This window comes from Anticarsia gemmatalis, chromosome 8 (genome assembly GCF_050436995.1).
Source record: "Anticarsia gemmatalis isolate Benzon Research Colony breed Stoneville strain chromosome 8, ilAntGemm2 primary, whole genome shotgun sequence".
Lineage (NCBI taxonomy): Eukaryota > Metazoa > Arthropoda > Insecta > Lepidoptera > Erebidae > Anticarsia > Anticarsia gemmatalis.
This window is the reverse complement of record NC_134752.1, coordinates 9,744,943-9,889,121: the sequence shown is the minus strand read 5'-3', so window position 1 is coordinate 9,889,121 and position 144,179 is coordinate 9,744,943. Positions and strand designations below refer to the sequence as shown.

The following is a 144,179-nucleotide window of genomic DNA, read 5'->3' as shown; positions in this document are numbered from 1 at the left end:
TATATAATAAAGGCGATAGGTGCCGATGTAAGTTGCGCACGCGCACGCTCGCCATTTTTTATCGCACCACGTAAGATCTCGTTAGGGCTGTCCAAGTGATTTCAAATAAAAATGTCAATGTAATTTACGAGGCGACACTTGATGACACGCCGCTGAAGGACTTTATTAACAATGAGTTATTGCTTACGAACAAAGAGTACCATTTGGACACTAATTTATTATAGAAGCCGCAGCGTTATGTGTATCGACTTTTTTGTAATATGTATCAGAAATTAAAATCTTTTGTGGCAGTTTAAGTGTAAATTAAATGTATTAAAGCGTCGGATTGATTTATTTGAAATTACTACCGTTCATCCTGGAATAATGAATGGCACCCGAAGGAGGGTGCATCTAATATAAACTAAATCCCACGCGAGACTCTAGTAATTAATACGTCTGAAGTTGAACAATTTGCTCAAATCCAGTTTCTCTTCGCCTATAAGGATTCGGACTCAATACTTCCATTTGATATCAGATCCAAGAAAGGACAGGGCTGCTTCTAATAAATTCAATTTTCCGAGTTTTAATTGCAAACAAGTTTGGTTGGCAGCCCTCGCTTCACGGAAGTGAGTGCCTAAGTTTATCTCCATTAGCGAGAGTCCGAGAGTTTATCGAATTCACAGCGAACGAGACTGCGTTACTAATATATATTTCCTCGGAGTTTTTGCCAATCAGTTGGCCTTTCAATGGTTTTATAGGAAAGGATTGTTAACGCAGAAATACTATCTGGTATGCAGTATACGGACGGTAATAACTTCACTGCCGTCGATTGTGGCCGCAAGAAATGGGAATTAAGCATTAACATAGGGAAGTGTTTCCATGAATAGTGATGTGTGTGTATCAATTAAAATGTTCCTCACATAATATGAAGCAAGCGAAGCTCTTAAGTAGGCTCGATTACGGCTTAAATTAAAGGAAGTTTATTGCATACTAATTATAAGGTAGGTGGTTGTCAATATTACGTAGATGGACATTAGCGGTCAGTTCAGCCCTTCAGGTATCGTCGCCGAGCGTCATTAGACAGGAATGATGACATTATTACTAGAACAGCAGCTTGATAAGTTTTTATATACGTTTTTAATGGCAGATATCTCGCAGTTTCTCTGGGTGTGGCCACCGTACCTACAGTATGTATGAATACGTGTGTGGAGCAAAACCTTAAGCATTGAAACTGCTCATGTTCCGCATATAAATTCTTGTAATAAATTACTTTTTTTCATTTACAAACAAAGCTAGGTATCTTGCGATGGGCAAGATAATAATAACAGATGATCTCATTGATTTAAATCATGGATGACATTTGCATTTACGTGGCCGTATAGGGATAATGAGAGATTCATTGCTTTCTTGCTGCTATAATTTCCCAGGTGGTTGAATAAAAAATAAGCGAATAGTAAAATAGTTGCGTTAATAACCTAACTCAGTATAATATCATCCTGAATGATTTGATATTATTTAATCTTCTTTAAGGTAGGTACGTATTTACGGATTATTAGAAACATGAAGAAGATAATATTTTTTCATTATATGCGTCACGCATTATTTCGTGCAACGACAAATAAATAGCTTTATTTTTATTGTGGAAAACATCGTGATGCAATATTTTGCATGCCTGAGAGTTCTTTAGAACAATCCCCGATGATATGCAAAGTCCTCAACAAGTGCTTGATCAGCGTGTTGAACTCAAGGCCTAACCCCCTCTCTTATTCCGGGAGGAGACTCTTGCCCAGCAGTGGGACCCCGTTTGAGCCCGTGAACGTTTCGGAGAAAAGACTACAGCTCAGTTGAAAAACATTAGTAGATTTTACATATTTAGATTTAATATCCAATATTCCCACAGTAGTATAAATCCCGTGTCTTTGGAGAACGCTAAGGAAATATTCAGACTCACGAGTGTTAGATGCCTGTGCGTGCGGCACCATAACCGCGGCACAAACCAATGCTAATCGATCAAAGGCATGCCCCGATGTGGTCACTAGTGATTTAATAAAACGTTTCTTGTATCATTGATTTTTGTCGCAGCTGCTTGTTGGTGAATTTAAGATGGGAGATTATAAGATATTACTTGAGCAAAAACTACTTATTGAAATTCATTGTTGTATTTCTGTTTTTCATAAGACCACTTCATTGCAAGCTGTGAGTTACTACCCAGATATACTTTGATATTTTACACTCTGATTAAATATATTTCTACTATTTATTATGTGAACTATTTCGGAAAAATTACGAGATAACTTTATAAGGGACAATATTTTCTTCGAAAATCAAATACAAAATTGTGCAAATATTTTCTCTTCTAGGTTGATAGCATTTATATGTAACAAAGATACTATCGTAATGCAATTTCACCTTAGCGCCCCAACATACCCAAAATTCTATTTCAGAGAATCCAATAAACAAAAATTCGCGATCGTTTATTGTCTAGTAATTCAGAGGAACGGTCAGGTCCATCATTTGTACGGGTGTTAACGGCGTGACATCGCGATTTGTCGGCTCGCTACAATTGTTCCACATCTTGTACCGTTTTAGTACTACTACTCTACTTCAGTTTTTTGGAAATTAGACATTGCTATAAATTTTGAGTTCTACGAAATCGTGCTAGTTAACTATATGCTATACATGAAAGTCAAAATTTTGGGGTAACATTCATCTAACGTTTCGGTCGTTATTTCTACGATATAAAATTGAGTTATTAACAATAGTACTGTAAAAACTTTTCTTGATATTCGTCATAATATAGGTACTTGTAGTACTCATTCGCCAATATGCATTAGGATACAAGTGTGCAAGCTTTTGCATGCATATATTCAATGAACTATGGCATTCATTACATTCCAGTTATAACATGAAGTGCGTGTAATAATTCCCACAAGTTAGTACTACTCACAACACTTTGTATGCTATCACCATATTCTCCCATAAACCAGTAACTCCACCAGCATCTCAAGTTGATAAGCATTACAACTTATTCCACACAAATGTATTAAATAAACAATAATATACAAATATACTCGTACATCCACCTATAGCATTAAGGTATCTTCAAGGAAACAGGCCACATACAATATGAATTTATTCACCGATTTTACTTTATAACAAAGTGGTATTGAATATTTCGCAGTTGTGCGTCCATAACCGGCGTATGTACTGTTACGTGGAGACATCTCGTTGATAAACAGTCCCGCGGCTACCGAAGTACAGTTCTGTATATATTTCTTGAATAACTGACCCAAGGAAACATTTCACATAGCATATCTAAGATCTATATTGACAAACATGGTATCCCACAAAATTCAATTCCAATGTTTGCACTATTCCGAAACCTGTTCGCTTCCTGATAATCGATAGAACCAATTCTATCATTCGATTTCATAGTTACATCATTCGATGTAATTGGAATTCGACGTGTGGAATTAAAAATTATTCGCTTTCCGACAGAAAATATATATGCGTTTATGGTTATAGCAATGAATTTCAATCAATCAAAGTGTTTATTGTAGTGCGTCTCTATATTTCAATTCGATGCAATAAATGTCATGTAAGTTTAGAACTCACAAGACGACTATTAATTTGTAAAATAGTAAGCCTGTTTTTATATAAATAAGTGTATTTATTTCACTTGAAACAAACCTGGGCAATATTATCTAATGGATGTTATTTTTTTCATAAGTCGATGTTTATCTTGACGCTCTTGTAACACAACTAAAACTATTACTACTGACCAGTTTGTCCTGCTATTTTTAGCTTACGAAACACCCCTTTTACTCGAAGCTTAGCACGCACTATACTTTTCTTATAAATGGAAGTCTGAAAACCTGTCTATCTAAAAACTGGTAGACGGCTCAACGGGATTTAATCGGAACGGATCGTTTGTTCTCTTGCTAGATTGACAAGCACCTCGCAATATTCTGAAGCTTAGTTAACAACTAGGCAGCGCAAAACCATCCCTAAACCTTATTTGTATTAAGACACACTAAATTTTCAATTCGATTCGAGGGAGATAACGTTTGATGCAAAAAATACTCAAAAAACCATATCTATGTTTAACATTCTTTAAGGTGAATTAACATATTGACGCGTCAGATAGGTTCAATGTCATTTAATTTTTATTTAATTGCTATTTTCCTCACTAAATCGAACTATTAATTCAGTACATAAAATTTACAAGCAACGGCATGTTTACAATTGTGACAGCGCTTGTGACTTTATTTGTCCTGCAGAAGCTGCTAAGTCGTAAACATCTGTATTTATTCGCTACAACAGAAATATTCCAATAAATGTATTTTGTACGCAATTTAATTCAGAGGGCTTTTGATGACTTCGTTATAGGCTAAATATTCAAAGATAGTTGTGAGAAGATAGCAATCAAGATACATTTGGAAAAACTTTAACTTATATGGATGGGAAGATAATAAAGCGTTTCATGTAAGCGCTATAGTTGCTTTAGTCCAAACACTACGTAGAGAACTTTGTATGCAGTGTTCGCGAGTGGAGAAGGTATACATAATTCAGAATTTTTAATTTCAGTGATCGTAGGCTTATGCAGCTGACCTGTTTGATACACTTTATGTTTGAAATAACCAGAAGTATTAATTATTACCTTTATTGAGGGCATGCAAAGTCCCCAACCCACACTTGGCCACCGTGGTGGACTCAAGGCCTCCCTCATTACGGGAGGAGACCCAGCAGTGGGACATTAATGGGTTAAATTTATTAGTTATAATCTAAATAAATCGTGCATGCCATGGCTCTCTAAGCTGTCGGCCTGTAGTGTAAAGTATTCCAAACAGTCTTAATAGTTTCCCATTTGAAATATTGATCATCTCTATTAGCGTGATCGAGACGCTTTTTGTACGATCTTCGTGTCAAACAATTATTCCTTACACGGCACCGGCGATGTATTTGCATGTCAATAATAACACATTTCATATAAACTCGGACACCTGACCGTTTTTGTCGTGAGTAAAAAAACGGACAAGTGCAAGTCGTGCACTTAGGGTTCAGTGTTTATTTGTCATGTACAACAGTTTGCTGTCTCTCTTTCGTGCAAAAACATTTACTTGATACGGTGGTTTTAAAAGGTTGAAATAGAATATAACAATCTGAGCTAAGAAATTAACCTTGATTGTTACTATTATTTATACGTTATTTTTTAGGCATACCTTGTGACAGTAAAATACAAAAATTTAATCATTTAATTTCGTCATTTACAAACTATAGATTTTTCTGGTAGTATTTGAAAGTATAATTATAAATAATATAGAGTAGTTTTTTTGGCAAAGTTTGATGATGAGTTTGTCTTATTTTACGATCGGAATTGACCGTTATGATAATACAAATGCAGTCAACTCAATTACGAAGTAGTTCACAAGAAGAGTCTTGCAAAAACAACGATGCGTGAGCTTTAAGTCTTAGTTTCCCCTTTTCATAACAGAATGCTTAATGAGGCGAACTCGAAAACAACAGCTCGCACTTCATGCATTCACTAACCGTTTAATTATTTATTCCATGAGTACATAAACAAAGTAAGCGGTAATCTTTCGTGCGAGCGGCTGCTTAGCATATATGCGACAGTAAAAAGTCAATGTTGATCGCATTAAACCACCGACAGAAATTCTAACGTCCGCATAGAATTGTCTGAGTTGTCTCATGCAAATTCTGTCATTGTCAAGATTGGCACGTAAGGTCTCAAGCTGGAATCTGTGATCTGGATGCATGTAATTATATTGAAGCTCAGAGAAACTAACGCACGAACTTAATAGAGACAATATTTAAATATTCTACGCGTATGTAGGTATATAGGGTATCAAATCAGGTATATCTACTTTGAGCAAAGAAATATTCAATGTTATTGTTGGTTTTCTCAAAGTGTTCTTGTAAACGATAGCATCTCTCGATACCATCACGTTTCTTTAGAGAATGTGTTGAAAGTTGAGACGTAATTAGACGCTTATCTTTTCAATGAAAATATTTTGATCTGTATCTAGTCTAAGTAATTAAGTAGCTCACACTTTTGGACAGCGTTTTCACTTGTTAGAAATTATGGAAAACAAATACGACTCTTGTTCTTGGGTACAAAATTAATTAACAAAATAGGCTGTCTGAATACCAATTAAGCTATAAATACACAAAAAAACCTTTCAATATCAATATTCGCCGCACGTCTTTGATTCCAATATTCACGATTCGCATTTTCCATCGTTCAATCAGCGACACGTAACGGTATCGATTAATTTGCGATGTCACGATCCTCTTCAAAAACAATTTGAGGTTTCACAAGTGTTTGCTTGTGTTTTATTTTAACTCACAATTATTTGTCTACAAACAATGTCGTGTTTGACAAACACTACATTGAACTACTTTTGGGCCAAAGACCAGTGTTTTTTGTGTTCATACCGTAACGTTTAGTCTGGTCTATCTAAATTGTGTCTAATTCAAACCTAGTACTACTGTTATATTCGTTTTTGCAATATTTGTATTGTCTTATAATAAATTTGTCTGGAGTTGAATTATGGAAGTAAAAAAGTAATTAATGGACGGATCTGTGATTGACGTCCATAACTCACACCGTACAGCAGACAAGACATTAATTTAAATTGAATTGAAGCAGTTACTTTCAGCTTGCTAAAGTATTTAGAAACCTATTGTATTCTAAACTATTTCTAGATAAACTCCTTTTGCGAATGCAGGAGTGATTAAAGTAACGTGTGAAGGAAAGAGGGTACCTTCGACTGACGTTAATGGACTTTAACATTTCGTTAGCGATCTTATTCCAACGGAGATCACGACGTAGCAGATCGAAGCTGAGAAAATGTTTTTGTCTTAGTTTATTCAGACCACGGGAATGTGGCAAGGAATAATTCTAGTGAGCACAGAAACATTAAATTTTATAATTTGTTAAAAGAAATTGCCACCATACTTATAAAATACGAGAAATAAAACCTTATCTTTTTACACAAGTATAATAATTATTAGGTTTAATTTTGTGACTGGTCACATAGATATACACCCTGTCTTGAAATATAACATTTTCTATTTAGAGCCTTACATACCTATCATTTATAAGATAATATCAGTAATTGAAAAAACGATTAGGTACCATCTATTTTGCTCTTATTTTGAAAAATCTAGTGTTAGTATCTTTAAAATATGTTAAACGGATATTAAATGTCTGTGATGTATATGATTAAGTGAGAAGGCTTAGACGTTTGTAAGTGCTAATAATGAGCCACAGGCACTGCCTTCCGTGTTGGTTCGCTCTGATTATAACTCACAACTTACTGTCTTCACTTGAAATCTAAAATACATTCCGAAGGCGTACTTATTGCTGTTTTAGTTCGAGTTATGTTTAGCACCGTCAATATGGCACCCTACCGTACCCTATATGTTTCAAAATTGTCATGTTTTTACGATCATATTAGATAGTTATAACGTAGTAAAATATAGCTATAAATACTTATAAATCATTACTTTTAAACTCTCACGCATTTTACCTAACGTTTCGGCGCAGGTTGCACTCGCCGTCGCAGGCTGTCTAAGAACTTATAAATGTCGATGTCCTTTTAGTTTAACGATCTTAAATACCATTAATTATACTATGAATTAAACAGACACGTTTATCTGCTACATAAAAGCGATGCGAGCTTTAATCTTACTTCATGATATGCAGTTGCATATTAAATGACACTAGAAAGTTCCGCTACGATGGCTATGAACACCATTTAATTGTTATTAGAGCCGCTTCCTTATTGGCTGCCTTCGTTTTACTCAAGTTGCTGTTAAAGGGCCCGTACGTGCCGCGGAAAGCTATTAACTGCCAATAAACTATGATCCAGACTTTATGTCAGCTGAATCTGGTAAGGAGCACCTTAGAAATTATGTTCCTGATATAATAATTACGTGTTTTATGAGGTAATTGCTGGTTGCAATTTAACAGGTTAATTATATAATTACTGCAATTATATACCTGAATTATAATTTAAAAATATGTTTTTACCTCGAAAGTTCTCGTGCATTAGAGGGTGAGCGAAAATTTGAAATGGTTACTGTCGTAAAATAAAAAAGAAACATAAATCTATACTTATATTATAAAGCTGAAGAGTTTGTTTGTTTGTTTGTTTGAACGCGCTAATCTCAGGAACTACTGGTTTATTTTAAAAATTCTTTCAGTGTTAGATGGCCCATTTATCGAGGAAGGCTATAGGCTATATAACATCACGCTACGGTCTTTAGGAGCGGAGTAGCAATGAAAAATGTTACAAAAACGGGGAAAATTTTGACCCATTCTCTTAGGTGACGCAAGCGAAGTTGCGCGGGTCAGCTAGTTGAAAATAAAAACAGATCAAAGCGTGCGTCCCTGAGTTTAGCTCCATTAAACCAAACACGGTTACAATGTAATGAGATAACCAATAATTACCTGCATTGTAGCGCAGTGGTTTTTTATTTCCTGATGTTAAAACTGGATCACTAAGCCTTTTTCATAACAAAGAAAAAAGCTGTTCTACGTAAGTTTACAATGTATAATGTATATTACTAGCGGGGCCTGACGTTTAGTGCTTTCCAATAAAGTCAACAACGCGGCAACTCGGCAACGGTCCGAACAGTAAACTTTTACAATATAATATTATAACACTGATTAGCCTTTATCTACGGCTATAAATTCAACGATTTTCATAGTTTATAATAAATTAATTTGATTATTATGTACATCTTAATTACTAAACAGTTGCCAACTATTTGTTATTTTCCGAAATAATTTCAGTGGTTCAGACAACATACGGGGGGTTTTCTATTCAGAATTATATGTAAAAGACGAGACTTTTTGCGGTATTATCACTGAAGTTATCCAAGCACATAAAGGTGCGACTATAAAATTAATTTAAAAAAAATAGGGACATGACAAACAGGATTTTAACACAAAATGCTTAATTAACACACTCACGCGTTTAGTTTTTAATACTTAGGTATAAATAAAAGCAGTTTGCCAGTTAAAAATATCATTCGAAGGAATTATATATTTTTAACCTATGCCCTATTGTTGAACATAGGTCTCCCCAAAAGATTCTGCCTCTAAATATGTTATTGGCTCCTCTCATATCAGTCCTCTACATAGAAGTGTCAAAGTCGTCGCACCAATATTTTCGTGGCGTACCTCGACGTCGCCGCCCTTCTGTCACGACACTTTTAATTGATTCAGCCGAGTGACGTGCTACATCTAATGTCACTTCTCACTCCAGCCTAGCAGCCTTAGTGACCGCATTAGCAACTCCCACGTATTGCATTAAATATTGTACTCTCATGAATGAAAAATGTGATTTCATTACATATAAAATCTTTACATAAACTTCGCACCTAAGAGAGATTTGCTTCATTTACTTCGTTGAAAACATTCAATTATTGATATACTAGATACTTAAGCACTCGCTAATATATGTTTCACATTGAAGCGACTAAGATCGTAAAACATGATTACGTTTGACTGTGCCGCCTTTTATATAAAAAGAAACATTTAAAAATATTCCAACTTTTGTAGCCCACAGTTATTACATATTGAAATTGGCAACACCATAATTCAACAAGCTTATAGACAGGTAATAAATATGAAAATACAGGGACATAATCTTTGAAAAGCTCTACCCCAAAGAAATTTAATTTCTTTTTCTTGTTCAGAGTTACCACCATAAATTTGTTTTCATCTGTATTATTATTCGTAAAGAGTAATTTATTGGTACATATGGAGTATCGATACATGTAGGTACATATTTTTTTCATATAACAGCCGCTACTATAATGATTAAAGAAAGAAATATGGCTCTACAAAGCAATGGAATTACAATAATTCTTACACTTATTCATCTCTTCGACATTTCGAATTCGTAGTTAAATGCTCTATAAAAAGATGCCCTTGACATTTACTTTAAAAGATAGCAGAGGATCAGGCCAATTCATTTGTAATTGCAGAAATAATTGGCTAGCCCATACAGGTCCTGGGCAAGGCATTCTGGGAGCAAAAGTCTGATATAAATTTTTCCGACCAACGGGTAGCCCATAAAGGACAATAACGATGATAAACTTTTAAAACAATAATATGAAGAGAGTTACTTCAGTAGAATAAATTATAATTATCAATAACATACAATATTTAAATAAGATAAATAATAATGAGAAAATCGTGTTTTTTAGAGAGGTTTCCACGGTATACAAGCCTACCGCGAAGATTTGTAGGGACAAAATGTTTATACTTAACCAAAGTTAAGCTTTATTTGTTCTTAATCTCTCTGATCCCGGCTGCTTCAGTTGTTCAGTAACATTTCAGTGAGGTCAGTCAAACATAATATTATTATAAACAAACTAATTTGTCTGGACGAATCATTGGTCTATCTGGGCTGACATTGTACCTAATAATATTGTAGAATAAAGTCGAAGTGAAAAAAATACATATACTAATATAATAATAAGAGGGAATAAATGAATTACAAAAAAAAATCTAAATGATGGCTACATAAATCGGAAATATTTATCGTACATACAAAAAAGGCATGGAAGTGAAATTATAAATGCAAAACACGTAATCGTATAAAAATGTCTGCTATGTTAGTGTCCCAAATGACAAATAAACTTGAACTGAAAACCTTGAAGGTAGGGCCATGACATCAGCCGATACGGTTCAACCAGATGATAATCTTCATACCAATATAGTAAAACCGGTTTTAACTATAAAAGCTCGTACTTTTCTAGACTTCACATAGCTGTAAAATCTTAAGTATACAATAATTTGATTTTTTTATCACTTAAGTGGAACCAAGGTCGTAGATATTTGCATAAAGTAATAAAATTGAGAAGTCTTTATTGAATAAAAAGCTGCAGCTTACTGAGATTTTAATTTCTTTTAATTTAACTTTGAGAGACACTTTTTAAGAACGTTGACTTCTTTTAAGTCTTTTTGGTGTGATTTTTGCTTGTAAACAAGTATAATTTTTTTAAATTCTGCATACATTAACTATCACTTATTATTTCAGTTATCATATTTTAATTCTACTTATACTACGTGACCCAAAGGTGTCAATATATTTTTCCGAACTTAAATTGAACTTAAAGCTTTACAACCACTGGACTGCTGACTACTGCTGCGGCGCCTATTACAAGTAGACCGCATACAAAATAAAGATTTTAGTTTAGCAATCTAGATGGCCGCGGCCTCATTGTTATTCATCAATCTGGGACTAAGCGAGTCGCCTCGCTAACTTCGCGGTCGCACCGTCTGCTTCGGTACACACAGTTACATGCTCAAACAGTCGCGTCACGTGTGCGATACGGATATTTTAATTTTCAGTTCACACGCCGGCCGTGGTCTTCTTTCAGACAGACATTAATATTAATAACGTGAGTCTAGTATATCGCCCATACGCGTAACAGTACAAGTGCTATCCCCAGTTCTATGAGAATATAATAATAATTTCACTGCCTCCGTGGCGCAGTGGTTTAGGTCACCACGCCAATACCACTGCGTCGGGAGGTCGTGGGTTCGATTCCCACACGGAGCAATTATTTGTGCGATCCACAAATAATCGCTTCGGGTCTGGTTGTGCTTTGTGTCCGTTGTTTGTAAAAGTCCCCGCGACACAAGAGCAATTCTTAGTGCGGGAGTTGTCTTTTTAAAAATTAAAATTAATTAATTAATAACGTCATCGTTTACGCCCGTAACAAGCCGGGTTTGAATTCAAAGCGATGTTGCGACGCTACGCGACTCCACAAGCGACGGAAGTAGCTAGATAATCGGCGTACATAAGTTTACAACGTCTACATTAGTCTTCTCAGGTGTATAGACAGTTAAGTTTTACGTCACCGCGCTGTGTCTAGTACACTCATATTGTTCTTTTTTTATTTTTTATAGGAATGAGGTTTATTTTCCTCACTTCCGTCGTTTTGCTTTGTGAGTGGATTACAGCTAATGATCATATATTTTCTTTTGAGTTAATTATAAACAGTACTGAAAAACGGGAAAAAATTGTGTTCGAACCGACACTCATTCTACTAGCACGAAATGCGTCGTAAATAATAACTGGTGTAATGTACAGAAACGGATGCGTGCGCATTCACCGACATTAAAATTATCTGATTGTTGATCGTATAATTAATCCGTCGGAAGGAAACATTGTTCGCATAATTTTCTATAGAACAGATAAAGTGATGTGTTGTTACTTTCTATGAAGGTATGTAAATGTTCAGTTGATATAAGCTTGAGCGTCTATTATGTTGATTAAAGGCTAATATCAGTTTTCCCGAGTGCTACTGGCTGCTAATGGCGCCACGGCTCTCGGCGTAAAGGTCTCGCTTCACCGCCTATGAAGCGATGCATGGTCACGCTACACCGACGACTACGTAACGATACTAAGATATACTACTCGAATTAAAAATATAATTGAAAAAGACGAGAAAACGGAAGTACGATTCTTTTTATTTGATGTCCACACGCGACATGACAATGTCTTATGTTACTTAACTATTACGTAACCAAGAGTAAGTTTGCATCTGGCTCAATGTAGTTTGTCCATTTACACCTTACGGTGTGCTGAAACCATCCTCTTCTCAAGCATCCACAGAATAATTATTATAAATATTATAATTGATTAATTCTAAAACTGTAATCCGATCATACTATGTTAAAATTTTGTTGATATATGAAGGTAATTCGTAACTTTTGACTTGAAGGAACGTATCGCTATTCCATTAATAGTTAATCTCATCTTGCCATCATATCATTTGTTTTATAAGCATTTCTTGAATAAGCACCAATGAGCTTTATGTAATTGTATCTTTACAAACGGATATATTTTTAATCTCTACGATGTTCTTCATACCCGTAGGTCTTTGACAAGTAACTACTTACACAATATTTAACGTAATGAGCGGTAGTGTCGATCACTTTGTCATAGAAAATAGGTTTTATCGTAATCGTATTATTTAACATATCGACAGTAAGTAATTTAGCGTTCGTTACACGCGCATTATCGCTTCTCACTGGACGGCAAGGGTTACGCCCAGTAATGTAATTAAAATAGACTGGTCTTAAACATACAATTATTTACGGCGTTTTTAAAACAATTATATGCAATGTTTGTAAATTTATTTAAATTATCCGTTGGGAATTATAGCTCTGTGATGTTAAAGTGTTGGGTGTATTTGTGTTCGTACGATATGAATTCTAACCTATTTGATTCGATCGCCGGTGTAATAGACAGTTTGAACGTTTTGGATTGCGCTATGAAATCGCTAATGTCATGTGTTTTGATTCTCACATCGTGGCATGTTATTGTATTGCTTTCCAAAATCGTGACCGTATGATTTATGAACACATTATCCCTAGTATTTGCGTTTATCCGCAATTTATAACTTTCGTTTTTCTGTATGAAGAAGATGATGAATTATGGCTTTTTCAAAGTGTATTTATGTAGCAAGTAAGATTCTTTTTATAAGGCTATAATAGATATAGTATAATATTATTTTAAAATAAATCCTTTTGCGTGCGCTACAGGAGCCTATATTTATTATTTATTATAGAATGCCAAACGTCAATGGTGACACGATATTAGTTGCGAATGATTGATGTTATCCGCTTTTCATAATTTGCCCCTGATCAATAATTATAAAGCAGTTATTACGAGAGCAATGAAAACTGTTCGAGTAGGTACGTCAAAAATAGTATGTTAATTTTTCTCATCAGGAAACCGTTTTCCGAACAACCCAGGGTAATGAAGCAGGGCATCAGCCAATTACAGATTGAGTGTGAAAATTGATCAACCAATCATGCAATTACATCACCCTCAAGATTAATAAAAGATAAGTTAAACTAAAAAACACATTTTCTCATGAGATTTTTAATTGATTGAACTTATAAGTTGTAAATAAATTATGTGGTTTAATTATTTGGAACAACCTTTTTTTAACTTTACCAATAGGGTATTTTACTTGGTAAACGAAGAATTTTAAAACGTATATATTAATCCTAAAAGCTTGAGCTATGTTATTTATTTCTTACATAACGGAAAACAATAATACTTACAAAAACAACATGTTCATCACTCATTTGATCACAACAAATATACCGACCGGTAAACGCACCTTTTAGCGTGCATATGAAGTGCTTTTAACTGATATATATTCCAAGAAAACTATTATTGTGTTCCCTTTAGATCCCATTTCAATAATTTTACAGACACCGTGTCGTGCTTCACAAGTTACAATGTAATGTAAGATACATTTTAGAGGATTATATTCTGCTCTCTTACTGTAAATCGTTAATACTTACGAGTTGAAGACACAGCCTCCAATTCCGAAATTATGTGCCTTTTACCAATTCGGAAGTAGGAATGTTCACTCCCAGTAAAGAAATACCTACTTCCTTAATTGTCTATATTAATATACAATCTATTTAGATCAAGTGAAATAGAAATTAAAAACCAACCGCTTGAATATTAATATGTGAAATTACTTAACAGAACTCGACCGTGTCATTGGCATTGAAATTGCAAACTTGATCTTTGACTCCAAACAAACTCAAAAAATACTAACGCAACGTAGAATTTTTACATTGAATAAAATCAGCATAACAGCTTTTAGAGATATATCTTATAAACATAAACTAGGCTTAAAAATAGCATCATATGTCATTAGCAATGAAAGAACACATTTTGCATAAGAATCTCTTAAAAATGAATTCCAACTTCTTCGTGTAACGATATGAGACGTTAATACGTATGCTAATACTATTATACCAACACATTTTGTCGGAAAAGAAAGTATATAATGCACTATAAGCAAAGAAATCAATGGGCCAGACACAGAGTTATGTATAATGACTTAATTCACATCTGAGGTCATTGGTCAATGGTAACACAATGATTTGCCTATCATTACAAAGTCATGAGTAATCTAGCGAAAGTGTCAGCGCCGCCCTAAAGTAACACAGTGGAAGAAACTCGACTCTTGTGCGTTACAATAGAGTCGTACAAATTAGAATTGAGCACAGTACAGTTCGCGTGATCGAATGGACTCGTAATCCAATTTCGGCAAATCATTATTGGCGAGAACTCAGACTGAATACAGACGAGAACTTTTTAGATAACTACGTACCCACTTTCGTGTGAATGCGTGTGAAGTGTATCGTGACGTGTTTGTCATTCGCCGCACGGTGGTACACACCTGCAACTATTTCCGATATAAATTGTTATAACTTTCCATAACTTTTTATTTGAAATAAAAAATAAATTAAATTTAACGGATGCATTGATGTTACACTTGAACAAATCGATCAATGATTGTGGAATGTTCTCTCATGTCTTGTCATATTACGGCTTATCAATTAAAACTCTCACTCGTGAGAGATGCATTATTGCTGTTACATCATTGAAAACGTGTCTTGATTTTTTCATTGGACTTGACGAAGGCGGATGAAGTGTCCTGTCAAATTGCATCAGTCATGCATTTTTTGTTGTGCTACATGTATGTTCACGCTTTCTGGTGCAAATTCCGTCAATCTCAAAAGCGGAAGTCACGTCTTCAGCGAACAACTTTCACACCTTGTCTTATTTTCACAATGTTCCCTAATTTCATCACGTCCAGGAGATAAAGACAATTTTATTATAGTGAATCAGAATTTCGAGCACAAATTCTCCGAGTCATTCGTCGTCGTCTTTTTGGCGCGCTTGCAGTTTCGCTTCAAGTAAGACGGTGCAGAGGCGAAAAGCAAAAAGTTTTGTTAGTTCAGCTGCATTTCCGTTCCGGCGGTATGAATTTGCAGTAAAGGTTAACGCGTAATGGTTTGATTGATGGCTTTTGATTTCACTACTTACTATAAACGGAGGAACCACTAAATATTATTCAGGTTACACGCTTGCATACAGACAGACAAAAGTAATTGAATGATTAAAAGTGTAATTTGAAACGCCGAAATTTGACGATCCGCGTCGCTCTACAAAACAGAAGACATACAGAAAAAAATATGAGATTTCATCATTTAACAAAACGATGCGTTGCGTCTGCTTTTTACGTGCTTTTGTTTAGTTTTTCAATAAGTTGAAATTGAAGAGGAAAAAAAATTGAAGTGCGATTGAACAGATAATATAATTTAATAAGGCACGAGGAGTTCCTGTACTCTGTTCGAGTTTTAAAGATTACACTTTGCGTTTCCGTAAACGCTCCATCTTCACTCTCTTACATTTTAAGTAACCTAAACATCATCGTAAAGAAACAATTAAAAGTGTGTAGCGTACAGGATAATGTGGACGTTTAAATTCCCTCAGTATGCAAGTGGGACTAAATTTAATAGCAGCTGTTTAAGGCCACTCAGAACCCATTAGGAAGGTTCGTGACGCCTGTGTCCCGGAGTCTCGGTCTGAGTCGAGCGTTGAGCCTTATTTGTACCGGCCGGTGTTAGTACCGTTGCAGGAAAATGATCCAGAATGCTGACTAACTGGAGAATACAGATATTTGTATACCGGGATACTGTAGGCTCTTTTTCTTTTAAAAATAAAAGATTATTTGTAAGTGAGTGACCCATTGGTTTCTAAGGTACAATTACCGGCAGTTTATCTATTCAATAGTGTCAAAATTCATATAATAAAAACGCTATTGAATAGATAAACTACCGCTAAATGTACTCAGAAACCGGGGGTGAGAGGTTCACTAATACTGTCTTTGACAAGATGCCGCTGTGAACTTATTATGTACCTAAAGCAATTATTTACATTACACTAAGTAGTCCCTTTTTGACGTGGGATAAGGGTAAGACAATGATTATGACACGTCGTTAGTATAATCACAAAATAACTTCATTGTGTTTCTCAGAAGATAAAAGTACTAGTGATTAACGTGCTCGCTTTTCGTTGAAGTAAACAATTAGGTATGTAAAAAGTTAGTTAAACAAAAAGTTTTACTTCGAAATAAATAATGTTTTACTCGACGAGAGCCTTCCTCTCATCTTACTCAAAATATAATAATTTCTTACTGCCGGCTGCACTTATTACTACTAGCAATTCTCTGAATAATCTACCAATTTTAGTCAATCAACCCCTCCCTCGGGTAATAAATAATGTGGTTTGATACCTCAGCCCTGCGACAGGTCACACTTTATTTATTCTTTTCAAAATCAATTGTTTTTCCAGAAGGCTGTTCTTTCAAAACTGTAATAAAGATAAGGTTCTCGGAAACACACCTACTGTACGTAACAAGTACTAGTCCATAGTAATGATGTGTAACGAATTTCAGTATTACGTAAGAGTCAGTTTTCTCACAAGTCCAAAGTATTTCTAACAGTACAATTTATTCACAGACTTTGCCTCAAAGATTTCCTTCCCGAAAGATGGAAAACATTTCCAACGTGTTATTGAAAGTATTATACACATTAGTAAATTCGACACAGGAAGCACCCTTCCTTTCTTTTTTCATTAATATTTTGTAGATATTAAAAGATATAGTTTAGTTTAAATATCTTTTATAAATAGTAAATATTCTTGTGTAAATAATAACCATCTGCGAAATACAAAACTTATTCTTTACATTAAAATAACGCTTCAGATCGCAAATCATATTAGAAAAAGAGTTCGTAAAGAGCCGTAATATAATTATGCTGTGATAAATATAACTGTTTTCTCAACAGAAAAATTAATAATGCATGCAGAGGATAGGGTTATACGTTTTATGAGATTGTGATTAATCGAAGCATGTGGGGCGGTGGACGCATACAGGCTCATTTAAATTTATCTTCTCACTAAGACTGCATATCAGTCTACTCTAAACGATAACCATCATGTAAGACATTTATTTCGAACCAAGTTTTATTAGTCGCTAATATTAGACTATTTTCTTATGAAATCCATTATTCTAAATTTAACTTTTGTTTAACTTAAATTAGTTTAGTTTAATTTAATCCAATAATGTCTCTATGCTCGGCAAGGGTCTCCTTCTGGAATGAGGGAAGGGTTAGGCTTCGAGAAGTTAACTATTTATTTATTTAAAAGGCAACTCAAGAAATAGGTATTTAATATTAATTTCGTTCGTTTAGTTTAACTACAGTTTATACTTTTTTTACTCACGCGAGTATAAGCGTCGTATATAGCCCTCTTCAGTAATGCGTCAATTTCCTTTAATTCACATATTCGTCAAAAAAAGTTCTGTAGCTTTTTGTACTTTTCAGAATTAATCACGAAAGATAAACATCGACGCTAGTCAAGTAATACAGTTTGCTTACAATATTATATGTTATAGTTACATAACGTTTATACATCCTTTTAGCACTTGAACATGAAGGACACGCACAGTAGTCGGTTTAATTTTAATTTGCCCAAGGGAACACGTAGACACCTGCGTATTATGTGCCGCAGTAACATCTATAAATATTTCTCTACCTACTCTTTAAATAGACTAGCGACAATTTTTAATAACCTAAGTACAGTAAGGGATACAACAGTTTATCGACTTGATGTTCTAGTAACTTATCGGCAAACCTTTCTTAAATAACTTTACTTGAACAAGAAGATACCTTTAATAGAATCTCCATAGGTATATCTTTAAAACTTTAAAGTTATTCTTTAAAATTATATGACGAAGGAACCCTTAATGGTTAATGAGTGCATAGTAATGTATAATGGTAGGTGTGCTATTCACTGAAGATAGGTTACTGAAACCGACTATAAACTATCTCTCTTTCATAAGCCGCGGTCACTTTGTCATAGTATATTCGCGTGGTAAGACACCTGGTACAATATAGTTCACAAAATCATCACTTTCTATGTTCGCAGTTCGCACCCACGACGGACACTTTCACGGAAACGCGCGTAAAACGATTTCTTAATCGATTATCGTCAAAACGGTAACGTCTGTGAATGCAGAATAATTGATTTGTTATCATTTTCTTGTTCTTTTACATTAATCGGATCTTATTTGGACCACCAAAGTCGAGAATAATTCGAAACATTTTGCGAGTATTTTCAGACACTCGTAACCATATTTTACTTAACAACTTGTAAGTCGTTTGAGTAACAATAAAATGCAAAAAAAGGCTGTCCAGCTACTTAAGATTAACTTACTGAAGCGTATAAAATTATTTAGGTTACTGGGTACATTAAATAAAGTTGAGCTAAGTATCCGACAAGCTTTTAGCATAATTGAGATATAATATTCAGTACATTAAGCTCGAAGTACATGATAATAAATTGACTCATATTTTAAATTATCTGTATGTAATTTGTAACTAAATTAAAATGAGGATAATGAGGTAGTTGCTTTAAGTTATGATTTTTGAACACACTTATTTGTTGGTTTACTTTGCACATTTTTGCCCGATCTTGAATGAAAATGCGGTGTTTTTTGTACTTTTAATTAAGTTTAATGTTTTATATTCCGGATTATTTTTTGAGGATGATATTTTATTAGATTTTTTTACTTAATATGTTCATTTATAAGTTTAATAAAAATATATTGTTTTGCCCCAAACGTTATTAGATATTTCAAAAGTTTCACATTCCACATTTTTTATATGCATAAAATATGTTATCCTACACGAATACATATTTTGTAAACAATACTGTCGTGGGTCATTAAGGAATTAGTGAATAATTTATTTAAAAAGTAGTGATTTGAATATTTTGCTAATTAATTTAATTAATTAATAAGCGCCACATTATATGAATAGGTAAATTTGCATAATTTTAGCACGAGTTTCTTTTAAGAGAGCTATTAAAATAAAAATAGATATTTTCATAAACTCACCGAAATAAATCAGGAGTGGATAATCACACGTAGAATTTTGTAGAGCAATGTAATCTGTCACTTATTACAAAGAATCACTGCATCACACTGTGTAATATTTCGCGTGCGTGCGTGCGTGCGTGCGCGTGCGGCAGTCTGCGGCGGGCGGCGACTGCGTGCGCGCGCGCTGCGATGGGCTCGGTACTCGAGTGGCGCGCGCCCGCCACCGCTCGCGTTTATACGCGCGCTCGACGCCCGGCTGTTGCACTTTCGCCGTCCACCGCACTTAGGGAGCCGGGATACAGGCTCTCCTGTTCGGGACATCATGCCTGCCCAGTTTCTTTCTTAACTTTTTACATTTAAATTCTAATTACTGCTGTTTACAATTCATGTTTCACTCTTTAGTCGTACATCTATGGGCGACTTTGATTTCTGATTTGCTTAAGTTGTTGATAAGTCTAGTTTAGATACTAAAGCTAAACCAATTATTGGCATATCGATATACTTATCGAACTAGCTTTTACAACTACCATTACTTAGTCTTGCTGGCCATTATAGACTTTAAATGTTATAAAATATATGGCTTCGCTCATTTCCACGGTTATAAGTGCCTGTCGGATCGCAAATTGCCTAAGGTTTGTTTAAATTAAGCACAATTAACTACGCTGGTATAGAGCCTACAAGCTTACAGTATGTGCAATAACAATAAACTGTCACGTTAGCTCTTTATGCCGTACGCTACCAACAACACTGCGTCGTATATTTTATGAAGTCCTGTAACCAGTACAACCATTAACTTTAAATAATACAATTAACATCCGTTAAATAACTGTTCATTAGGAATCTAATCTAGGTTCTGAGTTAGTTCTGATTTCAAATTACACAGAGCACAATTAGAAGACTCTATTTATTTTTGTTTTCTTTCACGCGCCTTTGCTATCCAGCTGCTAGGTCTACGGCTTTTAACACTTTTGTAATTAAAGAAAAACTAATTAAACGTCACGAAAAAAAGAAACATGATAAATATGGGGAAACCGGGATATCTAAAGTACGTAATCTCGCCACTGACATTACATCCAAAGTAAGAATAAATGAGATATTGATGATCTATAGATACCCGACAAAAGTATTACGTAAACTGTAGACTAGTGCACCATCTCCAGCTTCCCAAGGAAGACAGGTATTAATTTTATAGTAGTCTAGGTCGATACTAATCGTTTTATGACTCATGCGGTCCTGTGAGACTTCCTTTTATGCTCGTATTTAATCATTTTCCCATGCACATTGCATTATACATTATGTATGGAGCATAAAAAGTTATACGAACGCAGCCGACTGACGCACGGTTTAAATTGTCCTCAGAGTTTACATAACTAACAAATTGGATGGTGAAAATCTGTTCTAGGTACAGAAGAAACTCTTGACACGTAATTAAATGGAATGAGACAGTCTGTATTAGATGTGTTTTTGTAGTGTCTCGTGAAATTGCGTTAGTTTATAACTTTAATAAAATAAATAGAATTTAAAATGTTCATATGGTATGAAAACTAGTAAAGTTCTGTTTTTAGTAGTATTGAGGCTTACTGCTAAAATCGTGATTAGCTGTTTACAAAATATTATTTTGAATTATTATTCTTCTTATTTATTAATAATAGTCAAAGTAATCAAATGTTTTAATCGTATCTTCTTATTATGCCTTTTTTAATTAAGGAGATTATAAAAAATCATACATATTAGTTATATTAAATTATGAAACTAGAAACTGCGACACAAAATATGCTGTCAAATATAACAACATTTTCCTTGATCTTTAGAAATCATTCGATACAAATTCGTGTTCGTACAAGGAAATTCAGACTATTTACTACAATATAATCGACGCACATTTATCTAGGTTTACTTTTCCAAAAAATGGTAGCCATAGAAACTGTAGAAAGTGTAAATCTTTGTAGTCAATTAAGGTCGCGTGGAATGAACCCTAATCACCTGTACATAGTTATTACAAAACATTAACTGAAAACCTAAGTTATTTTTAAAAAATTGCATAGACTTTGACACTAAACTGTTTGTTCATTTTTAATGTTGGTTAATAATACACTCATACAAACACGCCTTTTTCGCATAGTGGTAAGTAGAGACCAAAAAACGCCACTTGGTACGATCCTTACACACTTTCCTTGCCTCATGCACATCCATACATCTTGTCATACAGGGCCGTCGGTTACGAGTACTACAAACCTGACCTTTTGCAAGCCATTTCGTTAGTAATGTGATAGGCAAAGTCAAAATGTTGTTTAAAAAACCATATATATTTCGGTGAATTACGCGGTTACTTCAGTCAAAGGCACGCAACATACGGCCATGGAGTTCTAACCGAACGTATAAGGAAAAGATCGAAAGAAAAACGCCTACATTGCGTGATCGATCTTATTTACTTGAAACGTGGTGACTAAGTCAAGATATTTTGAGTTCATTCGATTTTTTGGCGTTTACGTTCTTGAAGCAATATGCTAAACAATGCTTACGATTTCATATTATACTTATTACTAGCGGCCCGCCCCGGCTTCGCCCGGTTTAAAAAGTTATTTTACAAAAAACCTTTTTAATGTTCACATATAAACCCTCCTTTTCAATCACTGTGTCTATTAAATTGCATCAATAGATGTTGTGCAGTTTTAAAGATTTAACCATACATACATACATCGGGACTAACGTGGGAAGGAACTTTGCTTTATACTATGTAGTGATACTTATTACTTAGGTCACTATTTATATTTTGAGCCTTGACGAATCTGATTGTTTAAGACCCCATTTGGTTTTTTCATCGTAAAGTTAGACCTTTTTGACTACTACATTCCTAAGAAAGTTTTAAAATCTGCTCTGAAAATATTTTCAATATCGTCGTTCGAAAATTGTAAGTGTGCTGGAAAATGGTATTAGGATGTTAACATTTTCGTGCAAATATTTTTTACAACTTTCGACGTGATTTATAGAAACAGTCGTGTCTATATCGACTTATTTATTATTTTGGTGATAAAGTCCGGTCTTTTGAAAATTTAAAACGCTCATATGTAGAGTTCTAACATGATTATTTTTCCCTCACCAATGAAATTCCTGAAGGTCGTCCGAGGTCACCAGTTGTGTCCGAAAAAATCGATGCTGTGCGAAAATTAATTATGCATTTTCGTTTCCTGACACATCAATAGATCGATACAATCCTATACATTATTTCCACTCTTAGATATAAAATATTTGGAGAGAACATTTCCGTTTAGAAGTTTTTTTCTAAATCGGCCAATTTTTTTCTACAAGAATTCGCAAAGGTACTCGCGTCGATTAGTGCGAACAAATGCTTGAAAATTCTATCGTTTTGCTTTAAAATACATGTATCAAATCGTGACAGACCACAGATCTAGGATCTATTCGCATGAGCCGAAAAGAAAACGTCAGTCGACTTTATGGATGCTTTAAGATGAACCAAATCCAGAAAAAGTTTTTCGCGCTCGAAGCACTTCGAAACAAATAGTCCCTTGATTTTTTATAAAAACTTTGTCACGGCCCAAAATGTCTTTAGAAAAATGTAGAATGGTTAATTCTTATTGATGTACAATCAAAAGTTTACCGAAAGACTGGTTTAAAATATGGAAAAACCACAAAATCCTACAGGTCGAGTGCCATAATGACAATGCCCGCCCTAACACATCTTGTTAAACAACCGGCTGTTATGTGCACGAAAATAATCGAATAAATTAGTTTCTCGCCATACACTACAGTTTGACATCAAATGACTTTATTTAGTTCCAAAACGTCAAGAATAAATAGCATTAACCTTGATTTTTCATTGGCACAAGAAACAGGTTATGCTTTTAAACACCCTGTTTTTGAGGGGTCTTCGGGGAAGAAAAAAAAATATTAAAAAAATATTTCGATCACATAAAAATCTATCTAGATCATGCATAAGAATACCCGAGAACACGATAAAGTAGTTTTCACTCACATATTTACCGTTTTTCATAGTTAGGCTCAAAATATAAATAGTGGCCCACGTATTAGAAATAAGAGCCTTATATTCTGAAAACAAAAACCTTCAAGAATTATTATTTCTTACAAGTTATAGGAAAGACTTAGAAATGCTATTAAATCTTAACAAGGTAAACTTGCTTCTGAATAAATAAGTTTATTTTATTTATAAAAAGTAGCTAAATCCATCAAAGATCTTTGTGTACTATGTTTTGTCGTACAATTGTTTTAGTTACTTAATCACGTCAAAACTACTAAACTGATTTTATACAAACAATTCATTGCCTGATGAACACATCAGACACTTTTTACCTCGGGAAATCTATTATATCAATGCTGTAGAAATCGCGGGTAGAAGCTAGACGAATATTACATGTCAAAATTTAATCTATCAGCCTAATTAACTGAAAGTAAAACTAGACACGAACCTTGGTCAGTGTTTCATTGCTATATTGTTATATAAGTAATAAGTGCAAGTTAATTTCCTAGCGGTCGGAACACTGAATCACCATTGTATTGAAGCATTACTATAATTACCAATACTTCAAATCAAAACTGATTCATATATTCGATTGTGTCTTATAAAGACTCGATCATACAAAAGGTTTGACGTTTGAAACTGAGGGGCGAATTTCTACTAATCAAGCAACTATCAAGAAATTGTGTATTCAAAAGCGATCAGCGCCTCTAGCGGATTTTGAAAGAACTAATTTATATCAAGCAATTTTGAAAGTCAAACTCTGGATACAAAGGCAGGTTATATTAATACAGAGGGGCGATTTTCTACTATTTTAAAGCACCGACAACTGGTGAGCTATCGGCAGAACAAAAATTTTATTAGAAATTAGTGAGTTACTAAATCGCGCTGCTAAGGAGGATTTGCTATAGAATAAATGAGCCTAATTCTACAGTCATGAATATAAAGTTATAAACGAAATGTAATATAACAATTTAAGTACTTGCCAAAAATAAAACTTATCTGACATATCATTTGACGTTTCGCCAAATAACGTATTTGAAATCTGTCAAAACGCCAATAAGTTCCTCAAATAAAGTTATCTGATAATAATTTAAATTTCGCTTCTTCTTATTTATTATCGATATAAGAAAGTCATAATCATCATTTTTAAATTATATTTTGATTAAAAAGTCCGCTTTACCAACCTGTTTATCAGAGCCATACTGTAGGATAATGCTTTATTTTATTAACTGAACTGACTCACTTTATGAAAGTGCAAGACGTAGCCAGCTACCTTGCCGTTCATTCCTCATGGAATATTATGTCACACTACACATACATCATACTACAGTACGCACTAAATACTAACGAGCTCCATAATTTATTTAAGTAGTTACTAGCGGACAAGCCTAACTCCATCTGATCATAAATTTAAATTTAAAAAAAAAAAAACATCTGGTCATACAGTACACTTTTACTCTCGTGGAAATATTGGTCCTACGATCGCATACAAACCTCCTCTTGACACAAACACAGTATTAAAGAATTTTACAATTTGGTGTAGCTGTTCAAAACTTATGTGTATACATACATTACGTTGATTCCTTTTTATTTCTATAGATATGCACTATTTTCATATTTTAATACTCTCTGTTCTCTTCTGCAACATTGTAGAAACGTTTTATACTAATTATTTATTTGTGTCTTCTCGAGACTGTTATCCACAGTAATGTACCCGCTTAGTTTTAGATAAGGATAGGTACCACTGAAGTGTACCAGTCTTGCCTTGAGTAATGTGAATGTGTGTAGATTATGCGATGACTGTAGGTAACCATTTTTCAGTAAAGCAACGTAGTGGGGAGGTATTCTAAGCTTGCGGAAAGTTCGAGGGTAAAAAGGTGAATGAAAATATAAATGGATTGTAGATTCCTTTAATCTAAATCTAGCTAGTATTCCAATACTCGTAAATACTTACATAGTAGAAGTATATTTTAAGTTTAATACATACCTATTTTTTTTTAATTACATGGTTACCACATACCTAAACATTTAAATAATACAAATTGCTACATTAATTTAAACTATTTTAACGTTATGTAAGTCTAAATAATAATCATCTTTGCAATTTATCTTTCGTGTTATCAATTAAAGGTGTGATAAACGTCAAAGGAATACATTTTATTAGTAAGTAATATGTTTATTGAATACCTTTCATTTGAAACAGGTTATAATAAACGACGTCGAAGGAAATCGACAGCACAGATGTAGGAATCAATCGAGTGGAAAGCCTGTTTGATAACCAACTTTAAGAAATATGATTCATTAGCACAGCAGTGTTTGAGAAATGAAACCTAATACTTACCGACTTTCGACTTTAACTTGACTATGTATAGTTGATCAGAGGAATCAATACGAATCTTTGGAATCTCTATCGTTCTTTGTCGTTGACCTTTGTTTTCTTGACGATTCAGCCAGCAGATAGAACAGTCTAAAGGTGACCAAGAAGTACACAAAAATTAAAACGACCACGTTTCACCATTTACAATGATAGTCCCGCCTCCCAAGGAATGAGGGTCGAGCTGTATACTGGGCACGTTATCAACTAACACTACCCCTGGCTAATATTGAGAATAATCTGATGGGAATCAGAAAATCCCGAACCGGAGATCTCGTTATCAGCAGCCCGCTCAAGCAGCGAAGCAGTTTTAGTAAAAAGAATACGCTCTCGTTAAGGTAACCTTGTGTAGAACCCAGTAGAAACAAGGCCTTACGATAATGTCTTTATTAAAAGTAACTGCTGTCTAGATTCACTAGTTAGTAATCTGAACTTTAGCTTAATACATGCTTAACTCAGCGACCGCGCATCTCAATAAATTGCACAAAACATTCACGGTAATATAACCGTTACACTTTCAACATAAAGGCTATTTTTGCATGCAAGAATTAGCCGGTGGTGTCAAAGTGTAGGTTCGTGGTGAACGTGTGTATTGCTTTTGCTTTCACGTAACTTGTAATGATAAGTGCACGGTAACATTATGCTTAAAGATGGCTGAACCATATAATTCAACGTGCATTTTAACCACCTTAAAGTCTTCATACTATTTTGACCTAGCTTTTAGTGAGGCCTTCAGTATATATGTTACTGTAAAAGCCCGAACTGTGGCAAATCCTAAGATTTTCCGGTAAAACCTAAGATTTACCAACTCTCAATGGTAAAAGTCCGAACAAGCCGGAGTTTAAAAACTATTTTACGGTATATATAAAAATCCTCCTTCATAACTATGTTTATAACTATTTCACGGTATAATTATATACTGTGACATAGTTATAAAGAAGGAGTTTTGGGCACAGCGACATGGGTAGGTTAGGTTAGAAGGCTAAGGTGGGAGCGAGCGAAGCGAAGCTCCCACCTTAGCCTTCGTGGTTATTTTTTTTTAACTACCCAGGAGGAGGAGCCCCGCGAAGCGGGGCTCCGGCGGCATCTCGACATCATCAAGTGAATATAGGTAAAAGTTCGAAATAAAGGAATTGTTCGGACTTTTACCATTGCGAGTTGGTAAATCTTAGGTTATACCGGAAAATCTTAGGATTTACCACCGTTCGGGCTTTTACAGTAACATATATAAGGCAAAATCAGTTAGGCTTAGGCTTTACTCACATTGTACATGTCTACCGTTTTATCGCCAAAATCAATTGGCAGATATGTATATACTTTATGACAAGGCTATAAATTGTATCCTTCAGGAATGACTTGAGCAACCAATGACATCAAAAAGAACACGTAGAACCGCGGACATAAGCCAGTTAAGTATAAAAATGAAGCATCAAATTGTTTCAGTTCAAAAACTTATATAACAGCATGTTATAACCTACCTCTTATGAGAGAAATGCGAAACGGATACAAGTGTTCAAGTAATAAAGAAAGAAAAGACTTCAAGATCAAAGGCTTTGGCGCCTACACGCAACTTACGTAACGTTACCTATACATAATCATATTACGCTTATAATAATTGTAATTTGTAAATTGTATTAAGTATGTATTGAGTCTTCCATTCTAATGAAGACATCCGTAGCGAAGTAATTAAGAGAATCATCACTGATACCTCTGCATGCAGGGCTAGCGAGTTTTAGCGTGGAACGTTTGATCCACAAATATGCGTGTTGTTGGCTGATTGCATTTTGTGATCATTGATTTGTATGTTAATAAAAGGATCCATATAAAAATGAATTTAATAACCATTCGACTGATTGCGGAGTAGCGGGTGAACAAACATACAAAAAAAACAATCATGCAAACGATCTTTTTCCTTCGTTAAAAATCATTTTCAATAGGAAAGTGTCTTTAAAAAAGGGATGTAAATATTTACAACGCTTTTTTAGTTCTACACATATTCATCACACATCGGAAATGATTTCGCAATTTCAATTGAAGCATAACAGGTGTAATTGATGTATGTAATATGCGACATCCGTAAATATGTCTGTCAGTGGACTGTGGTTCCGCCCTCTCCAAAATGATCATCTCTAATTTCATCTAATTAGATTTAAGTTAACATAATAATTTTATATCCGGAAATAAACTTTTAGATAGTAAAAGTTTCACTGATCGCACCTACAGATAAAAATAAATTAATATCAAGTATAAAGAACATGTAAAACTTCGCACTTTCTTGGCAAAATTTGATTGCATATAAACTCTATTTAACAGATTTTACAATCGTTCTTTTTAGCACACTAAACCGCTAAAACAAGTCAAAAATTTTATACAATAAAAAGCTCACACCATCTCAGCATCAAAAAATAATTATCTCGAAAAAAACAATTAATGGTTCGATGCACGAATCTTTCTGAAATATAAAACTTTTTTTTTTAAATTAACGCGGGCTACTTTTATCCCGAGAAACCTTGTTAAAGCACGAACAATATAATTATGGCTGTAAAAAATAAATAAAGCAATATCATAAATAACAGAACAGAACGGAAATCTGTTATTGATTATTTTAAGAAGACTTCAGCTAGTAGATATATACTTACTTATATAGACTTTATATAAAGAGAAGTTACGCGCTAGTACATATTGCTATGCAGTTTTGTTATATTTTTCCTTCAAAACTAGTTTCTTGCTGTAGTCCGGCCAACAAATGGAGAGCCTTTGGATGGAGGATTTATCTAAATTGTAATTGACATTAATGATTCCGTATATTTCCAAAATAAGGTAGCTGTATTAAACAGGCCACTATAAGCCGGCTAGTCACTGAATTTTTACATACCACACACACCGGTGTTTTATATCCTGCCAGCCGCGAACATTGTGTACAAGGCTCTCTAATGTTGTTGGACTATAGTTCTAAGCTATATTGAAAGTGACAAAACGCAAATTGGATAACGTCGCATTCTTTCGTTAACCGGTTAAGTAATATTAAAGTCAATAGTCATAAATAACGAAAGTGAATAGTACTAAAGGCATTATTAATTAAAATCTCAGTGATAAATTATCCAATGACGTGAACAAATGAAACAGTAACGAAATCCCATTAGAAAACTTATCACGTAAAGTCAATGAATGCAAGAGTAATAAAGTTGTTTACTGCCATTCGAAGTTTTTCGCAATAAATGAGCATTTCCATTCACACCGGGTAGAGAGTCAAGTAATTTACGTATTTAATGTGAAAATCTGTATTAAATATAAATAAATCAGGTTCTTTAAATAATCGATGCTTCAAGAATCGTGGATTTGCGATTACCAAGTATTATGTTGGCGCTCATTTAAAGAAGTTTACACTTTGTTTAGACTTCATTTGCTTCTTGAATACAGATAACACATAAATTATCGATATCTACTTTAATCAAGAGTGAAGAAAATGATGTGTGAGAAATCACTCGTTGATTGGTACGTAATTTATCAAACCATAAACGATAATAAAAACAGTAGCTGTAGACAACACCAATCTAAATAACTATGTGAAAAAAATCAAATAAGAAGCGTCTACTACAAAGATTGACTTGTTAAAAATTACACAACACAATACACCTTTGTATTTCGATAAAGCACAATGAAAATGAAATTGATTCTTATAATGGTAGCGTAAAAAAATCATAATAGAAATATGGTGAGTAAAAACACTTGATTTATAAATTAGTGACTTTCTATTGAGAGGTATTGACAGACTTTGACCGTGCATCAAGGCGCTAACTGTGTTTTGAAGAGAATAGTATACTTGCTTGCATAATGGTCAAATTGATTAGTCAATACGGTGTAATGAGATTGGCAACTCATCGTGGACAAAACCTAGTTTAATATGAACTTGTAACTTTATACAGGAGACGATGAAATAACTATAAAAATGGCATAATGTGACCCATTTGAATCAATTTAATGAACAATGTAACCAACTGAAATTGTACGGATATATACTGGCGCAGGTGTATTGTAAAATATCGAACAATTGAGAATTCAGTACAAAAAAGATGATCAATATAGAGGTAAGATTAACAATTGTTTTATATCGGGAAAGACCTTGTTCTCACTAGACACTGAGATAAAAACCTTAATTATGTATTTATTTTATTAACTGTACAGGAAATGTAAAGTAATGATCGATAGAGATATTTATAAAAGATCTTGTAGAACTGTATTTCAGTAATTTATTTTGATGACTAGGATTTATACAGCATTACAATTTCTGATTAGAAGATATTCGTATGGTATATGTACTTATATGAAACTAACGAAATTACACCTAAATAATCCCAATGCAGCGCTATTACTCAAGCGCACTTGCTACTTAAGCTGAGATGTCCTGTTCATTTACAACATACAAGGTATATTGTGTGGATTCTATCACAGGTTCATCGCCAATAAGAGACAAGCTACATAACAATGAGTCACACCAATGATTTTTGTTATGAGCATATTTAAAAACTAGGTACTTCAAGGATAAAAAATCTGTTTTTATTTTTTTCGTATCTTCAAAAATGACCGAGATATTAAACGTCAAAGTATGGCCTTCGCGCCAAACTCCGGCGAAGCGGCCGCACGGACGTGTGACGTCATCTCGTGACACTGCTATTTCGTCAGTACTTGCCGATACCTACATAGGCTCGTTGCGCTCTCGCGGTTTCGCTTTAAATAATTTGTTTTGCTTATAGTGGACAAACAAAATGGTTAGAAAATATTGTATTGTTCCTATGTGCACTAACTCCAGTGAAAAAACACCCCAAAAATTGTTTTTTTCTGTACCATGTAAACTGTTTTATATTTTTGCAAAAGACACCTAATCTAAAACTTAAGGCCCGGTTCAGATACTGTCAAGCGCAAATGTTAAATAGAAGTTTATTGCCTTTTGAACACTTCCTCAAGATCAAGATGCCATATCATGTTCATACCTACCTAGCAATGAACTTCTACTAAACAGTTGATACTATTTAATGAGCAGTTCAATGACCTTACAGGCGGCGGCGAGCCGAGCGCTTCGGTTGAGTTGGCGTTGGTTTTTTGTTTTGAATAAAGAACCCATGTTTATTAAATCTAATAATATCAAAATTAAAATGTTAGTTTAATTGAAAGTTCTTATTACACACCCAATCATATAAGACTACCTACAGAGAAGATTCATACGTTAAGTCAGAGGCAGGGGTGTCAATTTTTTTTTTATAGTATTATTTTAAAACTATGTTTTCCAAATTTACACTTGGTAGGTACGTAACACTCATTATTTGTAATACCAGTTGTAACAAACTTTCAATTTTATTGTTAACTACACACGAAAATATTATTAGTAGTATACGAGTTCAACTTTCTTTACCTGGGTCTAGTTGATGATTGTGTGCGTGGCGATCGAGATCGAGGATATCTTAGTGGAGGCTTATTTTACAAAAAACACGATGATTAAATTTATAACACATACACATACACAGACTCTTTAAATATTAAATGCAAATCACTTTTCAAATCAAAACTTCACATCACCCGCAGTCGAACAAGCGTGTCTGGCGCGACGTGACGTCAGCGCATAGCGCGCGAAGCAACGCAAATTTAAAAAAACAGTGAAACTTTATAACGCTGTAACTTCGGTAATTTTGACCCGATTTTGATAAAACAAAAACTATTATTATCAGCATAAGTACACAAATTAAATGCAGTATGTTTAATAGTCATATTTTGATGTGCTGGTGTGACTCATTGTCTACTCTCGCTAAATATATTACAGGCGTCTGGAAACTAACCGCACAGCAATCGACAGACCACTGACACAGTCTGGTAGACAGACGATCTAATCGTTGTAATCAAAGCAATCGAACTCACAACTATGCAGATAAAACTACACGCAAAAATTAAATATTAGATTAGAAAACTAATAAAAAGTAAACTAGGGTGCTAATTACTTGCTCAGATCACAATCTCGCTTGTTTTTAATAATTACAATTCATGTAGTTACATGTAAGCGTATGTAAAGATCATAAATAAAATGATTACGATACGCTTTGTTCGCGTTGAAAATATGCTTTAAAAGTTTCAGCAATTACCTGCGAGTGAGATCCTATCGGCTTTTTTATTTTTAGTTTATTTTTGTAACACATCATGAAGTGTATTTATATTTACAGTTTTAGTTTCAGAGCATCACAAAGCCTAACGGTTCATAATATTCTGAGATCGGGAGCATTGATAAGTTTCCAAGAGTGTGTGGAATACATATTGTATGAGGCTGACAGCTTAAGGATCGCAGTGATAAGGGATCAATCAGGGTGGCTAAGTGACAATATGGCTACCGTGTCTTGATGCAATAAGTAACACAGAGACAACAGCTTTGGTCGTTTTTATGACTCTGGACGTTTTCACAAGTAAAAAGAAAATATAAACATGTGTCATTACGCTCTATATATTCCAAACGTGAATATTTACTTACTAATGTCTATTAGGTACCTACTTTAAAACTTGGATTAAAATATTTTTTTAAATATCCCTGAAATTCCCCGCTACATAGGATGCTTAACTTCTATCAACAAAACATACATAACGGATCTTTCGTCCTTCATGTTAGGTTGTCTGTATTTTCACGTCAGCATATTCAGCTAATCCTTCTTTGTTATCCACATACTTGTAAAATAAATAAAGATATCAAATAAAATATATCCGACCCCGTTACAAATCTCAGTTTATTATCTTCAAAGTAAATATAATATTTAGTGTAACGTAAAACATTTTATTGGACCACTGGCCATGACGAACAACGCGAGCATGATTCACAAAAATCTTGAGCACTTTAATTTAGCTTTATTTAAATAAAGTTTTCGCAAACAAACTGTTTTATTTTGGAGAGTGTGCAAAAAATAACTGAGAAAGCTGAATCAAGAGATGCGTAGTATGATATGTGTATAGATCTTTGCAAATAAATGACAGTAGCGCGATTTTCTACAATTGGAACCATCGAGTATCGTGAGTTTGACGTTTAAACTGTACAGAAAAAGTAGTTTTTGTCACGTCCGCTAGAGGCGCTGGTCAGATTTTTATGCAAAATTTTTCGATAGCTAGCCGGTTGTCAATACTTGATAGTAGTCGTATTTGGGGTACTTACTGCTCTATAATATTAAAAGTATGGCTCGCATATAATCTAGGCAAAGAAATGCCGCCAAATAAATTAGCAACAACGCACAATCAACAAGATTTATATGATTGTTTCTAATTTCTGCGGCGTGTTAACTGTTTAACACAGTACTAGTTAATAATCTATTTAGATTTATGACGACAATTCGTACCGCACTCATTACCACATTTGTACGCCACGTTGATTCCTTAAAATCTATACTAATATAATAAAGCTGAAGAGTTTGTTTGTTTGTTTGTTTGTTTGTTTGAACGCGCTAATCTCAGGAACTACTGGTCCGATTTGAAAAATTCTTTCAGTGTTAGAAAGCCCATTTATCGAGGAAGACTATAGGCTATATAACATCACGCTACGGTCATTAGGAGCGGAGTAGCAACGAAAAATGTTACAAAAACGGGGAAAATTTTGACCCATTCTCTTAGGTGACGCAAGCGAAGTTGCGCGGGTCAGCTAGTTTAATATAAGATTTATTACAGCAGTATATAACATTTCTTCCTAATAAAATTATATTGGAGCCGGCTTACAGGCTTACCAGACGCAGCTGAATACCAGTATTTTACATGGAGCGACCACCTATCGGACCTCCACAGCCCAGCTACCTGGGTAACACATCAAGACTGGTTGTTAGACTTACAAGCTTCTGACTGCTGATAACGACTGTCAAAGATCACAGAAGAAAATAACAGCCGGGACCCACAATTAAATGCGCCTTTATAAGTCGATAATATATAATATGTTCACCCATCCACAAACCAACCTCGCCAAGCGTAGCTTGACCTAAAGATCGATCGAGTAGTATATACTTAGTTATGTAAATAGATAAATAATTATATTTTTATTCATTAGGTATATATTAAACTCATTCAGTCACCTCAATTTAATAAATGTATCTAAAAGATACGTGTAACAGAATACGTCAGTTTATGGTAATATATTCGGTTCCGGTGCGTGGTAAATCCTCGCGTCCTTTTTTAATTAGCTCTTTTTTATGCGAGCACACAGTATACTTACTATTCAGAAGCAAACACGCACTTAAAACAAGGGAGATTTTATAAGCAAACAGTTAGCCGGATATTGTTATCCTTAGGAGTCAATATAAAGTGTACTAACAAGGTCCCAACAGGTGTTCGAGGCAGTAAAATCACGGTTATTGCCTACAAAGGGTTAAGCAACTAAGGACGTCTTTTTACTTTTACCGCCACGGTGTAAGGCTACGATGAAATTAACCTGGCAGAATTAAAATCTAATACTAGTCGAAAGGTGTGTTTTTTATGTCATACTAGCAATTGCTACATGCATGCCAAATTTTAATCCGATTCGTCCAGTGGTTTGGGCTGTGCGTAAATAGATCACTATGTCAGTCAGTCTTTGAGTTATATATAGTTTAGGCATACAGTTCGGTTAGAAATGCTGGGACTCGTTTACACTAGAAATGCACCATCGGCCCATTATCGTTGAATAGGTGCAAAAAGTATGGTGAGCAAATGCAATAATACTGTCATCACCGAACTACGCACTCATCCGACGTCAAATGTCCTCATATGTGTGTACGCGAGGAATCCCTCATGATATAGATTACCTACGTCAGTACCACAACGTACCAGCGACTGTTTACCCATTTCACTTATTCCTCGATACTCGAAACTACCAATAAATAGTACGCGATTTAAAAGTCAATAGCGCAAAACACTTTTATTAAAACAATAAACTTAATTCATCGATTAGTTTTTGTCTGTATAATAAATAATAGTACTTACAGCTATTAACCATTCAGTTAACTTTTTCTACCGAGCAAAAAAACTAAAACACACAGTTCGTGTGCGCCTTGCATTAGTTAAATTTCTTCCGCTTAAGACGGTCCAAATTATGCCATATTATAAATTTGATTATAGTGTAATTTGTGTTGCAGACGAAGATTTGGCTGAGAGCTGGGAAAGTTTAACCACATTCGCAAAATGAATTCTTGGCGCTGAACTAACTTCTATCTTTACTTATTGGATTACGTATAGTGACGTAACTATTTGATGGTATCAGAAATATGCTATAAACACCTGTAGCGCGATTCTCTACAATCTTTGGCGACACTCAGATACATAGAGAGTTTGTTTTTTTTTTTAATTTATTACATATCACATACATTTTAAATTAATTTATTCCGTAAAAAAGTCTGCAAAAATTGTTCTCACGGCGCCCGCTATGGGCACTGATCAGATTAAATTTTTATACAAAATTGTCGATAGCTAGCCGGTGATCGGTAGTCGATAGCAGTAGGAAATCGCCCCTCTGGCTAGTATAGGAACTATATCTGAAAGAGCCACAAGTATCCAGACCTGACCGGATAGTTTTGCTCCAGGGTTGTAGTTAAGCTACTGTACGAGCCCACTACTGTCTCGATAAAACACTTTAATGTATAGGCGTGGTACAGAATATTGATCTATTGAACTCCTTTATGAATTTCATAGCAGAGAGTTCGTATCTTACTATACGTTTATCATTATATCATTAAGTTATCAGTCATTCTATAGTATTAATGGCTTATATGGATACTTCTCTAAGAAGTAAGTGTAAACGAAAGATCTATTATAAACGTATTAACAGTCTGCCAAAACCTTGTGGCTCATCAAATGTACATTTGAAAGCTTAACTAAATAATCTTATCGAGGTCTTTTAAAACTAAATTATACTTTATTAACTTAAGTTTCTCACGTAGAACTTACAAGCTAGTCTATTTGCAACACAAACTGTAAGTAGAATTCTATCTTCACATAACGTATCTTTTCTACTTTTTCTTTTAACACTAACTTTGGAGCCCCACTTACCTGGATAGAACTAAAGCTTAACATACAAAAAACTCAGTTGACACCTAAACGAATGGCAAAGTAGGTTTATACATTAGCGACACCACTAATAAGCTACCTTACGACCCAAATAATGTTCTCATTAATACATGTATTTAGTAATCACTACATGAATTACTAGTCAACGCGTTCTCATCATGATCGTAGCGATAACGTCTGTCAGTGTCGATGTTATCGCAACTGATCGCCCATTCAATGATCGGTTCACTTTCATTCCAACTCCATTAGTTTCAATTACAATAATATTAGCTTAGTTCGTTTTGTTTGTTAAACGATTTGTGCCGCGACCACTAGACGTTCCTTTTGTATCTATTTGCACTGAACCGTCGAGAACAAACGAATTTAATTAAGAACAAAAAATATGAGCTTGTGATATTTATTTGACATAATTTCACATTGCGTTCTAGGAAAAAACTAACTATAATTATTAGTTATTAGTATCGCAAAAATTATAATCAATTACATAAGTGTTCACTCGTACCTACAACCATAAATATTTCTCTATAATATTTCAAACATGGTCATTCTAAAAGCTTTTTCCAATACAAAAAAAAATGTCTACCCAATAAACTATTCAAGATGATCTCCCAAATACTTCACAGTTAGTTACAACCATTTTATTTTATGTTCGTAATTTGGTCTACAACTACAAAACATCGTGTTTCTCGATATGATCTAATATTACAGCGTTGTATGTAATAATAAGATTTAAGTAACTCACAAAATATATGTTATAAAGAACTCTTCCCATTTCCACTTATTCCCCGGGTTATTCTCTCACGCAATATATTTAAATTGACGAGATAAACACTTTTATTCAGTGCCTGCGGGCATTGATCACACATTTATTATAACTGTTATCGTCTATTGTAATTGCTACTTGTATTTTATCAGTTATGCAACACACGATGTTAATGTTACAACTATTAACACCTTACACGGCTCCAAATAAAGTTCCTAAGAAGAAAATTTATCTCAATTCCGCATGGATTTTGAAGTGCTTTAGTAAGATAAGATTTCGTATAATATATAATTTCGTATCAAAAAGGTGGATGTAATCGCAAACGATTGAACTACACTAAAATTGAGACTAAAGCGTATATGTCAAAAATTATTTAATTGACTGACCTCGAATCCTCCTAACCACTAACCTTCAGTATTCTAGACTAAATCACTAATAGCCTAATACTCAATCGCCACTCACTAATATAAATCAATCATTATTACAATTTAATTACGGGTTCAAGTGAAAAAGATAGCCTAAAACGAGTGACGTTTCAGTATAAAGCCTTGACCTACCTAATAAAAACTTACAGCCTGTAATTCTCTACATATTTCGAGGAAAATTACTTTAGGATATGCCTTCAATATTTCAAGGAATAAACAGGCCAAACTTGAGTTTAGTATCAGACAGGAGAGTGTACGCGAAGTAGTAGCAGACAGCGATGGTGGCGATGCTGCCGATAAGACTGCAAAACCATACGCAACCAGGGTCACAGCATACTGGCCTGGTGTCCAATGGAAGCGTTGATAGATCACATCTCTGCATATTAAAGTAGTGTACGATGATGTAGTCAATTATTCTGTAAGGAAAAGAACTTGAGGGGACGCTGTTTTGCAAGTTCGGAATCATTGGGCTGCTAAACTGTTAATTCATTAGGTCTAGAAGATCTTAGGAAGGTGTATACAATCAAAACAAGGATTTCGTGGCCATAGCACGGCTACTTAATTAGTCGGTAGTTTTGGCTTTTATATCTACAAATACAATACTACATTTGAGCATACATCATGCTCAAATGATTATGACATATGAAATGAAAACAATATCAAAAAGTTACACATATCTTTATTTTCTTACCGTGACAAATTCAATAACATGACTTGAGTAAAACGTTATCCTTTCAAAAACCAGGTTCCATCAGCCATATATCTGAAATATCAATAAACATTACATACAACGAATAAAATAATAAGATGTTTCTTTTTTTCATAGAGTGAATATATTTTTAGTCGGTAAACAAATACCATTCTGTGGTCTGGACAGCCACCATGTAGAAATAACTATGCAAAACCGCAACTAATCGCTGTACCACGGGGAATGAACAATGACCTTGACTTGACTCACTCGTACGACAAATATAATTGCTTCTTCTTTTACAATATAAAGATAGAAAAAGATCTGTATCTTTCTCAAATTTTTTTAGCAAATGATGCCCGTCTATAAGCAACAGAAAGACGGTTTCCGACCATTATCGGCTATCAACAATAGAGTAGCTATCCAGAAATGTGGTATTCATCAGCGAGCCTAACGTACACCGTAAGAACGTTTTTTTTTAAATAATTTAGATATCAAAGAGTCTTGTAGTACAGGACCACCTAGAGGCTAGTACCAATCTATAGGAAACAGCGTTAAAGTTTTGGGGAGGTTTTGGGACTAAAGCCATCTTAAATCTTTTGTTCTTGAACCAAGTTCTTATCATTCTCCAGAACATACCGCACATGAGCACTCCTTTCGAATAGTTCGCAATTATTTATCATAGAGATGTGCATTGTTTGAAACAGAACAATGAACAATAACACCAAGGGTATCATATCCTGACATAGACCTACATGAAAGCTAATAGACATGCAAGCAAATAGAATTGCAGCCCTTCGTAGCAGCATACGTAGTAGATGATTCTAACGCATTTTCAATCTAAAATAAAAACCAAAAGTTTGTTGTTATAGTAGCATCATCTGTGAAAAAAGTTATTACAGTTAACGAGATACAGCCTTATGACAGACAGACAGTGAAGTCCCAAATATATATACATAGAAGTCTCTTTAATATGGAGGCCTAAAAATTACGGCACCATTATGTAACGGGCCTTAGAAAAAAATTGCTTGTTAACGTATTACAGTCTTGAGCCGTATGCATTTTTCACATGCCAAACGTAAGGTTATCATTTTTTATGAGTTTATTAGTTTGGTTATATATTTTGTTATAGAATTGATAACTCTTCTGGAAGTTGGGTGATTATAATAAAATTCATTTGTAAAAAAAGACACGATAACAACGTGTTGGTAAGATAAAAAAAAAATTGTCGACGTGAAGCCATAACCTACACTTACATAAGTAATAAAATTAAATGAAAAGCGTGTCTGTTTTTTTGTTGAATTTGTTAAGATTATGTTATTTCTCAAAGATCATGGGCTCTTTACACATTTCATATGAGTGAGTAGTGAGTAGTATGAGAAATATTTACTATCAGATCGCGTTAAATTTTCGCGGACGTGGAAACAATTAATTCAGGAAATTCTCCAGCTGTGTCCGGATGCGGAAGCAAAGCTTCGTTACAATTAATAAATTTACCTACTTAGGTAATTCTGTTCATAAATAACACTCACTTTTTCCGATAATCGAAGCTGGCGTTATATTTCACGTAATTTATTTGCGCTATGTAAATGAACAAAACGAAAAACGCTGTCAGAGTAAACACAAATGCAAAGAACTCTAAATACCAAAGTACGTTAGTGAATATGCCATGCATTTTGAATTACTTTACAAAAATATTTGTATTTCAATTTACGTTTTTGTGACTAAAAACGTCTCGCGACATTTCATTAAACGTGTCAAAAATGTAAACTACCCATAAAGATTTTATTAGCCGTGTTTGCAAAAAGTTTTCTCTTAAAATTAGAGGATTCTTGTTAAGAAAGTGCTAATTTTTATAGCCGTTTTGCACTTTGCCTAGCTAATTACAATTACTAATTTTAACATTATGCGGTTCAGTTAGGTACAACAAACTTTTTGGGGTGGAACGCACTAAAGAAAGCACCTACTTTAATTTACAAGAATCTAATGTTCCAATAAACAAATTGGCATGATTACAAAATAAATGGTTAGTAACTGATTTTTAGTTTTTCTTACTTTTTCGATCATGGGCGTAACCGCGTGAAGTTAAACAGAAAATCCCCAAAGACGTTAATTTACGACACATGTCTATAAAATCATTTTAACTCTTTCTTGTAAACAGTAAAATAATCATGCCCCCGGTATTAAGATGGGACACACCTATAGGCATCTACCTACCTTGTGTTATGAATAATCTCAAAATTAATACCAACTAAGTGAGGCACGATGCTACAAAAAGGATAATGTACACTCAGTTTTTATGTATGAGTCAACATTAATTTCAATTACAAATGAACCAAGTGAGAGTGTGAGAATAATAAATAATAATTATGTTACATTGAAGCCTCCGGACGGATGTTTAGCTCAATGTAAAAAAGAACTCAAAAATATAAATTGACAGACTACAAAATAGTTCGGTTTAATTTTATTTCAATTACACTTTTTGTACAGGATGTCCGTGATGAGAGTAATCACTTTTGAATTTCTTTATTCAGTGAAAGCGATGAAGAATATTTTTTTATCACGGAGTTAGCTCTGTGTTCGCCGAGATACATCGATGATTACCTACTTTAGAAATTTATTTAACTCTCCTTTATTTGAGGAACATTTGTTCAGTTCAAATAATAATTAACGACACCTAATCCAATTATAATAAGCTGGTTTATCGAATCCTATTTAGTATACAGGTGCGAAGATTCTGTTCTGTGCCTTTATTGACTTTAATTATTATCGGAGTATTGCAGTAGGTAGGTACCTAACTTGCATTGTCATCTGCATTTGTGTCAACATTTCCGTCCATTTAATAGCGTCGCTCGTTGTCCACACATTATTATTTTAATTCCAAGTCCCGGTCACGATTATCTCTAGCTATTGTGTATTTATCAATAAATAATAATAATAACACATGGGTATATGTGCCTAATAGCCTGGTGTAATCGTTGCCAGACAGTAGTTTGGTTAGTGGCACGAATAAACTCCGTTGTCTTGATAAGCGAGGAATTATTATTTTTCGAGTACGCAGAGAAAAACCCAGGAACTATGGAGAGTAATAAAAAAATCATTATAATTACAGTAATATACGCAGGTACTGTTTAATTAATATTTTAATCGTACAGTTTGATTACTACTTTTTAATCAGTCTTATAAAATCAATGTGGTCTACAAATACTCGGATATCGGTTTTATAAACATTGTAAGTACAAAATACATAGATAATATTTATTTTCGGTTATCTGTGTGGTATGGAGGAGCTCGTGGCTTAGTTAACAATAGCCGCACGGATCGATCTCTGAGGTTAAACCACGCTTGCCGAGGTTGTTCTGTGGATGGATGACCATCTTATACATATCGAGTTCCTCCGTCTTTCAGAAGGCACGTTAATTGCGGGTCCCTGCTGTCATTTTCGAAGATCTTTGACAGTCGTTAACAGTAGTCAGAAGCTTGAAAGTCTGACAACCAGTCTTACTGAAGGGTATCGTGTTTTAACCCAGGTAACTGATTTGTGGAGGTCGGATAGGCAGTCGCTCTATGTAAGACACTGGTATCCAGCTACATCCGGTGAGACTGGAAACCGACTCCAACATAGTTTGGAACAAAGGCTGAGCTAATATATTATTATTAGTATGATTTTGCATGCAATAATAATTTATAAGATTTGTTACTAAACGGTTTTATTTTTTATTGATTGCTCATGAGTATTATAACTTAAAAAAATAATAACTTATTATAATAGTTTAACAGGGTTTCAGGCTTTTAGATATAACTTGTTCACTGCCATCTAGTATTGAAAAACTGAATTACCGTGTGTAACCACAGATAAAATTAATGAGTAAACGGAAAAATGCTGTTATAATTCTTTATACTTAAAATTAACTTTAAAAAAACTGTATATTATTGTTATTTCGTCAGTAATATAGTAAAATATGTCATGCGTAACTGTATGTCACAAAATCTTGGTTTGTTGCTATACTCGACTAAAGTAGTAATAACACAGCAACCTCTCTAACAAATGTCAATGTCAAATTTACATGATGTGTGATCGTGTGTCATACTCACAGTGTCATATCACTCGAAATCAGCAATAAAATGTAATTTTAATAATTACATCCAAAATGAGCCATATTTCCTACTGTTATTTATCAAAGATATCAATTAATCAAACGGATATTGTTAAACCCTTAAGATTACGAGATTCTCAATACAGAAATTATTAAAATAATTAAGCGATATTTAATATTTTATGAGTGTAAATACACATTTACCATTTTATTACTAATTGCACTAGTCAAATGCTATTAAAAAGTCGATATAAGTGAAGTTAATATGATATAATTATATTTATTATGAACGAGTATTACGATTTTGAAGATCGAAAAATGAAAGGCACCCTCCGCGACTGGCGCAAAGCGCTGCGCACCCCGGCCACGTACAGAGTGGGTAACGCGGTGAGAGTGCAGCCTCAGTTTGTGTTGTTGATTGCGTTCATAGGAACATTCCTGCTCGTGCTGTGCTATTACAACTGGTGGACTAGCAGTCAGTCAGTGTCAGTGCCGAGATGGGCGAGTTCGGTGAGGCCGTACAACGGGACATACCCGCTCACAGGGCCGTTGAAAACGGGAGACTCGGTCACATACAGGATTGGTATAGTGGCCGACTTAGACAAGAACTCAAAGAGTAGTACTAAGGCTTATACATACCATAGTTATTTTAAGAAAGGGTATCTTAGTTACAACCCGGTGAAGAACACTGTGCATGTAACATGGGACACTCAACCTGCCACTCTGTTGACGTCAACATACTCTCACAAGGGAAGAGGAATGGAGTTGTCCGAGCTGATTGTTTACGACGGAAGACTGCTGACATTTGATGACAGGTCTGGAATGGTGAGCATACTCAACTAACTTATTGATTTGTTTTAGTCATATTGTATCTCTTAAATTCAGTGGGTCTATCTACTTATTGCCTGAGTAATGATAAAGTATCATTATCATTATCCTTTTTTATTTGTAAAATTATTGCCAATGTAGGTAGTCATTTAATTAGTGTTAAACTGATTAACAACTGTTTCAGTTACCATGTTACTATCACTGTTCTAAATGTGAGTGGCTTCATTTCATTGGCCAATACTGTAATCTTATCACTTACATGTAATTTTTGTTCAACAAAATAGGAAATATATTCAATTGTGATAAATATAAATTGATGGTCTATTTAACTAACATAATTAATTTTGCAGCAAATAAAAATACTCGCTAGAACTATTCATACATACAAACTTACATAATTCCTTTTTCCCATAGGGATAGACAAAGAGCAAAAACATTTTTTGTCATGAGCGTGATTTGTCATGTCAAGGTCGCGGGGACTTTACAAACTTACAATAGACACAAAGTACAACCAGATCCGAAATAATTATTTGTGGATCGCACAAATAATTGTCCGTGTGGGAATCGAAGCCACGACCTCCCGACGCAATGGTAGCGACGTGGCGACTACCTTAACCACTGCGCCACGGAAGCCGGCATTACATCGATACATCTAGTCATGCAAAACCACTGATAGCAAATACTCTGCCCCTGATCTTATAGACTAAACCTACTTCAATAATATTAAAAAACCCTTATTAAAATGTTTCAGGTGTTTGAAATACTGAACAACAAAATGGTGCCATGGGTGATATTGATAGATGGCAATGGTCATGTGGAAAAAGGCTTCAAGTCTGAATGGGCAACAGTGAAAGATGAAATACTCTACGTAGGGTCTATGGGCAAAGAGTGGACGACGGCTAGCGGAGAGTTTGAGAGCTATGACCCTATGTGGGTTAAAGTTATTAATATTCATGGGGAGGTGAGTTTCAAACACAAAATAAATATTTTTTATTAAATCTCTTTACTGTCCTACTTCTGGGCAACAGTATCCTAAGGAATTGTACAGAGGTGTTAGACCTTGAGCCAAATGCCAAATGTGTGTTGGGACCTAAAACATTATTATTTGTTAGTATTTTCCTGTTAGATGTTTACAAATGGGTAAGAAGACTGATCACAATAATAATATTTGTATGGAAATATATTTCCCCATAGATAGTGTCTATAACAAAATTGTACAATAACAAATAATCATTACTACTAAAACATGAATATATACTTAGTAATGTTTTAATGACATGGCTACCAGTAGTATTTACTGTATCAGTTAAAACCATTACTCCTGTCACTAGCTTGTAGTATTATCATACAAATTCCTCATACAGATAAGACATAATACATATTTTTCAATCAATTTATATTTTGAATCTAAATGTTATAGTTATATATCAAAATTAGAATTAATTGAAATCCTATCAAATCTTAATATTATTAAATATGTTTAAGTATAATTAAATACCATAAGTAAGGCAAGTGTTAGTAGTTAGTGTAAATGTTGATATGAAAAAAGATATAAAGCCTTTGATTTTATAAATCATAAAACTAGTACCAGCTACCTAATAATCTGAAACATTTCAATTTAATGTCCTCGCTTTTATAGTTCTATTCACAATGAAGCACATTGTATACTTGGTCACACTATTTAACTATTGTTATGCGAAATCAATACTTCCATCATTACAATCCAATAATACAAATATTACCTTGTCTGGCAAATATGTTTATGATTAAACTCCTACATTAATTAGACAAAACATTTGCTTATTGATAAAAGTTAATATAATGGAAAAAGTCATAGAAACCCCTAAATAATAGTTCACAATTCTTGGTAGTGTATCCGACTGTTGATCATGCGGCCTCGGGCTCGTTTCCCGGGTCGGGCCGAGCACCATTCGTCTTTTCTATTTTATACTAGAATAAAATAGTAGCAGGAGACTAATAACTCGCCCGGCAAATGGCAATAGGGTCGCTCCCTATTACATAAGACTAACATTACCTCTACCTAAACCTTAGGGTATAACAGGCCTGATATTCTAAATATAATATACTAAAACTAGCTGACCCGCGCAACTTCGTTTGCGTGTATCCCGCTACTTCGACAAATACAGTCAACGCACCAACACATATTGGATACTAATTTTCAATTCACAATAACTTCTCTTTCCCTTAACCGCGTTTAAAATATTAAAATGTTTTTTGGTTTCTGTGACTCTTCTTTGATCGCCCCCCCTATCAGTTTTTGGAAAAAATATTTAAGTAATGTACAGATTTTTTTTGTCTTATATGTATAGATCAAAGTTGTAGTACCTACTTTTTAATATTATTTATTTTTTATGTACCGTTTTACGCGCTATTTATAGGGACGCTGCCCCCGCCGCCGCGGCCGGCCCGTACCGTGCCGCAATACTAATATCGTGATATCTCCTAAACTATATGTCTAAATAACACACTGTAAACTGCAAAAATAATCTAAATTAAATGCTCGTGATGATGAACTTACTTATTTTGATAAGGATATATGTATTATTGGTTATATCACCAGTTAAACATCACCCAACGAATTAAATGTTTTTTTAATACAGAAAAGTAGTTTTTGTGACTTAAATAAAAAAGCTGGATATATGTCATCGCGGACTTTTTTGTAGAACTAATAAAGACCAATGTTTTTGCTATACATTGTTCTTACTTGTATCCAACTGTATAAGCGGCGCACGCACAAATGCAATCTTCAATTAGATTTTTTTTCTGACTTCTTGGACATAAATCGCTATAACTCAGCTAATATAGTTTCAATGTATTTCAATTATATATAAAAACCTGTCGGAGAAAATACTCTTTCTATTAGTGAAAACCGCATCAAAATCCGTTGCGTAGTTTTAAAGTTTTATGCATACGAAGGGACTACAGACAAAATGGGCGACTTTGTTTTATACTATGTAGTGATACAAAATTATACCTACAGTTAGGCCATTACAAACGTGCGAACTATGACATAATTAAAAGAATGACAGGCATTAGGAAAGTGTGTAAGTGCAAGCGAGAGAGCCCGATTATTTGGCATGACGTAGTTCATACATTTGAAATGGCCCAACTGTAGTGAAAAACTTGTTTAGAAGAATAATCTACTTACAAACCACTGTCATCTATACTTCAGGTGCAGCACCAAACCTGGGTGAATCAATACAAGTCAGTGCGCAGTTCCATCGGTATCCAATGGCCGGGCTACATGATCCATGAGTCAGGAGTATGGTCTCCGCACAAACAGTTGTGGCACTTCCTACCGCGACGGTGCTGCCACGAGGCTTATAATGAAACTAAAGATGAGGTCATGGGATGTAATTATCTTATTACTGCTGATCCCAGCTTCAAATATATTCATGCTTTAGAGGTGAGTGTGTTATTTTTAAATGGGAGTTTAAGTATACCTACAATAAGTAGATCATTATGGAGTTGTTTATTGAAAATTGTATGACTGTAAAACTGTATAAAAATATGTATGTGTAAAAAAATTACTTTAATTCCGCTACAAAAATGTATACATTTTTACACATATGATACATCTCTCTTTCTAATAATGTTGTGGAGCTAAATAAGCACTCTCATATGGTAAAAAGTAAAAAAGTGTTTATTTTAAAAAGTCCAAGCCAAGTTGAATGAATAGTCTGAGAAGTCCAAGCCAAGTTGAATGAATAGTCTGAGATGACGTCTTAAAATGCGAGCTGCGATTTGATTGGTAGCTAGCTCGCGTCATGGAGGCGTGGCGTATTAAGAGTTTGTTACCGCCCACTAATAAAGTATTATTTATTAAATGATTGATTTAATCCCTGTATTCATCTGTTTTTAACATCGTTCGTATAGGAATCGAGTGCAATTCGTTCTGTTAACGAATTTACCTTATTTTTTTTTATTTCTATTCCAGATAACGAAGCATGAACCAAAGCACGGTTTCTCATCGTTCAAATTCATTCCGGGAACGAATGATGAAGCAATAGTCGCTTTGAAAACCACAGAGTTTGAGGGCAAGACTGCCACTTACATAAGTGCATTTACTACAGACGGGACAGTGTTGTTACACGACACGCTAATTGAAAACCTCAAATATGAGGGCTTAGAGTTTATATGATAGTTTATTAGACAAAATATAAATAAAATCGTGGCTGTAAATATGTAAAATATAACATAGTTTCGTTATTTTGTTGTTTTCTTACTCCTTTTACTTTTGGATGCTATAGCAACTTACAAGGAAACAATGATGACTGCTTTTTAGACGTAGGAAGTTGTGTGACAGGCTAAAGTAGCATGATACGAACAGTTTGTCTTGGTAATACCCTATTTATACCAAAATATATCGACTACATTTTACTCGTTTCTACCAAGTTAATGTTATTAATCGTGGATAACAAATAATGGAATGCGCAAGGCAAATTTAACCTTTGTCATAAATCTATCTATCTGCCGTTAAAGTACCGGAAGAGGATAGGCAATGAAAAGAAGGTAGTATAACAATCTAGAAACTAGAATTCACAGTCTAGTAATAAGGATAAGTAGGTAAATAATAATTGTATTTTTTATGGATGACGCAAACAGTAAGTGTAATATCGGTACAAACTACTAATAGTTACATGATAACTAGCACCCGGCAACACTGATTAGATATTAAAACTAACGTTAAGTAGGAAATTGTCTGTTCAGGAAAAGCGTATCGACAAAAATATCATAATATACCTTATGCCTCTACCATACGGTTTATTATTGAATGGAAAGAATATACTTAGGTACTTTTAAACTCTTACGCAGCGTTATGATAAACATGTAGGTATTCAATTAAATTGATAGTAGTCAGCGAAAACATTTTATTATTACCAAACAAGTTGAACAAACAAAACAAAAGTAAAACCCAGATTTACAACATAATATTATTACATTTTATCCTTTTGAGAGAAGGGTAAACATGAACTTGTTGGGTTACCCCATTTTTTTGTCTGGTGAATCAAGAGGCATTATTAAATTAAAAAGAAATTGTGCTCAAAATATTTATTTCAGATAACACAAAATATACAATATATCTTATAAAGAATATGTTTCACATATCCATCTAATGTCCTAACTATAATGTCAAGAAAATACTAAGTCTACTCTTCAAGAACCGATCTATTGGCTAACAATATAGATTGAATAAACAAAGAAAACGATACAAAGAGCATAATAATACAATACAAGAAGATTCTAAGTGACTAAATTAAAGCGTAAATAATATTCGAATAAACACAGAAACAACCCTTTTTGCGCAATCGGGTAAATAACTCCTCTTGTAAAATCTAGGAACATTATACCAAAAATTGATTACTTTTAGAAAATATCACACTGAATAAGAAATTTGGAGGGAAATAATTTCATTTCAAGCCAATAGATCTGGTGACTTCTTCGAAGACAGTCCAGGCCATGGCGGCCATTAGCGTTCTACGCAACATACGAGGCACAGCTCCCTTGAAGTAACCTTTTACACCGTATGTCTGAAACAAACAAAGAAAATACTTAGTAAATGGTATGAATGTGAATGAAGGAGAAAATAAAGTTTGTAAGGATCATAGTAACCCCCGGTTTCTGAGGTACAGCGTTATTTTACATGAGTGCACTATAGATTAGATAAACTACCGCTAAATGTACTCAGAAACCGGGCTTAAGTGGTTTTATCTGGTGTCTGCCTATCCCTATGGGAAGAGGGCGTGATTTTATGTTTGTATTGTATGTATTTAAAATGGTATTTACCTACACGATTAATCTTCGATAACGTTGTTATTCATTATTGCACTGTAAAAACGTATCTTTTGTTTAATAATGACTTTCAATTTGCCATACAAGATCCGTTATTGGTTAAGTCTATGTTATCTTATATCAAATGACTTGGTAATGTGCTATCTACTTAAATTCAATATTAAGTATGCTCTCAAAGACGTCATAGCAAAGAAAGCATTTAAATGCAAACAGCTATATATAGCACCTAAATAATAAAAGAAAGGTAAGTCATGATGTATAATGACGTCAGACCATTGTATTCAATGAATCAACTACAAATTGGTACATGTAAAAGGAATTTTGAATATACCTAAAATGATGATACCTATTTTAACAGATAGAGCCACACGCAGTGTTGATTAAACTACAATTCTGAGAATTTCTACCGCAACAAAACAAGTGATAACCCCAAAGAGGTCAAACTACGGTGCAAAAATGATACACATTGATAATTGGCCTTAATTATATACTGTAATTAGTGAAATACTTCAGTATTGACTCTGTATTGACCCATAGTAACACGTTTAGATCACATGAAACTTTTAATTATGTGATAGATTAAAAATACTATGATGATTTCAAATACTTGTTAAAAGTCTATGAAATAAAATATATTCTACTTTTATGTGTACAAATGTTTTTAGGTAACAAAATAATGAATTTAGGCCCCTCAAGTCTGCTCACTGTCTGTGATGTCATTGTATTGGTAAATTATAATAGGTATGAGTTCCAAAACCAACTGTTTAAATACTAGATTGTAGGTATCAGACAAAAACTGTTATGAAAATTAAGATATGTAGTATGTATGCAATGTTACATATCAATATTTTTGTAAAACTGTAGAAAACTTAAAAAAATGTGCTCATGCGCTTGAAAAAAACTCTTTATAAGAGGCTCTACAGTTTACAGCCCTTTGCGGATTTGTGAGGAATCTAAGTACATTATTGTGATGTTGAAATTTGACCTAAATTAATAAATAATTTGATAAAGTATTACTATGAATCAAAATCATCAGAATTATTATATTGAGAAGATATCAATATTATTAATTTCCAATCTTCCTGGTTTAAGTTATCGATTTGGCATTAGGACCTTTAACATGCACGGTTGACATACACCGATATGAATGTTATCTATAAAACAGTACATGTTCATTTAAAAAATAATAACAATACTGCATCTTTTGAGTACGCAGTATCGATTGATATTTGCCTAAACACATATGGAGTGCGCAGTTCAGATTTTTGCCTAAACTATTAAATGACTAAAAAAATCTCTTTTCAGTTTAATAGAAGTAATTCCTAACTATCGAATCCAAATGATAGTTTTTTTTTTCTTGACTATAGTGACGTCATTGAAAGCATTCTAATATTTTATTATTCATTGAAAATCAGACTCATTAAGAATGAACCGAGAACAAAATATGAATTGACATACATACAAACAAAACACAGTAATTAAAACTGGGCCTGAAGTAACTGATATAATATTAAACAAATATTGTTTGTTTTCCCTTAATATAGGCAAAGTTTTCAATACGATTTGATATTTACCTGATGTACATATACAGCGGCGCTGAATGCATTTGGAAACTTGTCTGGGTAAAGTTGCATATTAGTTTTGAGCACGTCAGCAGGGTTGGTAGCCAATGAAGCGGCGATACCAGCCACTATCCCACAGCTGAAGTGTACGATACTCGCAGCGGTCGGTGATTGCATCCATTCTATAAAGAAAACATAATAAAAATTAATTAGGGTAAGACACATTAAAAGTTGGGTAACTAGCGTTAAATGTAAGGGTAAACATGATTAACAAAAATAAATTTTGTTATATTTACATAGGTATATAATGCATGAAATAGATAGTAATATTTCGTAAGCTACTATTAAATTTATGTAGATAACTTTTTACATTATCAATGAAACGATGAGTAAAGTTTTGCACACTTCGAATAGGGACTAGAGGTTAGGTATATTCAAGTAAATATTCTATTAATGAGGTAGCTGTTTACAAAAGGCCCGGTATTTTTATCAAAGATTAGATTATTGTTTGCACCTGAGTGACAAACAAAAATCGGGTGACGTTGTTATCTTATAAGGCGATTAATTGGTTATTATCGACATCGAACTGATAATAAAAGGCACTTTTTATTTGCACTCTAGAAAAATCTTATCGCGACCTATTATAATAGACGAATAGTGTCATATTGGTGTATCTACCTTCTGGAAAATACTCTAAGGTCATCAATGAAAAATAAAAATTAAAATTAGGTAGGCAACAGAGAGATAACATAGGTATAGATGTACTAGTAATATTCCACATTTCAATATCAGATAATATAAAACAGCCAAAATGTAGGCAGGGGAGTTCGACCTTAACTTTATCAGTTGTTCATTTATCTGAACATTATTAACCTAATTTTTTAATACCTATTGTATAAATGTAGGAATACCGAAGGAAAAGCAATTTTAACCTTAGTAATGTGGGGTAAAAGTGAATATAATTCTTAAAATAACTTACCTTTAGGTACATTTTGCTTTGTTTGAGTGTAGAACATGAGATACAGGCCAGAGAAAGGTGCATCTCTAGCTAAGGTTGGTCCCAGCCCGCAGGACAATCCCCTTATGCCTTCAGCTTTGTATATAGCCTTCAAAGCTCCTCCAAGACTGTTGTATTTGTATACACCAGACTCATATCTGAAAGAAAGAAGTTTGAGATGTTATTTATTCAAAAATAAAGTGCTTAACTGAAATACTGTCTCTTCCTCATTTTGGTTGTTCGATAAACAATACAGGAATTTATCACATTCAAAAGTGATTGACTTGCAAATCATTTCTAATACATTCTAGTAATTTTCCTTTCGAGTAGCTGAATTTTATTTACATGTTAAACAATTATATAAACAACGCAGTTGATACGCAGCGGCGCAGCTACGTTATAACCTATTGTAAACGTCCATTGTTATATCATGACCTGGACCAACCACGGTTGCAAAAGTTGAACATTAATCGTGTAATCACTTTCAAAGGACATCGCACTAGATTGAATTGTTTTTCTAAATATGAAAGTAAATAAACTAATTAACGAAAAGGCGGGTACTCGGATAAAATCTAAGATATGACGTCAGAGACAAGCCAAGCCTACCGACAGTTATCAAGAAGGTATGTACTTGTGGAAAAATTTTTGATAGAGAAATTAAAACGTGCACTTGTTTTTCGTCGTTTGAAAAACGTTTTTTGATTAACCTTAATCGGCTGTAGATACTAAAACAATAGAAACAAGATATGTATCTATCTAGTCCTTGGCTATTGTACTTTGCTCTTTCAATAGTATCAATTGTTAGATTGATTTAACTTTTAGGAGTTTAACTATATATATTTTTTGGGAATATGCTGACAGAGGACGGAATGTTAATACTTTAAAATTTAAAATGATTGTATTACAACTTACCTAGTTTTGATCACAGTAATAGGTATCAAGGCGACGCCGCTCATAGTCCTAGCGACTACTCCAAGCATGATGGCTTCCAAAGCCCCCAGATCACCCCTGGTCTTGCCCATCTTGGCTTTAAGCCAGTGGAGCGAAGAGAAGTAGATGCCGACGCCAGGGACGCAGCGGGCGATGGACGGCACCATACCGCGCCATAGCCCAACGACGTGCTCTTGACGAACTATGTTCGAAAAGATCGTCATCATGCCGGGTTGGATTCGGCTGCTGTAAAGACAAAAATAATGTTATAACTTCCATTTAGTGGTAAGGATAAGTATATTTTTTTAGTTGTCTGGGCTAGAAAACCAAAAATAATGTTTGTCTTCCTTAGTATAAACTGTAGAGTTAAGAGTATAAAGTACTTTGACTGATTAAAAAAGAAAATTTGGATTTTTTGAGCTAATATATCACACTATTGCACTGGCAATATAGTAAGCATTTACTGACTTTATATGTACTAGAATTCTTATTTGTTTGTCTTTTGACCGCTGATAAATAATATATCGCGTTGTTCATTGCCTGTTGGCAAGTGCCTTAGAATTCTATAAGCACTTAGTTTGTTTACATACAAAGTAACGCGTAGAGACACGAGACACGTTTTAGACATTGTTGGTTGACCACAAGTCATAAGGTTAACGGATTTAGATACAGTAATAATGAAGGAATCTTATCTTTATTAACTTTCTCCAGCCAATCACAGAAAACTGGGAGAATTTATCTGTTGTAGTGTTGAACTAAATATATTATGTCATCCAGATACACAAAGAGTTAAATAATACACCGATAAAATTGCTGTCTTAGTCATCATCTCAATCATATCAACTAAGATACAACAAATAAAACAGATTGGACAGATCTTTGAACTAAAACACGGAACACAAAAGTGTGTGTAATTAATTAGCGGTTTAAGGAAAAGATATTTAGCAGACGATTACTAGACATTATCAAAGTCAATGTTAAGGACTAATAGTTAACAATATTAATTAGACGATAATGAAACCGTGCGTCACATCAAATTGAAAGAAATAATCAGTCGTTACTCTTCTTTGTAGCAACAAGATAATGTGTGTTGCCTAATCAAAGTTCGACAGTGTTACTTAAACAAAAGCTACGATTGTAGTTTTATATTTTCTCGTATGATCGTTGTTATGCAATATTTATTTAGCTTTATGTTTGGTATAATTTACTTACTTGACTGCCGCCGCAACAACATGTTGTCCAGGGTTCTGTAGCCGGGTCTTCACCAAGTCCAAAGGCTGGAACAGTATGGTACTGAAGGTCCCGGAGAAAGATCCGGCGAGGAACGCCTTGAACACCGGGTGGTACTGCAAACAATATATTTTTGTTAGTATATTGAGTTCGTTCAATCAAATCGACTGATAAACTTTGACCGTCAAACGAGTCTTGAATGAGTTAATTTCAAGATAAAGACGGACTCATTTCATCACTGTTTATTACTGTAACTTACATTTGCCACAATATCCATTCTCGATAAAGTATAACCAATACAATTTCCACTTGATTATATCTTCTAGAAAATATCCTTCGTCAGGTAATATCTTTTGGGTAAACTCCAAACTTGTAATATTCAAATTGAAACAGCCAATGACAGAAACAGATTTTCCGCCGATAGAGTTTCAGGTATAAACCTAGATCGTATCCGAATAGTCCGAGTAGTAGATAGGGTTGATGCGGAACATTAAAGCAATGGTCATTGTTTGCAGCAGCTCGCTCGACAAATGCATGTATGCTGGCGCCAGAGTGAATCTTAGAAGATTGCAGATCCTGCGAGGTGAGTCCGCAGAAGGTTGGTTTCACTTCAAGTCCACAGTATCCAATAACACTGAACGAAATTAATTGGGAGAAAGAAAACCACTGTCAACGAATTTAGCCATGGGGACAGAGAACTAAACAAAAACTTGTATCGCGAGGTAGAAACAAAAGATTGTCGATGCAGAGTCACGATGGACAACGCGCACTGATAGTACGAACGAGCACTGAGCAAGTAATGAGGGGAGGGATAATAAACGTTAATTTATAAGCGGTGTTATCAGCGGCAGACGGGGTACGTAAGCACCGCGGGTGAGCGAGGTGGAAGGTCGCGATCGTCAACTTGCATGATAATAAGTATCCGTGCCTACTGACTAGGGGGTAACGGGTGCCTCTGATAGCGTAGGGTCACCACTGTGAAGGATAGTGTAACTTTCAATGCGATTACTTCAACGAAAATAACTTTTATAAATACGTTAACCCTATTCTGTGGTAAACAACAATGGACTGAATGTAATTCGTTAATTACAAAAGTGTTAAGTTGTTTTACCCTACATTTTCTGTAGGTATCGAACCCACAGAGGACACACCTACCAACTTAATTACGTAGGGATCTAAATCTTAATCTTATCTGCTCGAAAGTATTTTTTCTAAAACTTACCGTGAGAAAATCACTCAACACAAAATTTAAGTTGTTCACCATTACACTTTTAATTCGTATACGTAACTAAGTGGAAAGTGCGTGGCGCGCTAGTATTTATAGCTTTTACGTATATCTACGTTATTGCAACAATTATCAAAGTGACATGTTATTAAGTTATTATGATAGATAATGATCAATACGTTCATACGCAGATCGTATTAGCAAAACAAGGTGATAATATGAGATGCGTAGGTATTTATTGTTTTTTTTGTGGCATTAGGCGCAGTTTTAAGTATCTGGTCTCTACAATCTCCAGCTGTAAAATATAGCATTGCTCACAGCTGTAAAATATAGCATTGCATACAATTATAACTTGTAGTGAAAGTGTAAGAAAGTATCCTAACATCATACAAATAACTATAATTAAGGAGGAGTATTTAGAAAAAGTAAAATATTTTTTTCAGTAAGTAGGTAAATAGGGTTTAAAATTAACTCTTGACATTTTTCACAATCTTGTGCAATGATTTTTTGGTAAATAATTATAATTAATTGATTAGATTGTGGCCCATTGGGGGTAAACATTATTACTTACATGTCATTGATGACTATTTAAAGATTCCGATTATGTGCTGATTACAAATTAATCATCGCACCATATCATATTATAAGATAAAAAATACTGCACAAATAGTAAAAAAACAAGAATAATAGCTACGTTTTTGGAGCAATACCTGCCCTGCCTTTTTTCATGTCATTGACATTCAAACTCTGCACTTTATCATTATCAGATAAATACTTAATTATTTTTTATTTTACATACATGTATAATAACTCACCTGTGATTAACGGGAGATTTAGGCAGAGGTGTATGAAACACACCTATGCTTTGCAGTTAACAATGTTAGACCGATATAGATGTAATTGAGTATGTTTATGTATGTAACACCTCCTTCATTACAGGAGGAGACCCTTGCCCAGCAGTGGGACATTAATGGTTAAATAAATCAATAAGGATTAATGCTATTTATTGGCACACATGAACATAGTTAGTTGTTCGAAATAATTAATGTAGTCTAACATCAGTTCAAATGTCAGGCGTTAATTATGTAGTTCAATGTATGCTAAATAGATATTACAATAAAATAACATAACAGTAAATTGTTGATTTATTACATTTTTAAATAGGGTAAAGCTTTTGTTTATTTAATTTAAAATTTAGAGTAATTGCCAGTGGCATTCTTGCCCTGTCTACCTTGAAAAAAGTTTACTTTTATATTGAAAGTAAAATGTCATTTTTTCATACACAGCAATGTTTAAAACAAAATCTACAAAGTATATTATGAAAACTTAAATGTATGTTTGTAATTTCAGGATAGCCTCTTGATAGTAAGTAAACATTAGTCATAAGAAGAAAATATGGAATTATTTTATAGTTGCCTCTTTATAAGTTATTTATTTTACACATTAATAATTAATTTTGCCTCTGTCATCCCTATATAATAGTTTCCAAGACAATAAAGTGTCTGTTCAAATATAGTGAGATAGTGGAATCATCAAAGTTATCTCAACAAACAAAAATAAGAGCAAAGGTGAGCGAGTCACCACCCGCAAGCATGTTAGTCTACATTTAATTAGGAAGGGCTCATTAGTGAGACAATTATTTAAATAAAAAGAATTATGCAATAAATTGTACAGTTACAACAGAATTTTGGTTATGGTTGAGTTCTGTTTTTAATTAGGATTTAGTGACAAGAGTTATAGTCTTATATTTTCTTTTAATGTAATGATGATAGCTACAAGTCAATAGCATGTTTATTATCAATTGCAATTTTCTTGAATAACATCATTTAATACATTAAATACCTACGTAATTAATGACATCATTGGAATGTTATTATAAGATATCGGCTATTAGTTTTTTGTTAAATAAATATTATTTAGTCACAATTACGTAAATTTTAAGAGATATTAATCTATAAATAATATTGTCCATGACGTGCAACACTGTTTTTTAGGTTATTTTTGTCAAATTTGTTTTATGAAAAAAAAATGCGTACAATAAATCGATAAAATATTATAGCTTACGTAGGTTTAAATAAATTAGGAAAAACACGCGAATTGCGTAGAATCGCGCCATTTCTGATAAGGTCATAGAGGACGCATTATCGATGAGACAAACAACACTGCAGGGGGCCACTTACGTCGTCCTTATCGCTTGAGTTTTTCAGGTCAGGCGGAGTGTCGATCGCCCATCCATTAGGAAATGTGGATTTAGATTGCGACATTCTTATTTACAACGCAAAATCAAATTTTTAAGTAGTATCCTTTTTATCATTTTTACACATTTCACCGCTAATATGTCCACTTATTAACATCATAAGTTTTCACAGGTAGCTCCTGTGTGACTAATTGATAACATTAGATTATCTACTGATATTAATATTTAAATATGAAATCTGCATGTTTACATTATGGATAGGAAAACATCTGGATCGTTCTCTTTTACTTCATACGTATTTTCTGTAAAAAATCTTACGTCATTGTCAGCTGAGCTTGGTTGTAACCAATAAGAGTACGGATGTGGCGAGGAGTGGATTTGTTTTTGCAGAGGAGAACTGACTAGAATTTTGGCAATGACGTTCTGCACTTGACAGGCTTTATGTCAAAAATTGCGAATTTCATACGTTCCGAAATAATTTTCTTGCGTTAAATAGTTCAGAAAAAATGGTAATAATAATATATAGAGTGAAGCCTGGGTCTACTTGTTTGTATGTCTTGAATATTGTTATTATTTTAGTCTCTTCTTTAAAACCTTATTATTATAATATTAATTACCGTGTTTGTTACTTTCATGCAACAATATTTACGGAGTTTGATAAAATTGTTTAGTTACTAACCGATTACTTTAAAAATACTTATGACTTGGTTATATTATCACAAATAGTATTGGAATATTTTAACGAGGTTATCGTTGGTCCTGTCTGCAAAACAACAGAATGTGATAAGACCTCGTTGGGGGTAAGTTCATTTATCCATCACGTGCCAACTTTAGTGATTTGAATAATAATGTTTAAGTTTGTTGTTCCGTATTGAAATATCACGATAGGTACCTACTATTAATTATTAAAAATATATTGATCTTCCGCGGCGCCAAAAAAACATTTTATTTCTATTAAGCGGTTTATCAGAATTTTTGATATAATCACAATTGTTTTTCACACATTGTCCTTGCAGTCATATCAAATGCTAAAGTAGGTAGGTACATCTCTTATATAATCCATATACCTAAGTACTTACTACACAGAGAATCCGTAGCATTAGCTAGATTGCTATGCTATCCATGGCTTTTATGGACTTTAAGGATTGCTAGTAATTCTTTACAAGGTTCTAAAGAGTACCTACTGAGCTATTTTCCATGTGACGATTACACGACACCTAGGTTTAATAAAATATTACCTTAATATTATATTTTGTTAACCACTTATTAATGAACGTGCCTTCGTAATAGACTGATTCTCGACTAAAGTTTTATTCTTTCAATGTTCAAACCCATAATAATCCAGATATCTAGAACAATACATTCTGAGTGATATAGTTAAAATAAAAAATAAACAATAAGTAGGTAGGTACTTACACCTTGTCGCTCAGTCATTAATACAATCTTGCAAAAATATAATTGCTTACAAACAATAATGAAGATTCGTCTCACTGATATAATTAGATAGATAATAAATATACATATAGGTAGTAACAGCTATCTAAAGTCAACAACCTATTTATTATAACATTTGTGAATGTGACCTTCCTGTATTTAGCAAATACACGTGTTGATTAATATGATCTATTAGCTTCGATGGCGACATAATTGTAAGTCAGTATGTACAAAAATAAATGGTAATTAACATGAGAGCGTGAGATTTTCTTTTTATTCTGAAATACATACCTCCAGAGAATTTAATTTTACTTGTTTCAGGAACAATTTCAACCGCCTGATAAAAATGTTATAGCAAAATATTGGGAGCGTAAGTAAATGTCATTATTAAATGCGTAGGCGATTCGCGTCAACGTATGTCGTATAGCGATCTCTTCCTTTGTGAATACAATATAATAATAATTATGTTTGTATACATACTTGATAGGTACTGTCATTACCAACATTTAGTAAAATTATGTTAAGGGTAACAAGAATTTGCGCCTTTAGTTTGTCTGAGTGTTGCTGTATTTATTTTGTAATTAATTAATTTTAGTTCCTACTATTCAACTAGATGGCGTATTCCGTAATGTCGCTTACAAAATAGGTATGGAAAACATTAACCGAGTAGTTAACAGATGCCTAGTCCGTTTCTTGTGGAAAGCATACCTAGTTAAGTACCTTCTGATGACCTCAATCTCACTCGTATAATTATACGAAACGAGGTCTTATAGCTTTGATGTAAATTAAGTCTCGTTTGTCAGTAAGATAATGGTTGTATAATATCAACGATACGTCCGGTCTGACTACTTTTCTTGTCTGTGCCTTAAATAGCTACATAAATAGAGGATAGTCGGTTCAAAACAATTAGATGTCTGCTCTGGCGTGATCGGTCAATTAAAGGAATCTAAAAATAGCCCGTTTTAATAGTATGGAGTCAAAGGAAAGAAATAAGAATAAAACTACAATTAGATTACTTAATTTTTATTATTCTACGTACTTCCATAAAGCAGTAAGTACTTTATGAAACTTACACAACTAGAATTACGCGTCACGTCAAATATATATACGTACGTACATAACTATACGAAAATATAGGTATAGAATGTTTATATAAATCATTAATCACAGTGTGTACTAACAGACTAAATATATATATGGAATGATTAATTTCACATTTTAATAAATAATAAACAAAATAGAAGGAAACCCTGATAAGTCAAAAGCGATTATATATATTTTGTTAGACACCTTTAAAACATAGTCTCATAACTCCTATGGAGTTCGAAGGCACAAGTATTATTATAAAAGAATTTATAATTCTAATAATTGTACTGTATAACATTTTTGTATTAATAAAGAACGTCATTGTGTGTATGTTGGCACATGTATCATAATAAAAGCAAAACCAAAAAATATACTTTATAAAACTTAGAACAACAGTTATTTTCAAATGCTAACTGACTTAAACTTATCAAATATTATAAATAAATTGTATTTCAAACGGCACAATAATCTGGAATGACTACGGAATGATTTTGTCACATAAATGCTATAATTTGAGAAGTAGATAGAGCCAAAATAGAGATTCTTAACAACATTTTTATAAGGAATGGTCCTTCTATTCTAACATTAAGTCATTTGAATCTAATAAGTACAGTACTATGCATATTTATTATTTGTGTTTCTAGGGATGACATTCAGTAAAGAGAAATTTTAGTACTAAGTGAAATGTAAACTTACATTATGTAATTTTGAAGAGCTCTGTTCATCAGTCAAGCTTTAAAGTGCGACGACCACGCGAGGATAAGACAGTAGGGGATTGTAGGATCGACGATTGACTATCATTGCTGAGATGGTTCGTCGAACCGGTACGTAATGTCCTGCTGTCTCGTCAAAGGTGCGAGCTTGCCTTAATACTACAATTGATTCATTTGGACTCCACAAGTCGAAAATTTGGCCTCTTCGTAAAGAATCATCCCTATGATTCAGCGTACGGTATACATGCAGGTGTTATGGCTGTTAAGTTTACATGTGCCTCGTGTTGCCGAAGTTGATGCCGCTCTGGTTGGCGCCCTTGTTGGAGCCGTACTGCAGTGAGATGACTCCCTGACCAGCTCGTAGCTGCTCCTCTGAGAAGTTTCGTACGTTCTTCTCAGATTCCTTTGGTCCTATGGAAGGCTTTCCGTAGTTGCCAGCCTGGAATAATCAAAATACAGGGTAAAATATTCATCTAAATCATCTATATTATTATTCTGCAAAGTAGGTTGAAAGTAGACCAAACTTTTACCATAAGACCTTAGTAATGGAGCATATATTTTAAATGCATCATCATGATAGTTGGTGTGGAAACCAGACAAACTTTCAAGTGAGATTAACATAACATATTTGTACAGTTTTAAAACGCCGGCTGCATATTCTATTTTATGTTTATTACGTCGTGAGTCGTGACTAATAAATACGAAGCATGCGTTATTTATTCTCTATTGTTGAACAAACGGTTAGAAGATAAATGGGAGAGCAGTGATAAAATAGTAAGTCAAGAAAATAATATTCTCTGTTAAAAATGTATTATTTTGAACTCGGGGCAAAATAAACAAAATATGAGTTTGGTACCACATCAAATCCGTATGCATTACTATTAACAAAAACAGGGTTAGGCGCAGAAGAACAAGAAAAGGTAATTTCTAAAATTCTGCTTTATGAACAGCTTAAATTCCCATCAGATAAGTATGATTGCAATTTATGCCACGTAACGTAAACGTAACTAAATGCTTTGCATCCTAATCAAGGATTATTATGAGCTTTAGTAGGCTTTGAGAGGACGTAACGTCACGGAAATTTTTAGGCATAAAACCAGATAAAAATTATCTCGATTTTTTCGAATCGTATTTTATAATTGTTTGAAAGTCTTCAAAATTGCTGTACTCAACGAAATTGTGTTTGAAACATTACCTTCCTGCCGAGTGACTGCAGGCAGATGACGACAGAGTTGAGGTTCTGCCTCTCCCACAGATCAACGGTCTGGAAGGTCTCCTGGGCGGGGACTCCGAGGTTCTTGGCGGCTTCCAGGAAAGCGTTGATGTTCTCCATGCACTTGAAAGCCATTTTGGACTCGTTGATCTTCTTCACCATGCTTGGTTGGATGTTGTTCACCAGTCTAGAAATCACAGAACAGAGAAATTTAATAAGTGCTTTGTGCACCTTACGCCAATATGTTTGGGTTGTCTAGTCTCAGAATCGTAGCCGGTAGTATGTACGTACACGAAAGCGACATATTTTTTGCTGTGAAAAAGACATAGCATTATACAGTAACTGAAACTTGTGAACCTCGCATGTAGCAAAATTTGTATAAGGAAAATACATTCCGAGGTCGGATGGTTGAAAATCTGATTTTCCAAAACTACCATAAAACCGATTTTAGATCGATTGGCTAAATATAAGAGAGTAGAGTCTTGCATATGTAAATTCTTGTGGGTTTTACCACGTAAGTAAACATGATACGAATAAGAGTTCAAACATAAGTGATATATGACGTGTCGATTAATCTAATGCCAATTGAGCTACTCATTGCGGTGGTTACAAGAGCACATTTGAATATTATTTACATGACATACATCCTGCTGATTCAATGCTGGAGTTACCCAACTTATCAAGAATCTTCTTGGCTAGTAGTAACACTTTGAATAATAGAATTTAATTAGGGAGAATAAATAAGAAGAAAGTGGCGTAATGAGAGGAAATCTTCACAGAGGTAGAAGTAGGCTGAGTAGGTAGACAGAATGACATTCAATTTGATTGTACAATATCATCTTTGAAGGACTGACCCCCGGTTTCTAAGGTACATTAAGCGGTAGTTTATCTATTCAATAGCGTTAAAACTCATATAGAAAAAACGCTATTGAATAGACAAACTACCGTTAAATGTACTCCGAAACCGGGGGTAAATTAAGTTGATAATAACTCACTTGCACAGAAGAGTGCCGTCTTTCAGCACTTCATAGAAGTTGTCCATGTCGCCCGAGGTGTTGACGGGCTCGCCGGTGATCGCGTGCACCCATTCCAAGCACTCCTGCGCAAGCTCCTCGCTGTACTTGCTGTTGATCTGGAAACAAGGACAGAAGATATGTTACTAAAGAAATTTGAGAAGAACGCGTACTCCGTCTTTGTCACACATAGTTTTCACAAGATCGATTTCTCCAAAGTATTCAATTTCGAATTGTCGCAGATGCACCAATCATGTTTTTAAGTTTTTATACCAATAATAAAACTGTGCGTCTAAGGCTATAAAGTGTATCGTGAAAACAGACATTAAGTTATACAGGGCGTTACATTTTATTGCTGCAGAACTTAATGGAATTTGATGCGTGGATCGTTGGCGACACTCCTTTGTTTGTCGCAATGTTTACGATGGCTCTCCTTATTAAAATCGATCCACTTGTGTCTAGAAGGGTAAGCAGTAACGACGAATGAACACGCGAAACGGAAGGCTTCCTGTATACGACGGGTCAATGTTTGGGACTGATACAGCATAGATTTTAACGTAAATATGATTTAGTTATAGGCTTGCGTGCGTTTGCCCTCTATAATTACGTAAAGTATGTTCCACTGTTTCGTGCCAAGAATTCCTACAAAAGTCAGTATTTGGCGAAAATGAGTATTCAAAACAAACTGGTTCCAGGTACTCACTGGAAAATGCAGTTAAGCGCAAATCAATTCGTCAAAGTGATTAAACTTTACATACTAATTTTAAAGCATTTGAGGCGCCATTGTTGCTTGTTAAAAGTTATTTACAAATGCACAATAAAACGCATTTAAACCTGTGTTATTTGCAATTTAAAAATCATTTTTACTGCAATCGAATAAGGTGTAAAGTTAAAAATCAATTTGCGTGTTGAGGTCAGGATTGAAACTGTACATCTGTCCGGTAAAGACGACCATAAATGTTTCGAATAAATTGTAAACTGCACAACATAAGAGATCGTTTACTTTATTTTCCACGAATATCGCCAATAACCCAGTTTTGCACAGCAATATGCGAAGTATGGCACCTTTCACGTCAGCAACCAATATTTTAAAAGAAATGCATTTAAGTTGTATTTACTACAGAATAACCAGTTTCGTGTTTTGATTACGTTTAATTTGAAGTTTTAATGTCTATATTAAATTAACAAACGAAAGCCATTTTCCATCTCTCTATATAATATGAAGCATAGTCTTACTGTTTTCTTAATAAGTATTGAAGTAATTAATTAGAGACGATAAAATAATACGCAATATAAAATCAACAACAAACATAATTTATCACCGAACTCTCCCAGTTCAATCTATGTATCTGCGCGGAAACATCGATCTGCTAGGCTAAGTAATAATAACATTCGACATGAAGCCTGAAAAATTCGAATACGCTGAACTATCTCATTAGGTTATAATACAACTAAACACCCTTTCAAGTAAGTATTCAGAGGGAGATTTTTAAGACTGACTTACCTACTTCTTAAATTAGCACACCCCGATTTCACCGCTCTTGAAAAAGTATTGGTTACTATAGCCGGTGGAATTTGGCAGAGGGTTTCATAAATTTGGTGTCACTTAATCTTTCGTGCAGGTTATCCACATCTATGCCTAACCCTTCACTGGCCCTAAATTTTTTAACATACCCAAATCAAATATCAAAAAGTTAAGACTACCCTTAAATTTCATGTTGGTTTGGCTTCATGTCGAGGTTCAACTTTAGCTAAGTTTACCTTTTGGCGTTTGATAGGCAGCATCCAGATGCTTAAATATTTTTAAGGTTCTTTAGGTTGTAAGACTAGAAATTACATCGACGTTAAGTCTATCATCGACTCATAACGGTCAAAAGGTTAACAATGCACTTATCACATCGTTACAGGCGGGACGTTTGAAATGTCCACGTTATGTATATTATAAAACAAACTAAACAAACAACAGTTAACGCTTGTCATACTCTAACTGATAACCTAGATATAAAGCTGAAGTGCATTTTATTTAGTTTTGAATATTCATGGAGATCATTAACGGATCCTTGACATCGTTTACTATACCACATATTAAAGATAACAGGCTAATTTTTTGATACTTTTGCAAAAGACGTTCCGCTTTGAAAATGTCTACGGAAACAGTATATACTTACTTAATTTAAATATTATAAAAGTAAAATCAAACAAAAATTTTGGCTGATGAAGTAAACCATGATATAGTTCAGATGTTCTAATAGAAAAGTTTATGTACTTCAGTATATTCTTGACATTTTACAGTTTCAATATCCTACCCGCTCTCAGAAAATTAGGTTAGCGCTATCTAGCTCATCGCTAGTTATAATTAATAGGTCAAAAGGCAGCACTTCGCGTGGTGCATGCTAAATCAGACCTGCTTTACTTTGAAACGAACGGCGTATACGATACAGTATTTAATACGCACAATCGAATTAAATAGTCTAGGAGCTAGTCGACTTCATTTACAGCCAAAAAATATACACGGCACGACAAAATCTCATATTTTATTTCATGGTTAAACGTGACCTGAATACCCAGTTGTGTTAAGCAAACGGGAAATCACGGACTGTATGCATTCAGCGAATATAACACAAACGTAGAGCTCAAGGTCGTAGTTGATAAGAAATGAGCGAATATATACGTATATAGCTCATTATTAGCACGTTGTTTCAACTCAGTAGCCAGTCTCTTGTGTGTTTGTGTACAATTTAATTACCAATGATAAGTTCTGAACTAACGGTCACTTAAATTAATATTATTTCAATAAACATGCTGTCTCTTTTTTATACGTGATTAGTCTCAGGATAATAAATGTAAACCACAAATTTGATTTTAATCAGTTTCTAAATTAGAGAGGATATTTGGTGATAAATACCGAAATAAATTGAATTATTGTTAAATTATCCTTTTTAAAGCAAGTATTTTCCTTAATAGTCGTCATTGACAGACTAAGTTACTACTTACGTAGTTTATTAAAAAAGTCAAAATTTCTGGAATTCTTCATTGAGTCAAATAACATGACCTTATTAATTATAAAATACCTATAAATAAAACAATAATAATATATGTTACTATGTTTCTCATTAACCGTTCTACGAAACTACGTGTATTTGTTTTCCTGTTGGTCAAGTTATATTTTCAATAAACGAACGTCAGTGAATTGCTCATTGTCGGGAACATACCTTGTAGTGATTTAATTAAAAAACATACTAAGTAGGTCAGAATACTAAAATTATGTGTTATTGTATTTATATAAATGACATTATTATTTACATAGCAACTTGCGTCAATGTTCACCTCAAGCTAATTTTCCTTTATTTGCGTTGTTTTTCACTCTTTTATTATCGCGTTATAGCTGTCTCTAAATCAATTACGATGCTGTTATTAGCGCTTAAACACTCAAAACGTTTACTAATTAGGTCCTTGTTGCCACTGCGTTTTTTCCTCGAAATAGGCTCGAGCCAAAATCTATTTTTGGATGACCACTTATTTCCAAACCAACGAATTTTTACACCGCTCGTTAAACAATTTTAAAGGCGGTTAAATAAATGTGCTTAGAGAAAATATTGTAGAGAGAATCTGTAGAATCTTTTAGAATATTCATGGAATGTTTATACCTAACGAGAGATACTCCAAGAGAATAATATATTATTGAATAGATAATAATTAAAATTGATTAGTCACAATTCAACCATAGGAATGTCAGAATGAATGTCGTAACAATACATTGGAATTATCGAGGTGCCCACTGTCGTAACACTTATCATTTGACCGTATTATGGTGGAAATATTTCAAACAAGTCACGTACATTACAGAAAGTATATGATAGTACTGTCTCCGTGACTATAATGAAGCATCAGTAGGTTGACTCGTGGAACAAGTCGTCCTTAATTTCTGCGGCCTCTTTGCCTATTATTTTTGTCTCTAAGGACACGAGTATAATAGGCTACTATTGTTTGACGTGTGTGAGAACATTAGCATTCGATCCCGATAAAAAAAGATAAAAACTGCGCCGTGTAAGCGGATAATCGCCCAAACGACAAAAATATTGATCAAACTAAAAATATACCAATACCAAATTAGAAATTTGAATGAACCAAAACATTAATTTATATTTAAGAAAAACAAAGACCAGTATTGTTATCCTTTTACCATTATAAGGATAACAATAAGAGTCTCTCCTATGATAGAATTCGAAGAATAGAAGGTCAATGATCTGATGAAATTTATATTCAACGGTGTTTTTATTCTAGGAGGAACAATGAATATAATAAAAACATCAAATAAATTAAAGTAGAGTCGGAAAGCAACCAACAAAATTCAAGAGCCTCAAGATGATTGGTATTACTTTATGACGCTTTTGTTGATTCAATTAATTAGTAAGAAATATACCTAGTCATTATAATGATTCGCTCATCACTTTAGCAAAACACCGCTAATGTAGCTTAATCATCGAAATGTTATTCAGTTCAAAATACGTCTAAATCCTTGGTATTCACTGAATCAACAAATTAGTCAGAAACAAACAAATAATCAAAATATATTTATAGAGGTTGCTCATAAATTCCACTAAAGTATCATCGGTTTCGTCCTAGCCCATAATTGTACCAATAAATTATTAAGAAGCACAATGATATAATAGAACATTCCCGTAACAATATTACAATACGTAGTAGGCCACCCAAAACAACTCATGCGCACGATGACGCAATCAAGTAAGGATTCAAACGTGACTCAGAGTCCGGTATGTCAGACGTTGGTAACAGTAAAAAAAACTAAAAGCATGGTCAGTCACAACCAGCTTTGAGAGATGTTTAAACTTTGAACAGGGAAGAAGTTTTCCAAGAATTCTTTCTCGGGTTGTTCTTGGAAGTAAAAGCGAAGTGTCCTTTTTTGGTTCCTGAATTTTAATTCTAATTAGATGGTACGTACCGATAGAAACCTGTCCCTTTCATTAATATTCTAAAGCGTTATCTAATTTGTGTTCGAAGGTGGAGGAAGTAGTTTCTTGTTAGCCATGTCCTGTTTGAACCATTTTGTTGCACCTGATGCTATTTTGGTAACATCGCTTTTTCGGTTAACGGTTCTTTTGTTGCTACGGCCATTTTTTATTTCATTCTATGTTTAATTTGAAGTGCTTGGTACAATGTATATTCGTTATTTTGATACGGCACTCATTAAATATTTAATTGATTAACTACATTGCTCGTTAACGCCATTATCAAAGTGAAGCAAAGGTCGCTGAAGGAATTAGGTTGGTTAGATAGCTTCGAAAACTATCAAACTTGTTGATTGAATTTATTTAAATAGATGAGTAATGTGAACTCGGGGTCTATTATCTATACTAATATTATAAAGCTGAAGAGTTTGTTTGTTTGTTTGATTGTTTGTTTGTTTGTTTGTTTGAACGCGCTAATCTCGGGAACTACTGGTCCGATTTAAAATATTTTTTCAGTGTTAGATAGCCTATTTATCGAGGAAGGCTATAGGCTATATAACATCACGCTACGGTCGTAAGGAGCGGAGTAGCAACGAAAAATGTTACAAAAACGGGGAAAATTTTGACTCATTCTCCTAGGTGACGCAAGCGAAGTTGCGCGGGTCAGCTAGTTAAGTATATAACTTAGTGCATTTCATCAAAAACAAACATTAAATATGCGGTTCTAAAAACCCTAGATCAACAGTAGAGGGTGTACTTTTGGTAAATAGGTTTAATTATAGAGCAACATTAGCACGTTTAAGTTTGAATAAAAGATTAATTACGTCGCCATAAACATCAATCATGGGCAGATGTGTAAAGAGGTCGTCATGCCCATGGATAAGATTGCAAATATCAGTACAGATGTAATGATATTAAAGCGTTCATTCACAGCTAATCGCCATACGACCATACACGGATCGGTAACAAAAACGTTTGTGCCATAAATAACTATGATTCAATGTCAACGGCTTCAGGCTTTTGAGCAAGGAGCACGTTGTAATTACGTCAGACGATAGTTGCAAATGTGATGATGATGTTATTAAGGAAATGAGCGACACAATTCATAATCATTGAACAGAAAACGAAGATGGAAACATTCTCTTAGTAATTAATGGAGTTAGTCTCCTGAAACCAAGTCTCAAATAAACTAAAATAAGACAAACTAAATGCAAACTTATCTCAAAAGTAAGCAGTAGCAGCAGTAGATATAGTACTTTTTCTCAATGCTCCCCGTCTTGGCTATGGACTCTATTGTTAGTTTTCTGGTTTAGTAAAATACGGGCCATCAGATAGCAGGCGTGGTCATCCCACAATACTAACACATCTATGGTAATGTTATTTGTTGTCATACAAATTAAGGTAAACTGTATAAAAATACGGTCAGCCTTGTGGCCAGTATCGTCAACAATGACTCCAACATCGACTAGTAAGGAGACAGGAATGGGGTCGCAGCGCGAGGTCGGCTCTCAGACGCGGTCAATGCAATGCAACCAGTATTGATTTGCAGAAATGGGAATAATTTCAAGTGCACCTGAAGATTTATTAAGGAAAAGTTACAAATGAGAATGACTGAGGAATGAGGATAATATATTGATGGGATGACAAATAGTCGTTCCCGATATTTTCCTCAGAGTGACAGAATATACCCAGGTAATGAAGAAATAATTGTGTAAATTGGTTGAACAAAATAACACCGAGCAAGCGACGCAGTTCGTAACCATAAATAAAATAACGCTAGGTAGTGAAACACTATTTCAAAGTATTAAATTACAGTCAGGCCACACAAATAGTAATGTGATCTTTAAGTTTTTGTTAATCTACGTAAGTATATTAAATTGCACAACATCAACTATTCGAGCAAGCAAATAGTATTCCATTTATTATCCACCAAAGAGAAATTTGGTCAAGTGTCAATCTCGAACATATGGCCGGTTGAAAGTCTGCGTTTAAGCCATATAAATGAATCCTGTGTAAAGGCCTTATACCTTATAAGGTGTGTTCGGTGTTGTAACACAACCGAGCCTTATATGAGTCACCGTCTCGGTGAATTAGTATGAAATAAATTCTTTTGAACTAATTGAACATCTGTTCCGTTCTATTTGTGAGGATTACTTGTTTATACACAAAAGTTTTGTGGCTTAACAGCATTACATCATTTGTTGATCGGAACATATGAACGTTGATATAGTTATATTTAATTTAATATAATACTAAACAGAGCCAGTTAATTTAGATTTGTGGTAAGTATTGTAAGGAACGGTACCGTCCATAATTAGAAGAGAGTAACTAATACATTTGAACGTCCATCCGTTTGACCTGCATACTTAGTCCACTGATAAGGTGCATAGCTACACGTAGCTCTATGTAAATAGCTGCACCACTATTTTCCATACCACTAACATTATATTTCATAGAAAATCTTCCATAGTATTGCCACCTGCGCGTGCGGTTAAGGGCTCATACAAAAAATGCATCGGAACCGGTTGTAAAAGCTGTTTTAAGTGATCCTCCTTGACCTACATGCAAAGCAGGTACGACTGCTGGCAGGAAGAAAGGTGTCCTGACAATTACGAGACCATAACGTTTTTTAAATTTATTTTTAAAGTAACGGAATGTGATGGAGTACTGTGTTAACGGTACTTCTCACGAATTTAAACTTGAAGATGTGCTTTAAAGTGATTAATATTTATGTGATTTTCAAGACATGACAGTCCTGTAGGCTTGGTCGCTAGAGCGTACCTAAGTACTAGTGCAATGACCGCTTAGGAATTGTAAAGATATTTTGACGTGCATGTAAGGAATTCTGTTTATTGTGACGAGTGTTTGTAAAATACTCACACAATTCATATAAATTATGTCCTAGATTCTTTAAAGGGTATTTAAATTTGGCTTAGTGATTATATTTATCAACATCCTGAAACCTACATAATCGCTAAACCGCATTACACAATTCCCATGAATATCACAGAACAGTGAACTGCGGGAATGAAATTACACAATCCGTGGACAATAATATCAACGGAAAAGGTGATAGGTTACCAAATTAATAACTTTTAGATAATTTTATAAGACAGAGCATGAATCATCATCTCTAACCTTGTCTCAATGCAAACATGTAAAGCGTTGACGATACCTTACTTTATTTATATGCTAAAATGCGCCATTCGTATGTTATACATGGCATTTACCTCGAATTTTCTTTGGAATGCAGATAACTGACAATAAATACTTTTGTTGTGATGCTCCTTAGTAAAAAAGCAAGGTTTTTACAAAGAAAACTTAGTTTTATTTATCAGACAGTTTTTTAGGCACTCACTTAATTCAGCGGCACAAAAAACTGTTCAAATAAGAGAATGATTTGTATTGCAAATGACTTTAAAACTTTAGAGACGAAAATAAAAATAGAATTCGAGCTACGGATTAACGTAGTAAAGTTAAATATGAGGGCCGTAGGAGAATAATAATAGTTCTTTGATACGAATTAAGGAAAAGTAGAAGTAGCAAACAACCAAGATTAGAAACAATAGAAGTTAGCAGCCTACCGTCATCACCGGAATTCAATAGAAAATTCAAAGAAAAAAAAATACGGCAAGTGGTATTTAAGTTAGCATTGATTAAACGATTAATATTGACAACTGATAACTTCTTATTTCATAAGTAACATGGCACTGTTATCAAATAAGTGAATTTCTAAGTCCACGATCGATTTTCTCCGTCTGAACCTGTTTAGTCGATCGTTTAAGCATCTACCACGTGCATTATATTAAATACCTTTGCCTGGATTTAACCGGCTTCGTTGCAGATGCCCGTGGCTTCGGTTACATTCAAATATTCAATAGATGCTTAATCAAATAGTGACCGTTAGGTTATTGACGTTTCTAACTTGCTTTGGAGTTTGAATAGATATTTCTATACAAAGGTCCTCACACGTTATAAGGTATAACAAACGTAACATTACTACAATAATATTTATGTAAGGTACAATCAGTTCTAATTCAATAAATGATTCAACTTAGAATGTACTTGTATAATAATATTCAGATGTTCGCACTTAGACACATGAGCTAGGTACTCAATATTTCAGAACATCTGGTTCTCATGGCTCAAGTAAAGAGGTCACACCATCTGTTCCCAAAAGTAGGTCACGGTTGAGTCCTTGTAACACAGTTCTGGAAGCTCCCAGCATCCCCAATCAATAATCTAGCCATGCAACGCGACCTATTTACGGAGAGCCACTCCCACATCACACTATTTAACAAAATACATACATCTAAACGTGGTCGGCTTATAACTCAGCATCAGAATCTAAGTTCAAAACTTACCTTTCTCTGAGCCTCGGCGGCAAATCCTGATTTGGCAGCCCTGTTGTTGGCCATGTTTGAGTTTGAACTATCTAACAACTAGCTAATATAAATAATAAATTAAATCACAGACACGGGTGTTCGCCGTGGAGTCACTGTGTACAGAATGTAAACAGGCGCGCGGGTCAACACGACACGACCAAGTCACACGGAGTCCGATGTGTGAGTGTGTCAGTGTGTGCTGATGAATGACATCATGCAGTGCGCCGCGCCGCCGCTGCCGCGATCGCGCCATGCCGGCCGGTACGCGAGCACCGCGACCACGACCTAGGCCTGCGCCCTCCTTATCGATATTTCCATTTCAATCTAATAAGATTCTCACAGCCACTCAGAGCTGTGATAAAATTAATTTTAATTACCGCTCTCTTACAAAAAATCATAGTTTATTCGTTAAACCCAGTAGCCTGCAAAGAAATACATTTACACGATTTTATGGCTGGCCACGTTTTGTGCCAAATGCTAAGGTTAAAAGTACAGGTAACTAGAAGGGCTTACTAACTTTTCTCAGAATTTGTGCTTCTATAATATCTTAATTCCAATAGGTATCTACGTAAAAGATTTTCTTCTGAAACTAGCAATAACCTGAATAAGTTGATATTGCTACTGAATACTACTCAATTATCATTATTACTTTCAAAATCACGTGTCACCTCTATCACCTGTTGGGGTAAACCGGAATAACTTAATTCATCGACAAACACCTGGCCCTTCACTAAAAGCTCGAAATGTAAAACGAAAACCAAGTAGGGAATACAATGAGAGCGAAAGAGGCAGCAAGATGCATCTTCTCTGTTTGTCGCGTCGTCGAAATGGCGGCAACCGGCAACTTACCAAGTGATCCGAGGTAAAGGAGTCTGGGAGGCTCTGTACAAATGTGGTTTGAGTGTCTAACATAGGTAACTTAAATTCTTACTTGTACATTTCTCAGAAGTTAGTGAACTAGGCTCTATTTCCTTATAGGTTTTCTAGAGGCTGTATGTTCGAGTACTTTACTAGAATTGAGATAATATAGATTTGTAGTGGTTAAGACCGTACCTACACGTAGAATAACAATACAGAACTTTTAGATCGTTAATAACATAATATAAAATTCTGAAATACGAGTAAGCAACTTTTAAAATCGTGAAATCACAAACTTACATGGTTAAAATGATGACGTGTTTTAATGCAATTAGAATAATTTGCACTACAACAAATACAATTAAACATAAATTCTATTTCATTTATAAATAGGTCTAATATTATAATAAGTTACTTATTTATTCGTCTTTATTTCTCCATCTAATTTCAGTATAAACTCGATAAGCACGTGCACGTACGGTAATAAATAATGAATTCTTTATGGTCGAAACACAAGGACTGCCATTCATTTAACTTCAATTTTCATTCAGCCATTTATAAACGGTCAGTTAGTATGAGTACTTATGTATCTACCTAGATGAAGCTGATTACGCAGATCAATTCATTTAGAAGATTCTGGCCCACTTTTACTCCTTCTAGACAAGTATTAGAAGGCTTATCAGATGATATTTTCTCAGTTTTCCTACCGGTCTGTTCTTCATCTAGCAGATAAATTGTCTTTAACTTTAAAACTGACGAATCCAATCAGTTTCGTAGGATTATAATAGCAGGAGATCACATGAGATGAAAAATTGGGAAGGCGATATCTTTGATCCGCAGTCAGATAGTACAGAAGAAAAAAACAGTGCACAGAAGTGACCAGATCCTTTCAAACGCGGCAGACCCAAAAGGTAGTGGTGGGACGACCAGGCCTACTTTAAAATGACTGGTCAGGACTTGCAGGATAAGATGATTTGGAAGGAATGGAGCAGCAGTGAGCTCCTAATAAATATGCTAAGAAAAAAAGGGGCATTCCAAAGGTCATGACAATGATGACCAAACTCTTGAATTTATACAACACTAAATTATCCTTCTGTTTTCATGAAGTATGTACTCGTGTGTATAAATGTACTTGAATGGTTAAAAATACATTGAATCCTATAAACGCGAGCAGTTTTACCTTAATAACAGTAACCGGTGATATGATTCATTATAATATCTACCTTAGCTATAAATATATTTCTATGATCGAATTTGATCAGGTTATGTACTTTCAGAACAAATATAACACTCCTGACGCGAGAACTAGCATGGACCAGTATGAAAATAACTTTTTAAACTAACCTTATAATAATTTATTATTAATGTATTCAAACGTAATGTACTAAGTTTTAAAATGACAAAAGCAAAATTAACCTTATTGCGAGGACTATGAGTGCTAAAATGCCGTGTTAACTTAAGTGTTAAGATAAAACCTCCGTAGAGGTTTCCTTCGCTATTATTCTATCTGACGTCACCTCGTGATCATGTATTCACCCTGCATCATATGGCCAGTGCTGAGTATTGATTGATAGACAAACAATTACCTTTAGCGGTAAGACTAAATATATTTTTAAATTTATCACTGAGTAAAGAGGAGCGGAGAGGACTCATACGGATATATGTATATTTAAATAGTTTTAACTAATCTCACAACACTTATAATGCTAATCTTTCATATTTTCTTAACCCCTTTTCGCTTTCTTCGAAAATGGAAATTCCAAAAATATATTTAAGTGCTCCTCTATACTTCTTAAGGAATCTTCATATCAAATTTGATCTTCATTTGCTTCATTTTTACGCTCAGTAGATTCGGCTGTGCGTTGTCTATCAGCCAGTCAGTAAGTCAGTAACGGAAGAGTTTTATACTTATTGATGATTATTAAGGATAGCTAGTTATTATTATTACCCACATACTATCTACAATTCTATATACTTTAATGCTAATAGCACAATGTAAATTATGATTTATAGACTGCCATTAGTCAGTAGATTATATGCGAAAGTCTGTCTGTTACGCTTTCTCTGTAAAACAGCCAAACTAATTTTGATAAAATAGAACACCGTGATAGTTAAAAACTTGGGATTAAGCATACGCATTTTTTTCTTACTTACGAGTAGTTACTTTTCACTTGAAATAGGGAATAGAACATTAATTAGAAATTAATGAAAGTGATTTATTTGACGACTATTCAGTGGTGTTCTTCTGAATTGAATTGTTATTGAAAATACTTTACTTTATTTTTTGGTGTAAATTAAACAAGTACGAATGAATCCAAATAAAGTTTCACAACTGCCAAATAAACCTTCCATAACAAATGGGCAGCTAAATACAACACCTCAAAATGTGCTTTAGATACCTAATTAAACTGGTGATAAGTAAATCGTAATAATTAAAAGTAAACTTAATAATATCCAACTAGACAAACTAGATATTAAACGCAAACAAAATGTCCAGTACAATCAATCACGCACGACAAGCTCAAGCTAGCCGGTCGCTGTACACGACTTAAATCGTCAATCAAACATACGGACAGAAGCAGGCTACGGACACTCTTAGCTAATAGCTAACACAAGCCATTATACCGTTAACTACTGGAATGGCGCCAATGTTTGCTTTGTTTTAACAATTAATTCACTTTAAATTAACACCACTAGAATTAATAATGACCTACCCGTACCGCCATCTATTAGAAAAACTAGTAAACTTACTGGCCTTATATCGTGAACGAAGGCTGCATAGCCTTTTTATGTAAGGCATTCAGCCAGTTATATTTTGTAGTTCGTCTCTTACTCCATAGATGGCGTTTGAATACTGGCTGGTTTTAATATTAATAGCTGGAAAAAAAGCACAAAGTTCTGCCAATTTGTTTCTGTCTCATTGACATTTTTAAACAAAATCCAAAAAAATAAGATCATCAAAAAAAATTAAAAGAAATGTGAATCTAGAAGCTATTTTTGCTGTCGAAGTGGCTATTACAGAGCCACATTATTAACCTTAAAAATAGAGTAAAATGGATTGTCATAGAAGGCGGGGTCGCAGAGGCAGAGGCCACTCTTATACAAATTTTCCAGTCCCCAACCGTTCGGGGTCATCGCAACCTCCTCCCCGCCATTGGTGTTTTGCAAACAGCGTAACCAGCTTCCTAATATTGTCGAGTTTAATAGGAATTATCTATTTGATGCTGGACCAACATTGTCAGAATTGTAAAGCGAAATGTGACATGAGCAATTTGACAAGGACTATAGAAGATATAGCGGTAATTTATTTATATTCTAAAGCACCAAACAGTTTGCGGATATTACCCCAAAATGAAAACTGGACTTGTTTGTCTACTGTCTTCTATCCAATATGGGCTGATCTCAACTCCACGAAATGAAGTTGGTAAATTTTAATTGGTTTTTGTTACAGAATAACCTATCCGTAATAAAACATGGCTACTTCGACCTGGAAAGGAAACTATCCGACTTTTCTCAAGAACTACCAAAAGTAGAAGGACAAATAGAAATTTTGGAAGCATTAGCAAATTCCGTTGATCCTCACGAAATGGGCTGGAGTCGTAGAACACATTTGCCAATTGCTGAGGTAGAGACATTACTAAAAAGACCTATCCAAGAACAAGTGAAAAACATAAGTAAAATGTGTACTCAATGTGTGCCGAAACCAATCAAGCCTAAACCTATATTAGTCAATTAATATTGACTAGTTATTAAGCTTAATGAAGAGTTATAATTTAAAGAAAACAATGTCGTGCTGCATTTTGATAATCATTTACTCAATAAAGTCAACGTAGCTTCATTTGTCGTTTCGATTTTCTTATTTAAACAACATCTGGAAAATATAGTACCACAGTTTACAGACAGTCACTTGACACACATTTTGGGAAATTTTGTACTCACAAATATATATTTTAAAGCATAAAATTCTTAGGTATTTTAGTCATCTACAGCCATACGGGTTTCTTTCAAAAATACCGAAAAATTTGGGTTGATCCCAGTAGATTTAAGACGTTTTCTTGTATTAGTAAATTCATCTTTGCCCATTGATCCAGTTGTTTTATGTTCTCGTTCAAATCCTGCGGTATCTGTTACTTTATCGGCAATGCTTGGGACCATACTTGATATTCCACATGGATCGTTTTTAGAGCTAGGACCTTTTGATGTTGCGTAATTAACAGTACATTTGTTCTTACATCTTTGATTTTGTATTTCTTCTAGAGGTACACACTCAAAAGCGTCTCTTGACTGCTTTTCTTCAATTATTGTGAATAGATCTGATATTTCGATGTCGAGAGTGTCGTATGCTCTTCCTATATGTGTAATTGTATCCTAAAAAAACAAAATGACCCGATAGTTAATACGACATAATGTAGGATCACAATAAAATTTGTTTTTGAATGAAATACATATGTTACCTTCAATGAAACTAAATTTTGTTTCAGGCCCGTTAGTTCATTTTTCACTGCGTATCGTTCCCAAAAGTTAATAATGATATGCCCTATCAAAGATAGTAGGGAGAAAACAAGGATAGTATTGAGGCAGATACTTTTAAGCTGCTTTTGTCTTGGGGGCATTTTTGCTCGTTTTACAATTTGTCAAGTAAATTTTATATATAACTAAATTGACCCCGTCGGGTCTATTTACAGATTTTTGTAACTTTTCGTGAAAAGTAACTAAATATCACATCACGCCGAATTTCAGAGACATCCCAACATCGAAGGAACTGTCAAATATGATAAGTCAATATAAGTGAACCATAGCTATGGAGGAAGTATGGGTTTTTGCGTCTATGACTGTGTTTAGGTTTCCCGGCAAACTTTTTTCGAGCATCATAGATAACATCTTTAAAATAATTATAAAAAAATAGTACCCTATTTATCTGTAATATACAGGGTGTGGCGTAAATAATGGATAATCCTTAACCAGCGGATGGGCGACTTCCCGACTGATCTAAAAATTAAAATTTACCTCTGGCACAAGTATCATAGTTTTTGAGATTTTGGCCATTTTGTGTGTTTTTTAAGAAAGCGATTTACCCTCTTAGTTTTTGATGCTGTGATCACAAATTAAGGCTTTTTTTTAATCCGTTTTTTGCAAATAAATCCTGAATAGATGTGCTATTGAATCTACAATCTTGTTTTGTTATTACTACTCGTTTTTTATTTAAATTATGCATTCAAAGTTAAATTTTATAATCTTTCACAACTTTCGTGCAACTTTGAGCACTTGTGGTGAAAAAAAAATGTATGGTGGCTTTACTGCCCACGCCATAAATAATTTTTAAATTTTATTAGAATTCTAAATTGGTATAACATGCAGCATTAATACTGATAATTGCCAAAATATTACAAAGAACATAAATTATTAACACTTTAAGAACATAAATTATTAGCACATTTATTCAGGATTTATTTGCAAAAAACGGATTAAAAAAAAGCCTTAATTTGTGATCACAGCATCAAAAACTAAGAGGGTAAATCGCTTTCTTAAAAAACACACAAAATGGCCAAAATCTCAAAAACTATGATACTTGTGCCAGAGGTAAATTTTAATTTTTAGATCAGTCGGGAAGTCGCCTATCCGCTGGTAAAGGATTATCCATTATTTACGCCACACCCTGTATAACAGAAAAGATTTCAGACATGCAAACTGCTTGAAAGAAAGATGGACATCTTTCTTTCAAGACCAATAGTTATACTTTTGGCGCAAACATAGCTTAGAAAAGTTAGCGGTGTGTTGCCATAGGTTTGTGTCCTCAACGAGTGAATGCTTATGGCTTGTAGCTATTATTGCATTAACAGCACAAATACTGAATATAAATAAAACTAACAAAATCTCATGTTATTGAATTTATTATAAATCAAACTTTCAGACGGTATAAATCGCAATTGTTTAAAAGGACGATCACAACAGTTCACTGGCTGGAAATGATCACTGGTTTTTTTGCATCGAACGAATCTGTGTAGACGTACGACATAATTGTGATTTCCTGTCGGCAAAGAGAAATTTAAAATATTTCAGAAGAAAATATAAAAATATATTTCAAGGAATGCTTTGTGATTCAGCAAAGGAGTTTCACAAAGAAAAATTGTAGGAAATAAACTAAAATAAGCTACCCATCTGTGCCAGTGGTTCCGCCTTTGTTAATTACGTTTTCTTTTTTCTGTAAAGAAAAGCAGAACTACAGAACACCACGTTATAGGCCTGCTTTAACTGTGGTCCTACTTCTTAGTTCTACTGGTAGTATTACGAGGAATTTCGTGGCTGTATAATTAGTATATAGGTCGTATTTATGACTCTACCGGTAGGACCCAGCAGCAGGAACACAGACTACGCAGGGTCTTACGTTATCTGTTTATTAATCAAGTGCTACAAAATATTAAATATTAATTTTCGAACCTTGTGTGATATGTTTCCCCTGGGAAAGAATATTTTCCGAAATAGACCGACTTTTTTTTCGATTTGGACCGGTTCCGAATGGGTTGATCGTACACAATGGCTGGTGCATACTGATAAGTCCCGTACTTCATTCGACTGAAATTATTAACAATTGAACGATTTAGAAATTTGACGTAATTGCTATGGTATTGGTTTATTTACTAATATTATTAGCTAATATTAAAATTTGCAATCGACCTAATACTAACAGTTTCCGTGGTATCGTCATGCATGGAGCAGTGGAGGCAGCAGATCTTGTCAGCAACGGTCAGGCATGCTACTTCAGCTTGCTTTACTTTTTCCTGCAACCATGCGTATTCTATAAATATTATAACTATAAAATATGCAACTCTACACTATAATGCAGCTATATTCTTAACACTGTAAACATAAATAAATAGTATTGTCGGATTAAGTAACAAGTTTCAACCAATTTTAATATTCTATTTTCATGTTTTAGTTCACACTCCCAGTGCATTCCTACATATTACAGTGTTCAGGCCCTGTGCCTCTTAGCTTTACTAAAACTTTATAAATTGGTCCCCTAACTATTCCAAAAGCTAGAATTATGTGCTGAAAGTGAGCATAACTCGCATCAAGAAACGCTATTCTTACCGACATCTTATCAAACACTTTTTTCATATCTTTAAGCTCGTTAGTTGCTTGAAATCTATGTGTGATGTCTGGCAAGAAGAAGGTTATCAGCACCACGAAGAATATAGTTGCGATGGCCACATAGTTAGCGCTCATGACATCGTACAAGTCTGATAGAAAGTCGCGGACTACGACGGCGTATTCATCCCATTTGCACGCCATAGCGGGGGGAGTTCTCGTGGACCTGGCCATCGCTTTTCGATTGGCTTGAGCGCGTAAATACTGTCCTAAAATTAAAGGTTAGAGTGAAAATAACCAATCCGAGAGCTCCTTCTTTGCTATGAATATGAAGGTAATTGTTACTTAATATACTAAAATCTGTGGATTTAAAATATACTAGTCGTATAAGTATAGTTGTCGTTTTGTTGTGTTATGATAGTATGAAAATAATGTATATATTATATTTTGTGTAATCCAAAAAAGAACTTACCTACTTAATTTGAGCAATTTTCTGCGAGACTAGTACTACCACGAGTACTTATCTTTGCCTTTGCCTAAGATTTCTAGGATGCCTGCCTTCTTTCAAAACTTTTTACCTGAATAGACTCGCCGCTTTGCCATTTTTTTATTCCATTGCTATTTTACATTTTATTCCGTTTTGCTATAAATATAAAAAACGATTTATATTTGACAATTAATTTATCAGAACGTGTGGAAACCAAAGAGTTATGATAACTTTTTTATTACCAAAGCTCAATATGATTTATTTTTTTAACAGCCAAGAATTGTTTGAGTTTTCATTCTTCAGTTTTGATTTATCGCCCGATAGGGAGCACAGAGTACTCTTCTTATATGCGTAGAAGTTTGTCTATTTGTAACTAGACAAACTTTTAATTATATATGTAGGTATTGTCAAATCTTTGGAGTTCAGAACCAAACACCATATTGTACATCTTTTATTTTTTTTTAATTATTTGAAGCCGTAGGTACTTTTATGGTACTCTTAAAGGTTCATTGCCAGTCAAAGTTCAAGTTTTTGGTCGTAGAGGAAAGCGTACCATTTTTGCAGAAACCAAGTAACGAACTTTCTTTTAGCCTATTAGCAGCCTGCGGGCGTGTGAATATAATCTAATTTATATGAATAAAATTAATAAAACAAAAAAATAATAAAGATATTTGCTCTTTATTTTGACAATATAAACAAGCACATTAATTAACTATAATTTTACGTAATTTATGAATTTAACACTACAGTATTTGATACGTTACTAATAACATTCTATGCGCACGTAATGTTCTCAAACAATATCACTAAAGACAACTAATTCCTCATATTTTTCATTTTAGTTTCATTTTGATAATAGGGTTTCTAGGGAAATAGGTTCAAAGATGTTGGAAAGAAGAAATCCAGGACTGCAATATGAATATATGCAATCGATCTAATTATTATTTCCCTAATAACACTATTACGACAAACGTACAAGTTATCATATTTTTCACTAGAGCGTTTACACAAAATGCGTATATATTTTTCAACAAATGTAAGTTGTATAGATTTTATGAAGAAGATATGAGATGCCTTCGAACTTACACGTCCACAAGAAAATAAAGGCTCAGTGTGTAAATGCTCTAAGCGCCTTTTGATACAAGTACGTTACGACGTTTTGGCGTTGTCACCGCTTTTTGTCTTCGTTGCAGCACAATGAGCAACACGAGGTAGGAGATCCCAACAACCTATTGCAATGATGAGAATTTGACGCTGAAAATAGTTAAAAAAGGTGTTAATGTATTCAATTGTCGGAGAAAAAATGTAGGGAACACGCAGAAGGAATGAATCCGCTAAGTAATGTATCCGCTGATAACGTAATTTCTTCTTTCAATAATGCCAATATTCTCAAAAGTCAGATTTTGACAAACCGCCCTGCAAATGGGGTAGGTACTTATTCCCAAGGTGTAACGGTCGGAAGAAAGAAGAAAAATTAGGAAAATATCTGTATTGTTTATTAATCTTACATAAATAGGAGTCCAATCAAACCAAATATTTAAGTAAAAAAATGTTTTTTTTTGAAGTCTAGTCTTAATAATGCAGTGTTCATGCTTACCTCGCCTCTGCAAGTTCGGAGGTATATAAGCACTCGGTATCGCAATTCTGAAAATTAACATGAATGTCTTCATTAGCTTGAAAGTGCTCATCAACATGACGTTTCTTACGGTAGTAGTTGTGTTATCAAACAAATGAACACAGCTCATTAATAAGTTACGAGTGTTATGATTTTTTTTGGTTACAGATGTGGCCTATAAGCAATTTGCTATTCTATTATCGAGCAGCTAAATCATTAATGTATAGAAAAACAGCGGCTCTATCAAATTGAGAAAAAGAAGTTAAGGTTGCTATAGTCTGTTAGAATGTATTGTTTAAAGAATTACACTTGCCTGTGAGCTGAACGGTTACACTTTTCACATTCTCTTTTTGCTATACTAGTCTGAAAGAAATAATATAGTGATGAGCATAGCCAAATTCATATAATCGTTAACAAAATTGGTGGTTTCATAGCGCTCTCTCAAAATTAAAAAAAAAGAGGAACCAACAGGCTACCTCGAGGTAAGCTGACTAAGGTTTTCATAATACAACATAATGACAGTAACAATACAGTATGAAAAATAATTTACTTGAGAACAAGTAGAGAATCCGATTTCTCTGATAATCTTCTCCTCGACGCTGGACCGGCTGGGACCTCTGCCACACTGAGCCGAGGTACACGTGAGACTCGTACACGAATTTACTGAATACGCCCTTTTCACCTTCTTTTTCTTTTTGTTTGACATCATTTCTTTTGTACTGACGCTTTCTCGCGAAGCCGATGACGAAGTCGCCATAATGCCTCTGGCAACAGCTGTGGAAGTATAAAAAGATAAATTAAATATTATTATTAGACTAAAATATTGTTAGGGTACGCTCGACTATCAAATTTCATCCTCAGCATACAATTCACAAAGCTTACGACATAAATTTCACCTAGGGCTTTGAACTATCTCCATGCTAAATTCAATGTAAATCGATTGAACCGTGACAAAGACAGTCAGATGGACGGACTTTTGCACTTATAACATGAGTATGGATTAAACTAATAAATCAACTGTAGCCGAAATTATAGCCTGACATAGTGGTTTACAGTCAGAGGTTATCATTAAAATTCTACATCTAAAACATGAATTTTAGTTTATCAATAATTTATTGCGGTTTAGACCTAGACTAGCATCTCTGTCTTCGTCAAACAGGTAGGGTTAAGTAACGTCTTGAGTTCTTGACATTATGCGTAATTATAATACTACAAGTTTTTGAATACAGTCTTATCTCGGTTTACTCGTTCATCTCGTCCTTTAATTAAAGTCGTCTTTACGACTACAATTCGTCCACCTTGTAACTCATATAAAGATAAGACTGTACGTGTTCTTATTACCTCTTAGTTATTCTAATTTCAGCCACGAAAGCTAATATTTTACGTGTAACAGGTCCTTCATAAACAAGACAGAAAAGGGAACACTTCATGCGAGGTCGAGGTCGGTTACAAAGTTCCCAAAGTCAAACATTTACACCAGTTACAAACCGTTGTTTCTCGAAATTCTGTTTGTCTTCCTTCCATGTGTACTGCGGATTACTTTGTAATACCAACGTTATTATGAAAGTTGTTATGAATTACACAGCGCTCGTTGCAAAAGTATAATAATTCATCATCAGGTGCTGAAGTTGACCACAGAAAATTAAGTATTCTGGTAATGAGCAAACTTTTTGTTCCACAAATAAATAACGAAACATACTTTGACATGAAAAAATAGTGTTCGAGTTCAGAATGAGAATGCTTGTTTTCTACTCGGGTTAGTATGATTTACAACATGCTCAGATAATGAATTTCAGTCTGAAATTTAATTTACTTTAAATAGAAAATAGAGTTTACATGTTTTTAATTTATTTTTAAACATATCATTTCTGCAAGGATTTTCATTCTAGTGTTTCAACCACATGAATACAACTGTTGTACAAAATGTGTCTGAATGTAAAAAGCTCTCTATGTAATCGTAGCATAATTGAATTTAGTAGTTTTTTGTGAATTTGGAGATTAAGTGATCACTGGTGCCTATACCTATGGTTATCCGGCCCTTCTTTAAAAAGTGCCCGCATCACCCAATGAAACTAACAAAAGAATGACACTGACTGTTAGTAGTCAATCGGGATGTTATAATCTTACACAAGTTTAAACGTCTTTGTCATCGTTTTTGTATTTCTATTTTAAAGTACTCACATTTTACACTGTTTCTGTACTGAGTATTTTTAACGACGATACTAAGTGTTCCTACGCTCATTAATTACCGATTTATGTGCACATAAAGCTTGTTACCTCCGGTTCTACCTCTACTTCCATCGCCAGATCGATTAGTAAGAACTTTCATCATATAAATAGCCATTATTACAAGTGAACCCAGCGCCAAAGAGATAAGCCAGAGAGATTTCTTCACAAAATCATCATAACTGTCGACCAGTTCGTCCATATAACATTCCAGAGTGTCGGCCAAACATTCTTCTGTTGTACACATTTGTATCTTTATCATTAGAAAGTGTAATAGATGTACCTGCGAAATAATGTTCCATGTTAAAAGTTGAACAACTCTTTTACTCGCTGTTTTTTCTCTCGAAGCCGAAATCAAGCAATCAATAGAGTGCCTGTTCCCACAGTCTTTCAAGAACTAGTTAACAACAATGAATTCTTATACACAGTTTTAGAAATGAGAGCTAAGCAAGTCTATTCGAATTCGAATCACTCTTGCGTGTTCAGTTAATGGAAAAGCTCAATTAGTTAGAATTCCTAAAAAATATTCTATGAATGCCAGCTCAACAAAGCTATTTTTATCCACTATCGATATTCCAGTTATTTATTAAATAAACTCGCAAATAACATACCACGCAATTCTTTTTACATTTTTGAAATATTGTGAATATTTTTTGTAGACGAAAACAGAGCGCATAGTATGTTAGGTTTGTTGTATAAAATTTATATAAATTCAAACGCACATATTGTTGACAGATGAGACGTGAATCATGTTTGACAGTTTTATTTCTCTACGATGCTTTTACTCTATGTTTCCCAGCATACTGAATAGGATGAATCACGAAACTATAAAAATCTCATTACATCTGTGCGCACAAATTCACACCCAGTAATAGTTGATAGACTACGCTCAGTTAAGACGCACGAATTGCTTATTCACACTGATATTTTCTCAATCAGGTGAGTATTACCAGCTAGCTACCAGAAGCGTAATCACTGCTAATCTGATATGCAATATAAATGTAATCTCTGTATAATTTGTATTAGGTACCAGATGTCTTTTAATTTGTTTTATGTATTTTTGGCTATGATTTAACCAGACCTGCTTTTTTTCAGCAGCATAATATTATGATAACTTTTCTTGTGCATTGCATGACTAAAAACAAAACTTATGATAAACGGGGTTTCACGCGAAGAAGCAAAAAAAAAGCTAAGTTTACTGGACGTTTCGACACAGTTTGTACTCTCCGCGATTCTAAGATTACTGACTGGCAGTCTCATGTTATTGTATTGGTATCGCATTTTATGAAGCTACACCAAACTTAACATCAAGCGGTTGACCATAGACTTGTTGTTGGCGACTTTGTTTTGCAAGTCGCCAACAATTTTTTTCTGAAATAACGACATCAAGTCGCGTCGTTTAGATATAACATAAATATCTCGGCGCGGGCGGGGTCTGCGATTTTAGTGTGTAGACTCCATTAGAGCCACATGTAATAAGAACCTTTTCAATACTTCAGTCTAGACTATTGCTGTTATTGCTTTGTGGCTTTTTGTATGTGAATAAAATTGCTTTTATGATTATATTCTGAGTAACGATCGGGAACAGCTGTGCTACATGGCCCTGATGAAATATGATTTTCTTTTTTACTGAATTTTATTCATGTATTGAGAAAAATGGAGGTTTATAATGTATGTTTTAGCATAAATTAAAAAAATATATATCTATATGTAAAGCCAAAATTAATATTTTTTAAAGCTACTATCGGTCTTAGGAATTTTAAATTTCAATTATAATATAATTATTATGTATTGTATTTACTTCTGTGAGATGAATTTCGAACACGATAAAATAATCGTTCCGTAGATAATTTTTAATCTAATAATGATTGATTGGGATCAAGGTGATAAGGTTTATAGTTGGATAAGCATTAAGCATAGTTCGAGTAGGCACTTTTTGGCATATGATCATTGGTTTTATGGCAAAAATGCTGTAAAGGATTTCCAATTTTAAAATTAGTAACATGCTAAGTATTGGGCAATAGTTTCATGAATTCTTACAAGAGATTAACAAAATAAATGGCAATCCATGGAATTGTCCAGTGGTTTTATACAGCTTTGCCCTGATATAACTTATTTTGCCAAAAAAATTGAACATTATACCTATTTTTAATTAATCTTTTTGACGCCATCAGCAGGTTAAACATCAAGTGGAAGGAATTTAAAAATATCGAAGGTTACGATAATGTTTGAAGAGACAATATTTTGCAAGCTCAATTTGTATGCTACGGGGGTGACACGGTAATTTCCGAGCGAGTCTCAGGTGCAAACACGAATGAATAATCGGTTCGTTTCATGTACCTTACTTGTACTACCTCCTGACATGCGGATGAGCAAATAGTTATGACAAAAGATGTGCCACCGACTTTATGAGTTTGCAGATTAACGATGCATGTTAGGAAAAATTGGAAAGCAAACGATTCAATACTCCATGTCGTTTATGTAGTCTTACGAATTGTTAAGTAACATTTAAAACAGGCCATAAGCCTTTGTTTGTGGGTCCAGCGATTGATAGATTGAATAACCAGATTCGGAAAGACCAGTCGATAGTGCTTATTACTACGAAAAGTTTTATTAGGGGTATGCATAAGTAAGAAAATAAATCTTAAATGATATAAAATTTGTAAAAAGGTACTCAAATGAAATATGAAATCAGAAAACTGGTACATAAATTCCAATATCTATATCAAAACTCAAACCATAAAATCGTAGTAGGTATCCACTCTAAAGCAAACTATGCTCTCCACAAAAGCATTTATCAAATACAATAGTTCACAATCGAAGGTTATTGAACACTCGACATCGAAGCCTTTCTCAACCCTTGGCTATTGTGGCTACAAAATGGACTCTTATGCCTTTTTTATGGGCGGCTGCCCCATGCGTGGACACTTCGGGTGACAAACTATCCAACGTGTATGTAGTAAGTTGCGAAAGATTGATGGCATCCTCTGCAAACGATTTTGAATAAAACACCATAATGGCCGTTTCAAGGAGCCATTTTTGCTATGAAATAAACTGATATTTTTATAGCAATGTATTTGACTGCTTTATTTGACTTTTCAGGAAGTCTTTTCAACGTTTTTACTATTGTCCCTTACTATGGAGTAAACTTAACTATCTTGTGTGAATGAAACAGTTAAATCAAGCCAAAGCTGAAGCAATTTTGATGAATATCGACAGTCGTATTGAAGCTTATGTACCAGAATATAAAAAATACTATAGAAATAATGGGTCCACGCAAAATCGCGGGCAAGGAGTATTAATAAAATAAAATTAGCCGTCGCAGACCGAACTCTTGTATATATTTCAATAACACACAATTCTGTTTATTGCATAGGTATTTTTTATCTCCGGCTCGGTCTCCACGTGGAGTTATATTTGGATTCAAGTGTTATATACCTAACTACATTACTATAGTATGTGCGTTTTAGCAACAGCAGTAGAAAGCACTGAAGCTCTGCCAATATTTTACTCACGATAGTATTGCTATCACCAATATTATCGTTTTCGTGAATATTGCACTGATGGGTCTCCATCAAGTAGGTACCATACGCATATCATTACACTAGCTAGATAGATATTCACGCGCGGTCTACGGTTGTGTTGACGATGATAATGTTAATAAGATTCTAGTTTTAAGAAAAGTTAAAGCAACACGTATACTAGGTAGTATACAATATCTCATGATTTGAACTTTCTTAAATTCAAATAGCTACCTTAATCGCTAGTAATAACATTTTTCCTAATAAATAATTGCTCCTACTTTCAGAAGAATTGCAGTTAGCACGCTATCATAACATACTTACTGCGTATTGCTATTAAATGTTACCAGGAGTCGTGGAAGCAAGTTTTTTACAACAATTAAATCAAAACAAATAAGTACAGCTATTTTTCATAACTGCTTTAGATTACAATCAACGCATTAAATAACTATTATACGAACGAATAATACCGCAGTTAATGACTAATAAATAATTTTCTGTAGCATTTTGCATTTCAGAGAAAATACAATACATAGTTCAAATGCCTTACCCATTCTCTGTTACTGTTTAGCCGAAGCTTATATTTTAATACGTCACAGTTGGGTTCAGATTGATGAATAGATGTTGGCTGTCAGACGTCAAGGTGGACCACAACCACAAACCCGGGCATTTCGGTACAGTATTATAAATCCGCTTGAAATAATTAGGTCATAGAATTGTGTTAAACCGACAGACTTCAGCAGTTCATATTCTTAAATATACTGTAAAGGATTACATTGAAGAGAGGAGATTTACCTCTCAGGTTAAGCTTTATTTACCTGTTTTTTTAGTGGATGGTTGACTTTATTATATTTTGAGATTACCAGTAGGTAATCAGAAGTTCGATTTTATTCGGTCGCTACCACTATCGACTTCAATTAGTTAATTAAAATTAAGATTATATGATACTAGCGGAAACAAATTCTTATAATCAATTAAATATGCATGTAAGCACTTAAGCAAATTATGTTAATTTTTTATCATTTCTGGTTTATCTACAATAATACCACCGACAACATATTCGGACATCAGTTGTTACTTATTGCTAATTTCTTTTACAATATTAATTATTAACTTTGATAAATTATACTACAATTAAATTTCGCAACAAAACACATTACGATAACCACCAATTACACGATTACGAACATTTCGATTGTGCCAAGATGTCGCCCACCTGACTATATCTAATCGTAGAAATGTAATACTGAAATATTACATAATAATATGTAATCCAAATCTCAGCGCCCTTTGTACTGTGTTTTGTACACAGAAACAGAATGCCAAAATGTTTGGCGCGAAAAAGGGTAGCCGACCCAAAAAAGGATTTGTCATGAGATGCAAAGCCTTAAAGGGACTTTCTATTAGTGATGAAATAGATGAATTTTGTTTACTTTTCTGAATTAGACGGGTTTCAATGTAAATATGTTAAGTCCTAATACTTAGGACCGATCTGAAATGTAGATAAGGAATCGATTCTCTTATCTAAACTCTAAGGGTCCTTGGAGAAAATAAAGTTGAGCTCAAGACTTTCAAAAGGTCTTTTTCGTTCAATTTTATACCGAAACGAGAAATACCTACATTTAATCAAACATCAAATGCTACAATTCTGATTCATAAAGCTACGTAATTTTCAATAAAACGTTTAACAAAGCTGGTCAATTTCTTCGTATATCATAGTATTACTTGCATTATAATGGTCAAGATAAGATAAAGTAATTGCGAGATATAGCACTGAAGATAACATTAATAGGGACGGCCTACATTGAGTCATTAATTAACTCAAGTGTTTGCTAATTAAAAACTAGTAATACTATTCACTTGGTTAGCTTTCAGACAATTAGTGTATTGATTTCCTCGTATAAAGCTTATAATTTATGATAAAGTCTAGACAAACAGTGATGAGATTGTACTAATCAATTTCGATTTGATTATTTGGTCGCATTAAATTATCACAATGTTGCACAATGTTAAAATTTCGATCATTGTATTCTAATTTTAGCTTAAACTTTTAACAATGTGAAACATTTTGTAAATTAAGTAAAAACGACCGCGATCAAATCCGAAAACTGATTATAATTTCAAATGTGTGGCACTCGCGTGAACGTTACAATCTCACAATGTTCAGTAGTTCTACTCGCATCATGCATCGTGCGATAATATCGATCCTCTGTAAAGAATTTATGTGTTTTATATCTCGCTGTAAAGGTATACAAACAACTAGTACATTGATTATACGTGAATACTAGTTAGTGATGTTCATGATAACGGCTTAGTTTTTTAATGTGCTTCGGCGAGACAACAGTCGCGTTTGCTTGTAAACAGTGCATAAGGTCAGTGGTTTTTCGTGTTAACTACATTTTTTGCTGGTATTCTTTTCCTTAAAGATTGGGCACTATGATTTCGGTCTTGAAACCATGTGTAGCATTGACAGTGTAACCGGTTTCATCCTACGCCGAAGGTCGGCCTCTAACTTTTTTGTTATTTGTGTATTAGAAATGTTATCGGTTGTTCAAACAATGTAGATTATTGCGAGGTACCTTGCCTGTCTAAGAGTTCTTTAAGCAGTTCTTGAAGGGGGCCAGCGCCGTCAACCCGGATTAAGACAGGGTTGTGGACTAAAGACCTAATACACTCTTAGAAGGATGAGGAGGATAATAAAAGTGGAACAGTGAATCATAAAACCAAAGACAGTGATCAGTGAACAAAGTATGTGTTGATAGCAATCATGAATCATTAAAGTTTTTAAAATGTAAGTGAATCATAATATAAAATGTGTCGATAAATACATTTTTGTTCTAACCTAAACATTGCAAAAATACGCATATTATTATGCTATTCTCCTTCCCTTGCCATCGTTTGTGTTCTTGTATTTGATCAGTGTCTTAAAGCTTATTAAATGTTATTTTGATATTGTCCGATTAAGTTATTTTATACAAATGTATGCCTTAAAATAGGGTCAGGAAAGCTAAAAGTCTATATTATAAGTGTTAGTCTATGATATTATCAATGTGATCTAGAACTATGAAGGTAGATGGTAAGCCTATCTTTACTAGCAAGGACCTTGAGTCTAATGCTGGGGCTACATTAGCGGGCTATGGCGAATATTCGTGTTAACGCGATGAATGTGGCCGGGTTCATCGTGTCATCGCGTAGTATTCGGGCGAAGACGATGTAGTATCGAGGAGCTGTCGGTAAACTGGCGCGAATCAAAGGGATTTGTCGCGCCAATATTCGCTTAGGTGGCTACATCTACGTCAATTCAGTGTCGTCCAGACTTTGAAGCGAGACGGACGTGCATTTAATTTTTTACACTATGGAGTGGAGTAACGAAAAAGTGTTAGAATTCATTCAATTTTATAGCACAAGGCACGATGCATCGCGTCAACTCGACACGAATCTTCGCCCTCCTTAATGTAGACAAGAACATCGCCCATACCCGAACACGATGTTTTTGTCGCGCCAACACCATACGAATCTTCGCTCGCTAATGTAGCCCCAGCATAATACATTTTAAATGTAGGTACCTACCTATCATATGCATATCACTTAGACAATTTCTGTTCTTATTGAGTACGTTGTAGGTTTTAAAGACGTTTTAGTAAACTTTTACTATAACTTACTTATATTACAGTCAACCTGGGTCACAATTGATAAAGGTTTATTTTAGTTTTGTAAACTTTTATCAATTGTGTTGGTTTAATATGAAAAAATAATCGAAACTAGTTCTAATTTTCACGTTCAATGTTACCCAAATGATTCAAAGTTACCCAAATTGACCAGTCCCCAATTTTCGTAATCGATCCTATTAAAATTTTGGTCAGAAGAGGCCGAAGAGGTTATATTCACGCGTTACTTAAAGCCGTCAAAATAATTCGAACGAAATTCTACTCTTCATTTTGAATGTGGGTTACATAAACATAACATTTTATTTATTGGAAACTTGACTGACTATAATTAGTATTAGCAATTTTATTTTGTAAACTTTTTAACCACATTACAATGATAGTATATATTTGCTTCTTGTACCAAAATAAAAGAATAAAGACTTTTCAATCCGAAGAAATGTACTTAAGTGCTTGTTCACGTTGGAACTCGCGGGCGCGGTGGCGGTCGCGAGCGCGGGGACGTGGCGATTTGTGTTCACGTTGGCCGCCAGGCGGGCGTTTGGCTCAAACTGGCTCAAACTGGTTGATCTTACTTGACATCGCGAGTGGATCGCGCCCGCCACCGCTAGTTCGACGTGAACACACACGAACATCTTCAATTGTTTGATATTGGCGCGAGCCCGCCACGCGGGCCGCGCGCGACGCCGCTAGCTCGCCCGCGACTCAGACCGCGCGAACGGTTTGTACGTGAACACTTCGGTACATCGCCATACGTTTGATATTTCGCGACCGCGCCCGCCACCGCACCCGCGAGTCAACGTGAATGAGCACTAAGTCCTGAAATCACACGAGACTCATCACAGTAAATATTTGCAAATAACGCTCGTGCTCTATACTTAAGCGAATTAAGCAATTATGAAATGTAGGTATGGTTTAAGATTATGTGAAGTCGTGCAAGATTATTAGGTTTATTAAAATAATAACTCTGTCGAGTACGTAGCTCAGCAACATACTGTAAGGATACTTGGTAAACCTGTAAATTTTATACCTCTGTTATTTGCAAGTAAATAAATAATTTGAATATGTGAAGAACACTGTGCTAATAGCATAATTTATATTAATGAGTTCTTCGTCGATAATGGAGGCGACTTGTACAGCATGATGTGAAAATTATAAATGTTTTCATAGATATTGTTCTTAAAAAAACCCGATGAATAATCATAGATACATTATCAGCGGATATACCCAAAAAGTGTTAAACAAAATATATTAAATAATTCAGGATAGTTTTAATCCCCCTGTAACATTATTTCATGTATAATATTAACTTAAAAGTTATATTCAATAATATGTAGGATTTTGCAGTCGCAAAATTTATTGTGGGGTGTTTATCTACTTCTATTGATGACTGGCTGGATTTTTTTATTTTTTATCGATGACTAACAACGCTACTACAACTTTCTACAAATTTATGAATAACTGATAAGCTCGCCTAGAGTAGTTTACAAGAACAATTTTCTTCGATTAATATACTATTTTGTTTATTTAGTTTTAAATGAAAAATGCCCGTCAGTCGACAAAAAGTGACGCTCCTAAAATCGTGACATTTAGTAATTCGAACCCAAGACTTTGGTGCTTGAAGGAACTAGGGGCAGTTTATGACTAAATTAATAATAATTTCCTATATTATGTCATCATTATGAATTTAGTGCATAAACCAGAATATACTGTGGACTCAGTTATTTAAGAGTCTCGCGTTCGGTTAAGGGTCTATTGAACCTTTGCAGTGGTGTTTTTGGTCACACTCGACCACGATCAAACAACATTAAAAGCTCAATCAATATCGGGAGTAAATATTGTCCTGTGTCTGACGTCATCGCTCGGAGTGCCCTTCCACTAGCCATTAAGCATGTTTACCATCACATAAGGGAGCATCCCCATGATGACGTGTCCACAGTCCTACGTCATACGAAGCGACATATTGATCTGTCTGACGAAACTGACTGCCATGGTGCCATGGTACGGGGGCTGGCGCCATCATGTCGCCCAATACAATAGTCCCGCTCCTGATTCCGTTGCGCCAAGTCGTTGTTCTTTTGATAAAGATTCATGAATTTTAATAATCGAGGTCGATGACGTAATAGCCAAAGAAGTAAATCAGTTTTAAGTTTTTACTTTTAACATGTTGGATACGTTACGCCGGCGACGTGTTGCTCAGTATTATGGTGTCACGTCGCCTTCTGAGAAAGCCGGTGTTTGACTGTCAACTGCTGAATAATAACCGTGAGTTTAATCGTTTTCGTTTCGAAACAGTTCAACCGCACGCTTTACTCGCTTGGAAATTATTGCAAAAAATAGCTTAAGTTACTTCTTAGTTCTTATAGTTTATTATCAGCTATCTATTATCAGTTATCTTTCAGTAAACCTCCTTCACTTCACAACTATTTATTACAATTACATTTTACACGTGTAGTTAATACTTTCAAGTTTAAAAATCATGCCTCCGTGATTTAACATGCCACCAAAAACATTCTGTAAAAACCTCAAGTCTCGCAGCTCAGTCTTTCTGGCGTAAAAAGTGGTGAGATCTATATAATACCAAGTCGATTAATCTATTTCGTCTCTACTTAAAGGACCTTCTGTCTTAAGTTATTACATAAGTTATTATCATGCCAATATTAAGAATATTTTACGTTTAAAACAAATAGACCGCCCTGGCCATCGCATGATTTGTATGTATTACACTACACAGCACGACGAGAAGTTAATGCTCCTGAAATTTTTATGGCGAATTTGTGTTTTCATGCGATGACCAAGTCGATCTATTTGTTTTAAACGTAAAATATTTTTAATATTGCCATGATAATAACTTATGCAATGACTTAAGACAAAAGGTCCTTTAAGTAGAGACGAAATAGATTAATCGACTTGGTATTATATAGATCTCACCACTTTTTACGCCAGAAAGACTGAGCTGCGAGACTTGAGGTTTTTACAGAATGTTTTTGGTGGCATCTCACTTCTTTTTGTAGAACGAACATAAGTCCAATTTGTATGGAAAGACGTTTTTTCTTATAATTCAACATATTTTCCTATGGGAGTGTTTTTAATTTTCATGGGCTAAACACCCTTACCCACCCTATATCCCCTCCCGTTATGCCTCATATAGTATGTATCTATCTACACCTATTATTTATTATTTTCTACAGTAGTAATTATTCTTAACTGCAAATGTAATCTTGTAATCTTATACATTTATATGGGATTACAAAGTTAATGTTGCAGTTAGTGTATTTAGAAAACTGGACTGAAATTAGAAAATATTGAAATTTTCCCATGATTAAGACACTAAACCCTTTTTGTATTCTAAATTTAAAGCTTCTAAGTCTGCTAGAAGTACCTTAGACTTTTGATGATCGGTGAGTCAGTGAGTCAGTGAATCAGTGAGTGACAAAATTCAAAATTTTAACAAGTTGTCATTTTTAAACTACTGGTTCAAATTGACTGAAATTTTAAATATACCGTGTTTATACAATGAATAATTAGTTGCTGAAAATTCAGGCTTCTTGTTTTATCCACAACGACATTATAGGGGGGTCGAAAATAGCCCGAATTGCTTCGAGAAAAGGATGGTACGGCCGTGCCGCTTTTTTTTGCTCGACTTGCGGGGGCACTTCCGTGCCCCCAGATAATAAACTCTCCTAAATCAAAAAACAAACAAACTTGATTTTGTCTGTCTATTCATATAAGGTTACTGAACTGAACTGAGTTTCACTTAGTACACACTCAAACGGACCCCGTATAGAATACAGATTACCAAACATTCGTTATCATTTATCAGGTTGATAGTGTACCATTTATGATTACTTTTCGACCGTATTCAGTTATGGTTGGGCTTCCACAGAGAATTCAAGACCAAAATATAACAATGTTCAAGTTCGCTTCAATATTCGTTGCGTTGGTGCTTAGAAACAATTAGGTTATCAAATTTACAACAAAAATATCATTTAAATATGATCCATTTGATTGATTTCATTTTAGTTTATCAGATAGTTACTTAAAAAATGTATTAATTTTTATGACTTAGCGATTTTTGTCCTTAAATATGAAAGCAAAGTGGTGTAAGATGAGAAATTTATTTCGTTGTTTATAATTTAGTCCCTGGTAGTAGGCAAGACCAACTTTTACCTCGTGCTACATTTATGCCCGGTTTCTGAGGTACATTTAGCGGTAGTTTATCTATTCCATAGCGTTTACGCTATTGAATAGATAAACTACCGCTAAATGTACCTCAGAAACCCGGGATTAATAGTGTAACAGGCTAATCAAACTTTAGGCTGCTGTTGTGAATAATGTATCAAAGCGGGAAAAACTCGAAGAAACATTAAAACAATACGTTACTTGACCAAACACCTCGTGATAATCAGTTGCGTTGAAGTTCGCTTGGACCACGGTGTAGTTGTAAAATTAGATATTTTTGGTGATCTTAAAATAAAAATGCTGTGTCGGTAAATCTACCATTTATTTATTCTTACAGTAAAGTGTTAGTGTTTAAATTTAGAGGCAGTTTTCATCAATTAATAAATGGCATTATTTACTTAAACCTGAAAATGGATTAAAAAAAGTTACATAATTAATTATTAATTCATCAGAATTTATTTTGCGCGCATTAAATTGATAGAATTTAAATTCAGATTGAAATGATTTATTCTTTGGTAAGTTGGCTTGTATAGATTAGGCACAAATAATAAGCTTCCATCGCGTTGCATACCTATTATATATTCAGGAGTTTAATTGACACTTGAACTACTTACCTTTATATTTCTGTTGCAATACAAACCTACACAAAAAAGCCGGTAGAATATTATATTAAGATATTTCTAATTATACATAGTTAAATTAGTCTAATTATATTAATTAGGTATGTACATGTATCTATACATATAATTATTATTTTGTGTTACTCAATTTTCCCTATGCAAGGTGTTTGTTTCTAATAAGGTTTAATAATTTAGAGCCTAGTGGTTTGAGCATCTGCATCATCAACGGGAGAGGTTTGGTTTAAACTTTCATGGTCACTTTGGTTTGAATATATTCAAAGTACCCTACCCATATATGGTCAACGCAATAGATTCCTAGACCTTTAATCCCCCCCCCCCCACCTATTCCTGGTGGAAACCATTGTGTAGTGAGATAGGTAGACATGGTTTAAATTGATGTAATTCACTTTATTCATTACAGGTTCGCAGGTCAGCTTGCCCTGAGGCACGAGGGGTGATATGACCGAGGCGATCAGTTCACACTGCGGCCTCCAGTCTCCATGGGAGAGTCTTAGAACCATGTAAGTATACTATGATCATTTTTTATTGACTGCCCCGTGGCGCTGTGGTTTAGGACGCCACGCCGATACCACTTCATTCCCACACGGAACAATTTATTTGTGCGATCCACAAATGATTGTTTCGGATCTGGTTGTACTTTGTGTCCGTTGTTTGTATGTTTGCAAAAGTCCCCGCGACACAAGAGCAATTCTTAGTGTGGGAGATGTCTTTAAAAAAATATGTTGTTATACCTGACGGTGTAGGCAGAGGTATATACTAACATAGTTGGTCCCATGTAATAGGAGGCCAAGTCTAGTGCTATTAATTGGGCTCGTTACCGAACTGTGTGATATAGGCGTGATATTATTATTATAATGTATGTATGTGTTCAGCATCACATTAAAAAAATGGATGAATTTTATTGATATTTGTCGTATAATAAGGACGATGTGTGTAAAATGAGGAAGGTGTTTTATTATATTAAATACAGTGACCGGACCGACAAAATTATTATTCAAAGTATTGTTAATTACAAGTTTCATAAAATTAAATTAAAATCTGATATTATTAGTAATATTGTTGGCTGTATTTCAATATCATATTTACCTCAAAATTTACCTCATATAACCCTGGTTAGATTATTAATTATTTGGTAATTTTCTAAATATACACATTTGCCTCGTGTATTGCGCAGATAATTTGACGTAGCTCCATATACTTAGACTGTAGTAGATAAGTGAAGTTGTTTTTTAAGAAAACTTATTTAAAATTCAATAGACACATTTGTATTGTTTTATATTTCAAGGATAGCTTTAAACTGCCTCTGTGGGTTGGTCGGCAGTTTATGCGACTACTGCGCAAGATTACTCGAGTTTGAATCCTGTGTCGGGCCAAAAAGTCTTTTTCTGAGCTTTTCTGTTACAGATTTCTCAAATATTGCTCTGAATTAGGAAGTTATGGTCGTAAACATCTGTTTCGAGCATATAGAACCGTCGGTCCTGCGCCTAACCTCTCACTAGTCGTGTCAGTTATCCGTCACACTGGGTTATGAGAGTGAAGAAATAAAGAGTGTAGCTGCGTATTAGACACACACTTGGACACTATAAACAAAGACCCGCATCGTCGCCCAGTTTCAATATTATTAGTTGCCATTGACTGTTATGGGCGAGGAGGACGTTATTATTTCAAGGATAACTTCCTTCTGAACTGTTATCAGCTATTTAATATTCTATAGATAATAATAATGTCCTCCTAGCCGATATACGGCTACGGCGGTCAGTTTCATTGAAACTGGCCATCTGTGCAGGACTTAGTTTATAGTGTCTAAGTGTGTGCACAATACACAGGTACACTCTCTATTCCATCACCCTCATAGTTTGGTGGGACGGATAACCGACACGACCAGTGAGAGGTCAGGCGCAGGACCGACGGCTTTACGTGCTCTCCGAGGCACGGAGGTCTTCGACCTCAACTTCCTAACTCCGGGCAATCTCTAAGAAATTCTTAACAGAAAATCTCAGAAAAGACTTTTTGGCCCGACCCAGGATTCGAACCCGAGACCTCTCGCACCGTAGTCGCATATACTACCGACCGCGCCACAGAGGCAGTTCTATAGATAATAGACTGACTATAGAGTGATTTGGGCAGTTCCCAGTAGTCTTCCTTACCATGTAGTTTTACAAGAAAATTTATATTATACTTATTTTTTGAAAATACTTTTTTTCGCCTATTTAAATCCGGTCTGACAAGATGTATGGATGTGAATGGGGCAAGGGAAATTTGTAAGTATCGAACCTAGTGGCGTTCTTTGGTGTCTGCCTACCCGCATGGGAATTTTATGTACCAATGCATTTATATCATATATGCTACCTCAAGGTTTTATCATCATAAACATGTTTGTCATATTTAAAACTCCCTTTAGCAATGTAGGTAGAGAATAAAGTTACGAATTTCTGCTTATAACATTTAGTTCATATTATTAGAAATATTGAACAACAGAATATAGGTATATGCCCATTTTCGGGCAGTTCCCAGTAGTCTTACTAGTAGTTCTATTGGGAGTTTAATTAATAAACTAACTATTTTCAACAAATGTTTCTAAGTCTCAAAGCGCTTAAACCTATTTATTACAGTTAATCGATAAGCAATTTAATGTAATTTGTTCTTGCGCCATGCCTATTTAATTTTCAATTAATTTGTTTTGTCCAAACGACATAATATTTTTTGGCACGTCTGCGGTAAAATTAAGTCTGTATTTTATATGGTAGACTACTGGGAAAATGAGTAAAGCGTAGTCCTACTAAATTGGTAAGTCTATCGGGAAAGAATTTCCCAATAGTATTACTAGTCACTACTACTACTAGCCCATATTTTCTTCTTATTATTGAAATGTTTTTCCTTCGTAAAAACCGAGTGAAGTCATGGTTTTCTCCGTGCGATTAGGAGTGTAACGACTCCTGTCGTGGGTAAGTACGTAGTGTACAAGGTAATAGGAATAATAGGTGGTTTGTGGCTTGATACCTCAATATTGTATGTATTATAGCCACGTCACTATATAGTTCTTGCTCGCGACTCAGTCTGCATGAACAATAGTGATGTAAGGTTGATTTCCGCGGGATTTCCTGGACAAAAATCTATCCAATGCCTTTTCTCAAGTCTCAAATTGCCGTCTTACAGAATTTCGTCCAAATCATTCTTTAGTTGAAGCATGAGGAAGAGACAGACAGAGTCACTTGCGTATTTTCAAAGGGATCTTTTTCCTACTCTTTAGAATACCGAGTCTCATGAAAATTGATTCAAATTAATATTTAAAATGGGTTCAGCCATTTTGCAAATAGATACCCCTATATTATATGTGCAGTTTCTATACAGTCTTTTATGTTATCATACCCGTATAAAATTTTCCTCTCGTCCATTGTAGGAATATACCAAAAGCACAATTTCGTGGTAAATTTTAATCTTTACATTTCGTACCACTTGGTATTAAGTATTAAAATGGAACAATGTTGCGTATTGTCCCAAACACTGTAATCTAATGCTTAATTAGCAAAGGTAATTTACCTTTGTCTGTTTTAATCCGGTTGTCATCGCTTCAACTCTTTGTGACAGACGGTTATCAGATAGAAACGGGTCACGTTATGAAGCCACAATCCTAACAAATATCATAAACACAAAAGTCTATTTGTTTTGCAGTCAGTTACGAATTTGCCGTACAGATTATGAACAAAGAGCCCTTTCACACTGTTGCTTTTGCAGCGTAGGCGATAGATAAATGTATCCGCTTCGTTATTGTGTAATTAGTTCTTTGAATTATATTATTCATAGCATTGGGGAAAATTATTGAGTTGGAACATACAGAGTCGGGCAGGCAAATTTTCAATCTGACTGCCCTTGTGGCGCGGTCGGTAGTAAATGCGATTGCCTCACAGGGTCTCGGGATCGAATCCTGGGTTAGGCCATAAAGTCGGTTATCCGTCGCCGGTTTCTCGGTCATCAAAACAATCCTACACCATAGGCCGGTTTCAATTAAATTTGCCACCGTCGCTGAATAATTACTTGATAATATTGAAATATTTAATTATCAGCCATTAACGGTATAAATATTTGATTACAATACTAATACTTAATTAACAAAAACATTAGATGAATTCTATTGATGTCGATCGGACACAATTTTCAATCGCACGCACTTTATAGAAATAACCAATAGATCTTTTCAACACCCGCACTGGCCAGCCAATAGTATGAGTAAAAACAATATCCTCATTTATTGATCACTCTAGTAAAGTAACCACAAATAATCTAACTGTGATAATATGTATTGGTGGTTAGTTTCAAGGTTGATGACAAAGTTATCAATAATAGTTGCAATATTTAACCACAATAAAGTATTAGTTAGGTAGTTCGTAGATAAAAATCATTTAGCTCAGCAATGTTCAACTGTTAGGCACGGTTCCCGTCCCGAACAGCTAAGCATTGAGTCTGCCACGCTGGCCAAATAAAGGTTGGGGATTCTGAATACCTTCAAGATCTATTTTAAAGCACTTTGAGGCGAGGGTGGCTTGAACAGTAGTTTGTGCATAGTATGTTGCTTAAGTTTTAATCTACCAATCATTTATGACTAAGCAAGTGGAACGAACCCCTGTGAACTTATACTAAATATCAATGTAGTCTTAATGCTTCTGTAGTCTACGCAGTAGTATTAAAGACACAACTTTTAAACTCTCGCGTTGCATGTTTAATGTTTAATAGAATACGGGAATTAACGCGAACACGCATTTTAAGGTAATATGTGTGTTCGCGTTAATTCCCGTATTATATTATGTATTAAAGACAGCTGATCTTTAAGTTTCGGGTACGATTCTATGGTCAAGGAAAAGTGCAAGTGAATATTCCTCAATAGTAGCCCGAAGTTTTGGTAACGTAAACGCTGTATTAATCCGAAAGTAAGCTTACTTGTATTTTAAACAAAAGTACTCAACCGTTGTATTGATGAAGTATTTTCCTTTATCTAGACGACTGACAGTACGACTGTTGATCTCGGGTTCGATGCGTGGCACAGTGTATAATTTTGCTTCAAAAGCGGACATCCTCTTTTTAATTAACAGTTACCTTTCCAAATTATAAATACGTTTAAAATTTAAAATGCAATACCTACATATAAAATTTAATGTTAGCTAACACTTTCACCAGTTAAACCTTGAACTTTAACTGCAAACGCGAATGATTCAGCAGTTAAAATAAACCGTGTCGTGATATAGCTCTATTAGTATCTGTTTTCAAATAGCGAAATATAACAGAATGCCTGATAAAGTAATAGAAAAAGTTATATGCATTATTGACTTAATGTTTTTTACAGAAAAAATACCAAATAAGTGAGCAACTTCACCTTTTTGAAGTCCTTTAGTTTAATATTGTAATATTTTTTTGAAATTAATAATAATATTATCAATTTGTATACATTTTATCCTGCAGTAGCAAGATAACAGGTAATCATTAAATTTGAAGTTAAACGTGAACTAAGTTTAGTATATAAACTGGAGTAGTAAGAATAATTATTTAATACTGCATAAAAGAGGATATAATAATTTCTTAAATTTATTTTTGCGTTACCTCGATTACGTCGTAATAGTAAATGTATGAAGGGCGTAAATTTTGCGCGAACATAAAGCGGGGTGAGGGTGAGGCTTCACGCAAGCTGGTCATTACACTTTCTGTTTAGTTCATTCCTGTGGTTCAGTAGCGTAGTGGATTCTTAAAAAGACAAAAAATGTATTAGACGTAACCGTACTTACGCCGTTCTTGAATTGATTTTGGTAATCGTTTTAAACAATTGACGTGCTAATCGTTTGTATAGTTTTATTTCGGCCATAACCCGGAGATAAACTTCGAAGTTTGATTGTCTGGCCTTCAGTTGAGATCAGTGAGTAAGCTCATCGCATGTACATAAGTATATGCAAACGTTTTTCATATCGGCAAGAGTGTAGCAGCTGTATTGTTAGTGGTTACTGTGTAGTGGTACTTTATTAGTTGTTAAAATATTTGATTCTAATTAAGTTAATATAAATTCAATAAGTTGCATTATTAGTATTTTTAGCATTAGTCTGTCACCGTTTTTACACGTGTAACAGGGAACACTGAAGAAAATCAATGGAAAACTATTGATTTTAGTTCCCCACGCGACTACGATGTCCACAGTTAAACACGCTCAGTAAATGAACGACACAGTCCAGGGGCTGCCGGCTCACTATACCATCGGTAGTCATTTTTATATACTGTCAAATATATTCGTGATAAGTGCACATGCTGATAAGTGAATTCATAACATAATGTGCGATCAGTTTGACGTAAAATACATTGTTTAGGAACGATCTGCCCGCTCTATAAACGCAACGTAAGTTTGTGAAACTTAATGCATTATTATTGTCATTACAGAACTACAAGACATGAACACGTGGAAAAGGAGTTTGAAGGTTCAAAAATTATATACATCGAAGAAATATAAATAGTTGTACAATAATGGATAGTGAGAGTGCGGTGCCACTGAAGAGTCAACAGGCGGAAGTAAAGAAAACAAAGATAAGAAGATCGGTGAAATATTTTTTTATACCAACTTTTTTATTATTTTTTACGTATTATTTTTTTATTGATATATTGAATAACTCGGTGCCTAAAATCAAAAGTTCGAATATTATATATGTACTGCAATGGACAGCACCGGATACAGAACCATTCAAATACATGGGTGTGGGTCAAAACACATTTTTGGAGAGAGGGTGTCCAGTTAACAACTGTTACGTTACGCACGACAGGTTTGCTTTGAATGATGTATCAGAATATGATGTTATATTATTCCATGGTCCAGAAATACATAGGAAGATTTACGAGTTGCCCGCTGATAGATCCAAACGCCAGATATATGTATTCGTTAGTATGGAATCTTCACATTACTATCCCATAAAGGAACCTAGATACGACGGTTACTTCAATTGGACATGGACGTATAAGCTGAATTCCGATGTGTTTTACGGATATCTCATAATACGAAACACTGAAGGTACTATCATTGGACCGAAAGAAAACATGAACTGGCTTAAGTTTGAGGACATGAAACCTATAGATGATAACCTTAAGAATGAACTGAGTACTAAGAGCAGAGCAGCCGCCTGGTTTGTTTCTAACTGTGAAACGCCAAGTAAAAGAGAACAAGTCGTTAAAAATATGCAAAAGGAACTGTCAAAGTACAATATGAAAGTAGATATATACGGGAGGTGTGGAGAAAATAAATGTGATAAATCTGATGAACACTGTACAGACACGATAAAGAAAAATTATTTCTTTTACTTGTCGTTTGAGAATTCCTTCAGTGAAGACTATGTGACTGAGAAACTGTTAACCGCGTTACAAAATAACGCTGTGCCTGTGGTATATGGAGGCGCAAACTATACCAGGTAATCATTTTTTATTATTTTCATATATTAGGTCGAGAAAAAAGTCTTTTCGCATTATAGTAGGTATGTATGATGAACCGTGTACTCATTTGTGATTCTTGAAGCCAAAGAGATGTTATTACAAGTTCATACATATTATAATGCGAAAAGACTTTTACCCCGACCTAATATGTTTCAAATCTATGTTAATATGTCAAATTGTTTACTAAAGATTTAAAGATAAACCGGTATCTCGGTATCGCACATGTAATAAACTTGCTACCTAAAAGGTGTTTATATTATTGGTTTTCTTTGAAAACCATTAATCGGCCAGCTGTCCTGTACAGCAGTAGACGTGAAAGGTCTATAATTTTGTATAATAAATAAATAAATAAATAAATGTAACTCATTAATGTCCCACTGCTGGGCAAAGGTCTCCTCCCGTAATAAGGCATTATTATATGAAAGTTAAAAAGTACTTTCTTAATATTTTTATTTTGGTAATCTTTAAGGGACCTTTTTTCGAATTTCCAGGTTTTTGCCGGACGGTGCGTATTTGGATGCGCGAAAACTAGATCCGAAGTCTCTCGTGGAGCGGATGATGGACGCCATCAACAACACACAGACATACAACGATTTCTTCAGATGGAGGAACCACTACTCTTATTATAAAGCTTCTGATAGTACAGAAACAGATTATTATTGTAAATTTTGTAGTCAAGTTAATCAAATAATGAAGTCGAAAGACGTTAAAATTAGTTATTATGCAAAATTTAGAAAATGGTGGAATAACCCATCTTAACTCGGAAGACATTATATATAATTATTATTGTTGTAAATATTGCCTTAATATGGCCCAGCCAAAGTATTTTTTACTATAATTGAAATAAAAAAATCTATAACGAATGTATTTTTATCTCTAACACGCCAATAAAAAAGGATATCCTCTAATGATTAAAATAGGAATGTGACACATAAAAATAATTTCGACAGTTATTTGGGCAAATTAATGAGCACGGGAATGATAAGTAATAAAACTAGTAGACAGGCGTGCTCTCGTATAGTATAAGCATTTTTAATATGACGAGTTAGTATATTGTACCTATAGTATTCCATACTTCTATGTGCAAAATTTAGAAAATAGTGGAATAACCCATCTTAACTCGGAAGACATATATATATATATAATTATTATTGTTGTAAATATTGCCTTAATATGGCCCAGCCAAAGTATAGTATAATTGGCTATATTAGCCATCTGCGTGTGCATCAGCGCCGACTTAATTAGGAGTTGAAGTGGTCGCCATGGCCGAAATCGGTCGGATAGATAGATAGATAGATGCACATACACAAGTGTAGCCGTACACATCTATAGTTCAATTAATGAACAGATGCAACATGCTATATCGTGAATGTATTCTTATATTCCGTGGTCCAATTTTATTGTAAATGCAGACTCAAATGTTTGTTATTGTGGTTGGTAGCATATTTTATTTGTAAGCCTCTCTCTATAAATATGCTGTTTAATTATTAAGTCACATTACGTAAATATTGATTGATAATATAATTAACTGGGTACTAAATACATCGATGATACAAGGACGTTAGCGTTGGAGGTTCATCTATAGCACCCGTCCGAATATCACCTAGCATAGTCCACGAAGGACACCGCTGGAAGAATGTAGTGGAGGCAGATAGGATTGGCAAGAAGTGGCCAAAGATCGGGGAAAGTGGCGTTCTCTCGTGTCGGAGGCCAAGACACATTTTGGGTCGTTGAGCCAACGGAGTAAGTAAATAAGTAGGTATAGTCCACGAAGAGAGCCTGTTAAATTTTAATATAAGTGAGTAAGGCTAGGTGCTATTCGAATGGGTGCTATACATGGACTACCTCCAGTGTTGCAGAAAAGTGGTCCAGAATGACATATATTCGGTCCTGCTACTGAGACTATCGTATTTTTTTGTAAGTTGATTAAAGAGTACTGCTATCATTTATATAAAAATAATATAAGTATTTATATTTTAGGCTTAATTTATGAATGAAACAGGAAGGCGACACGCTTGTGACATCATTGTACTAATAGTGTTATCGCGAAACGGAACACTGTGTAAATAGATATTTCGATAATGTTACCGAAATTGTTAAACTGTATCTAAATATCAGCGTGGGAAGTAAATGGGCTATATTAATATGTAGAGCTCCGTGGATATTATGCACCAGTATGGGGTAACAATAAAAAAAAAAAAATAAGGAATATTCATCAGCGCCTTTAACATCTATGAAATTAATTGAGGTTGAGTTTGAAGACACTAAATGTAGAGCATAGACTTGTTGTTATAAAACTTATTTCGGAAAATAGATATATGGGACGTTATTTTACTCCTTCTAGTAGCTATAAAGTTATATTATATGGATCAATTATTTGCGACCTGGCGTTTTACGAAAAGTATTTTTTTTTGACTAATTTTAAAAAGTTTGCTATTGGTGCTTTGGAAAGCTAAATCGTATTAAAGGTAAGTAACCCGCTGCAGGTAAGGGATTACTCATGTTTATTTTCGAAAGCAGGTGACCATCAACCAAAAAATTACCAAATAAAGAATTACTATTTTGCCCAATCCTTAGAACATTGTCATTTGTACTACAAGTAGGGGCTTTATGTTAATTTACTTTACTAAAGAATTTGCGTTACAGAATAAATAAATAGTAAAGAAGTGGTTACCGCCTCTATCAGCAGTTTTAGGTAACAATAACTAGCAGTCTAGAAGAATTTTTTTTGACATATTAGCATTTTACAGGGAATGTTACTATCAATTTTCCCCGTTAAAAGCGCCTTCAATTTACCGTAAAAACAATAAAGTACTTTTAAATTTTTTCTCACCTAATCAGCAAACAATCCTATCACGCATGTTTGTAGTAATTTATATCAAAAATAAAATATATACAAAATAAACAAGATTATGGATAACGTAAATACTAACTAAATGCTTAAATAATTTTATATTCATTTATTGATATTATCATCACCGTGGTGCCATCTGTTATCGGCTTTACGTAACTTTCTCTAATGCAGTAGCAGCTTGCATGATTAAACAAATACATAGTTCCTTTTCAATCCACATACAAAGTTTGGGCTTTAAGTGGGCTTAGAATCAAAACGACAATCATTTTGATTTTAAACATTGATAAACCATGTCTATGTTGTAAAATGTGTCTAAAACTAACATAGGGGCCACTGCACGCTAATCAACATGACAGTTACATAAATTAATTAATATTCATGCTGCTATTAATTAATTAATGCGTATAACAAGTGGGGTCACCATGATGGTGAACTCACCATTAAGACTGCCATGTGTGTAGGTCCGAATCCTACCCAAATATAAGAAATATTTGTGTAATTAATGATAAATACGGTTTGCGAGTATACATTTTTGCGCATGGATTTAGTGACAATTTCCGGGAGGAGCCCTTGCCAAGGAGAAGGACGGTTAAGGAATGAGTTTATTAATTGTAACTTTGTTAACTTTTCTTTTGTTTTCATGATGTACACAGAAAGACAAAGGGGAAATACAATAAGTAATCGATTATACTTCATTGTAACGTGATCTGTGACACATTGAGTAATATCGACAGCGATGTTTCTTCTTTGTGAGTTGATATTGGATATAAACACAATCAAAAAAACCCCTGATAAAATCACGTTTTTAACGCCAGTTAGTGTGATGTGAAAACTGTGAACAAGACCGTTCTAAACCCTAAGTCAGAGAGTTGTAAAAATACACGAGTATCTCTGCCTGTGTTTCTGACTGTTTGTCTATCGTAGCTCCTAAACGGTAGGATCGATCAGTAATGTTACGTGGTTTTGTGCTTTGAAAGAGACGCCCATATAGCCAATTGCACTCACCGGTCGGTAAACGATCTGTGGGTTAAAGAACAACTTGGCGCGGTCATATCATAGATGGGTGACCGCAAAGTCGTAATGCAGCTGGACGTCTCCGTGCTTCGGAGGGCACGTAAAAAGTCGGTCACGGTAAGCCACGCCACAGGCCTTCGGGCGGCTTGAAAAACTTTGATACTAGGTTGACCAATAACCATACGATAAGAAGAAGAAGTGCTTTAAAAGTAATCCATAATGATTTCTTGAATGTATAAGAATTAAATATGCTCACCCGTTTAAAGCCGCCCTTAAGAATTCGCCATAATTGTTTTCGAAGCAGGTTGAAAACTTGCAACTAAAGACCATTCGTTGAGCTGTCTATTGTTTTACAACTTACTAAAGTTGTCTTAACTATACGCCTACATCTTTGCTTCTGGGAAGACCTTTTTACTACGATCAGTTACGATCAGTAATGTAATTTTAGTTATACATATAAAAGTTATATCTCTTAAACATTACAGTATATTTTTGATCAATATATAAATAAGAATACTTTAAGGATACCGTTATCAACGGCAGGTGTTTAATACACACGAAAATTAAAATTTCGAAATCGGATGTCCATAATCGAAAGTTTTGGATTATATTATCGGTAATTATTATTGTTAGGAAGTAACGTTTATCAGCACATACATTACAGAGATATCGTTTATCAATATTATAATAGTTTTATTATAAATTTGAATGTATGTCTGTTTGTCAAGTATTATCTTTTCAAAAAATATTGTCCTTTTCTGAACAATATTATTTTTTACAAATATGATAGGAAGCACTATAACTGGTTAAATATGAAATTTTAATGATATGTTTATATTATATATAATTGTATATAAAGCAATATGTATATAACATAAAAATATATAAGCAATCGACTTGTAATGTCCATTAGTCGTTGTAACAGCCACAATTTATCAGTCTTATCAACTTATCTCTCGCAACTGATATGATGGGCTTACTCCATTGAAATGTAGGGTAAAAGAGCCTAATCGTGGCTCTTCCATTGTCTAACTATCTTTTGCACACGGCTACATCTTCGAAAGAAGATAGGCCCGTGTAAAAAGTGCTTCATACTTCATCCAGGATACAATCTGTATAAAATATTTCGTTATAATTAAATTACATTGGTGTTTTTTCGGTGAAAAAGTAAATACACATCTGAGCATCCAAACATATATTTTTTGTCGTTATACTAAGTCTTACAGAACAATCCAGGCGACAGTACTATTACAATATGATGCACGACTTGCATTGATGTCGTTCAATGGCAAGGTCATCTATTCAAAACGTATACAACAAGACATAGAAACATATTTGTTTCGTGGTTAGTTATTTCTAAACAGCCAACAGCGCGTAAAATACAATCACGATAAAGTAGTATTACTCTATCGGCTGATAAACGGGCAGTATACCCTTCGTGTGGTTTAAACAATTTCAGCGGCTGCAAAACAGAATGGTCGCTATTCACGCTGGAACAACTAATACTTAAGTACCGTACTAATTTAATTATAGTTCAAAATAGTGTGGGACTCGGTGTGAAGTACTTGTCACCGTATTATGATAACTAACAAATTGAAATGAATACTTGTAAATATTGTAATCTCAATAACATGTGTTCTATATGATTCGTCCCGAACACTGTTTGGTATTTATCACGCCGTCGTCGCCGTAAAAGGCTGTTTTTTGTGTGGTTAGAACTTTTGTGATAAAAATGTCTGACTGTAATTATACGTATTTCAACAGTGAAATTAAGAGAGTTCTGTGACCACGAATATTATTCATAGTTATGCATTATTGTGAGTCCAGCGCAGGTGAGGCAACATTGGCAGTATGCAGTGACCGCCACGAAATGAGACCTAAGTTCTAAATATTATATACGTAGTTGTTGATTTGGTTATTCATCATCATGATTAATACAATAAGTGAAAACACGAAAAAAAAATCTCCCAAGTACTACATACTTCTGTGTACGATTGTGGCTTCCATTACAGTGCTTGCGATGTGGTCTGATGTCAATAATTACTACAGAACAATGGTCACTGCACCGAATCCTGACGAGCCTAGTAAAAATATTGAAGTAGTAAAGTTTACGCCAAATACAGATTTGAAGTACATACTAGTATGGACGGAACCTACTCGGGACCCGATTATGAATTTAGAAGTTGGAAGTAAAGCATTTAGAAAAAGAAACTGTGCCCATACAAAGTGCTACGTATCACCACACCAGAATATATTTAAAGATATAAGACAATTCGATGCTATTGTATTTCATGGTCCCGATCTCAATGTGAATAATCTACCGGAAGTTCGATCACCACATCAAAAATACATATTCGCTAGTATGGAATCCTCACATTATTATCCAGTCTGCAATAAAAGGTTTAATAACTATTTCAATTGGACTTGGACTTATAAAATGAATTCTGATGAGGAATACGGGTACATAAGTATTTGGGATGACAAATGTGTTATAATAGGTCCGAAAAAGGAAATGCATTGGAAAAAAGTAGAAGAAATGGATCCTATTGATGATGCATTGAAGAAAAAACTAAGTACAAAACGCCTTGCTGCGGCCTGGTTCGTATCTAATTGTCACACACCGAGCAAAAGAGAACGCGTAGTTCTTCAACTGCGAGCTGAGTTGAGCAAATATAATCTCGCAATAGATATATACGGGGGATGTGGAAAATACAAATGCCCTAGATCCAAAACTTCGGAGTGTTTGGAAATATTAGAGAGGGACTATTATTTCTACTTGTCGTTTGAGAACTCATTTAGCGAAGACTATGTGACGGAGAAGTTGCTTCATGCCTTGCAGCATTACACTGTACCTATTGTGTATGGTGGTGCAAATTATACTAGGTAACAACACTTAAGATACGAGCTGTAAAAATACGATCATGTTTTAATAACCATAATACTCTGTGACAAAAGTTTATTATAGTTATGCAATTTGATTAGCATTAGAATTGGTAACTAAGCGAGCTCTACAAAATATGAGCTCTTTGACTAGTTCAATAAATCCTGTATTGTTAGTCATGTTCACAATTACAACCCAAAACTTTTCATTTTTTTTCAGATTCATGCCGGACGGAATATATTTAGACGCGCGCAAATTATCAGTTGCTCAATTAGCGGAACAAATGGCACAGCTAATTAACGATAAAGAGAAATACTACAGTTATTTCAAGTGGCATAATCATTATTCTTATCATGACGTAATCAGCTCGCCTGAGTCCGATGCTTACTGTAAACTTTGTGCGATGATGAACGATGAACGGTTTGACAAACCAAGTACATACGAGGATTTTGTTAGTTGGTGGAGTCCTCCTAACAGGTGCTATCATAGACGTTAGTGGATGTACTCATTAAGTTGAGATTTACGAGATGATCGCGGAAGGCAGTGGTAGTGCTTTAAGTAATATTTTGTATTTTTTTATACTTTAAACGTAAGAGTTCAAGCTAGATGTCCTTGGGGTCTATTGTGCCAAGATGATGAGAAAGTAATCTCAAAACCCTGCATTACGAACACTTTATGGTTGGTTTGTTTGTATGTCGAATGAAATAAGTAACTTATTTGGAGATCATGGTTTTAGAGATAGATGTCCTGAATTAATAAATGAAGTATAATAATTAAACGTTGACGTTGATGTTGATTTCGTCAAGGTAACAATGATGCCGGAAAACCAAACTATCCTAGGCCTTTTTTGAGGATTTCATATTGAAACCAGCTCTCACATCTTAATACCACAAGGATTTGCCAACCTATATGTTATCTGTTGTTGTAATATTTACTTGGATTCTAAAGATTTTTTAAAACTGGATGTCTTAACTACACATCCAAAACTCTATGACGTAAATTACTGTGATGAAATAAAGATAAATATACATTTTTAAATAAACTGTTTGTTTAATTCTCGAAATTGTAATGAAATTTTAGATATAAATCGAATGATTGCGACGATAAAGATAATTTGTTTATGAATAACATGACTCTGCACTTTCTTGTATGTCTGTGTGTCTCGTATCGAATAAATTGGGAGCACTATCAATGTTCATGATTTATTGTATTACAAAAGCACCACAAAACTGTAGCCAGCTGCTAGCTTGATAAATAAGTTTACTCTACAACACAAGATTTTTCTTAGTAAAAAACTTAAAAACCACTAAGTTCGTCTTCACAGGTTCGTGATTTCAATCACGAGCCTCATGTTTAATCCCTCGATTCAAGATAATTGTTTTTTATTATTTTTCCAAGCTATATGATTTCCTAAAAAGGCGATTACTCTTTAAGGCACTTGTCCCACAGTCGAATCATACTCAAGTGCCTTAAAATCTTTAATAGCATACTTTTTAATTGTATCCATACAAATTGTTAGAAATAAATTGTAGGCGCTGTTAACGTTGGTTAGAGTTTGGATACAGTAGGGAACTAATGGCCCATGAAACGTGACGTCAGTGACATCGAGCAAAGTTGTGTGATGTTGCCAGACTTCGCACGCCATGGCAAGCTCCGCTCGTCACTACGGACATAATAAAATATGTACTTAGGAAGCGCCAAATCACTACCTTGCATTTGGTTGACATAATATATCACCGACACCAGTCATCAGACAATTGTTTCCAAAAGTATCGCAGGTTATAACAACTATCATAATAGCCCCCTTTTCACACAGACTCTTGCGCGCTATAAACAACAATCGCGCGTGAAAGCCGCGCTAATCTGTTAAGCCCTCGAAGAAAATCGCGAGCGAAAACCGCGCACTGCTTACCCGCTCGTAATCCTAAAAAGAATGCCCTCTATTGGTCTGCGTATGATATGCACGGTTCATTTAAATCATGAAATCTTAGTGAAATATCAATAAAGTCGTAACTATACCTTCTGTAATATCAGCTATTAAACGATCGCGACTAACGTTAACTAACGTTACAATACTTTACACCGGCTTATTAGCGATAAGAATTTTAAAAAATTACTTAATAATTTATGACATTTTGGCTAGAATGTTCTTGCTTAGTCTTAAGATTTACGACAAAATTCCCGACCTTAACCAAAGGTTGTATTTATGGCCAGTTTTACCAGTTCTAAATAAGTATTAGTTAGCCAATGGAATAATACGATTTTTTTATTAACACTGTATGCATAGGAAAGGTTATCATTAATCTGTGAAGCTATTTCTTAAAGTAAGCTTAAGTGTATTTTTTTAATTTTGTAAGCGTAATTTAAATATTTAATATCTGCGTGGTAAGTAGAAAGTCGAATTCTTAATTATGTTGACATGATGGAGTCTACACAGAAAAGTCGAAAACACACCAACACATAAAGTGTACCTTTAGGGATACAAATGTATGAAAAATGCTGTCAAAATTCCACCTAACAAGCTAGTCGATATTTACCCAGAACTGGTAATACTCAAATGGTTCAATTTACGAATTAGTCACAACATAACTAGATCTTAGTTTCCACGGGTTGCGTTTAAAACACTAGCACGAACACGTGTGTGTGATATAACCTTGCCCCACAAGCATTTGGCTGTTGGTAATATATTATTTTACACCTTAATATCTTAAATTGGATCTCAAAATACAATACTATATAATTTAAGTATGTTAAATTTTCCACTACTAGTTGCTGCCTAAAAACAAACAGCAACTAGTATTGGAAAATTTTAATACTAAAGCTAATCTCACCTTTATCACCTTTTAAAATGACAGTAAAATGTTCAATAATACCTTTTGTTATTCTAACCGTAATGTTTATCTATAATTGACAAGTGCCACTTATAGACGTGAATTCTAACTTAACTACTTAATAAAATAAAATAGTTTACCTACCTATTCTTTTAACTATTGGCCACAACATAATTATATTCAATTCCTGATGCAAAACTATGTCAAATCTGATATGTCCATAATTTTAAATTGATTAAATTTTAACGCTTTCGTATGTCTCCCACATTAATATAAATATAATAATATATTAATTAATCATACCTCCATTTTTTATTCCGAATAACAAATGAATACCAAGCACTTAATACTTTCGGTATGTGTCAACAGATTCAGAAGCACCCTGTACATATCAGTCGAAGAAATTTTTACATGGTGTAATACTAGAATCAGAATCCTGATATAAAAGTGTAAGTATAATTCGTTGTGGAACTAAAAGTGCAGTTTAAACCACAAACAAGTGCATTCAATAGAATCAATAGAGATTAGACATACTGATATGAGTTAGCGATTATTTGGTGTATGACAGCTGTTAATTGTATGTTAGTCACGACACATGTCATAAACAGATTGAGTTGCAAACTAAACGCTTTTACGCCAAGTCGCGTTCATATTTAATGTGTGTGCCGATTCTCATCATATGGACATATATTTACATACCTAAACAGACATGCGAGCATTGTTTACAAAAAAGGTGACATTCGTGATAATAGTTTTATTTGTGTTCGTTATTTTATACAACAAATTAGTGAAAACACCGCCTAAACAAATAATATATCGTCAAATAGATTCTAATGGTGTTAAGACACTTGTGAGTACCGAAGTGGTCAAAGATGTGAAAAACGAACAGAGTGATTTAAAATACATTTTACAATGGACTCCGAGGACCAGTGTGCCTTTTGCGTACATGGGTGTGGGACAACAAGGCTTTATTGAAAGAAAATGTCCTTTCACTAATTGTATAGTGACTGATAAAAGAACGTACTTAGATGACTTGACAAAGTTCGACGTAATAGCCTTCGCTGGACCTCAGGTGGTGCATCCGTTTTTTTATAATAAACATTTACCTGATAAGAGATCTCCGCATCAAAAATACGTATTCGCAAGTATCGAGTCGGCTGATAACTATCCTATCTGCTCAAACGTGTTTGATAATTACTTCAACTGGACTTGGACTTTTAGACTCGACTCTGAGGTACGATGGGGCTACATGACAATAAGAGATAGTAATAATTCAATAGTTGGACCGAAGAAAGATATGAATTGGATCAGATTAGAAGATATGGATCCTGTGAGCGAGGAGTTCAAAGAGCAACTTAGGTCAAAAACGAGAGCAGCGGCGTGGTTCGTGTCTAACTGTTATACTAAAAGTAAGAGAGAGTTGGTTATTCCAAAATTGCGGGAAGCATTGAAAAAATACGGTCTAGAAATCGACGTATACGGTAAATGTGGAAATCTCAAATGCTCTCGTGACAATGAGGAAGAATGTGACAAATTAATAAAGGAGGTGTATTATTTTTATTTGTCTTTTGAGAATTCATTCAGTGAAGATTACGTGACGGAGAAGTTGTTACACGCAGTTGAGAATGATGCTATCCCTATTGTGTATGGAGGAGCCGACTATACTAGGTAAATATACATTTTTAGTTCATACAAGACTCATAGTTAAATGCGCAATTACTTAATATGGTTTTATATCTAATTCCAGGTTCCTGCCAAATGGGACGTATCTCAATGCAAGGGAGCTAAGCATGGAGGAGTTAGCGAAGAAAATGAATGAGCTTATCAAAGATCCTGAGAAATATGCCGAGTATTTTAAATGGAAAAATCATTATAGTTATTACAGGAAGCATGTGAGTGTTGAAACCGATCCTTACTGTTTGTTCTGCACTACACTGAACGATGAAGAAATGGTGAAAAAGACAACAATTTATAAAGATTTTCGTAAATGGTGGGACCCTCCGAATCGATGTTAGTTCAGAACAATAGTGTTTTATGTAATATTAATAAAATCTTTTTATGAATCAAATCTTAATGTTATGTCTTTATTCATTTGTGTGACCTATTGTATTCAAATTGGTTAGGTATTCGTTCAGTCTATTTAAAGGTCTGTAAATAATAAGATTTTAGGTTTATATGCGTATAAGACCATTTCATACACATGTATTTTTTGTGTCTATGAAAATACAAGTTAGTGTCTACGTACATACATTCATAATGAAGGTGTAATAAAATTGTGCAGTCATACTTTAAAGATCGTAATTACGTTTGGTCAATGTTATTTCAAAAAGTGCTATAAAACCGTTATTAATGATTATTGTAGTCACGAAAAGTGGTAAATTAATTGCCATATTGCGATTAATTTCTACTTTGATGCGTTTGAAGACATCAAATATACACCTAAGTATAAAATATAAACATGTCACTACAACATAAAATGATGGACTGATTCTAGCAATCAATTATGATTTAAAGGGTAACCAAAGAAGAGAAAAATAATAATGTGTCTCATATTTTGAAAAGGAAATTGTAGCTCTAATCAATTTATGTGAAATAAAAAGTTGGTTGAGTCAGTTCATAGGAAAAAAAAGTGGTTCTATGGATATAGTAGGCATTTCTATGGGATTTATATTTAAACCTTATAATGTATATGATCTGGTTATGAAGTAACCATCTTACACAAACTCGAGGTAAAACCCAATTGCTGTGGATTAAACGAAAGCGGCTAATTACTCTGCAATAGTCATAATCCATTGTGTCTCTCATAAAGTCATAACTCAATTCTAAGTAAGCCTTTGATTGCGTTATAATCTGTATTGTGTATCTTTGTTACACATTGCTGAATATGACTATCATATAACGCCTGCTATACCCGAAGGTGTAGGCAGAGGTGTATGAAATAATAATGCCAGGGATGCGTTAGGGGCAAATGTCAGGCGACACACACGCCTTTGCCGAATTTGATTATATTTTTTCGTCAGGCATTACTGCATGTCCCACCCCAGGGACTAACTGGCTGATAAACAACACACGGCCGAAACTGCTGAGAGTCGAAAGTAAAAAATTAGCAGAAGAAGAAGATTCCTTAGGAAGTTAGGAAAAATTTAAGAGATTTTCGAAAATTCCGCCCCGAAGGGGGTGTAATACCACATGGGGAGAGCCGCGGACGGAAAGCTAGTATTTCATACAGGGGTTGTGTTGACTACACTATGTACCTTAACTTCTACGCCATTACTACCTACCGACCTATAAATATGTATTCAATGTATCAATTCACAAACTCAATGCAGCTGGACAGTTAGAGTGTACTCGAAAGATAGCACGTTGAGTGGTCTATGAGGCATAACTATTAACCTAGATAACTAATCGTGTTGATATTGCATAGGTTTATCTACTACATATTGCTTTGAAGCATGTACTATTGTGGCTTCTATACGTACAGTACTTATTGCAAATAAGACTCAAGTGTGGGTACTGATTAGACGACATATATGTAGAACACAGAAATTGCTTTTTTTTTTATGTATGGTAACTATACTCGGGGCATTATAAACGTGCGAATACCATCATAATCAAAAGTATTATACGAATACGAGAGCAGTAGAACAGTTCCATAAGAAAAGCAACTATGAGCAAGGTGTATAAAAATAACTTAATAATATGATCAAGTTCAAATGATTAATGGCCCAAATAAATAAATAATTATTTTTGGACAATGCAGACACGGTCATCTGATTGCAAACTAAGCAGACCTTGTACTATGGTAACCAGACAAGTAAATGAATGATAATAAATATAAGATAATTTCTCGCATATTTTACATTAAACAGCGAGAATAGGCCACGTTTCACGGCTTATGGATAAGTGTCTGATAAACTATAATATACAAAATGACAGCAAAACGCATGAAAAGAATGTCAATATGTCATCTGATAAGCAAATATCAAAACTTGTAATAGAGATAAAACAGGTCATAAGTATTCATTATTCTTATTTTTCGTGGTGGGATACCTAGTTATATCTGGATATCTATATGTCCAAACTTCTCATTGATACTTTACATATAAAATAAATAAACATAAACAGGGTAAAGACATTTTATTCATTTGGTTCTGAGGTTAAAACATCTGTTAGGTGGACTCCACCAGGGAACAAAATTATTGAATACAGTTGTCCTTTTGAACTGTTGTTCATCATTGATGAGTGCACATAATTTACAATAAGCATCAGATTCTGGTGAGTCTATTACGTCGTGGTATGAATAGTGGTTGTGCCATTTGAAGTAGCTGTAGTATTTATTTTTATTTTCCATCAAATCCATCATACGTTTCACCAGTTGTCTAATGGACATTTTGCGCGCGTTGAGGTATATACCATCCGGCATGAACCTGTAAGCAAGTTGAGTTCAGAGTAAAGTAAATTATTTCAATTTCTTACTAGGTAACATGAAGAAAGAAAACTTTGTGCTTGTAAAATATTTTTATATCAGAGTAAAACATGTAGTTTAGAGAACAGGTTTTTACTACTTCAGTACAGTTCTTCTTGTCTATGCAATGATAATACAGAGTAAGCATTGGTAGATAGCAGCAGCATTAAACCCCTAGATAATGTATTGATTAGTTTATCAAAGGCAAATCGGCAGGTATTTTGACGTATTTTCCGTAATTTTATGTACCAAGTCATAAGAGCCTAAAGGTGTAATCATTTGTAATATTACCTGGTATAGTTGGCACCTCCGTAGACGATAGGGACCGTGTAGTGCTGTAAGGCATGGAGCAATTTTTCAGTTACGTAGTCTTTATTTATAGAATTTTCGAATGACAAATAAAAATAATAGTCTCTTTCTAAAACTTGCAAGCAATTCCACATTTTGACTCGTGGACATCTCATTTTTCCGCAGTATCCGTATGTATGGAGTGTCAGATTATGTCTGTACAATTCTATAGCAAGTCTATGGGCAACAGATTCTCTTTGACTCGGCGTCCTACAGTTAGAAACAAACCAAGCAGCTGCATATCGTTTGGTACTCAACTTCTTTTTAAGTGTATCATCTATAGGTTTCATATCTTGAACTTTCTTCCAGTGCATTATTTCTTTAGGACCTATTATTACACAGTTATGATCCCAAATACTTATGTAGCCGTACTCTTGGTCAGAATTCAATTTGTACGTCCAGGTCCAATTGAAATAGTCATTGAACTTTTGGTGGCAGACGGGATAGTAGCCTGGAGGCTCCATACTAGCAAACACGTACTTTTGACGAGGTGACCTATTGCTTGGTAAATCTGATATGTTTTTAATGAGATCAGGACCATGGAATACAATTACATCGAACTTAGTAATATCTTTGAAGAAATTCCTATCTGGGGATACAAAGCAATTGGTTTTAGTACACTTTCTTTTTAAAAAAGTAGTTTGCTCAGTTTCTAAATTCATTATTGGATCCTGGCGAGGATTTGTCCAGACTAATATGTATTTCATTGAAGGAGATTTTATTAGGTCTGCTTGAATCTCTGTTGACACGGTATCCTGTTCATATATTCTTGCTTGGTGATATGTTCTGATATGGGATACAACTATCATTCCGACCACAGTCATTACCATGACAAATGCCAACATGTAATACTTGATTGATTTCCTCTTCATACTTAAAGGCATTGTTTCAAATAATCCGAGTAACTAACTTTGTATTATAATAATATTCTTTCCAGGAAAACGAATTTCATTTAATTTACTTGATGATGTTTCTTCACATGTGATTTTGTATTAATATAACATCATATCTAACAGAATTATGTCTACAACCCTGTTATTTAATCGTCGCAAACACATACTTGGACATACTATTACAAAATATTTACAAAAATAATTGTGGATTTTTGTAAAGCATCAATACATGTCAATCGAAGTGACAGGAAAATTTGAGAGTCAAAGAGATCTAAGAATAAAAACTAAGTACTCCGTAGTGTGCAAGTTCAACCAAAGAGGACCACTTCCTTCTATGTTGTATTAGCTGTGTCGAAGTGATTAGTAGGACTTTTAAGTGAATTCCGTCTGTTCTGGAAATCTCACATGGCTATCCGATCTGATTTCGAACTAAACAATTACATTTATTTATTGTACGATATTTACCCGTTATCAATGCATATGCCTTGATTTACCTAATGAAAGTACTCTAACCATGACTGGACCACCTGTAAGTATTATTTTTTAGATCGATTTTATTCGAGTTCGTTATGCTATTATGATTATTAACACAATGACTTTCTTTTTAAAATTTGGAGTTTTGATAGCATCCAGTATTTGTATTAATGTCTTCGAGATTTGGGTACAGCGTTTGTGCTTAAAGAAAAATAATAGTTTATAAAAATATATTTTATTATCAGATCATAGAAATCATATTTTTTATTTGCTACACAATAATTATGAATTCTCATTATTCTAGTTATGACCGCAATAAAATGGTGGATTCCACCAATGAATAAAATTCATGATATAACTTGGTGTATCGAATCGTTTCTTATTATTGACTAATGCACAAAACTCACAGTAAGGATCAGACAGACTGGAGTCTTTTGGCTCATGGTAAGAATAATATTTGTGCCATTTGAAGTATTCGTAGTACTTCTCTTTATCATCAATGAGTTCTGACATCTTTTTTGCTAAATCGGCCATTGTTGTACCGCGTACGTTTAGGTATATTCCATCGGGCATGAACCTGTAAAGAGAATAATACGTTAAGAGTACTGATAGAAATCATTTGAAAAGTAACACGAAGATTACTAGCAGTGGCAACCTTTTGCTTTGGGACTATGTTAGTTGTTGTGCTTTACAGATAAAAATAAAAAAAACAGAACGTTGGTGTAACTCTACTAACATTGCATGTGTTCCCATAGGGCCTAAAAACTCTCCAACCTGGAATTTAAGATCAGATAATATGAAATTCAATTAGTAACCTACTTAGAATAGTTAGCGCCACCGAAGACAATAGGCACAGAGTAGTGTTGTAAGGCATGAAGCAACTTCTCCGTCACGTAGTCCTCACTGAAGGAGTTCTCAAATGACAAGTAAAAATAGTAGTCCCTCTCTAACATTTCCAGACATTTAGACATTTTGGATCTGGGGCACTGTTTGGTTCCACATTTTCCGTAGATGTCTATATTTAGTCCATATTTCAACAATTCTGCGTTGAGTGTATAAGCAACTTCTTTTCTTTTGCTTGGCGTATTACAATGAGAAACAAACCAAGCAGCGGCATATTTTTTTGTACTCAATTTTTTTTTCAACGCGACGTCTATTGGTTCCATGTCTTCAACTTTCTTCCATCGCATCACATATTGTGGGCCAATGATTGTACCTTTATGGTCCCAAATACTAATGTAACCGAATCTTGCGGTAGACCTGAATTTATAAGTCCAAGACCAATTAAAAAAGCAATTGTACCTTGTATTGCAATTAGAAAAGAGCCCAGATGATTCCATGCTCGCAAATACATATTTCTGATGAGGTGATCGGAATTCTGGAAGTTCTGTTGTTGCATTCAGTTCAGGGCCATGAAAAATAATGACATCGAATTCTGTTACATCATCGAGATAGTCTCTATTTGTAGTTACAAAACAATTTTTATAACGGCACTTTCTTTTCTCAAATACTGATGTCCCATTTGCTAATTCTTCGATCGGCTCTCGATCAGGAGCTGTCCACAACAATATGTACTTGATTTTGGTGGTCTGCATTGACTTCATTTTATATATTTCATATCTTGTTTGGTCTGATAAATGTCGTTTGGTTTTCATCATTTTATGATATGTATTAAGACCAGTAAGGCTCGGATAAATAAACAACAAAAAAGTTACAACAGAAAATGCGAAAGTACACATTAATACGTAGAACATAAATAAAAAGTTTCTGGTACTTGCAGACATAGTATTGAGTATGGAAATCTTCTAGCTAGTACAAATATATCTTTAATACTTTCCTTCTTCTGATTCTAACCAACAATACTGCTATGTACAATAAAACTTTCTAAGCTGAACTGAACAGAACTGAACAATCTACGGGTTAACGACCTTCCCAATAAGTTACTAAGTAACAAATGTCAGACTATGCGTATTGACGAATTTAAACCTACGCTCAATGCCTACACTGTATTAGATAATTATTACATATAATTGTGACAATAAATTATTGTTTGTGCGAAGCATGTATTGTTATAATTCAAAATACATTATTGTTGATACTCTGGGACTTCCGTGTCTTACAAATTAACATTTTAAAACAAACAATATGTAAGAGGATATCGAAAAAAAAAATGTTGCTATTGGTTTGAAGTCGGCTTGCGTTTGGGCAGTACAATCCATGCCAGGTGTAACGTCTTTCATCCGAAATTTGCGTTGCTCATTAAAACTTTGCTCTGTTTATTATCCGCTGTATATGTTACTGTAAAAGCCCGGACTGTGGTAAATCCTAAGATTTTCCGGTATATCCTAAGATTTACCAACTCTCAATGGTAAAAGTCCGAACAACCCTTTTATTTCGAACTTTTACCCCTATTCACTTGGTAAATCTTAGGATATACCTCAAGGGCAGGTAAATGTAGGTAATATAAAATAATTTTATAGTTATAAAGAAGGAGTTTTGGGCAAACCGACAAGGGTAGGTTAGGTTAGAAGGCTGAGGTGGGAGCGAGCGAAGCGAAGCTCCCACCTCAGCCTTCGTGGTTATTTTTTTTTAAACCACCCAGAAGGAGGAGCCCCGCGAAGCGGGGCTCCGGCGACATCTTCAAACTCTCATTATAACTATATTACGGCATATAATTATATCCCTAGCAATATCATTATATTGCGGCTCAAACACATGATAATCAACTTTTACCGTGTCGTTATGTAAATCCTAAGATTTGCCAATTAAATGGTGGTAAAAGTTCGAAATAAAAGAACGTTCGGACTTTTACCATTGAGAGTTGGTAAATCTTAGGTTTTACCGGAAAATCTTAGGATATACCACAGTTCGGGCTTTTACAGTAACATATATATTCGAGAACAAGTGGTATGTAAGTGTATTTTATATTATAATTACATCATTTGGATTGATTTCCGATACAAAAGAGATACAGAAATATATTTTGATATAAAGGTGAGTTTTGAGAAGCGTTCATTATGCTTTTTTATAGAAAGTTATTCAAGATATCCACAAATTAAACAGTTTCTAAAAACAATGTTACTTATAAATATAAATAGACAAGTGTTTAGTAAATATAAACAGAACAAGTCTAGCCGTGTTCGCAAACATACGGTGGATACCACCACTTTCCAAAATTCATATAATAGCTTGGCGTTTCAAATCGTTTCATATTATTGACTAATGCGCACAATTCACAATTAGGATCAGAATGTCTGGAGTCTTTTGGGTCATGATAAGAATAATATTTGTGCCATTTGAAATACTCGTAGTACTTTTCTTTATTTTCAATGAGCTCTGCGATCTTTTTTGCTAAATTGGCCATTGATTGGCTACGAGCGTTCAGGTATATTCCGTCCGGCATGAACCTGCAGAGAACAAATCTATGATATAAAAATGAAACGCTACATTTGTTTCTAAAAGCGAATCTCGGGAGTATTTTGCTAATTTTTATAGTAATCCATGGAGTACGACGAATGTTCTCAAGGAAAGGAAATTGAAAAAAAAAAATAAAGAAATGACTGTTAGCCTTGTAGGAAGTTCGCTTGCTCAGCTTAGGGGGAAAAAAATAAAAAAAGCTTTAAAGCGTACTTTACCCTCCCGTGGAAAAATCTAAAATTTTGTGTACCTTGAATAGTTCGCACCGCCTAAGACAATAGGCACTGTGTAATGCTGTAAGGCATGAAGCAACTTCTCCGTCACGTAGTCCTCGTTGAATGAGCTCTCGAACGACAAGTAGAAATAATAGTCCCTCTCTAATAAATCCAGACATCCCGTCATATTTGATTTAGGACACTTCTTAGTTCCACATTTTCCAAATATATCCAATTCTAAATAGTATTCCGATAATTCTGATCTAAGTGTATAAGCTACTTCTTTCCTCTTGTTAGCAGTGTCACAACGTGAAACGAACCAGGCAACTGCATATTGTTTAGTGCTCAATCTAGTTTTGAGTTTGCTATCTATTGGTTTCATGTCTTTAACTTTCATCCATCGCATTACTTCTTTTGGACCTATTACTTTACCCTTATTGTCCCAAACACTTATGTATCCGTATCTTGCGTTAGACTTTAACTTGTAAGTCCAGGTCCAATTAAAAAAATCGTTGTATCTACTATCACAGGTAAACCTATTGCCGGATGGTTCTTTGCTAGCAAATACGTACTTCTGTTCTGGAGATCGATACTTTGGTAACTCTGTTAATGCTGTTAGTTCGGGGACGCGAAATATAATGACATCAAATTTTGTTATGTTGTCTAAATAATTTCTATTTACTGTAGCAAAACAATTGCTTTTAGGACACTTTTCAAATGCTCTCCATCCTTGTGTTAGTCGAGCGACAGCGGGTGAGGCTATCCAAACTAATATATACTTTATATTCGAGCCCTGAAATGACTTTAGTTTTTTGCCTCCCGTGTTATTTATCTTCCATACATGGCGCTTTTTAATTATTCTTTGGTAATCTTGACTATCATCGGATATGACGGGGTAAATAGACAATAATAAGAACAAAACAACTAGAAGTAAACAGGAACCTAACATAATATAGTTTTTGACAAACATTATTCTAGTAAATGAACAAGAAGATGTTTTTTTTTTGTTATTTCACATTTGCCACAGAAACATTCAATGATATTTCTAAGTTTTTAATTAGTTCGATTAAATGAATTTCACCGTAAAAACCGAACACTAAAGTAAATAAATCATTAACAAGCACTTGGCAACTCACAATTAGTTCATGTTTCCAATCAAGTACTAACTGGTAAAAGATATTTTAATAGTGTAAGACATGAACTCACATTAGACATAATAATCTTATTAATAACATCACAATTAACAATTCTCATTGCGAATTATAGTGATGATTGTTAGTAAAATATGGCCATATTACAAATTACAGTTTTGTTAAACAAACTAAAGTGAATGAATGTTTTGTTAAAATCTCTTAGACAATTGTGTAAAACATGCTTGAACATAAATATTAAACATTTTGTTAAGGATCTATGTATGGTTGATATTCTAGTCTAAAACATATTACAAATTTACATTGAATTCAAGAGACTGCGTTACTGTTTGAAAGGTCTTGAATATTCCATTTATTAATAACTGTAGTATTTAATTCTGTGTACAATGGTTTAGATACGACGTGAAAGAACAGTAAGTAAAAAATAGTTTTTTATTTCAAATAGTATAATAATACTGATAGAACATATTATTTCTTTTTCGAGTTTTATTTTATTAAATCATTATATGCATACAAAATACTATTAGTAGGTAATAATATATCCTAATTACTTATAGACATTTACACACTTACTTTTAGTTATGGCCGCATCGATATGGCGGATTCCACCAATGAACAAAATTCATATAATAACTAGGCTTATCAAACTTTTTCTTATTGTTGATCATTGCACACAGTTCACAAACTGGATCGGTCAGGGGTGAGTCTCCTGGCTCGTGATAAGAATAATATTTGTGCCACTTGAAGTATTCGTAGTACTTTTCTTTGTTTTTAATCAGCTCATTCATTTTTTTTGCTAAATTTTCCATCGATATACCTCGTACGTTTAGATATATTCCGTCCGGCATAAACCTGCAGAAAGGAAACGCTACATTAGTATTTACCTCATAGTTGCCCATAGCCAGTTGCGCTCACCGGTCGGTTAACGGTCTGTGGGTTAAGCAACCGTTGGCGCGGTCATTCCATAGATGGGTGACCACATAGTGGTAATTGAGCTGGCTGTCTCAGTGCTTCGGAGGGCACGTAAAACGTCGGTCCAGGCTGTTGTCTACTAAGATAACAGTCGTTTAGCCACGTCAAATGCCTTCGGCCCGGGCGGCTTGAACAACTTTGACACTAGGTTGACCACGGTCGTTGTAATGCGATCGAAACGTCGGGCAGCAAATAAGGTATCCTAACCTTTAAATTTTCAATCGCGTATAAGACCCGTTGCATTATAATAATATTATGTGTACTAGTCGCGAGAGTTTAAAAACATTAAATAAACAATAGTTGCATTTATCTTCCTATGCAGAAGTTGCGTTTTAATAACGAAGAAATTAACATTTCTGAAACAGGTAATAAATGATAACCTGGTATAGTTGGCGCCACCAAAGACAATAGGAATAGTGTAGTGCTGTAAAGCACTCAGCAACTTCTCCGTCACGTAGTCTTCGCTAAAAGAGTTCTCGAATGACAAGTAGAAATAATAATCCCTCTCTAACATTTTCAAACAGTCTGGCATATTTCCTCTATGACACTGTTTAAATCCACATCGTCCAAATATATCGATTTTCAAATCATACTTGAATAATTCTGCATTGAGTGTAGCGGCAACTTCTTTCCTTTTGCTTGCGGTATTGCAGTGCGAAACAAACCAAGCAGCAGCATATTTTTTAGTGCTTAATTTATTTTTGAGTTCGTCATCTATAGGTTCCATGTCTTCAACTTTCTTCCACCGCATATCTTCTTTAGGGCCTATTATTTTGCCTTTTTTGTTCCAAACACTTATGTATGTAAATCTTACTGTAGACTTAAATTTATAAGTCCACGTCCAGTTAAAAAAGTCATTGTACCTGGTATCACAATTACTGAACCAGCCGGATGATTCCATACTAGCAAATACGTATTTCTGACGTAGTGATCTAAACTCGGGTAAATCTTCCGAGTTTAAGTTGGGGCCATGAAATATTATGACGTCAAATTGTGTTATGTTTTCAAAGAAATTTTTATTTTTTGTCGCGTAGCAATTGGTTACACGGCATTTCCTTTGAACAAATGCATTTTGGCCCTCCAGTAGTTGATAGATCGGCGTCGTAGGATTTAATGTCCACAATAATATATACTTCATAGGAGGACGTTTCGCTGGTTTTATTTTTTCATTCCGGTCTATATTTCTATTGAGCACAAATCGTTTTTTAATATTTTTTTGGTAATATCCGTGGCCATCGGATAACGTCTGAGAATGGGACGAAATTAAATATGTGACAATAATAATTAGAAAAGAACACGATAATATGCTATATTTTATTGACATATTTATTTTAGGTTTTGAGTTTATGAAGATATTAAATGATAAACTGCCGATAAAATGTTCCCAGATGCGAAAAATGTACTTTGAATTATTTTGTCTGTGTTTGAAAACTATTACATTTATTTTTTAATTTCTTTTGGTAATTTAATGTGAGGCAACCGCTCAACCACCAAATGGTACTCAAAAATTAACGATACCACTGAGCAAAATTTGTATTTATGTTGTTAATTTGTTATCATTTTCGTCCAATTTGTATTGTAACTAGTGATGACGCTTATATAATAACATAGTTATTATGAATACAACATACTACTAACTATGTACTCAATAGTAAACTCCAAATTGCAACAATCAATATTCTCACAGGAATACTCAGTAACTCTTCGCCTGAGCTACTGTCATAGATTTTAGCAGGTTCTTTAGCTGAAAACCATGTGGTAATATTATATTTATTTCATATACATAGCCTAGGATATGAGTATTTGTTAGCAAACGATCGAAATGCGAACGCAATGTGTAAAAAAAGAAATATTTTTCATAACGATATTATTGCTCGTTTTATTGATTTTCTTTAAGAAATCAAATGACGAAGTTGGAAGTCGCTACAATTTTATTCGGAGTAAAACACAGTTTATTGAGGACTGGCCTCGTGTTAGTGGTGAAAGAATAAAACAAAGTGATTTAAAATACATTTTACAATGGACTTCAAGACATAGAATTCCTTTTGTATACATGGGTAAAGGTCGCAAAGGATTTATTGCCAGACGATGTCCCTACACAAACTGCATTGTGACATCTAACAGGTCATTCTTCAGCGACTACTCAAAATTCGACGTTGTAGCCTTCGCTGGCCCAGAAATATCTCGTGCATATAATTTAAATAAATTGCCAACAAAGAGATCACTGCATCAAAAATATGTTTTTGCAAGCATTGAGTCTCCAATTTATTACCCTGTGTGTGTTAGCAAGTTTGATGGATACTTTAACTGGACGTGGACGTTTAAACTCGATTCCGAAGTACAATGGGGCTACATGACTGTAAGAGATAGTAATAACTCCGTAGTTGGACCAAATAAACATATGAATTGGATGAAATTAGAAGACATGGACCCCATTAGTGAAGAATTTAAAAATCAACTTAGAACAAAGACAAGAGCTGCAGTGTGGTTCGTTTCAAACTGCCATACAAGAAGTAGAAGAGAAAAATATGTTCTGGCATTGCAAGAAGAGTTAAATAGATACAATTTGGCAATTGACGTGTATGGTAACTGTGGAAGCTTAAAATGTTCTAAAAAAGAACAAAACAAATGTTACAAAATTATAAAAGAAAAATATTACTTTTACTTGTCTTTTGAAAATGCGTTTAGTGAAGATTACGTGACGGAGAAATTGTTACATGCTTTAGAAAATGATGCCATACCAGTAGTGTATGGAGGTGCCAACTACACTCGGTAAATAGGTATAAATATAAAATCTTATTTCAATGCTGCCACATTTTTGAGCGAATTTTTTATATTATCTTTCAGATTCATGCCAGATGGTATTTACCTAAATGCTAGAGAGCTAGGCGTGGAGAAATTAGCAGAAATGATGAATGATCTGATCAACGATATAGACAAATACTCAGAGTACTTTAAGTGGAAGAAATACTACAGTTATTATAAAAAAAGTGCGAGTGTTGAGACTGATCCTTATTGTTTATTTTGCCAAATACTGAATGACGCAAAAATGGTGGAAGAGACGACAGTATATGAAGACTTTATTAATTGGTGGAATCCCTTGAAATGTATTATATAATTAAAGTGACTTCGATAAATAATTGTTAAGTGATAAATTTATTATGAAGATGGCGACTACACTGACGACGCTGGTTTAATTACATTTTGACTTTACATAAAAGCCATAAAAATTATTTCCATTGCATTTCATTTAACGACAGAGAACGCATATACAGTCAAATGGAAAAATCCGTGTTTTGTCTTACTCATTTATGTCGCACACTATGAAATCTCAAAACAGTAGATATAAATTAATATGTGATTTATTTGTGCACTACAGAGTTTTTATTTCTTTCTTAAGTTTCATCGTTATTATAGTAGTTGTGAAGAAAAGCGAATTTTTAATATCAAAAATATCGGTTTTCGAAGGAACTGGTCTGAATTCTGCAAAGGCGCCTAAAATCAAGTACATTTTACTTTGGACCAACCCTAAAAATAATTTGTTTGCCGACATACTAGAAGAAGAGGAAAGTATATTTGTGAAAAAAAATTGCATATGTTCAAATTGTATAATTACAGCTAATAGGAGTATGCTGGGTAGTGTTAGTTTGTTTGATGTTATCGTTTTTAACGGACCAGATCTTGTACATATGAAAGAAGATGAATTACCAGATGACCGGTCCCCACACCAGAAGTACGTATTTGCAAGCATGGAAACACCTACACATCTTCCATTATGCACTAATAAATTCGACGGATTCTTTAACTGGACTTGGACTTATCGGCTGGATTCAGAAGTACGGGCGAGCTTCATCACAGTCAGAGGTGGTTTTGGTGACATCGTAGGCCCTAAGAAAATCATGAACTGGTTAGATTGGAATTATATGGGAAGTGTTAGTAGCGTAATAAAAGATAAACTAAGGAAGAAAATAAAGGCAGTCGCTTGCTTTTTACCAAACTGTAATACTATTACTAGACATGAGATATTTGCGTCGGACCTTCAATACTATTTGTTAGCATTTGATCTGAACGTGGACATATATGGATGTAATGAGCTGCAATGTCCCGGTGGCCACCCAAATTGTTACGATGTTGTGAACTCATATTATTTTTACTTATATTTTGAAAATGATTTCGATGAGGATTATGTGACGGATAAGTTAATGATACCTATACATCATAACGCAGTCCCTATAGTTTATGATGCAGTTAACTACAGTCGGTGAGTATATTGAAATCGTGAATTTATTTAACTTGGCATTTGTTACCTTGGTCATAAAAAACTACTCGTACCGATAGCAACGCTGAAATCAAATAGTTGAATTTCAATTTCCAACTACTGTTTAATTAAATTTTATACTTGACATGTTTTTTTTGGTACAGGAATATTTCTGTAACTTTTCAATGTTATATTAAAATTTAGGAGAAGTTTTTAGAGAAAGCAATTTTATATTTTTTATGTGTAGGGGGTTCAGTAGAAGGGTGAAAAACGTTATATTTCAATGGACTATTTTGGTAGTTACACCTAATTTTCATTGTCATGAAAATAAATCTATTTGCCACTCAGAAGTTTTTTTTCTACTGCAGGTTTCTACCTCCCGGGTCATACATACATGGAAAACAATTGGGAATCGTACCTTTAGGGAATAAGATTGTGCAACTAATGAATAACCCTATGCAATATGAAGAGTATTTTCGATGGAGGAATCATTATTCATATCATAAAACATCTGACAGTATAATGACTGACCAATATTGTCAATTGTGTGCGGTCTTGAATAGCGATAAAATAGTTAGAACGTCAGTGTACGAAGAATTACGCAAGTGGTGGAATCCCAATAATATAAATTGCAAATAGATTTGTAAATTGTGAGTGATGAGCAAAAACTTTTGATCCGTATACAATAAGTAAAGTACTGAGAACTTTGAATACACCTTTTAGATTTGCGGTCATCAATGGCTATGAAGATATAAGAAGAGATCGCGAGGAAACTCTGCATGCAATATAAAATCCCTAACCTGTATGTAGGCTAAATTATTGGTAAATAATATTTAAAATGTTACAGAATTGATTGTTATTTCGACTATGACAATGGCCATAATTTCCACACTTTCTTATTTCAACGTTATTATAATTATAATGGGAATACGGAAATGGACACGAACACACAATCATTTAACTTTGGAATGCCTGACGTTTCGCAGGATACACTAGCCGTGGTCACGCGCTGTCTTTACCACGAGACATTTCATAGTAAAATGCGTGCTCCATGATATACATATATTATGTAAGTAATAAACAAAGTATACATATATCAAATATACAATTTCATATAAGCTTGCCACAAACGCAATTTAATTATTGAGTATCCGAAGCCTAATCGAGTAGTTTCGATGGTAATAGCAATTGGCTCAATTCGACAATACCTTAGTTACGTATGTGAATGTAAATTGATTACATACAATTAACACGTGGCACATAATTAGACTGTCGATTACATTTGAATACATTTCAAACGCTTTGCCTAAAGGGATTTCGATTCGAGCATTCAATTACTAATCGACTGTTTAATTAAAATCGTTTTAATTAGGTACTATTGACAACTATTTTTTTTTTAAATAATAAGGCGGCCCAAGACCTACCTTTGAAAGCAATGCATGTATTATGAACTGTTAAAATATAATGAACTATGGGTTTAGTCAAGTAAGAAGAAAAGTTTTTAGTTCAGTCTACGTATAAGTATTATTTATAATATTTACAATTATGATAGAGATTTTCGGCTTCCTAACATACTAATTGTTGTAAGGATAACGATTAGGTAATATAAAACGTAAAAATTAATCGCCAAATCAGTTGCTAAGAGCTGTAATCCAGAACGTCTCAAATAATTTGATCTTTGTTTTTCTAAAATCACGGGAAAGGTTCGATGGAGAGAAAAAACAAAAACAAAAGCTAAGAAAATACGTGCGAGAAGCTACGCGGCTCAGTTATAATTTCACAATTTTGTGTTTAAAAAATTCAAGGACCAGTGTTATACAAAATCATTGTAAAATTTTTGTATGCATTCTGTCGTGCTAAAAGGTTATCTGTCGCTAGCAAAGAGAACACAGCCTCCCTATGGAGCCGCCGTGTCTCGTTCCCCGGCAGACCTCGTAAATGGGTCAAGGTAAAAATTGCCTGCGTTTAAACACAACACTCTGTAGACATTAGATATTCAAGTACATTTTCTATAGGTACGTGTGAAATGTTGAATCATGAATACTGTTTGAAAATTGCTCTATTTCACCATCCAAATATAGATTTTTGTTAGTTTGGCATAAAGATTTTTACAGTTATTTTTCTACGACATCTTTCATTATATTTTGAAGATAAGCTATAGAGCATTTTATCCACAGGTGATTCGTGATACTGGCCCATAATTTATTCATATTTTCTGCTCAATATAGTAGTTTTCACACATCTTTTATTAGTTCGTTAATTGAACGGATCCGTTTTTAACTAGACTAGGTCATGAGTAGGTAATTGTACACCGAATTTACCTATTTGTTGTTTTGTTATAAAATGCATAAATAACACTGTTTACTTTTTGCGGGAATGGTTTTCATCGAGGTCATATAAATTATTTTAACAAAAAAAAGAAACTAGATAAAGCTATAATTTCTTATTACGTACAATAAAAGAGTATTTTGTCCCGGTGATATTATTCACCGGATACCTATTTCCATGTTCGATAAATATATCAATCACACGCATACGATACTGATCATTACGACCAAAATCAATTTGAAATAGAAGCTTGTTATTGTACACTTACGATAAAGATATCTACAACGGACATTCTTATGACGCAATTTCGTTCAATTGAAACGTTGTATAAGAAACTCTAGAACACAAAAGAGAATCAGAATAAGGCAAGCCATGAAACCTTTGCCCTAAGATTAAGATCAGCGAACGGGACTTAAGGGAACAATACCTTCGACGAAAACCTTTCTTCAGATAATACCGATTGTTCTAACTTTTTGAACTCAATTCACACTGATTGCCTGAAGGTTATGCAGCATCACGAGAATATTAAAACTGTTAAGATCAATAGGAAATTCAGCGATAAAAGTTTACTTTCCTTTCTTTTGTGATGATTTCTTTGACAGTCTTTTTTATTTTTACTTTTATAGACAGGTGAGTTAATTAATCAAATGCTTTCAAATCTCTAACTTTATGAAACGGCCAGCTAGTATTTATAGCTTATTTAAAATTGTTAAATGATATTAGAAGTGCCTTTGTAACACAGAACACGGTGTCCGTAAAAATATTTTAATAAGAAATTAAATGGTGTAATTTCCTTTGATTAAGTATATGCAGCCCAAAATGTCATCAACAAAAACACTGATAACTTATATCAAAAGAGCGCACCCCCAAAGTACTCAAGTCTTACAAAGATTACGAACTCAGTGGCTTAGCGTTTTCGTGGCTCGATCGTTGCATATAAAGTGCGAACTCTGACATAAGTACGAAACTTGAGGATTATCGTGAGCCTTGTGGATTAAAACTAAACAACGTCACATATTGAGCGGTACAAGGTGACATATTACCAACGTATTACGAACTTAGTTCAAAGGATGATTACATCCGTCGTGTTATTGTTTGATATTAAGGCCATCTGTACTGATGTCATATTGTAATATCCGCTTGTAAATTATTGTGATTATGAAATGCCTCGAGGACGAATTATTAGAGGAGATAGGGTGTTAATTCACATTGAGATAGGTAGCTTATAGAGTAGGTAATATGGGAGCATTAATATAGTGTTTCACGTAATTATGACTTTTCCTAAACGTATTATAAAATACTAACTCTTAAGACTGATGCGATCAGTTCTTGCACGAAATTAAAACTGAAAAATAAAATTTTTCAATAACAATTCCATAATTTTTTTGTTTCCATTGATTTACCACCGGTTTCTGAGGTGCATGTAGCGGTAGTTTATTTATTCAATAGCGTTTAAGCTCATATAAAAATGATAGTTAGAATAGATCAACTATCGCTTAATTTAAGTCAGAAACCGGGTACTAGACTGGACCTAAATAATGTATGTTAAATTAAGCTTTGAACGCAAGGCATCATTGAGCGCTAAGTACTCTTTTCGAAAAGAAAATGCGATCATGATTATAATACCTTTTTTAGCCCGAAGACCCTTTAAAAAGAGTTGACTCCACAATAAATTATTGTACGTATCTTAACCTTGGCTTTGAAACATAAAGTCGCTGCGATGCAAAAGCAAGTGCTTGGAATTGAAAAGTCGGCGCGGTCTTAAAGCTTCGACGAGTATTTTTCAAAAGGCACGTGGAGTTAGAGACGTCAAAGGCACGATAGAAAAAGAGTGGTGAGGGCTTGTTTGATATTAGATAAGTTCTTTTACAAATTCACGTTTTAATCAAGAGTTAGCTTTTGCAAATTGACATGAATATATATAATCAACTCAACTCACATTTGTTGTGGGAACTTTGTAAAAGCGTGTTAATACACGCACAATAATTTATTATATAGCTACTATTATTTCTATTAAGAAAAGATCTTAGGAATATAGGATGTAATCGTTTTTGGAGATTTCTGTTGCGCAGTGACAGTGCAAGGGCTCCGGATTCAAAAATTGTCAGTGATAGACCCGCGTGTTTCGCAGAACAAATAATTTGGTCTTGTATTTAACCTCTGTTCACACTTTTCTGCTTGCCACCAGGTGTTTTAAGAGGTTGAAAAAAGTGTGTATGTCTCGGTTATTACAAAACCCTTAGAAATCAAACACATAAAACCACAATTTTAAGTAACCCTGATTACCCAAAATCAGGTCTTGACACTGAAGAAGTCATCGTTTACTCTGGTATAAAATGTTTCGCAAAATGTCATGTACATAAAGCAAGTCAATGTAATCTTTAGTATGTAGTAGGCCTTACTGAAGTAGAGTGCGATCGTGCTTATCGCAGGCGCGGCGATCTGATGACGACGAGTAACTATGAGTGGCCATGTTCTAACTACACATCCCTATGAAATATACCAGTACATGCGTATCGTATAGTAACTATGAGTAATGACAATACGGACAACAAAAATACTTTCAGTCGTACTAAAAAAATGTGCTGAGATCCTGTGTAGTGCTTTTAATTTGTAATAGATGGCGGTTTTCTCAACTAAAACTACGTACACTTTTTCAGACCGTGCATTGATGTAATACATGATTTAACATAATATATTGTTAACGATAACCTTACTAGAGTTTTGCTGCCTTTTTGGCTTCAGCATTTTTATTCATAACTTCGCTATAGTGCTACGTTTTGTAAGTAACCAAAAAGTAATGTGTACTTATTTACTTCAACTGACTATGATTAGAACCACTCGTTTATTTCAATACAAGATATCTACCATCCTTACATAGTAAGGACCAACAAACAACAATAAAAACCTAATTAAATAATTCAAGCACATTAAATTCCAGACTTTATTATATAACCTGGTGAATCGAGGCTGATGAAGTAATCTATAAATAATTTTCATTTAGCTTTCAGGGGCTGTCAAAAAGCTGCCAGTGTTACGAGTAGCGGAGTTATTAAAAATTAAAAAATCATTTAGCGGGGAAGTTGGCGGTTTGGGGTGAAGGCTTATCGTAACCGCCGGATCAGTGGGCGTCGGTAAATCTCTCTAGGAGTTATGTATTTGTCTAGCAGTTGTATCGATAAACTTAGTAGTGACAGCTTATAGATTTTCCCTCTTATTCATAAACATACTATAAACCTATTTTAGTTAAAAAGCTACTATAATATGTTTTCTCTTTTTCATTTCGCTAAGGAGTGAAAGAAACAAAACACTTAAGCCTTTTATTACTTCATATATTTTTAGGAATAAGAGGGTTTATCTTTATAATTTCTATTGGGTTAAAATATGTATTGAGGTATATAATAGTTCTTTAGGTACAGTCTCTACGCTACCACTTACTAGCTTAACAGACGTTTTCCTGTGCTTCAAATCGTCTCCAAGTGTGTGTCACTTATTATGATGGAAGGTCTGATATTAAGGTACATGTCTGTAATACGATAATCTCTTTGTTAGGAAGCTTCTGTGCATCTAATGCAAGGTATAAGCCTCCTGTTATTTACACTATTCATACCAGCTATAGTTAGTCTAAGGTACGATTCAGACCAACCGGCTAGCGTCGGCCCGCATCGGAACGGAGCCGTACGCGTGCCGCGGCAGCCGAACGTGTGCCGCGGCAGCCGAACGCGTCCGCCGGAGCCGTACCGCTACTGCGGTATGCGTACGGCTGCCGCGGTAGCCGCACGCGTGCCGCGGCAGCCGACAGCGTCCGCTGGAATCCAATCATATGTCTGGACTAAAGAAATTAGTTTTTCTTCCGTATCCATTTTTGATTTTAATATGTTAACTGTCGCTTGAAGAACACAACTTCAATGATTCGCTAGTTGCTGCACCGTAATCTCCGTTCGTATTTCACGACGCACAGCTGACCGGCTCCGAACGGACCCGACGGCAGCCGATTGGATGCCGACGGCGCCGTTCGGAGCCGGTCGGGGCCGGTCGGCCGTCGCGACAGCCGAACGCATTCTGCGACAGGTCGCGGCAGGTCGCGACGCGTCGCGGGATGCCGACGGAGATAGCTATGCGTAAGTTGCTTGCAAATATGAACTGTATTTACTGTTGATACAATTCAATGTTCTTTACCGCATTGTAAAATGCCGCCCGGTCCGGCCCGACGCGAGCCGGTTGGTCTGAATCGTACCTAACAATAAATAAAATATGACAGTGTTCATAAAAATTACAGAAAGGATTATAACAGTTAAGTTTACACGCATGTAGGTGATCTTTGCTAAGACTATTATCAGGTACTAGAAACATCTAGTAAAATGCTACTTTATTTTACTGTGGAAAAAGGACATCTTAAATACACGCTCTGCCTTTTACATCCGTAATTTAGTACATTATTCATCAATGTAAAGACACAACGGCCACTGAATACAATAGAAAGATTCCCAAGGCCTTACATAAAAACTTTATGAAAAGTTTCAAACATGGAGGTATTAAAACATCAAACAAGCCTTTACAGGCCTTGTAAGAGTTATTCAGAAATTTTCATTTGTTTCAAAGAACGAAGATTCCGACAAAGTTCTCCTTTTAATACACTGCGTTTCAGGTTCTAAGATTGTTCCACTTTGTTAAAAGAGGCACTATTGGTGTTGTTTTGTTGATGTCATTACTAATCACAAACTACAGTCAAGTACATTTTATTAGAAACAATGCCTAGTTAGAAGTTGGTGCCAGACATTCTATTGAATAAACAATAAATTTTACAGGTGATAGTTTCACCTGTAAAATTTCACAGAATCTAAATAGATATTTTCATGGTCATCTGTTAAGAACAAACATTTTCCCTCTAATTGAGGGTATAAAAAGCTATAACAAATCCATGGTTCATCAGGAAACAAATATAATATCGGATATGGGCCGTACAAAGCCGAGTAATAGAAAAGGTAGAAATAGATCAAAGATTTTCGCTTGTTAACTGGGCTTGCTCAGCGGTCTGGGGCTTAGCTTTTGTGGTATTGAAAAATCGATGTCAGAAATGAAAGGGGGAAACGATAAGAGGCTGGAGAGATGAGGTCACTTGTGCAGAACGTAAGGCTTAACTTTCTATAACATATTAAAGTTTCAAGTTATTACTTCATTTCGAATGTTATAAAACGTGAAAGTTTGATCTTAAGGGTAATAAAGCGCCTGCAGTTGTAATGAATCTACTTTTAATATTGATTCTACCTAGGCTTATAAGTTACGTAACTTGCATAAGGAAATAGTACTTCCTGTATGTTAATAAAATTGAAATTATAGATTTTATTTTGATACGTGCGGAATTGCCTACCGAAGCTAGAAAAAAAGTAGGTATGTAATTTGAAGTAGGTATGTATACAGTATACATCCGCTGTTGTACAACAATAGAATTAAATAATAATTTTAGATATCTATACAATATTATACATATTTTAATTATCAATATTGTGAGTGATAATGAGTTTAAGTAATAGATAATTTAATTTCACCAAGTGTCTGCCTTTGCTATCTAAATCAAGTGATTTCGATGTTTGAATACAATTATTATATTGAATAACAATGCTATTATAACGTACCAGTCAGCTGTAGTCTTAGACTAACCTCGAGCAAAAAATATTATAATTTGTACTTCAGCAGGTTATTTCAATAAAACAAATTCCGCAGCTAGTTGGGGAGGAGGGAGGTACGTACGGAGAGGGTCACTTCCCTGACCTGTTGCGCTATCCGGGCTAAGGTCAAACAAGGCCCTCTAATATCACTGAATATTTTATCACTTGTGTGTATCCTTATGACGGTTTTGTTTTTGTTTTCGAGAAAAAATACCAACGAGTGTTGTTGAGAAAGTTATCAAATATAAAAATGCTTTTGTCTGTGGAACTGAAATGAAAAATATATGAGAATTTTTTGAAGGATTCGTTGTAGTGTGCCTACTGTGTGCTTTTAGTAAATTTTATACATTGAAAGTGTCTGTGGTTATTGCTTTTTGGTTCGTCGGATAATTGCTCAAACCTTTTTGGTAGGTGTAACAAAAAGTGGAGAAAAGATGAAAAAGTTCTTGCATTGCGACTTTTAAACAAACTTACCATGTTTCGCAAAATTATTAAAAAAAAGATTAATAAGTAACACTAGCTGCTACAGTTTATAGACATCTCCTAGCTAGAAGGAGGATAGTACAAGCAACAATTTATAAAAATGTAGAAATAAATATACACCATACGCCACTAAACCATAGAGCTAAATGTCCGACAGCCGTCGAGAGACAAAAAAACCTTTGTTTAAAAATTTACATCTACAACTTCCGTTTGACAAATCTTCTTTGAAGTCAATGTTACAAAGATTCACACTATAGTTGAATGGTAATTGGCTATTGTTGACAACCTTTTGTTTCAGTGAAAATTTTATTTCCTTGCCCGCGGCTTTATCATTGTCCAATCTGTGTTACAAAAAAGTAATTCGTTAAAAGTACCTGTATCAAAAGATTTGAAAAAAAAACTATGATTGTGGTATCACGGCAAATTATATTTTAAGGCGATTAACACACTGCCCCGCATCATGCTGCATATTGCGTGTCGACGCACCTACGAGCGTTCCTGCGGGAGTGCAGATCTGCATCATCGTGCGGGTTTTTTGCGCACTCACGCGCGTAGGTGTGTTTTGTAGATTCACGCACGGCGGCTCTCATTTATTCGCCGTTCTCTGTGGTGGTCGTGCAGTACTGAGCATCACGATAGTCTTGATAAAAATCACGCGCGGCACTGCGGGATTCGGTGTGCCATACCTTGCGTCTCGCCCCGCACCTACGCGCGGGGGTGCATGTTTCTCCGCGTGTATGCGCGTGATCCGCATGAAAGCGCGTGGATGCATTTTCTGTGTGTTAGACTATGCGTGTTTTCCATACAAACGGAGATACTTACAAGCAACGTTCGAACACGCATTCACGCGCTACGCTGCGTGGTGCGGGGCAGTGTGTTAAGCGCCTAAAACTATATTTTTCTGCAATAATAACTAAAATACTTATATAATTATTTTATCCATTTATAAATAAAACCTGTGTTTGTTAACTTTACCTTCACCTCTATACGTCTAAACACATTTGGACAAAATTTGGTACGACGTCAGATACACAATAATTAAACTTCGAGCTTACTAACGGTAGGTATAATATAGATTATATAGTATAAATTGTCCACATTAACAATACATTCCAAATAAAAAGCTAATTAAATACAAGTAAGGTGTAATTAATAGAAAAAGAACTAGCATGTTTATCTATATACTAGCTGACCCGCACAACTTCGCTTGCGTCACATAAGAGAGAATGCGTCATAATTTTCCCCGTTTTTGTTACATTTCTCGTTGCGACTCCGCTCCTATTGGTCGTAGCGTGATGTTATATCACCTCCTCAATAAATAGGCTAACGAAATATTTTTTCAAAGCGGATCCGTAGTTCCTGAGATTAGCGCGTTTAAACAAACAAACAAACAAACAAACTCTTCAGCTTTATAATATTAGTATATACCTATAAATAAGTGCCTAGTATATCAATGTAAATACTAAACCTATATTATACTAAAAGTATTGCTATTGAAACATTTATAAACTCAATAAATTGGCTGGCTAGAGAAAGAAGTTTCTTAACATTTAACAAGGCGAGTTAGTCGAAGTTCTAACAAACAGGTGAAGCTTATTATTGTCTAGAGCTACCTCCAGCTTTAACAGTTTATACGTGCACAAGATAATGTAATAGGTAATTTGATTAAACGAACTTATACTAAACTAGCTGACCCGGCAAACGTTGTTTTACCATGTAAATTTAAAAAAAAATATTGTCACTTAGGGGTATGAAAAATAGATTTTGGCCGATTCTCAGATCTACTCAATATGCCCACAAAATTTCATGAGAATCGGTCAAGCCGTTTCGGAGGAGTACGGCAACGAAAACTGTGACGCGAGAATTTTATATTATAGATATTTTTTTTTTGTGAATCTAAACCATTCTCAGATCCCCTTGAATACACACAAAAAATTTCATCAAAACCGGTCCAGTCTTTAAGAGAAGTTCAGTGACATACACACTTACAGAAGAATTATATATGTAAAGAAGATGTACGGTTTTCACCGTATCTCTTTGAGGAGTTGATATTGATAATGATAACTAAAGTTGATATTGAATGAAACTAGGAAATTAACTGAATGAATGTATTGAGTCCACTTGTAAAGTAATGATAAATGATAGATGTTGCTATGACGCGAACCGAACGTGAACTGACTAACATATGAAATGTATGGAAAATTAATACAGATTGATTTTGCTTACAATGCATAATTGCAATGTGCGGTTGCACCGTACATACTCCCGGGCGGGAAGTGACTAATGATGAGAAATGATGCGGATGGTGTAGTTAGTATGATCTGATGATACAGGGTGATAAAACAATTGATCTTAAATGGCTATGTTAGTAGATGATGTTCTAAAACTACACTTCTTAATGATTGGTGAAGTTGCCCTATCTTGTACACAAACACTCGAATTGCTTTGTATACTCGCGCACTGATTCACATGGACCACTTCACTCGCGTTATCGTTATGATTCGGGATATCACTCACACACATATCACTAGCACTGGCACGATAGTGTACGCTGGATGGTGCAGATGTAGACGCCAACTGCACGCTGTGGGCTCGTCGCCAACGTACGAAAAAGTACATAGCGAAGGCTAGCCCTGCCGCCCCCACGAAGTAGATCGCCACGTAATGATGGACATCGTGAAAAGACACACCGTCATCGACGGGCGCCTGTTCTGAGGCTGCTTTCATCTGTTTTATTTGTTCAGATATATTTTGCAGAGATGATTGGTAGCTTTCTTCCTTGTAGTTGTTGATAGGTAGTGATAAATTGATTATGTTATTTACTGGAGGTATTTCTACGGCGATAATGTCAGGCTTAATTTTTAAATCAGTCGTCTGTTGTTTGTGTGACGTAATTATGAATGTCTCACCTTTAATAATACAATTGTTTCCGAGCGCAAATATATTCACTCCAGTCACCTGTTCAGTAGTAATTTGATCTCCGCATATGATCCGCAGAGTGCAATGACCACAACATGTGATTATAAATGTATTTATTGTATTAAGCTCGGTCCATGTTGTTTTGCAGCTAGCGGTGATAGTTGTACAGGTATCTCCTTTTTGATTTTTGATGCAAAAATTTTGGTCTGAATCTCTTTGATAAATTGGTTTTTGTAACTGACAAAGGTTTGTATTGGCATTTAATTTGGTGCATTTTTGGAGATCATTTGCTGAAATTGGTACGTAGGTGTCTTTTCTGATATTGATAGCGATGTAATCTGATATTAATACAACGTTGAGCATGGCGTTTTCTTCAACTTGGTGTTGGATTGGAATCATGTGATAAATGTCGTAACTCTCTCGATTAACTAAAGGAATTTGTATTTCGAATATGAAGTATTCACGAGTCATACGTGCTTTTACTTGCATTATCTGGTAGATCTTGTATAAGTCTGTCACAATGCTGTTGATAGGTAAGGAAAGTTCTTTGGGCAACTGATTTGAAATTATGTTTAACTCATCTTGAAGTTGAGCTGGTGTTATAATATGAACATTGAAGTGTTGGACATTGGTGATCGAATCCAATAATGAGTCTTGAATTTGCTTTAAACTATTAAGAATGTTGTTAGCAATCAAAGTTGATAGGATAAAATCTTCTGTGATTTCTACTTTTTCCACCTCATTTTTTAATTTAGTAACAGCTTGATCTAGGTTTATCAGGTGTTGATTGAATATTTTATGTTGTTTTTCCATTGTTTCTTCTACTCGTTTTAGCAAGTTGTTTTCTGCTTCAATGATAGAGGTCTGATTTCGCCATAGCAATGATAATTGTTTTTGATTTTGCCTAACCATGGCAATGTCTTTCTGATATTGTTCGGCGAAACGTTCGTCCAGTACGCCGAAAAGACTATTTGCAACGTAGCCAATCCCATTGATAAGACCACGTCGCGTGCGCGTACGCGCTCCAAAGTGCTGATTTAGCAACATGCGGTCGTAGTATTCCAATTCCATGAATCTGTGACGTAATTGTAACATAATAACGTCACAGTGGGACCTTCTTTTTGCTTGTGTACACAGATTTTCCAGATGTTTCATATAAATGTTAAATATGTTTGATCCACGCCAATACGGCTGCATGTCGTAATAAACTATTATTTTCCACTGATCTTGGATTAGGCTCATTTCTGATACTCTGTCAAAATAAATTGCTTGATTGCTTTGTAAATGTGTTATATTATGTGCGCCTTGTACGTTGCAAATCAAAGATAATATTAGCAGTGCTGAATAAATTAGTGTAGAAAGGCAACTGAGTCCCCTATTTGTTTGAGCTTGATTGTCTAGCAACGGTGTTGAGTTATCTGGTTGATCTGAAGTTGACGTTTGTTTATCAGGCTCGTCGACGGAGCAGTCTAGTAAAGGAGTTAGTTTGATGATAGGTCGACGCATGAGGCCATTTTTCGTTTGAAGTGTGACTACTCTTACATAGCCGTCACTCCCGGGGTGCACTTGAGTCACCCGTCCCATCGCCCACTTTCCTGCTGGTAGATTGGCGTCCTGAATTAACACTAGGTCGCCAACCTTCAAGTTTTCTCTTGATCGTCTCCACTTGCTCCTCGTGTTTAATTGTGTCAAATATTCTCCACGCCAGCGCTTCCAAATATCTTGATAAATTCTTTGAGATAGATTCCATCTTGTGCGTAGATCTCTCTCTGTTTCATAGAGTGTTAGGTTTGGTCCACTTGCTAAGAAGTGAGCTGGAGTGAGATAGTTTAAGTCAGCTGGATCCTCAGTTAACGGGCATAACGGTCGGGAATTTAGACAACCTTCCAATTGATAGAGCACTGTACTAAATTCCTCGAAGGTCAATTTTTGTTCCCCCACAACTCTTTTCAAATGATACTTAAGGCTCTTTACAGCCGCCTCCCATAATCCTCCTGCTGATGGCCATGAGGGTGCGTTAAAGTGCCATTCGATTCCTATCTTTGTTATTTCCGCCTGAAAATCTTCATCAAATGTTCTCAAAATTTCCTGATATTCGTTTTGCAAAACTTTGCTAGCTCCAATGAAATTCGTTCCCTGATCACTGTATAAATTGCTTGGTAGTCCTCGCCGGGCAATCATCCTACGAAGAGCTGCTATGAATGCTGACGACGTCAAATCAGAGACTAATTCCAAGTGAATGGCTTTCGTTGCTAAGCATATGAATACGGCAACATATCCCTTGGTCGTCTTGATCCCCCGTCCCTTATTTGCCTTGATAAAAACATGACCTGTATAGTCGACACCAACATTTTGAAAGGGGCGAGATGGGTTCGTCCTTTCTGGAGGTAAGTCTCCCATAATTTGGTGCTGATTGCTAGGGTTATAACGACGACATTTAACACAACGTCGAACTTGGAACTTGACCGCTCTGAGTCCGCCAACGATCCAATACTTTTGACGTATAAATGCTGATGTTAGCTGAGGTCCGCCATGAAAGGTTAGAATGTGACACTCGTCAATGATAAGTTTCGTTAAATGACATGTTTTTGATAGGATTATGGGATGTTTCATTTGATGATCGATGTTTGCACGATTGAGCCTTCCCCCGACTCGAAGAACACCGTCCTTATCCAGGTAAGGATTCAGGTTCAATATTTTGCTTTTATTTGATATAGGTTTACCTTGTTTCAATTTATGTATTTCTTCTATAAAATCTATTTCCTGTACATATTTAATTAGTTTTAATTTAGCGACTCTTATTTCTTGTAATGTCAAGTGTTTTGTTACCGGTATTTCATTAAATCGCAATTTTCTGAATAGTCTTAAAAGCATAGCATAAACGTTGGAAAGTTTTGTGAATGAACTGTATTTTGAAATTAGATACTGTATTATGCTGCTGCTTTCGGTGTTTTGCTGAGTTACATTAACTTGTAACTTTTTGATATTTTTTATTTCTTGATCTGTTGTGTAACTGAATGATTTAGGTTGCTTGTCAGGGTCGAACATAGAAAGCCACGAAGGACCCTTCCACCACAGAATATGATCTTCAAGCTGACTCACGTTCAAGCCTCGACTGGCACAATCCGCTGGGTTATCTGATGATTTGACGTAGCGCCAGCAACTTGAAGGCATGATAGTAGTTATCTGACGTACTCGATTTGCTATAAATGATTTCCATCTTGCTGGGTCACCATTTAGCCATCCTAACACAATCATTGAGTCGATCCAGCCGTAAATACTTAGGTTGTAATTCGATAGACACTGTTGTACTTTTGAAATCATTTTTGAAAGTAATAGAGCTCCTGATAACTCTAACCTTGGAAGTGAAACTGCTTTGCTGGTTGGTACTAGTCTCGTTTTCCCCACTAGTAGCACTGGTGTTGACTGATTACACCCTTTGACTCGACAATATATCACGCACGCGTATGCTTTTTGGGACGCATCGCAGAAACC

General features: G+C 34.5%; 13 protein-coding genes across 22 annotated transcripts in view; 6 read left to right on the top strand and 7 right to left on the bottom strand.

The window, feature by feature from the left end:
• Positions 1–19,987, bottom strand: part of LOC142975030 (uncharacterized) — an 81,503-nt gene extending 61,516 nt beyond the window's left edge. Inside the window, exon 1 of the mRNA XM_076117669.1 lies at positions 19,807–19,987. The gene's annotated coding sequence lies outside the window, so the exon portion shown is untranslated. The remainder of the gene's footprint in view (positions 1–19,806) is intronic.
• Positions 19,988–41,060: 21,073 nt separating this feature from the next.
• On the top strand, positions 41,061–47,237 carry LOC142975029 (soluble calcium-activated nucleotidase 1). Of its 2 annotated transcripts, XM_076117667.1 has the most exons (5): positions 41,061–41,206; positions 42,610–43,004; positions 43,759–43,968; positions 46,201–46,434; positions 46,966–47,237. In XM_076117667.1, the coding sequence occupies exons 1-5, from the start codon at positions 41,161–41,163 to the stop codon at positions 47,167–47,169; spliced, it is 1,089 nt and encodes a 362-aa protein (XP_075973782.1). In that variant the 5' UTR covers positions 41,061–41,160; the 3' UTR covers positions 47,170–47,237. The 2 variants fall into 2 exon arrangements, with proteins under 2 accessions (XP_075973782.1, XP_075973783.1); XM_076117668.1 differs by lacking the exon at positions 41,061–41,206 and having other exon boundaries at positions 42,148–43,004.
• An 828-nt stretch (positions 47,238–48,065) lies between these two features.
• Positions 48,066–57,251, bottom strand: LOC142975028 (mitochondrial glycine transporter-like). 3 transcript variants are annotated; one of them, XM_076117664.1, is made up of 6 exons: positions 56,946–57,251; positions 53,523–53,656; positions 52,293–52,556; positions 51,363–51,538; positions 50,396–50,565; positions 48,066–48,559 (listed from the first exon to the last, which is right to left on the bottom strand). In XM_076117664.1, exons 1-6 carry the CDS (start codon positions 57,027–57,029, stop codon positions 48,440–48,442), a joined length of 948 nt encoding a protein of 315 aa, XP_075973779.1. In that variant the 5' UTR covers positions 57,030–57,251; the 3' UTR covers positions 48,066–48,439. The 3 variants fall into 3 exon arrangements, with proteins under 3 accessions (XP_075973779.1, XP_075973780.1, XP_075973781.1); XM_076117665.1 differs by lacking the exon at positions 56,946–57,251 and adding an exon at positions 54,763–54,861; XM_076117666.1 differs by lacking the exon at positions 56,946–57,251 and adding an exon at positions 53,800–54,510.
• Positions 57,252–59,403: 2,152 nt separating this feature from the next.
• Chd64 (transgelin calponin-3) lies at positions 59,404–71,978 on the bottom strand. Its single transcript, XM_076117661.1, has 4 exons — positions 71,756–71,978; positions 62,404–62,540; positions 61,391–61,595; positions 59,404–60,634 (listed from the first exon to the last, which is right to left on the bottom strand). The coding sequence occupies exons 1-4, from the start codon at positions 71,807–71,809 to the stop codon at positions 60,464–60,466; spliced, it is 567 nt and encodes a 188-aa protein (XP_075973776.1). The 5' UTR covers positions 71,810–71,978; the 3' UTR covers positions 59,404–60,463.
• Positions 71,979–75,572: 3,594 nt separating this feature from the next.
• Positions 75,573–76,475, top strand: LOC142975027 (uncharacterized). Its single transcript, XM_076117662.1, has 2 exons — positions 75,573–75,933; positions 76,086–76,475. Exons 1-2 carry the CDS (start codon positions 75,688–75,690, stop codon positions 76,368–76,370), a joined length of 531 nt encoding a protein of 176 aa, XP_075973777.1. The 5' UTR covers positions 75,573–75,687; the 3' UTR covers positions 76,371–76,475.
• A 2,112-nt stretch (positions 76,476–78,587) lies between these two features.
• On the bottom strand, positions 78,588–80,408 carry LOC142974908 (uncharacterized). The gene is made up of 5 exons (XM_076117478.1): positions 80,196–80,408; positions 79,727–79,992; positions 79,321–79,413; positions 79,073–79,207; positions 78,588–78,662 (listed from the first exon to the last, which is right to left on the bottom strand). The coding sequence occupies exons 2-5, from the start codon at positions 79,955–79,957 to the stop codon at positions 78,588–78,590; spliced, it is 534 nt and encodes a 177-aa protein (XP_075973593.1). The 5' UTR covers positions 79,958–79,992; positions 80,196–80,408.
• An 809-nt stretch (positions 80,409–81,217) lies between these two features.
• Positions 81,218–84,324, bottom strand: LOC142975133 (uncharacterized). Its single transcript, XM_076117827.1, has 5 exons — positions 84,103–84,324; positions 82,376–82,599; positions 82,139–82,188; positions 81,808–81,854; positions 81,218–81,464 (listed from the first exon to the last, which is right to left on the bottom strand). Exons 1-5 carry the CDS (start codon positions 84,311–84,313, stop codon positions 81,379–81,381), a joined length of 618 nt encoding a protein of 205 aa, XP_075973942.1. The 5' UTR covers positions 84,314–84,324; the 3' UTR covers positions 81,218–81,378.
• A 611-nt stretch (positions 84,325–84,935) lies between these two features.
• LOC142975025 (alpha-(1,3)-fucosyltransferase C-like) lies at positions 84,936–104,375 on the top strand. Of its 7 annotated transcripts, none has more exons than XM_076117657.1 (4): positions 84,936–84,990; positions 96,461–96,560; positions 102,475–103,490; positions 104,004–104,375. In XM_076117657.1, exons 3-4 carry the CDS (start codon positions 102,559–102,561, stop codon positions 104,269–104,271), a joined length of 1,200 nt encoding a protein of 399 aa, XP_075973772.1. In that variant the 5' UTR covers positions 84,936–84,990; positions 96,461–96,560; positions 102,475–102,558; the 3' UTR covers positions 104,272–104,375. The 7 variants fall into 7 exon arrangements, with proteins under 7 accessions (XP_075973772.1, XP_075973769.1, XP_075973770.1 ...); XM_076117654.1 differs by lacking the exon at positions 84,936–84,990 and adding an exon at positions 89,668–89,944; XM_076117655.1 differs by lacking the exon at positions 84,936–84,990 and adding an exon at positions 89,989–90,363.
• A 4,433-nt stretch (positions 104,376–108,808) lies between these two features.
• Positions 108,809–112,327, top strand: LOC142975023 (alpha-(1,3)-fucosyltransferase C-like). Its single transcript, XM_076117651.1, has 2 exons — positions 108,809–110,263; positions 110,481–112,327. The coding sequence occupies exons 1-2, from the start codon at positions 109,308–109,310 to the stop codon at positions 110,755–110,757; spliced, it is 1,233 nt and encodes a 410-aa protein (XP_075973766.1). The 5' UTR covers positions 108,809–109,307; the 3' UTR covers positions 110,758–112,327.
• A 50-nt stretch (positions 112,328–112,377) lies between these two features.
• On the top strand, positions 112,378–115,114 carry LOC142975024 (alpha-(1,3)-fucosyltransferase C-like). Its single transcript, XM_076117652.1, has 3 exons — positions 112,378–112,585; positions 113,462–114,760; positions 114,840–115,114. Exons 2-3 carry the CDS (start codon positions 113,802–113,804, stop codon positions 115,105–115,107), a joined length of 1,227 nt encoding a protein of 408 aa, XP_075973767.1. The 5' UTR covers positions 112,378–112,585; positions 113,462–113,801; the 3' UTR covers positions 115,108–115,114.
• A 2,119-nt stretch (positions 115,115–117,233) lies between these two features.
• LOC142974907 (alpha-(1,3)-fucosyltransferase C-like) lies at positions 117,234–120,941 on the bottom strand. The gene is made up of 4 exons (XM_076117477.1): positions 120,092–120,941; positions 119,584–119,849; positions 118,134–118,494; positions 117,234–117,519 (listed from the first exon to the last, which is right to left on the bottom strand). Exons 1-4 carry the CDS (start codon positions 120,928–120,930, stop codon positions 117,234–117,236), a joined length of 1,752 nt encoding a protein of 583 aa, XP_075973592.1. The 5' UTR covers positions 120,931–120,941.
• Positions 120,942–122,402: 1,461 nt separating this feature from the next.
• LOC142974905 (alpha-(1,3)-fucosyltransferase C-like) lies at positions 122,403–123,330 on the bottom strand. Its single transcript, XM_076117476.1, has 2 exons — positions 122,940–123,330; positions 122,403–122,679 (listed from the first exon to the last, which is right to left on the bottom strand). Exons 1-2 carry the CDS (start codon positions 123,308–123,310, stop codon positions 122,403–122,405), a joined length of 648 nt encoding a protein of 215 aa, XP_075973591.1. The 5' UTR covers positions 123,311–123,330.
• A 3,518-nt stretch (positions 123,331–126,848) lies between these two features.
• LOC142974585 (alpha-(1,3)-fucosyltransferase C-like) lies at positions 126,849–128,866 on the top strand. Its single transcript, XM_076117003.1, has 2 exons — positions 126,849–127,799; positions 127,875–128,866. The coding sequence occupies exons 1-2, from the start codon at positions 126,850–126,852 to the stop codon at positions 128,143–128,145; spliced, it is 1,221 nt and encodes a 406-aa protein (XP_075973118.1). The 5' UTR covers position 126,849; the 3' UTR covers positions 128,146–128,866.
• The last annotated feature ends 15,313 nt before the right edge of the window (positions 128,867–144,179 follow it).

Bases quoted from the DNA above. Each gene is read 5' to 3' on its own strand.
- Chd64 (XM_076117661.1), bottom strand. From the start codon at position 71,809: ATGGCCAACAACAGGGCTGCCAAATCAGGATTTGCCGCCGAGGCTCAG. The intron at 62,541-71,755 runs GTAAGTTTTGAA...CCTTGTTTCCAG, and splicing joins CCGCCGAGGCTCAGAGAAAG to ATCAACAGCAAGTACAGCGA. The intron at 61,596-62,403 runs GTGAGTTATTAT...TGTGATTTCTAG, and splicing joins GACGGCACTCTTCTGTGCAA to ACTGGTGAACAACATCCAAC.
- LOC142975133 (XM_076117827.1), bottom strand. From the start codon at position 84,313: ATGATAAAGATACAAATGTGTACAACAGAAGAATGTTTGGCCGACACT. The intron at 82,600-84,102 runs GTAACAAGCTTT...ATACTTCCACAG, and splicing joins AAGTAGAGGTAGAACCGGAG to CTGTTGCCAGAGGCATTATG. The intron at 82,189-82,375 runs GTAAATTATTTT...TATTTCTTTCAG, and splicing joins GATTCTCTACTTGTTCTCAA to ACTAGTATAGCAAAAAGAGA.
- LOC142975029 (XM_076117668.1), top strand. From the start codon at position 42,465: ATGAACGAGTATTACGATTTTGAAGATCGAAAAATGAAAGGCACCCTC. The intron at 43,005-43,758 runs GTGAGCATACTC...AAAATGTTTCAG, and splicing joins TTGATGACAGGTCTGGAATG to GTGTTTGAAATACTGAACAA. The intron at 46,435-46,965 runs GTGAGTGTGTTA...TTTCTATTCCAG, and splicing joins AATATATTCATGCTTTAGAG to ATAACGAAGCATGAACCAAA.
- LOC142974585 (XM_076117003.1), top strand. From the start codon at position 126,850: ATGCGAACGCAATGTGTAAAAAAAGAAATATTTTTCATAACGATATTA. The intron at 127,800-127,874 runs GTAAATAGGTAT...ATTATCTTTCAG, and splicing joins GGAGGTGCCAACTACACTCG to ATTCATGCCAGATGGTATTT.
- LOC142974905 (XM_076117476.1), bottom strand. From the start codon at position 123,310: ATGCGATGGATGAAAGTTAAAGACATGAAACCAATAGATAGCAAACTC. The intron at 122,680-122,939 runs GTACACAAAATT...TGTTCTCTGCAG, and splicing joins GGCGGTGCGAACTATTCAAG to GTTCATGCCGGACGGAATAT.
- LOC142975025 (XM_076117657.1), top strand. From the start codon at position 102,559: ATGGATAGTGAGAGTGCGGTGCCACTGAAGAGTCAACAGGCGGAAGTA. The intron at 103,491-104,003 runs GTAATCATTTTT...TCGAATTTCCAG, and splicing joins GGAGGCGCAAACTATACCAG to GTTTTTGCCGGACGGTGCGT.
- LOC142975023 (XM_076117651.1), top strand. From the start codon at position 109,308: ATGATTAATACAATAAGTGAAAACACGAAAAAAAAATCTCCCAAGTAC. The intron at 110,264-110,480 runs GTAACAACACTT...ATTTTTTTTCAG, and splicing joins GGTGGTGCAAATTATACTAG to ATTCATGCCGGACGGAATAT.
- LOC142975028 (XM_076117664.1), bottom strand. From the start codon at position 57,029: ATGTCGCAATCTAAATCCACATTTCCTAATGGATGGGCGATCGACACT. The intron at 50,566-51,362 runs GTAAGTTATTTT...TTTTCTTTATAG, and splicing joins AAAGCAAAATGTACCTAAAG to AATGGATGCAATCACCGACC. The intron at 48,560-50,395 runs GTAAATATCAAA...TGTTTGTTTCAG, and splicing joins CCGCTGTATATGTACATCAG to ACATACGGTGTAAAAGGTTA.
- LOC142974908 (XM_076117478.1), bottom strand. From the start codon at position 79,957: ATGGCCAGGTCCACGAGAACTCCCCCCGCTATGGCGTGCAAATGGGAT. The intron at 79,414-79,726 runs GTAAGAATAGCG...GCATGGTTGCAG, and splicing joins AAGTGTTTGATAAGATGTCG to GAAAAAGTAAAGCAAGCTGA. The intron at 79,208-79,320 runs GTTAGTATTAGG...TAATAATTTCAG, and splicing joins ATGACGATACCACGGAAACT to TCGAATGAAGTACGGGACTT.
- LOC142975024 (XM_076117652.1), top strand. From the start codon at position 113,802: ATGCGAGCATTGTTTACAAAAAAGGTGACATTCGTGATAATAGTTTTA. The intron at 114,761-114,839 runs GTAAATATACAT...ATCTAATTCCAG, and splicing joins GGAGGAGCCGACTATACTAG to GTTCCTGCCAAATGGGACGT.
- LOC142975027 (XM_076117662.1), top strand. From the start codon at position 75,688: ATGGATTGTCATAGAAGGCGGGGTCGCAGAGGCAGAGGCCACTCTTAT. The intron at 75,934-76,085 runs GTAATTTATTTA...TTTTTGTTACAG, and splicing joins GGACTATAGAAGATATAGCG to AATAACCTATCCGTAATAAA.
- LOC142974907 (XM_076117477.1), bottom strand. From the start codon at position 120,930: ATGATGAAAACCAAACGACATTTATCAGACCAAACAAGATATGAAATA. The intron at 119,850-120,091 runs GTAGGTTACTAA...TTCTCTTTACAG, and splicing joins GGTGGCGCTAACTATTCTAA to GTTCATGCCCGATGGAATAT. The intron at 117,520-118,133 runs GTTTGTTTCTAA...ACTTGCTTACAG, and splicing joins AAACGATATGCAGCTGCTTG to GTTCATGCCGGATGGTATAT.